The sequence below is a fragment of the Engystomops pustulosus genome, chromosome 6 (assembly GCF_040894005.1).
Source record: "Engystomops pustulosus chromosome 6, aEngPut4.maternal, whole genome shotgun sequence".
In the NCBI taxonomy this organism is placed as follows: Eukaryota; Metazoa; Chordata; class Amphibia; order Anura; family Leptodactylidae; genus Engystomops; species Engystomops pustulosus.
The window spans coordinates 38,291,966-38,436,144 of NC_092416.1; the positions used below are offsets into that span (position 1 = coordinate 38,291,966).

At 44.0% G+C, this 144,179-nt stretch overlaps 1 long non-coding RNA gene across 1 annotated transcript; it reads right to left on the reverse strand.

Moving 5' to 3' along the window:
- Nucleotides 1-7,574: 7,574 nt before the first annotated feature.
- Nucleotides 7,575-81,478, reverse strand: LOC140065649 (uncharacterized). Its single transcript, XR_011848000.1, has 3 exons — nt 81,390-81,478; nt 32,290-32,387; nt 7,575-8,293 (listed from the first exon to the last, which is right to left on the reverse strand). It is a non-coding gene; the product is annotated as an uncharacterized lncRNA (long non-coding RNA).
- Between the last annotated feature and the right edge of the window lie 62,701 nt (nt 81,479-144,179).

Genomic DNA, 144,179 nt, shown 5'->3' on the forward strand with positions numbered 1-144,179 from the left:
CCAGTCTTTGTACTTTGGCACAGAAAAGCAACGTAGACCAGTTGTCACCTGCTGCTTAGGGTAGACTGGATAATTAGGTAGGGACAGCTCACTTTGGACTCACTGGGGTTCATTTACTAACCCGGTCCTGTCGCAATCCCGCGGCACGTTCACCGACGTGGATTCGGGTTCTGCCGGGACTCACTAAGGTCGTGCGCCCGATATCCAGTAGGTGTCGCTGCTGCGCCGAGGTCCGCCGGAGTTCACCTGCTTCTTCCCGGTGCATGTGAGTGCTTGATCTTGCGACACATTTCGTTTTTTAAATTCCAAGTTTTTTTCAAAACCATCAGGTTGTCCGGAGGCCACGCCCCCAATTTCTGTTGTGTGAAAGCTGGCACGATTGCGCCAAAATCCGATCGCGTGCGCCAAAATCCCGTCGGAATTAGGCGCAAAACGGAGAAATTCGGGAAACCCGACGAAAGTGCGGCCACGGAGCCCTTAGTAAATGAGCCCCACTATCTTTGTATGTCATTCCAGTCTATCCTTGCTGTTTCCTGAATGCAAGACTGCAAGTTTTTCAAAAAGGTCATGGACCATTATTGCATTTTTGGCCGTTATTACAGTTGAATATGGTTGCATCATGACACAAAAATTGCAGAATCCCAATGAGCCCATTGTACTTGGAACTTTGACCCTTTTTGTCCATGGTAGTAATGTGCAGAGAGCATTGGATCCACCTACAACCGTATATCTGTGTTATATAGCCATACAGGTGTCACTGCCAAAGTTGATGTGTAGCCCAGATGTAAACTTCTAGGTTTGAGCTTGCAAGATGGGGTCTGAATTTGGGAAAATGTCTAAATGTTTTTTAGGTTGATGAAAGGGCTTTTCCAGAATAATTTGGAAACATTGAAATCTGTTGTGAGAGCAAATCACAACAAAAGTAAACCATAGGGTATATCATCGTAAAAGTCTGGACTATTTCCATGAGTAGAGTTGTTGAGATATGTATAGATAGGTTACATCGACTTTCAGGTATAAGCAATTATGTGAAGATACAGTAGGTAAAAAGGTTGGTCTTCAGATGTGGCATCAAAGTAATCCAAGCTCAAAGTGCATGACACAAAAAAATAAATATTAGACCAATATTTGATGTATCATTTACTCTGGACCTGGATTCTTTGGGTGTTATTTATGATTTCAAATTCTGTGGGCTGTGGCAAAAAATACTTAAAGCTCACCTACCCTGACACAACCTCTCGTCACTTTGTTGACACCCGTTTCTGGACCAGAATTGTCAGCGGTCTCATGACACAATCATTGACAGCAACCAAAGATGCATAGATGCCGTCAGGAGTATCACCAAGTAGTTGGGTGGTACACTGCTTGAGTTTGCCGTCGGAGAAAGGTATATTTTACTAATTTTTCCACCATCCATGGGGTTTTCCATTTGGATTCAAGATTTATTTCCATTATTTACCCAAGAACAAAGGATGATACTTGCTGAAATCCGACATGTCCAATTCTTTTTTTTTTTTTCCAGAACTGTCAAGATCTGCAGAAACTGAGGTTGCGTGACTATGCTCTTCTGTGTATGGCCACGTTGACTTGACAATGGATTGAGTTTGTTCATAGAGTTTATCCTAAAAGAAAACACTTAAACATTGAATCTAATGAGAAGATTGAATGGAAACCACGTAGTGACAAGGTTCTACCGAGCAGATTATTAACATCTTGGATTCTCAGCAGGAAACCCTCAAGGGAAATACAATTTGGGAAGCATTCTTCTGAATTCCCATTTTATATCAAGTACTAACAAGGCTTAAGTCTAAACCATGAGCATCTCAATAGCGTTTCGCTACGTGTCAACCACCAGGCAAACGAAACCTGAAGGAGTGGGTGGGAATGGGGGATGGTGAGTCAGGTAATGGTTCTTGCAATCAATACCCATGAACAGACTCTTGTGATTGTTCTGTCAGCTCCAAGGCTCCTCGAGATTGGCGTTCAATAAACACATTAACCGTGAATAATGTTTCTGCTCAATTTTTAAAGAAACCCCTAAAATAGGATGGAGATTAATATATATATATTACTCCAACACTAAGTAGTTTTCTAAACTCTGTCCCCAGATATACTAATTCAGAGTAGAATGGTGATGCTGAACTACATCTACACTGTACAGAGCTCCGGCTCCTGCATTAGATCCGCACGGGAAAGTGTTAATAAAAGATCTCACTTATACATCTCTGTTGACAAACTGGCGGAGGATCTGCAGTATCCGAAAAAGGGAAGTCTGCAAAATTTTTACAAACTACAGTAATCTCCCCCAGGTACGGAGATATAATGCAGGTTTACAGTGGGCTTATTCGGCTTCTGTTCAGATTGATTATGTGTTTTTTTAGGAGGAGATGGAAGATTTCCCCAGACAAGCGAATAGTGATGTTTTCGATGCACGTTAGAAAATGCTCCAACAAGGTTTATATACAGCTCTGCAGGTGCGTGCGTGTTTATACTGGTGTACGCTTCTCTAAGATTATGTACTCCAAACCCAAAAACAGCTGCACATGTAAACAGGAAAATAAACAAATAGTGTAAAGTGACAGGGACAATAGTAAGATTAGGGGCCTCACTATATGGATAAATCGCATATTTTATCATAAAATCAAATTGAATTGATCCAAAATAAGGCAAAAACCCTCCAAACTTAATGCAATTTGGTCAAACGCAGGAAAGAATTCCCTCCTAACCCATAATATGGGGGTCAGAATAGCTCCCTGGATTAACAGAATCTAATAACAAAAAGTTTTATTCCCATACAATGTGATATTATTGCTCTCCTGGCACCCAGGCCTTGTTCAGGGTCAAATTATCAGTCATTTCAACCTCCTGCGGCAGAAAGTTTCAAAGTCTCCCTCCAAGCACAGTAAAAAATCTCTGTCTATGGTGATGGTATAACCTCCTCTCCTCTAGGTGTAGAGGATGCCCCGTCTATGGTGGTGGTAGAACCTCCTCTCATCTAGGTGTAGAAGATGCCCCCTGTCTATAGTGATGGTAGAACTGCCTCTCCTCTAGGTGTAGAGGATGTCCCCTGTCTATGGTGATGGTAGAGCCTCGTCTCCTCTAGGTGTAGAGGATGCCCCCTGTCTATGGTGATGGTAGAACCTCCTCTCCTCTAGGTGTAGAGGATGTCCCCTGTCTATGGTGATGCTCGAACTACCTCACCTCTAGGTGTAGAGGATTCCCCGTATATGGTGATGGTAGAACCGCCTCTCCCTAGGTGTAGAGGATGCCCTCTGTCTATGGTGATGCTCGAACTACCTCTCCTCTAGGTGTAGAGGATGCCCCTTGTCTATGGTGATGGTAGAACCTCCTCTCCTTTAGATGTAGAGGATACCCCCTGTCTCTGGTGATGGTCGAACCCCCTCACCTTCAGGAGTAGAGGATGTCCCCTGTCTATGTTGATGGTAGAACTATCTTGCCTCTAGGTGTAGAGGATGCCCCCTGTCTATGGTGATGGTAGAACCGCCCCTCCTCTAGGTTAAGAGGATGCCACCTGTTTAAGGTGATTGTAGAGCCGCCTTTCCTCAAGGTGTGGAGGACGTCCCCCGTCTATGGTGATGGTAGAACTGCCTCTCCTCTAGGTGCAGAGGATGCCCCCTGTCTATGGTGATGGTAGAACCTCCTCTCCTCTAGATGTAGAGGATACACCCTGTCTCTGGTGATGGTCGAACCCCCTCTCCTTCAGGAATAGAGGATTTCCCCTGTCTATGATGATGCTCGAACTACCTCTCCTCTATGTGTAGAGGATACCCGTATATGGTGATGGTAGAACCGCCTCTCCCTAGGTGTAGAGGAAGCCCCCTGTCTATGGTAATGGTAGAACCACCTCTCCTCTAGGTGTAGTGGATGCCCCCCTGTCTATATTGATGGTAGAACCGCCTCTCCTTTAGGTTTAGAGAATTCCCCCTGTCTATGGTGATGGTAGAACCTCCTCTCCTCTAGATGTAGAGGATACCCCCTGTCTCTGGTGATGGTCGAACCCCCTCTCCTTCAGGAGTAGAGGATGTCCTCTGTCTATGTTGATGGTAGAACTACCTCTCCTCTAGGTGTAGAGGATGCCACGTGTTTATGGTGATTGTAGAGCCACCTTTCCTCAAGGTGTGGATGACATCCCCATCTATGGTGATGGTAGAACTGCCTCTCCTCTAGGTGTAGAGGATGTCCCCTGTCTATGGTGATGGTAGAACTCCCTCTCCTCCAGGTGTAGAGGATGCCCCCTGTCTATGGTGATGGTAGAACCTCCTCTCCTCTAGATATAGAGGATACCCCCTGTCTCTGGTGATGGTCGAACCCCCTCACCTTCAGGAGTAGAGGATGTCCCCTGTCTATGTTGATGGTAGAACTATCTTGCCTCTAGGTGTAGAGGATGCCCCCTGTCTATGGTGATGGTCAAACTATCTCTCCTCTAGGTGTAGAGGATGCCCCCTGTCTATGGTGATGGTAGAACCGCCCCTCCTCTAGGTTTAGAGGATGCCACCTGTTTAAGGTGATTGTAGAGCCGCCTTTCCTCAAGGTGTGGAGGACGTCCCCATCTATGGTGATGGTAGAACTGCCTCTCCTCTAGGTGTAGAGGATGCCCCTGTCTATAGCAATAGTGGAACCGCTTCTCCTCTAGGTGTAGAGGATCCCCCTGTCTATAGTGATGGTAGAACTGCCTCTCCTCTAAGTGTAGAGAATTCCCCCCTGTCTATGGTGATGGTAGAACCTCCTCTTCTCTAGGTGTAGAGGATCACCCTGTCTATGGTGATGGTCGAACTACCACTCCTTCAGGTGTAGAGGATGCATCCTGTCTATGGTGATGGTAGAGCCACCTCTTCTCTAGGTGTAGAGGATGCCCCCCTGTCTATAGTGATGGTAGAACCTCCTCTCCTCTAGATGTAGAGGATACCCCCTGTCTCTGGTGATGGTCGAACCCCCTCTCCTTCAGGAGTATAGGATGTCCCCTGTCTATGGTGATGGTAGAACTCCCTCTCCTCCAGGTGTAGAGGATGCCCACTGTCTATGGTGATGGTAGAACCTCCTCTACTCTAGATGTAGAGGATATCCCCTGCCTCTGGTGATGGTCGAACCCCCTCTCCTTCAGGAGTATAAGATGTCCTCTGTCTGTGGTGATGGTAGAACCTCCTTTCCTCTAGGTGTAGATGATACCACCTGTCTATGGTGATGGGAGAACCACCTCTCCTCTAGGTGTAGAGGATGTCCCCTGTCTATGGTGATGGTAGAACTCCCTCTCCTCCAGGTGTAGAGGATGCCCCCTGTCTATGGTGATGGTAGAACCGCCTCTCCTCTAGGTGTAGAGGATGCCCCCTGTCTATGGTGATGGTAGAACATCCTCTCCTCTAGCTGTAGAGGATACTCCATGTCTACACTGAACAGGAACAGACTGGAACATGGGAACACTCAGGAGACACAGGAACACTAGGAACACAAGAGGGCTTTCACTTCACTAGAAATGGCTGAAAATTTGGCGGAGAATGATGGAAACCTCCAGATTATATAGCAGAGCCAGATTCGATCAGCGCCAATCACCAGGATGCTGGCCCTTTAAATCCTGGAGAGCCAGCGTGCAGATGCCCTAGGGAGCGGGGGCGCACGTGGCCTAGTCGGGAACGGAGCCGGAGTGTGGAGAGGTAAGTGCGGGTCTGGGGACGGGGCAGTGCCACACAGGAGAGCACGGGTGTGCCTGCGATCTGAGACAAGGATTGCAGGGCACCCATGACACTGATATATAGAGAAAGATCGGGATTCAAAACCATAACGGCGCACGTAGGGAATATCTGCTTAGATGGGAATGTGCCTTTAAATGTGACAAATAGGAAGAATCCAGCAATTGTTTTGCTTAAGTTATTTACTAATCTCATATGACCCCTTTGTCTGATACAGATCTTTACTTATCCTCTTTGTCTCTATCTAGATAAGCAGACATCCCACATTAGAAGTCATTCATACAATGTGATACTTTTGCCATGTTCTACTATTAAAACCTTACAAGGCCTTTTCTGCAGTTTTTGCAGGTCTGGTGTCATTTGACCTCTTTACATCCTTTGTTTGACACGTACAGTAAGACCAGGTACGTGCTCTATTTATCCGAGTTTTTTTGCCGGGTGCTAATGAGATCGGTGACCCTCTGACTCTGCATTAATGCTCTTTGTTCTTTCTGTCTGGATTTCGCAGGCAGACTTGCTTTGTATTTTGTTGTGTGTGTGTTTTTTTTTATTTAACCAATCAATATCAAAGGGGCATTTGTTAAACCCATTAGAAAAGCAGATAGATCTGATCAATGCTAAAAGAACTCTCAACGTTGAGAGGAAACCAATACTCAGCGTCCTCTAGATCAATCCCATTCTCCATCTTTGCCTGTCAAGGCCTCAGGCTGGCAGTTTCTGGCTGCATCCCAGTTTACAAGATGGTACCTTTCTTTGCAAACTTCTATTTTACAGACGTTCTATCCGCGCGCTGATGTCAATGATTCTGAATGACGTCACGCGTCTATACAATGTATAACTTGAATAGCACAAGTGACTACAAGAAACTTTATAATATTTTTCCTTCACTTCTTCCTCTTCCCCCTCTAACTTTGGCTCCTATTATCCTCCCTCCTTCCTAATTTGCTTCTCACTGTAAAATCTCTGCTAAATTCCTTCTTGCTAGCAAGTCAGTAGAAGACTCAATGTGGGACATGTATCTTTACCCCTGGTAGATTAATTGTGTCATTTTTGCTACTTTTGCATTTTTTCACAGAATTTTTACTGCGACTTTTACTGTCGTTTCTTAAGTACACCATGGTCTGCACCTTGTGCCTTACGCATCTTTATTTTCCAGATGTTCCGTGCGACTTTTCACTTATGTATCACTTTTTTTGCTTATTTTTGTGACTTATTTAGGGGCAAATCTGCACCTGGTCCAGGGCAGGTGCAGAGGAAGGATATTTTTTCATGGATCCTGTTTTAACATGTAAATTGGAATTATTTCACATGGTTTCATGTGATTTCATGGCTAATTGTCCAACCGAGTTCCAGTAAGAACTTCCATTGCCAACATGCATCAGGAATGTCGGGGTTGAATTTGTTAATCAATTCTGGGGTGTGGTGCCAATTCATAAGGATTTTGATTTGGTTTTCCTTATAACGGGTATCAAGTTTTCTTTGCTCTAGCCCAAATAATCTGCCATTGAGAAGTTTCTACCTACCCAAGATTCCCACTTATCCATGTACTAATGTGTCATAAGGTCAAATCGAATTAAGGATGCCATAGATACTAGAGAACAGGCCTTTGGTGGTTGGCCACTGGCGCATACTAACGCAAAAGGGCTGAGTTTCGGAACAGTCTAAGGGCCTATAGTGGCTGATATGAAACGTCTGATTTAGCTGATAGCAAAAGAGCCTGCCTGCCGGTTCGGGATAACTGTCTACCAGCGTGGAGTTCTGTCTTAATATGCTCCATAACCATGTTATGTCTCAAGAAGAGACAATTAAAGAGCTACAGTCTTATATAAAAGGCTTGGACAACAGGGGGGGAAGATATAATATACGTGTACGAGGTGTAACAGAGATGCACAGGTCCAGAGAACATGTTTCCTATTCCACAGAGAATCTTTAACTCAGCTTTGGGGGCTGCCGCATTGTCATCCTCTAGCGTATCCACACATGTCTCCTTAACTTCTGAAATCTGAGCTTGAAAGTCCAACTTAGTAGGCAATTGATGTACGTGCATCCACTAATCAGCAGGTGGTTGAGAAGGGGGTTCTGTGGCAAATGACCCGTCAGAAGTGGGAGACCAGCAGGGATGGGGTGATGATGAGCACAGGGCTTGCGGAGTGGCAGCATATTCCACTGCTTCTGGGTCAGGGTCACTGTGTGCCTTTGTGAGGCAGGGTCCCTTTGGGGTAAGGGCTGGGATGGAGGAGACTGGATAGAAGACATAGCCCCTGTATGCACATTAGGCAGTATACCTACAGGCCATGAAGTGGGAGCCAGATCTATAAGGAGGTGCTGATGGGGTGCCTGGGGCTCCACAAATGTGCTTGGCTAATTCCATTGTTCATGGAGTGGGCTCTGGCCATGCAATTGTTCTTGGTGGAGGTTCTTGGTGGCGCTATCTTGGTGGAGGGACACCCGCATCTCTCTGGCGAAGAATTCCACGAATGTGGGGTCTTGTGATGTACTGGAGCGATCCAGGGAGACAACGGAGGGCTTGTTCTTTCGTTTGTTGCCCATGCTGACAAGGTAGGCTGCTGTAATGAGGCTCGTGGTTCCTGCGGGAGATGGAGCCGAGTTAACACAGATTATAGATAAGAGACCCCTAGCCCTGTGGTTCTGCTGTGCCCTCCCTCTCCCCTGACATTGATTATATGTGCTGCCAATTCATGATGTGCACTGTTATATACATATTACGTAGCAAACTGTGCAGCACATTGGGGCACATTTACTTACCCGGTCCATTTACGTTCCATCGGCGGCTTCTCCGACGAGCGTTCGGGTCTTCCGGCGATTCATGAAGGTCCTGTGCCCGATGTCCACCAGGTGTCGCTGCTGCGCTGAGGTCCGCCGAGTTGCGTCGGAGTTCACAGACCTCTTCCTGGTGCAAGTATGGCGCGTGCGACCAATTTTTTTTAAAATGCAGCGGTTTTTCCGAATCCGTCGGGTTTTCGTTCGACCACGCCCCCCGCTTTCCGTCGCGTGCATGCCAGCGCCGATGCGCCACAATCCGATCGCGTGCGCCAAAATCCCGGGGCAATTCAGGGAAAATCGGCGCAAATCGGAAATATTCGGGTAACACGTCGGAAAAAGCGAAATGACCCCCATTATGTATAAAATGGTGCACATCCTCCATTCTTTAGTGTGTCAGGTCAGATGCCAGGGCCCCCTGACACTGTGGACCCCATAGCAGCTGCTATGGCTGCTACCACAGTAGTTACGCCCCTGTGATTACCATATGATTCTCAGAATAATTTTTTTGCCTTAAACTTATTAGGGTTTTAGACATGTTCTGCATTTAGCCAGATTTATTATTTTACTGCAGTTTTTTTTTTAGCATATTTAGTATATTTAGCGTAAGTACAGCACATCCTACTTTGTGCTGAGGTTTTTGTTTGCATTGTTTGCATCAAATGTATCATATTTTAAATAATTCTATGATTCTGCATGCAATCCAAATAAGATATTTTTTTGGTTATTATTTACATATTCCTTATGTGTTGCAGAGTGTTTTTTTTTTTTTAAACCTATGATTGCAGAAGACTGCGCCTGAAAGCTCATTGGACTAGTAATATTATTGTGTGCGCACCGCCACTGTGTCACATCCTGAAAACTGACCAGATTTACTAAGAGCAGGTGACACTATTAGATTATTAGGCACAAAGGGGGATATTTATCATAAGCTGGCGCTCGTGCGCCAGCGTATGATAGCCCCGCCGCTGCAAATTCGCAGCCCGATACATGAAGAGGCTTCTGCCTCTTCATGTATTGGGCTGCCAGTTGCGCAGCGTCCGGCGCAACCGGCGACTTTTCACGTATGAAAAGTCGCCGGCAGCAGCGAGTGCGCAGGCGCGGGGACAGTAGCCGCGCCCCCCCTTCACGCCCCTTCACGCCCCACTGGCGTGAAGGTGGCGGATTGGGGAAAATAATCGCAAAAGCTAGCAATAAGCTAGCATTTGCGATTATTTCAGGGCCTCTGCGCCAGTGGCGGTGCGCAGAGGTCCTGATAAATATGCCCCAAAGTGCATATTAGTGAGGCAAACTGCACAAAGGCAGACTGCACCAGTTTTCATATATTTGGGCTTCTGTGTAACACTCTCATTGGGGTAACAGCCTCACACAATACTTATCAGTTTAATTTGCTTTATTTGAAAAATGGATAAAGCGGGAGAAGCAATGGGAAGGATCGGTGTTATACTTAGCATCTCAGGACCGAACTACAATTCTAACATAGAAGTCACTTGTGCAATCTAAACCAGACCCTTCTGGTAAACTGTGGCTAGTCCCTGTCTTAGTCAGAATTCCTATGGACAGTCCCAGGCATAACTAGGAGAAGCAAGGACCCATAGCAGACTTCTGAACGGGGCCTCTCTTCCCACTTAAAAAATATACATATTTGTATACTCACAGGTTATATACACATATATACAGTAGTGTCATATACAGACATACAGCATATATACACACATATGCCATAAGCAGTATACATACACACATGATAAACTGTATACACATACTGCATATACACATCACATATGTGTTGTATACATATTGGGGGTCATTTACTAAGGGCCCGATTCGCGTTTTCCCGACGTGTTACCCGAATATTTCTGATGTGCGCCGATTGAACCTGAATTGCCCCGGGATTTTGGCGCACGTGATTGGATTGTGGCGCATCGGCGCCGGCATGCGCGCGACGGAAATCGGGGGCGTGGCCGAGCGAAAACCCGACGGATTCGGAAAAACCGCCGCATTTTAAAAAAAATTGTGTCGCGAAAATTTCACTCACCTTCATCCAGGATAGGTCGGTGTATTTTGAGGCATTCCAGCGGACTTCAGCGCAGCAGCGCCACCTGGTGGACGGCGGAGGAACTACCATCATAAATCCCAGCCGGACCCGAATCCAGCGCAGAGAACGCGCCGCTGGATCGCGAATGGGCCTGGTGAGTAAATCTGCCCCATTATGCCATACAATGTGCAGAATAATATGTATATAATGGAGCACATCCTCCATTCTTTAGTGTGTCAGGTCGAATGCTGTGGCCCCATGACACTGCAGGCCCCATTGCAGCTACCTTGGCTGCTACCACTATAGTTACGCCCCTGGACTGTCCACTGAATGTAATCTGTAGTAATTGCTCTACCTATGTCCCAGTCCTAAATAAGTTTAAAGTAATGACTAGAGATGAGCGAGCACTAAAATGCTCGGGTACTCGTTATTCGAGACGAACTTTTCCCGATGCTCGAGTGCTCGTCTCGAATAACGAGCCCCATTGAAGTCAATGGGAGACTCGAGCATTTTTCAAGGGGACCAAGGCTCTGCACAGGGAAGCTTGGCCAAACACCTGGGAACCTCAGAAAAGGATGGAAACACCACGGAAATGGACAGGAAACAGCAGGGGCAGCATGCATGGATGCCTCTGAGGCTGCTTAATCGCACCATTATGCCAAAATTATGGGCAACAGCATGGCCATGACAGAGTGACCGAATGAGGCTAGATAGCATCTAAAACATCCAATAATTGACCCTGACACTATAGGGGACGGCATGCAGAGGCAGCGGCAGCAGTGGCAGGCTAGAGAGTGGCATGGCGACATACCCTAAATGGACTCAAGTTTCACCAAAGGAGGTGAAATGATTTCCTATGTGAACAAAAGGTTGACGGTATATTTAGTCGATAACACAGCATAGTGGCGACATAGTGACCAAGTTCCATAACGTATCTGGTGAAACACCTGAAAAATGAGCCTGACACAGCTCTTTTGATAAGGGGACGACATGTGGAGGCAGCCATGGAGACGACTTCCATGATTAAGAGCGACAGTATGGGGCATCCATATTGCGCTGCTATGATTGCAACTTCAGGTCTCCAGCATGGCGGCGACAGATGGGCCGAGTTCCACTATGTATCTGGTGAAACACCTGAAAATTCTGCCTGACACAGCTCGTTTGATAAGGTGATGATGTGCTGCATATCCTCTCGTGCTCCAGCGTCTGGGGTATAGAGAGTTGAAATGAGACATTGGTGAACGCTGTGGAGGATCGTGGAGGCAAAATGGACAGGAAACAGCAGGGGCAGCATGCATGGATGCCTCTGAGGCTGCCTAATCTTGGGATGGAGCTGGTGGTCCACTGCCAGGCGAGCTTTCGCCTGTCCAAGCCCCTGTCTCTCGGCTCCTCCCCACCCAAAATGGACCTGGGGGCCAGAAGCGTTTACTTTGAAAAAATTATAATTTTCAAATCAGGCCGGGTCGTTTGAATATTTCACCTAGGAATAATGGAATAGCATAGTGGTTCTATTTTTAATTGTTTTTACGGAAATGGTTCCATGATTAAGAGCGACAGTATGGGACATCCATATTGCGCTGCTATGATTGCAACTTCAGGTCTCCAGCATGGCGGCGACAGACGCGCCCCGAGTTCCACTATGTATCTAGTGAAACACCTGAAAATTCTGCCTGACACAGCTCGTTTGATAAGGGGACGATGTATGGAGGCAGTGAACTAGTAGTAGATTAAAGGTGCTGCAGTTAAAACTATGTTAGTTGGATCTTGAGATGGAGCTGGCGCTCCGCTGCCAGGCGAGCTTTCGCCAATCCATGCCCCTGTCTCTACGCTACTCCCCAAACAGCACTTCTAAGAACCTTTTGTATAAGATCAAGTGTAGTAGCGTTCTTATAAGTTTAGGATATGGCGGGTGAGGGGAATGTAAACAGATGCGCAAGAAGCGCTGAAATAATATTGGTAAATGATAAAAGTTTGCCAGTATATTTTGTGGATTACACAGCAGGGTGGCGACAAAGTTAACAAGTTTGATGTGGAAGCCATGAAAACAACCCAAAATTCTGCCCGACACAGCTCGTTTGATAAGGAGACGATGTATGGAGGCAGTGAACTAGTAGTAGATTAAAGGTGCTGCAGTTAAAACTATGTTAGTTGGATCTTGAGATGGAGTTGGCGCTCCACTGCCAGGCGAGCTTTCGCCAATCCAAGCCCCTGTCTCTAGGCTACTCCCCAAACAGCACTTCTAAGAACCTTTTGTATAAGATCAAGTGTAGTAGAGTTCTTATAAGTTTGGGATATGGCGGGTGAGGGGAATGTAAACAGATGCGAAAGAAGCGCTGAAATAATATTGGTAAATGATAAAAGTTTGCCAGTATATTTTGTGGATTACACAGCAGGGTGGCGACAAAGTTAACAAGTTTGATGTGGAATCCATGAAAACAACCCAAAATTCTGCCTGACACAGTTCGTTTGATAAGGAGACAATGTATGGAGGCAGCTATATGGACGACTTTTGGAGGCAGCTATGACGATGACGTGTGGAGGTAGCAATGGAGACAACGTGTGGAGCCAGCTAAAAGGATGACATGTGGAGGCTGCTATGGAGACAATTTAATTTGGATAGTGCCTGTATGTGGCAGTCCAAAAAAGTTTTCAAACCAGAGGAGCAGGTAGGTGGTCCTCCAGAAAAATTAAATAAATTGAGTGCCTGTATGTGGCAGTCCAAAAAAGTTTTCAAACCAGAGGAGCAGGTAGGTGGTCCTCCAGAAAAATTAAATAGATTGAGTGCCTGTATGTGGCACTCCCAAAAATTGCTTAAAACAGAGGACCGGGTAGGTGGCCCTTCAGAAAAATTAAATACATAGAGTACTATAGCTAGAGCCAGTTGGCCCTGGCAAAAAATAGGCAGTTTCCTATGCTTTAGTGTACAAAGAGGAGGAGAAGGAGGACAATGAGGAGGAGGAGTGCATACATTATTCAGGTTGAGCTTCTTTCACCTGGTGGAGAATGAAAATCCGGAGAAATCCAGGCTTTATTCATCTTGATAAGCGTCAGCCTGTCAGTGCTGTCAGTCGACAGGCGTGTACGCTTATCGGTGATGATGCCACCAGCTGCACTGAAAACCCGCTCGGACAACACCCTAGCGGCAGGGCAGGCAAGAACCTCCAAGGCGTACAGCGCCAGTTCGTGCCACATGTCCAGCTTTGAAACCCACTAGTTGTAGGGAGCTGTGTGATCATTTAGGACGATTGTATGGTCAGCTACGTACTCCCTCACCATCTTTCTGTAAAGATCAGCCCTACTCTGCCGAGACTGGGGCCAGGTGACAGTGTCTTGCTGGGGTGACATAAAACTGGCAAAGGCCATGTAAAGCGTACCCCTGCCAGTGCTGGAAAAGCCGCCTGCTCGCCTACTCTCCCTCGCTACTTGTCCCGCAGAAGTACGCCCTCTTCCGCTAGCGCTGTCAGAAGGGAAATACTGGGGCAGATTTACGTACCCGGTCCGTTCGCGATCCAGCGGCGCGTTCTCTGCGTTGGATTCGGGTCCGGCCGGGATTCATCAAAGCAGTTCCTCCGACGTCCACCAGGTGGCGCTGCTGCGCTGAAGTCCGCTGGAATGCCTCGAAATACCACGGCCTATCCAGGATGAAGGTGAGTGAAATTTTCGCGACACAAATTTTTTTTTAAATGCGGCGGTTTTTCCGAATCCGTCGGGTTTTCGTTCGGCGACGCCCCCGATTTCCGTCACGCGCATGCCGGCGCCAATGCACCACAATCCGATCGCGTGCGCCAAAACCCCGGGGCAATTCAGGTACAATCGACGCAAATCGGAAATATTCGGGTAACACGACGGGAAAACGCGAATCGGGCCCTTAGTAAATGACCCCCACTGTTTCAGCTTGTGCACCAGGGCCTGCTGGTATTCATGCATTCTCACACTCCTTTCCTCTCCAGGGATGAGAGTGGAAAGATTTTGCTTGTACCGTGGGTCCAGGAGAGTGAATACCCAGTAATCGGTGCTGGAATAAATTCTTTGAACGCGAGGGTCACGGGATAGGCAGCCTAGCATGAAATCTGCCATATGTGCCAGAGTCCCAACGCGCAAGAATTCACTCCTCTCACTGGCCTGACTGCCCATTTCCTCCTCCTCCAACTCCTCCAACTCCTCTTCTTCTGCCCATACACGCTGAACAGTGAAGGACTGAACAATGGTCCCCTCTTCTGTCTCGACAACATTCTCCTCCTCTTCCTCCTCATCCTCCTCCACCTCCTCCGATATGCGCTGAGAAACAGACCTAAGGGTGCTTTGGCTATCAACAAGGGAATCTTCTTCCCCCGTCTCTTGTGACGAGCGCAAAGCTTCCGACTTCATGCTGACCAGAGAGTTTTTCAACAGGCCAAGCAGCGGGATGGTGAGGCTGATGATGGCGGCATCGCCACTGACCATCTGTGTTGACTCCTCAAAGTTACTCAGCACCTGACAGATATCAGACATCCACGTCCACTCCTCATTGTAGACTTGAGGAAGCTGACTGACCTGACTACCAGTTCTGGTGGAAGTTGACATCTGGCAGTCTACAATCGCTCTGCGCTGCTGGTAAACTCTGGATAACATGGTTAATGTTGAATTCCACCTCGTGGGCATGTCGCGCAACAGTCGGTGAGTGGGCAGTTTGAGGCGGCGCTGCGCTGCCCTGAGAGTGGCAGCATCTGTGCTGGACTTCCTGAAATGCGCACAGATGCGGCGCACCTTCGTGAGCAAATCAGACAGATTGGGGTATGTCTTGAGGAAACGCTGAACTATCAGATTTAACACATGGGCCAGGCATGGCACATGTGTCAGTCTGCCGAGTTGCAGAGCCGCCACCAGGTTACGGCCGTTGTCACACACAACCATGCCTGGCTCAGGTTCAGCGGTGCCAGCCACAGATCAGTCTGCACCGTGATGCCCTGTAATAGCTCTTGGGCGGTGGGCCGTTTATCGCCTAGGCTCAGCAGTTTGAGCACCGCCTGCTGTTGCTTAGCGATGGCACTGCTGCTGTGCCTAGAGCTACCGACTGATGGCGCCATGCCCACGGATGGTAATTCGGAGGAGAAGGAGGTGGAGGAAGGGTGGGAGGAGGAGGAGGCATAGTAGGCCTTTGAGACCTGGACCGAGGTAGGCCCCGCAATTCTTGGCGTCGGCAGTATATGAGCAGCCCCAGGGTCAGACTCGGTCCCAGCCTCCACCAAGTTAACCCAATGTGCCGTCAGCGATGTATATAGTGGCCCTGCCCGGCAGCACTCGTCCACATGTCCGTGGTCAGGTGAACCTTGTCAGAAACGGCGTTGGTCAGGGCACGGATGATGTTCTCTGACACGTGCTTGTGCAGGGCTGGGATGGCACACCGGGAAAAGTAGTGGCAGCTGGGGACCGAATACCGAGGGGCGGCCGCCACCATGAGGTTTCGAAAGGCCTCTGTCTCTACCAGCCTACAGGGCAGCATCTCCAGGCTAAGCAACTTGGAGATGTGGACGTTGAGGGCTTGGGCGTGTGGGTGGGTTGCGCTATACTTCCATTTGCGCTCCAGCGTCTGGGGTATGGAGAGCTGAACGCTGGTGGATGCTGTGGAGGATCGTGGAGGCGAAGATGGGGTTTTCGCACTGGAGGTGGGCCGTGGTCCTGGGCAGGGGGCTGACTAGCAGATGACACAGGGGAAGGAGCAGTGGTGTGCCCGGCCGGAGGTGAACGGGCTTGGTGCCATTGAGTGGGGTGTTTAGCATTCATATGCCTGCGCATACTGGTGGTAGTTAAGCTAGTAGTGGTGGAACCCCTGCTGATCCTGGTTTGGCAAAGGTTGCACACCACAGTCCGTCGGTCATCCGGTGTTTCTTTAAAGAACCTCCAGACTTCTGAAAATCTAGCCCTCGCCACGGGAGCTTGACTACGGGCAACATTTGGCGCTGATGCACCAGCTCTGGCCCTGCCTCTCCGTCTGGCCCCACTACTGCCTCTTTCAACCTGTTCTGCTATAGGACTCGCCTCCGTCTCAGAAGCACTGTGTTCACCCGGCCTCTCAACCCAGCTTGGGTCTGTCACCTCATCATCCTCCGATCCCTCAGTCTGCTCCCCCCTCGGACTTCCTGCCCTGACAACAACTTCACCACTGTCTGACAACCGTGTCTCCTCATCGTCCGACACCTCTTTACACACTTCTTCCACTACGTCAATAATGTCATCATCACCCACAGACTGCGACTGGTGGAAAACCTGGACATCGGAAAATTGCTCAGCAGCAACCGGACAAGTGGTTTGTGACTATGGGAAGGGTCCAGAAAACAGTTCCTCAGAGTATGCCGGTTCAAATGCCAAATTTTGCGGGGAGGGGGCAGACTGGGGGGAAGGAGGCTGAGGTGGAGGAGCTGAAGGAGTGCTGATTTCGGTGACATGGGTGGACTGGTGGACAAATGGCTAGAAGCATTGTCCTCAATCCACGACATCACCTCTTCGCACTGTTCTGGCCTCAACAGTGCTCTACCACGAGTCCCAGTAACTTGAGACATGATGAACCTAGGGAGTGTAGCTCTGCGGCGTTCCCCTGCTCCCTCATCAGCAGGTGGTGTCTCACCCCGCCCAGGACCACGGCCTCTGACCCCTGCAGTAGTTGGACGCCCACGTCCACGCCCTCGTCCTCTACCCCTAGCCCTCGGGTTAAACATTTTCCAAATTAAAGTGTAAACTTTTAAATTTTTTTTTTTTTTTGTGTTTATTTTATTTTATTTTAGTTTTTTAACAAAACGATGCTATCCTATTGCTATGGCTAGTTTCTAACCTACACTGACAGCACACAACTGGATTTTGTGCTGTGCCTATAAAATGAAATAAAGGTAAAAAATAAATAAATCAGCAGACTCTGCCTAATTCTAATCAAACCCCTAATAAATTGTCCCACTTCGGTGTTTGAGGTGGATATTTGTGTCACTAAGAGCTAAACACAACGGTCGCAGGTCTCCCAGCAAATTCCTCACAATATGGTACTAGCTGCACTACTAATGCCAGCAAGCCCAGCCACAAGCAAACAAAAAAAAGGAAAATATAACGCTATTGTAGGCCTAAGTAAGCCGTTGGGGTTCTCCTATGGCTATTTTGTAGCCTACAATGAAAGCACACTGCTTTGCAAGATGAGTTTGTGCTATAAAATGAAATAAAGGTAAAAAAAAAAAAAAAATCAGCAGACTCTGCCTAATTCTAATCAAACCCCTAATAAATTGTTCCACTTTGGTGTTTGAGGTGGATATGTGTGTCACTAAGAGCTAAACACAACGGTAGCAAGTCCCCCTGCAAATTCCTCACAATATGGTACTAGCTGCACTACTAGTGCCAGCAAGCCCAGCCACAAGCAAATAAAAAAAAAATGTATAACGTTATTGTAGCCCTAAGAAGGTCTGTTGGGTTCTTGTAGAATCACTCCTGCCTAGCACTATTCTAATAGAACACCCTAACGCTTTCCCTGACTAGCAGCAGCTCTTTCCCTAGCGGCATCCAGACACAGAATGATCCGAGCAGCGCGGGCAGCGGCTAGTCTATCCCAGGGTCACCTGATCTGGCCAGACAACCACTGCTATCGACGTGTAAGGGTACCACGTCATGCTGGGTGGAGTGCAGAGTCTCCTGGCTTGTGATTGGCTCTGTTTCTGGCCGCCAAAAAGAAAAACAGCGGGAGATGCCATTTTCTCGAGCGGGCGAAGTATTCGTCCGAGCAACGAGCAGTTTCGAGTACGCTAATGCTCGAACGAGCATCAAGCTCGGACGAGTATGTTCGCTCATCTCTAGTAATGACAAAATGGGTTCAAAAAGCTATACATTAGAAAAAAAACTAATAAAATAGCCAAGAAATTAGATAAAACATATAAAAGTGAATGTTTGGTATAAGCTTTTAATGCACTGACAATTATACATTTAAGTTCTTGATATATCCTCCTCACTCATGGATATATTTTTGATTCCAAGTCTTACTTATGACTAAGGTTTGGGAAATAATTGGCTGTCCTAGCCATGTATCCTGCTTTATGAACATCAGAATTTAGTGTCTATTTGTGCTTGCCAGATGCCTCACTCTTTCCAATGTCTCCCTTCTCACCTCTCCTCCTGTTTTCTTCTATAATCCATGTATGAGTTGGCACGGATCTGGCCACAGAGATTATTACTTGTTTGTTTTTGGGGCCTTTGAAATCTTAAGATTTGAGCCGTCTTTTTTGTCATCTGGATCCCCTGCTCTGCACATTGCACCGAGCCTCCAATATCAGCCTTTCACTGAGCCCCCATGTCATAATGAGAACAATGCAATTGTGAGAGAACTAACAATGGCAGGAGTCATTTGATCTTCCTGTCACAACTCAGTCAAGAGCCAAAAAAAGAACGGCAATGCAAAATGTAGCCGCGTGCAAAAGGCAGACAGATGACTTTCAAAGGAATCCACAATCATCTACAGAACTAGTTGGCTGCCGCCGTCAATCTCTACCTTGTTAATAACCGATTGTATAACTTACTGCATGAGCTTCGCCCTACAACCAGCTGGTAATAATGTATAAGCCAATGTACCATCACAATAACTATACTATTTTTGGAATTTTTTTTATACCTTATCCAAAACCTTTTTTTTTATACCTTATACATTATGAGATAACCAGTTACCTAACAATTTAGCTCTTCTGTAAGGAAGGTTGGGGTAAGGGGAGGTTGTCCTCATCGTTTCCATTAATGGGGCACATTTACTTACCAGTCCAGTCGCGATCCCGCGGCACGTTGTCCGGTGCGATTCACTAAGGCCGTGTGCCCGATATCCAGCAGGTGTCGCTGCTGCGCCGAGATACGCTGGAGTTCACCTTATTCTTCCTGGTGCATGTAAGTGCTTGATCTTGCGACACAAATCGTTTTTTAAATTCCATGTTTTTTCCGAATCCGTCAGGTTGGCCGGCGGCCATGCTACCCGATTTCTGTTGCATGAAAGCCGACGCCGATGTGCCACATTCCAATCGCGTGCGCCAAAATCCCGAGGAATTCGGCACAAAACGGAAATATTTGGGAAACCAGACGAAAATGCAGCGTTCGGACCCTTAGTAAATGAGCCCCAATGGGTTTTTGTGTTTTGCTTTTTGTGTTTTCTTGTGTCCCCAGCCACTGTAGCTGTGTGTTTATTAGCTACTCTCCCGTTTCAATACTAATGTTTGGCAGATCTTTCTCTGCAGGGGCCTAAGATCCCCCGGTGGTGTCACCAAGATGCCAGAGAAGGAGGTTGGCATTAGTGTGGGCCCACAAGGGTTTTGATAACTGTTTGGGCTGTGTTTGGGTTGTGTGCCATGGCATTCCTGCAGAAGAAGGACTAGGAAATGGGGAAAATTTGTTTGGCTTGGGGACTTTTTTATTTTTGTGCAGAGTGTTTTCTGATTTGTACATTGCATGTTAGCATTTGAGGTAACCTTGAAATAAGTGAAATCGACTGAACCCAAACTTTTGCATCCCGGTTCGGGTAACAAACCTCAAACCCAAACTGTAGTACCTTCGATCATAGCCAGCCCCAATCATGGGTATAAAGGGTTGGGGTCAAGGTTTGGTGATCTTAAATAGTTTTTTAAATTTGGATTTGAGTTAACAAAAAGTTGCCAGCAGCATTTAGATCGCAGCTGTGTGCGTGCCGGCATTAAACTGCTAACCTGACATTTTGGGGAGGGTCAGCGCTCCCAATCATGTCAAATCATTGAAAATCATGAAAATCCGCTCCAAAATGGTGGTACCCTGTGTTGGCAGCAGGTTAGTGTTGCTGTGCACATCCACGGGTAATTTAAAGAATCACAGTGGCTTAATAAGACCAAAAACTCATAAAGGTGCAGAGTAAATAAGCAGTGGATTTATAGTTAGATGTCTACATAGTCCAGGTGTGGGAATCCCTTCGTCATAAAAAGAGAGTTTTAATGTAACACCCCAAATGCAAATTCTCTTTACTCTCCTAGCATGCAATTTTTCTGCACAGTACAGGATTTTCTTAAAAATTATTACCTCTTTAAGTGACATTCATTGAATGACGCCTGGAACAAGTGAGGAACATGCAGAGATAAAGGGCAATCTCTCGAGGAACAATGTGCTGAGATGAAATAGAACAGACCTTAAACCAATGACCACTTTGGTGCAATCCAGTTCTTTGGGAAACTTTGCAAAATTGACACAAATTTAGGGATGTCTCTTTAACACCTTAACGACCCCGCCCTTTTTAGTTTTTTCACTTCCATTTTTTACTCACCACCTTCAAAAATCTATAACTTAAAAGAGCATAAAGAGCTGTGTTATGGCTTATTTTTTGCGTAACAAATTGCACTTCATAGTGACGGTATTTAATATTCCATGGCGTGTACTGGGAGGCAGGAAAAAAATTCAAAATGCAGTGAAAATGGTGAAAACACACATTTGTTTTCTTTTCGGCTTGGATTTTAGAGCTTTCACTGTGCGCTGGAAATGACATTTCTACTTTATTCTTTGGGTCGGTGCAATCATGGGGATAACAAATTTTATAATGTTTTCATACATTTACAAAAATTAAAACCTCCTATACAAATGTTTAATTTTGCCATCTTCTGCGGCCAATAACTTTATGGAGCTGTAGGTGGTTTGGGTGATCTTTTGCAACATTTGATTTCATTGCTATAGTTTTTAGGACTATGCAACCTTTTGATAGGTTTTTTTATAGATTTTTTATATTTTTCAAAATGGAAAAAAAAGTGACATTTTCGACTTTGGGCGCTATTTTCCGTTACGTGGTAAAACGCAGTGAAAAAACGTTATTATATTTTTATAGATTGGGCATTTTTGGATGCGGCAATACCTAATGTGTTTATGATTTTTACTGTTTATTAATATTTATATCAGTTCTAGGGAAAGTGGGGTGATTTGAATTTTTAGGTTTTTTTATCATAATTTTTTTTTACATTTTAAAAAAAATTTAGCTATTTTTCTATCTTTGGGAGATCGGTTACCGGTAAGCCTTTGCTGCAATATGCAACAAAGACTTACTGGCTATGGAGAGGGCTCGGCCCGCGAGCCCTCTCCATGCACCAGGACCCGGCGCAAGTCATGAAGGGGTTAATAGTTGTACCGCTAGTTGTTCAACTATAACATTTGTGCCTCACTTGGTGGCCTCTCCTACACATCTCTAGAGGCTAATTCTGCAATATTTGCTGTCTTTATGATAAATCAACTATGACTCACATCGTGATCACCATGGACTCCTACAAAGTTGACTCCCTCTATCATCAGTCAGTCTTAATTTCACCCTATGAGAATCATGCAGGTCAACCAATAAGTCACCCCCACTGGAATTTGTTGCGACAGTTTAGCATACATCTGCCCTCTGTTCTATTCACATGTTGTCTTATACCATGGCCGATGAAGAGACCTGAGCAGTCTCAAAAGCTTGCAATTGTCATCATCCTAGTTAATCCTTTAGTTAGCCAATAAAAGGTATCAACAATTGAGGACTCTCAACTTTATCTATTTAACGACTGGATACCATGGTGCAAATAATCTTTTATCTCCTCCCTCCTCCCTAAGTTACTTTTATATGATTTTATACCATGGCTGATGAAGAGACCTGAGCAGTCTTGAAAGCTTGCAATTCTCATTGCCCTTTTTAGTTAGCCAACAAAAGGTATCAAAAACTGAGGACTCTCAACTGTATCTATTTAACAATTGTCCAACATGGGAAAATGAATTGTTTATCTCCTCCCTGTGTGTAACCCTAAGTTACTTTTATATTTTGCCTTTGAACTAAGAAGATTGAGATGAACAAAACCTTGTCCAGTGATACACGTAGGGGCTTATTTACTAAGGGCCCGCGGCCGCATTTCCGTCGAGTTTTCTGACGTTTTCGGGGATTGCGCCGTGGATTGCGTCGCGCACGATCGTTTTGTGTTGCAATCGCTCCGTCTTATACACGACGCGAATCGAGGGACGGGTCGCCAGACGATCCAACGGATTCGGACTAAGCGCAGGATTTAACAATTCAAATTGTGTTGGAAGACATGCACTTACATACACCGGGAGGAAGATGGTGAACTCCTGGGACCTGAGCGGGGAAGTGACACATGCAGGATCTCGACGATCTTGATGAATCGCAGCAGAACTCATCCTCGTTGGACAACGCACCTCGGGGATCGCGCAGGGATCGGGTAAGTAAATGTGTCCCATAAATGTTTGAAAACTATGCTAAAGGGCATAGAAAACTCAGATAAAAATAATAAAAATTTTATTTTAACAAAAGGATTCTCATCAGTAATCAGTGCTACATCTGTTACTGTGATCTAACAGTCTTCCTCAAGTTTTTTTTAGAATTAAAAACAGAATCTTGTGATGGTTTGTAGTCATATTTCAGAAAAATAAGGAGGGTCCAGGTACATGATAGGTAAAGTATTATCAGGTTGATATATAAGAAAATAGAATGAATATTGTCCATAGGACATATCACTTGGTGGCTCTTGTTCATGCAACCAGAATAAGATAACCATTACAGTGTGTGCTGGTTCAAAATAATCACAAATCATCACAATTCCCTATAATTCCTTGTAATAAAAAAAAGTACAAAAATCCATGAGGATCATTACTGGCCGCAGAGCCAGAAGTAATCAGTTCTTTTTTGCCTGATTTGTCCATCCACAGGTTGGAGAAAATTGAACAATGATCCTTTCCATTGACCTTTCATCCAGGAATAGGAACAACTGTGGCCCTAGATTTAGAAATAGTAATACTCAAAGATCCCTCTATCCAGCAGAAACACATATTGTACACCAGTGGATTTGTTGTCAGAAGCCGAAAGGTCGCAGATTTTACCAGACAATATATTTTTTTGCTAATATTTGTGCCCTTTTCAATTCATAAGAATATTGAGAAAAAGTTGTAAGGGGCAAGACCATGAAGTTTTAACAAGTTTCGCAAATTCGTACCTTTTTATAGCAGGAATATCTGTCATTTCTGACAGCGGAAAGGCTCCAAATTCACAAATACAGTGTGGATGGAAAGTATTAGACCCCTTAAAATTGTTTTACTCTTTGTTTCATTGCAGCCAATTGCTGAGATCAAAAAAGTTCTATTTTTCTATCATTAAAGGGGGTGTCCGAGACTGATAAAAAAAAAAAAATAATAATAAGGTGGCCGGGAGGGGGCTGCTTAAAAAAATAAAGATGTACTTACCTTCCGGTGCCTTCCATGTGTCCCATGCTGCTGTCACTCCGGTCCGCGTGTCATGCCCACCGGTCCCTATTCACAGCATTGTATATGGGGACAGATGATTGTCGCATCCGGCCTGAGGCTGAATCCAGCACTTCTCCAGTGGCCATGTTTGTTTACATGGCGCAGATCGTAGCAACAGCAGCGCGGGACACCCAGAGGGCGACGGAAGGTAAGTAGAACTTTACTTTTTAAAGCAGCCCCCTCTCGGCCATCTTTTGTTTTCTTCAGAAGTCTCGGACACCCCCTTTAATGTACACCCTGTACCTCATCTTGACATAAAAAAGCAGAAATGTAGATAATTTTGGCTAATTTATTAAACAAGAAAAACTGAAATATCACATGACACTGATGGGCCCCAGTGCAAAGTCTGTACCAGGCCCCCGACTATAATGTATGGTTCATAGTAATAGTCTTCTCATATGGGAAAGTGACACCTTATGGGTCCCCAAAGCCTCTTGGTCCCGGGTGCAACTGCACCCTCTGCACCCCCTCAAATTACGCCCCTGATTCAGCACCTGGTGATAAGTATACAGCCCATTTGCTCAGTGTCGAGAAGAAGCAGCGATGGAGCTGGTACAGCCAGGAGTCTTCTTGGAAATGATGCAACAAGTTTCTCACACCTGGATTTGGGGATTCTCTGCCTCTTCCTTGCAAATCCTCTCCAGGTCCCTCAGGTTGGATGGTGAACATTGGTGGAAGCTGATCGCCACTCCCCCGTGACGTCATCAGAGAGCGGTGATCGTTTGCCATGGCAGCCTACAGTCTCAATGAGACTTGTAGGCTTACCATGTGTTATGATCTATAATAGCCAGCAGATGGCAGGCTATTAGAGATCACCAGTAGAGATGAGCGAGCACTAAAATGCTCGGGTACTCGTTATTCGAGACGAACTTTTCCCGATGCTCGAGTGCTCGTCTCGAATAACGAGCCCCATTGAAGTCAATGGGAGACTCGAGCATTTTTCAAGGGGACCAAGGCTCTGCACAGGGAAGCTTGGCCAAACACCTGGGAACCTCAGAAAAGGATGAAAACACCACGGAAATGGACAGGAAACAGCAGGGGCAGCATGCATGGATGCCTCTGAGGCTGCTTAATCGCACCATTATGCCAAAACTATGGGCAACAGCATGGCCATGACAGAGTGACAGAATGAAGCTAGATAGCATGTAAAACATCCAATAATTGACCCTGACACTATAGGGGACGGCATGCAGAGGCAGCGGCAGCAGCGGCAGGCTAGAGAGTGGCATGGCGACATACTCTAAATGGACTCAGGCTTCAAACCAATGGGTGGCAGAGAGGAACCAAAGGAGGTGAGCAAGTAGCGCTCAAATAATCTCGGTACATGATAAAAGTTTGCCAGTATATTTTGTGGATTACACAGCAGGGTGGCGACAAAGTTAACATGGAAGCCATGAAAACAACCCAAAATTCTGCCTGACACAGCTCGTTTGATAAGGGGACCATGTATGGAGGCAGTGAACTAGTAGTAGATTAAAGGTGCTGCAGTTAAAACTATGTTAGTTGGATCTTGGCATGGAGCTGGCGCTCCGCTGCCAGGCGAGCTTTCGCCAATCCAAGCCCCTGTCTCTAGGCTACTCCCCAAACAGCACTTCTAAGAACCTTTTGTATAAGATCAAGTGTAGTAGCGTTCTTATAAGTTTGGGATATGGCGGGTGAGGGGAATGTAAACAGATGCGCAAGAAGCGCATGATGCGCATGGAGCTGGCGCTCCGCTGCCAGGCGAGCTTTCGCCAATCCAAGCCCCTGTCTCTAGGCTACTCCTCAAACAGCACTTCTAAGAACCTTTTGTATAAGATCAAGTGTAGTAGCGTTCTTATAAGTTTGGGATATGGCGGGTGAGGGGAATGTAAACAGATGCGCAAGAAGCGCATGATGCGCATGGAGCTGGCGCTCCGCTGCCAGGCGAGCTTTCGCCAATCCAAGCCCCTGTCTCTAGGCTACTCCCCAAACAGCACTTCTAAGAACCTTTTGTATAAGATCAAGTGTAGTAGCGTTCTTATAAGTTTAGGATATGGCGGGTGAGGGGAATGTAAACAGATGCGCAAGAAGCGCTGAAATAATATTGGTAAATGATAAAAGTTTGCCAGTATATTTTGTGGATAACACAGCAGGGTGGCGACAAAGTTAACAAGTTTGATGTGGAACCCATGAAAACAACCCAAATTTCTGCCTGACACACCTCGTTTGATAAGGGGACGATGTATGGAGGCAGCTATATGGACGACTTTTGGAGGTAGCAATGGAGACAACGTGTGGAGGCTGCTATGGAGACAATTTAATTTGGATAGTGCCTGTATGTGGCAGTCCAAAAAAGTTTTCAAACCAGAGGAGCAGGTAGGTGGCCCTCCAGAAAAATGAAATAGATTGAGTGCCTGTATGTGGCAGTCCAAAAAAGTTTTCAAACCAGAGGAGCGGGTAGGTGGCCCTCCAGTAAAATGGAATAGATTGAGTGCCTGTATGTGGCAGTCCAAAAAAGTTTTCAAACCAGAGGAGCAGGTAGGTGGCCCTCCAGTAAAATGGAATAGATTGAGTGCCTGTATGTGGCAGTCCAAAAAAGTTTTCAAACCAGAGGAGCGGGTAGGTGGCCCTCCAGAAAAATGGAATAGATTGAGTGCCTGTATGTGGCAGTCCAAAAAAGTTTTCAAACCAGAGGAGCAGGTAGGTGGCCCTCCAGTAAAATGGAATAGATTGAGTGCCTGTATGTGGCAGTCCAAAAAAGTTTTCAAACCAGAGGAGCGGGTAGGTGGCCCTCCAGAAAAATTGAATAGATTGAGTGCCTGTATGTGGCAGTCCAAAAAAGTTTTCAAACCAGAGGAGCGGGTAGGTGGCCCTCCAGAAAAATGGAATAGATTGAGTGCCTGTATGTGGCAGTCCAAAAAACTTTTCAAACCAGAGGAGCAGGTAGGTGGCCCTCCAGTAAAATGGAATAGATTGAGTGCCTGTATGTGGCAGTCCAAAAAAGTTTTCAAACCAGAGGAGCAGGTAGGTGGCCCTCCAGTAAAATGAAATAGATTGAGTGCCTGTATGTGGCAGTCCAAAAAAGTTTTCAAACCAGAGGAGCGGGTAGGTGGCCCTCCAGAAAAATGGAATAGATTGAGTGCCTGTATGTGGCAGTCCAAAAAACTTTTCAAACCAGAGGAGCAGGTAGGTGGCCCTCCAGTAAAATGGAATAGATTGAGTGCCTGTATGTGGCAGTCCAAAAAAGTTTTCAAACCAGAGGAGCAGGTAGGTGGCCCTCCAGTAAAATGGAATAGATTGAGTGCCTGTATGTGGCAGTCCAAAAAAGTTTTCAAACCAGAGGAGCGGGTAGGTGGCCCTCCAGAAAAATTGAATAGATTGAGTGCCTGTATGTGGCACTCCCAAAAATTGTTTAAAACAGAGGAGCGGGTAGGTGGCCCTCCAGAAAAATTAAATAGATTGAATGCCTGTATGTGGCACTCCCAAAAATTTTTTAAAACAGAGGACCGGGTAGGTGGCCCTCCAGAAAAATTAAATGCATAAAGTACTATAGCTAGAGCCAGTGGGCCCTGTCAAAAAATAGCCAGTTCCTCTGCTTTACTGTACAAAGAGGAGGAGAAGGAGGAAAATGAGGAGGAGGAGGAGTGGATAAATTATTCAGGTTGAGCTTCCTTCACCTGGTGGAGATTGGAAATTATGAGAAATCCATGCTTTATTCATCTTAATAAGCGTCAGCCTGTCAGCGCTGTCAGTCGACAGGCGTGTACGCTTATCGGTGATGATGCCACCAGCTGCACTGAAAACCCGCTCGGACAAGACGCTAGCGGCAGGGCAGGCAAGAACCTCCAAGGCGTACAGCGCCAGTTCGTGCCACATGTCCAGCTTTGAAACCCAGTAGTTGTAGGGAGCTGTGTGATCATTTAGGACGATGGTATGGTCAGCTACGTACTCCCTCACCATCTTTCTGTAAAGATCAGCCCTACTCTGCCGAGACTGGGGACAGGTGACAGTGTCTTGCTGGGGTGACATAAAGCTGGCAAAAGCCTTGTAAAGCGTACCCTTGCCAGTGCTGGACAAGCTGCCTGCTCGCCTACTCTCCCTCGCTACTTGTCCCGCAGAACTACGCACTCTGCCGCTAGCGCTGTCAGAAGGGAAATACTGTTTCAGCTTGTGAACCAGGGCCTGCTGGTATTCATGCATTCTCACACTCCTTTCCTCTCCAGGGATGAGAGTGGAAAGATTTTGCTTGTACCGTGGGTCCAGGAGAGTGAACACCCAGTAATCGGTGCTGGAATAAATTCTTTGAACGCAAGGGTCACGGGATAGGCAGCCTAGCATGAAATCTGCCATATGCGCCAGAGTACCAACGCGTAAGAATTCACTCCCCTCACTGGCCTGACTGTCCATTTCCTCCTCCTCCAACTCCTCCAACTCCTCTTCTTCTGCCCATACACGCTGAACAGTGAAGGACTCAACAATGGTCCCCTCTTGTGTCTCGCCAACATTCTCCTCCTTTTCCTCCTCATCCTCCTCCACCTCCTCCGATATGCGCTGAGAAACAGACCTAAGGGTGCTTTGGCTATCAACAAGGGAATCTTCTTCCCCCGTCTCTTGTGACGAGCGCAAAGCTTCCGACTTCATGCTGATCAGAGAGTTTTTCAACAGGCCAAGCAGCGGGATGGTGAGGCTGATGATGGCGGCATCGCCACTGACCATCTGTGTTGACTCCTCAAAGTTACTCAGCACCTGACAGATATCAGACATCCACGTCCACTCCTCATTGTAGACTTGAGGAAGCTGACTGACCTGACTACCAGTTCTGGTGGAAGTTGACATCTGGCAGTCTACAATGGCTCGGCGCTGCTGGTAAACTCTGGATAACATGGTCAGAGTTGAATTCCACCTCGTGGGCACGTCGCACAACAGTCGGTGAGCGGGCAGTTGGAGGCGGCGCTGCGCTGCCCTGAGAGTGGCAGCATCTGTGCTGGACTTCCTGAAATGCGCACAGATGCGGCGCACCTTCGTGAGCAAATCAGACAGATTGGGGTATGTCTTGAGGAAACGCTGAACTATCAGATTTAACACATGGGCCAGGCATGGCACATGTGTCAGTCTGCCGAGTTGCAGAGCCGCCACCAGGTTACGGCCGTTGTCACACACAACCATGCCTGGCTTCAGGTTCAGCGGTGCCAGCCACAGATCAGTCTGCGCCGTGATGCCCTGTAATAGCTCTAGGGCGGTGTGCCTTTTATCGCCTAGGCTCAGCAGTTTGAGCACCGCCTGCTGTCGCTTAGCGACGGCACTGCTGCTGTGCCTAGAGCTACCGACTGATGGCGCCATGCCCACGGATGGTAATTCGGAGGAGGAGGAGGTGGAGGAGGGGTGGGAGGAGGAGGAGGCATAGTATGCCTGAAACACCTGGACCGAGGTAGGCCCCGCAATCCTCGGCGTCGGCAGTATATGACCAGCCGCAGGGTCAGACTCGGTCCCAGCCTCCACCAAGTTAACCCAATGTGCCGTCAGCGATATATAGTGGCCCTGCCCGGCAGCACTCGTCCACGTGTCCGTGGTCAGGTGGACCTTGTCAGAAACGGCGTTGGTCAGGGCACGGATGATGTTGTCTGACACGTGCTGGTGCAGGGCTGGGACGGCACATCGGGAAAAGTAGTGGCGGCTGGGGACCGAATACCGAGGGGCGGCCGCCGCCATGAGGTTGCGAAAGGCCTCGGTCTCTACTAGCCTATAGGGCAGCATCTCCAGGCTAAGCAATCTGGAGATGTGGACATTAAGGGCTTGGGCGTGCGGGTGGGTTGCACTATATTTGCGTTTCCGCTCCAGCGTCTGGGGTATGGAGAGCTGAACGCTGGTGGATGCTGTGGAGGATCGTGGAGGCGACGATGGGGTTTTTGTGGCAGGGTCCTGGGCAGGGGGCTGACTATCAGCTGACACAGGGGAAGGAGCAGTGGTGTGCACGGCCGGAGGTGAACGGGCTTGTTGCCACTGAGTGGGGTGTTTAGCATTCATATGCCTGCGCATACTGGTGGTAGTTAAGCTAGTAGTGGTGGAACCCCTGCTGAGCCTGGTTTGGCAAATGTTGCACACCACAGTCCGTCGGTCATCCGGTGTTTCCTTAAAGAACCTCCAGACTTCTGAAAATCTAGCCCTCGCCGCAAGAGCCCTCGCCACGGGAGCTTCACTAGTTGACACATTTGGCGCTGATGCACCAGCTCTGGCCCTGCCTCTCCGTCTGGCCCCACCACTGCCTCTTGCAACCTGTTCTGGTCGAGGACTCTCCTCTGTCTCAGAAGCACTGTGTTCACCCGGCCTATCAACCCAGCTTGGGTCTGTCACCTCATCATCCTCCGATCCCTCAGTCTGCTCCCCCCTCGGACTTCCTGCCCTGACAACAACTTCCCCACTGTCTGACAACCGTGTCTCCTCATCGTCGGACACCTCTTTAGACACTTCTTCCACTACGTCAAGAATGTCATCATCACCCACAGACTGCGACTGGTGGAAAACCTGGGCATCGGAAAATTGCTCAGCAGCAACCGGACAAGTGGTTTGTGAGTGTGGGAAGGGTCCAGAAAACAGTTCCTCAGAGTATGCCGGTTCAAATGCCAAATTTTCCTGGGAGGGGGCAGACTGGGGGGGAGGAGGCTGAGGTGCAGGAGCTGGAGGAGTGCCGATTTCGGTGACATGGGTGGACTGCGTGGAAGACTGACTGGTGGACAAATTGCTCGAAGCATTGTCGGCAATCCACGACATCACCTGCTCGCACTGTTCTGGCCTCAACAGTGCTCTACCACGAGTCCCAGTAACTTCAGACATGAACCTAGGGAGTGTAGCTCTGCAGCGTTCCCCTGCTCCCTCATAAGCAGGTGGTGTCTCACCCCGCCCAGGACCACGGCCTCTGACCCCTGCAGTAGTTGGACGCCCACGTCCCCGCCCTCGTCCTCTACCCCTAGCCCTCGGGTTAAACATTTTAAAAATGAGAGTTATAACTTTAATTTTTTTTAAACTTTTTTTTGTGTTTTTTTTTTTTTTTTTGTGTTTTTTAGTTTTTAAAACCAAACGATGCTATCCTATTGCTTTGGCTATTTTCTAGCCAAGTATGAAAGCACACTACTATGCCAGATGAGATGACGCTGAGTTATTAAACAAAATAAACGTAAAATAAAAAAGGAAATGGCAGACTGTGCCTAATTGAAATCCAACCCCTAATAAATTTTCCCACTTCGGTCTTTGCAATGGATATGTGCGTCACTAAGCGCAAAACACAGCGGTCGCAAGTCTCACTATAAATTGCTCACAATTTGCTAGTAGATGCACTGCAGCAAGTACAGCCACCAGCAGATCAACCAGAAATCAAATATATATAACGCTACTGTAGGCGTAAGTAAGCCGTTTGGATTCTCCTATGGCTATTTTCTAGCCAAGTATGAAAGCACACTACTATGCCAGATGAGATGACGCTGAGTTATTAAACAAAATAAACGTAAAATAAAAAAGGAAATGGCAGACTGTGCCTAATTGAAATCCAACCCCTAATAAATTTTCCCACTTCGGTCTTTGCAATGGATATGTGAGTCACTAAGCGCAAAACACAGCGGTCGCAAGTCTCACTACAAATTGCTCACAATTGGCTAGTAGATGCACTGCAGCAAGTACAGCCACCAGCAGATCAACCAGAAATCAAATATATATAACGCTACTGTAGGCGTAAGTAAGCCGTTTGGATTCTCCTATGGCTATTTTCTAGCCAAGTATGAAAGCACACTACTATGCAAGATGAGATGACACTGAGTTATTAAAAAAATAAACGTAAAATAAAAAGTAAATGGCAGACTGTGCCTAATTGAAATCAAACCCCTAATAAATTTTCCCACTTTGGTGTTTGAGGTGGATATGTGTGTCACTAAGAGCTAAACACAACGGTAGCAAGTCCCCCTGCAAATTCCTCACAATATTGTACTAGCTGCAAATAAAAAAAAAAAAGTATAACGTTATTGTAGCCCTAAGAAGGGCTGTTGGGTTATTGGAGAATCACTCCTGCCTAACAGTAAGCTAATAAAACACCCTAACGCTTTCCCTGACCAGCAGCAGCTCTCTCCCTAGCGGCATCCAGACACAGAATGATCCGAGCAGCGCGGGCAGCGGCTAGTCTATCCCAGGGTCACCTGATCTTGCCAGCCAACCACTGCTATCGACGTGTAAGGGTACCACTTCATGCTGGGTGGAGTGCAGAGTCTCCTGGCTTGTGATTGGCTCTGTTTCTGGCCGCCAAAAAGCAAAACGGCGTTAGCTGCCATTTTCTCGAGCGGGCGAAGTATTCGTCCGAGCAACGAGCAGTTTCGAGTACCCTAATGCTCGACCGAGCATCAAGCTCGGACGAGCATGTTCGCTCATCTCTAATCACCAGTAATATTTCTATACAGTATACAGTATATTGCTGTATACTGCAATACAGTAGTATATATAAATGTAAAGAGAAATATAGATGTAGAACGTAGATAGAAGCTTTCAGCTCACCTTGTCAGCCGGTATTCGATACGTAGCAGTCATATGTTCGGCATCCACAGATCAGTGTGAACGGTGCCCGGGTCTAAGTAGCCGCTCCAGGTGTGAGACTTGAAAGAAAAATTCAGTAGGTCCAGCACTCATAACAGGTAAGTTAAAATTCCATATTCTTTATTTGATTCCAAAAAAGTAGTAAAAATACAAAGAAAAACATGGAGTACACCGTATGTGATAGATGGTCATAGTGCTCTATGTTAAAAAGTACATAATAACGGACCTACGCGTTTCGAGCATAACCTTGCATGTTGCCCTTATTCATGGTCCATGGTTCATGGTAATGTTATATTTTCTATCCATCGTCTCCTTTCTTCTAAAATTAATTTTAAAATTATGCTAATGAGTCTGAAGCACTCCTGAGGGTTTTGCCACGGCCCATCTGTGCTATAGTTTCACAGGCCATTCTGTCACAGTGCCTGGATCTATGAGTAAGTGCCCCTTGCTATCATGATGGATATTGATGGTAGATTTCCTTTAGTATGCACCAATATTTCAGCACTTTCAAAACAATCTACAGCCGGTCCCCTACTTAAGAACACCCGACTTACAGACGACCCCTAGTTATAAACGGACCTCTGGATACTGGTAATTTACTATACTTTAGGGGCCCTAGGTGTCTGTAATGAAGCTTTATTGGTAATCCTGATTCTTATGACAATCCAACATATTTAAAATCCAATTGTCACAGAGAACAAAAACATTTTGTCTGGGGCTACAATTATAAAGTATACAGTTCCGACTTACATACAAATTCAACTTAAGAACAAACCTTAAGAACCTATTTTGTACTTAACTCGGGGACTGCCTGTATTCACCTGCTACAGGACCGCCTTACAATTGAGCACTAAAGGATTCTTTGATCATGTGACACCGGCCTCAGGATGTATATGCAATTGAATGATACATCACTACTGAGGCCAATGATTTGTGGTCACATGAACAATGGACGTATCATCATCAACGAGTACTAGACTCTGCCGAGCTGAATGAATTTCCAATAATTTTTCCCCATAATATTTTACACACTAACGTTGTATTTCTTGTACTGTGTTACTATCTCATTACACATCACACTGTTATTTTATGACTTCCAATCAGAAATTATGCAAATTGCCAACCAAATATTAAACTATTTTACAAACAAATGCAAAGAGGTTATGGGTTACAGTAATATAGTATGACAATTATTTTGCAGAGCTTTACGACTTTGGAAAGTTATCGAAAAAAAAGTCGGAACTGAAAACTTTTTGAGATCATGAGAGATAAATAAATGTCTACATTATGTGCTTTATGTGATGTGCAATCTTCATTATCCAGGACATCTCATCTCTGTATCTGCTAGTTTTCTCTCCTTTCATAGCTGATGGGGGTAGACAGGGATGTAACTACAATGGTAGCAGTCATAACAGCTGCTATGAGGCCCATAGTGTCAGGGGGCCCAAGCTTCTGACCTGAAACACTAAAGAATAGAGGATGTGTACCATTATATATGCAACATCCCCCACGGGGCCTAGCCTTTTCTTGGGGCCTGGAGACAGCCTGGGCCCGCAGTACCTGAGTGGCTGGCGGTCGCGGCCTAAGCACGCTTGTGTCACGGTGCTTGGTATGGGGGAACCGGAGGGCTGTCCTACAGCCTGGCAGGTCTCCAGCAGGGTGGTGTTGGCAAGAAATGATGAGGGAGAGGCTGCTATAGCGGATCTCCCTGGGGCAACCCTTTGGTGTCTAGAGTATGAGTCTCTGTGTGGTGGACAGGGTGCCCGTGATGGTGACAGCCGGAGTAGCAGGGACCAGACGGAGGCAGAGGTTGAACAGAAACACTTACAGTTCTTTATTGGAACTGACAGGAACATCAGCAACGTGCCTTTAACAAGATGGTGGAGTGCTGGAGAGGTATTTGGAGGGAGCCACAGGATGTAGATCGCCAGCCTGGATGCAATGGCAGGCTGGGAGGTAGCTCTGTCCTAATAGGAAGCTTCAGCTTGATCCTGGATATCTTCAGGTATCACCCTTGAAGGTAGGATGATACCCCTTTCCTCACTACCTAGCTATTAGCTCCACTTCAGGCAGGGGCTAGGCTCTTCCTGCTCTGGTCTGGTGTGCTAGCTGTACAGACTCCGAAGAGTCTGTACTGGAGAGACTCCAGTCTGCTTCTGAGCTACTGCTCAGCTAACTGCTCTCTAGAATATTCTTGGCCAGGGGTTTTATTATCTCCCCTTGGTCAGGTGGTGGCTGCTCCTCCAATTACCTCTCAGCTCACAGTGACAGGATGTAACACAGATCATTGGATACTAGACTTTTACATCATACACAGATTAACTTCTGCCTTGCCAGGCAGGATTACCCACTGCAATGTCCCCTGTGTGATGTGGTGACATGCTATGGGGCTTATTCGCAAGCACTCCTTCGCCATTGCATCGGCGAGGGTGTTGCATACCCCCGGGGCAATTGAAAGAGCCGCCCTCGGCTCGACTACAGATGGCTTGGGGCGCAGAGGTGGATACGGGCACTTCGGGGAAGTGCAGGCTGTGTGAGGTGTAGGGACAAACCGCCCATGGTCCTGGAGACAGGCACCTGGGTTGGTGTCGGACTAAGACAAAAACATGTTAGTGCTTGACAGTTGGTCGCTGACGCCATTAAACCAAACTGTACAGTAGGAAAGGTGTGGTGTCATGTACTGTAATCCACTCCTTACACCAAGGCCTGTATATTTGTTATATCAACACTTCTTCCCTGGCGGCAATTATATAGTGTGTATATCTGCATTGCGTTAGCATATGCGACACGAGTACCTCCTGACTGACATCCTTACCCATAGTATGAGTGGCATCCAGGTGCTAACTCTGTAACACCCCCGGTCCCCGAAGGACCTGCAGTTTACGGACTACCCCCATGTGCAAACCTCGGTTTGGGGATTAAGGTAGCGGTCAGTGTTTCACAGAAAGACGGTCCGACACAGACACACTACAACCTGTAAAGCCTATGAAAGGGTTAATGCAGACTACTGGCATATACTTTGACAGTGTGCAAACAGGTTAACTCACATTGGCTTAGAAGCTCAATGGGTACACATCTTGAACGTTACAAACGTTACATAGGTAGTTAGGCTTCTCAGGGTAGCAGGATAAAATGTCTCTTTACCTGAAAAGGAAAAGGCATAAAAGTGCAAGCAGAATGTCCATACCTAAAAGGAAGGCATTAAGTGCAATATAAAAATAAGTCAATAAATTAGCAACTTTTCCCTGGAGTTGGCAAAAGTCTCACAGAAGGTCTTTAATGGCAAAGTCCATCTTCTGGGCACAGCCCTTGATGTGGGGAAAAGTGCAATAAAGATGCAAAGGGTCTCCTCTATGTGTAGAGGGACAGAGTCCTTTGGTAGGAATCTCTGCTGTGGCAGAGGAAGGGGTGCTATCATAGCACATTACAGTAGAAAATCTCTTGACTGAGATAAATAAGGGTAAGAGTCTCAGGACAGTTTCTGGCTCTTTAGGGGAAAGAGGAATAGATACACATATATACACATTGTACAGTACCTGAAGTGGGCTACAGCCCTTCAGGGGTTAGTCAGATGCATCGCTGGGTTTAGCAGGGACAGGATCCAGCTCCAGCAGGGAATCCTGTGTATCCTCAGCGGTGGAAGGTTCCGGCTGGGGACACCCGGTGGCAGTAGCGGGTACTGCAGGTGCAGCAACATCCTCCTGACCTTCAGGGGGAGGAGGGCTGTCGCTCGGGATGTCGGCTGTTCCAGCCGGGGGCTCAACTGAGCCAGGGACCACAGAGGGGTCCAGCAGTAAATAAATAGGGGCCTGCGGCAGCGCCGTGGCTCCTTTTAGCTCCGGTTCTTCTGGGGCCGGGTCATCACCCCATTGGTAACCGGCAAGTGGAGAAGTAGGCCTCGTCGGAACCTCCGGACAAGGTTCACTAGCTGGGATGTCTTCTCCCACGGAAGAGCCGCGGGACCTGGCAATGCTCCCGGCAGTGAAGACAGTGGGGGTGGCGCCCTGGATCATGCCCGGCCCATGGATGGCAATGGGACCCGTACTCACGATTACCGTGGACGGAGCATTCACGTGGGTCACCGCCCGGGGACTCGCAGCCGAGGAAGAGGAAGTGTTCGGGGATTCCAGCCACTCGTCATCCTCATACAGCTCGTCATACGGTGGGTAGCGGTCCTCGTCGGAGTCGGGGATCCGGATCACACCAGCCGCCCATGGTCCTCGGGGGCCCTCCTGCAGGGAGAACTCGATACACTCTCCTGGCTTCAGGTTGTGCAGGCTCTCTGGCAAGTCAGGCCTCTTGACAGACCGGCGGGGAATAAATACCTCCCGTCCGGTGTAGTCTTGAGTGGCGAAGCCATAGCCACGTTGCTTGTCGAAGAACCGGACCATGCCCGTGGTGCGGTTCTTTTCCACCCAGGCTCCAGCTGCAGACCGGCCGGCCATGTAACGCTGGGCCTCCTTCTCGCGGCGTCGCTGTTCGGATACAGCGTCTCGGAGTCTCTGGCGGACGGCCTCACCTCGGCCTCGAGGCTTCGGAGGTGCCGGTGCTGGGGCTCGTGGCTCCGGTGCAGGCTCGGATCTCCGTGTTTGTCGGGCAGGTGCCGGAACAGGAGCAGGAACAGCCGGAGGATCGGGAACCGGCTCAGCAGGGCTAGCAGACCGAACAGCAGGGATGGTAGACCTCGTAGCAGGTGGCACAGCAGCAGTAGGCCCAGGCGCTGGCTCGACAGGAGTTGAGGCCTCCCCACGTGGCGCCTCCACGTGGGCCCGCGGTACCGGCATGGTAACCGGGAGAGGCACGAGGAACCGCCCGGGTGGTAATTGGTACTCCGTCACCGTCTGGACATACCTCCTGGTGACGCAGGCTCGGGTCAGTCCTCGATGCAGCCGGTGCCCAGCAAAGGGCCTCCGGACCGGCTGCGCAGAGACCACAACCATGGTCTCCAAGACTTCGAAAAACTCGGGACGCTCCACAGAAGGGAATGGCGGAGGACCCCACATGATGTTGACCTCACTGTCCAAGATCCGCACGAGTTCTGGCGTTTCGTTGAGGCGGGGCAGGAAGTCCGCTTCGTGCCAGAGGGAGGAGTCCAAGTCTTTCCCGCCAAGAGCTGTGGCGGGCTCTAATTTTTCTTGCGCCACAGGAGGCGGGGTTCGCGCCCTTCGCGCGTGGGTGGAGCTTGGTGTGTCGTCTGGGTTTCCCACCAGTGAAGATTTTGGCGGGCTGGAATTACTTGCTGCGCCACTGTTTCTGAGGTAAAATCTTTAGGCGCGGCAGCGCCGGATGTAGCATAGCTGGTACAGTTCTTGCAGGGATTAACCTCTTGAGTGCTGGAGCGGCGCTCGACAGCACGTGGCAGCATTAACACAGTTCAATCCAGAAACACACAATCACTTGGGCCTAAACCCGGATGGCAGCAGGGTTAGGCAGCACAGTCTTTTTCAATAAAGGATAGTCTTTAATGCCAGAATAAGGCACAGAAGTATATATCCTGTTCGTGACGCCACTTGCAACATCCCCCACCGGGGCCTAGCCTTTTCTTGGGGCCTGGAGACAGCCTGGACCCGCAGTACCTGAGTGGCTGGTGGTCGCGGCCTAAGCACGCTAGTGTCACGGTGCTTGGTATGGGGGAACCGGAGGGCTGTCCTACAGCCTGGCAGGTCTCCAGCAGGGTGGTGTTGGCAAGAAATGATGAGGGAGAGGCTGCTATAGCGGATCTCCCTGGGGCAACCCTTTGGTGTCTAGAGTATGAGTCTCTGTGTGGTGGACAGGGTGCCCGTGATGGTGACAGCCGGAGTAGCAGGGACCAGACGGAGGCAGAGGTTGAACAGAAACACTTACAGTTCTTTATTGGAACTGACAGGAACATCAGCAACGTGCCTTTAACAAGATGGTGGAGTGCTGGAGAGGTATTTGGAGGGAGCCACAGGATGTAGATCGCCAGCCTGGATGCAATGGCAGGCTGGGAGGTAGCTCTGTCCTAATAGGAAGCTTCAGCTTGATCCTGGATATCTTCAGGTATCACCCTTGAAGGTAGGATGATACCCCTTTCCTCACTACCTAGCTATTAGCTCCACTTCAGGCAGGGGCTAGGCTCTTCCTGCTCTGGTCTGGTGTGCTAGCTGTACAGACTCCGAAGAGTCTGTACTGGAGAGACTCCAGTCTGCTTCTGAGCTACTGCTCAGCTAACTGCTCTCTAGAATATTCTTGGCCAGGGGTTTTATTATCTCCCCTTGGTCAGGTGGTGGCTGCTCCTCCAATTACCTCTCAGCTCACAGTGACAGGATGTAACACAGATCATTGGATACTAGACTTTTACATCATACACAGATTAACTTCTGCCTTGCCAGGCAGGATTACCCACTGCAATGTCCCCTGTGTGATGTGGTTACATGCTATGGGGCTTATTCGCAAGCACTCCTTCGCCATTGCATCGGCGAGGGTGTTGCATATACATATTGGGGGTCATTTACTAAAGGCCCAATTCGCGTTTTGCCGACGTGTTACGCGAATATTTCCGATTTGCGCCGATTTTCCCTGAATTGCCCCGGGACTTTGGCGCACGCGATCGGATTGTGGCGCATCGGCGCCGGCATGCACGCGAAGGAAACCGGGGGACGTGGCCAAAAGAAAACCCGACGGATTCGGAAAAAACACTGCATTTAAAAAAAAAAGTGTCGAGGGACTCACGCTTACCTTCACCAAGTACAGGATCGTGAACTTCAGGGCATTCCGGCTGGCCTCGGGGAACTTCAGCGCAGCAGCGCCACCTGGTGGACATCGGAGGAACTACCTTAGTGAATCACCGGAAGACCCGAATCCACCGCAGATAACGCGCCGCTGGATCGCGAATGGGCCAGGTAAGTAAATTTGCCCCATTATGCTGCACATTGCATAACATTGTATATTGTATATAACAGTGCACATCTTCCGCAGTATACAGCTACTGTGTAGAAATGTATATATCAGTGCCTAAATGTGTGTATAAATGTGGGTCTTTAAATATGTATATTTTCTGAGGATGTAGGGGGGCCCCATTCAGAACTACAACCCAAAAGAGAGCCAAAAGAAACCAGGGCCCCATTCAGAAGTCTGCTATGGGGGCCTTGCCTCTTCTTGTTACGCCCCTGGGGGCTGATCAAGCTGTTGTGACTCATGCCTCCCTTTTCAAAGGGAAAACACAAAAATATATAAGGAAGGAGTATAAAAAGAGCTAAAAAAAGCTTTTTTCCACTGATTAGATTGTTTCTTATATTTCTAAATACTATTGATTTATGCAAATTTTGTAGACTATGGCAAAGTAGAAGGCAATGTCATATATAGAAATAAATCCATAAAAAGACATAAAACATAATCTAGAAAGTCTGATTGGAGTAGACATACCACATATGTTTCACTCTCTGCATCTATAAAGGGCCCCGAATACTGGGATGAGGACTATAGTAGCAATCACTGCGGAATGTAATATAATCATTACTACACATAATAACCTGTCCCAGCTTCTCCAGGTTGATTAAAAATTCATGAACGCCTCATATTTTTTTATAGTCAGTGGATAGTCTAAGGATGTGCGCAGTAGTTGGCAAATCTTACCTACATCCATGCGGTACTTTCCATGGATATGCTATGTGATGTAGGGAGGCTGACGGCCACTACAATCAGTAAAACACTAAACAAATAAATTAGTACAGTTTTGTGAAGAGGCCAACATTTCATATGTGAAATAAAGTTGGCCTCAATATGGACTGGCCAAATCAGTATCTACAAGCACCTTCACGGATGTTTCTCCTGCCAGATACTATGACAAATGGCTAAACCCTCACTTTCACCTTAAAGGGAACCTGTCATCAGACATTGACCTAATAAACCACTACCAGTATGTTGCTTCGCAGCTGAACTGATTTCAAATCATGTTTTTTTCATGGCCTAGTGTGATGGCATCAAAAGATCAAAATTGGATGTAAATTGGTTGTACAAGTCAAGGAGGTGGAGATTTTAACACTGAAGTCAAGCTCTCTCTTACTCAGAAAGTCCCCTTCACTGTAATTGGTCGTCTTGAATCAAGAGACATCGCTCTTGACAATTTCACAATTTCAACCTCAGAAGGGGAGGCATTTAGAGTTCTCCACTTTGACTTTAGTGTTAAACTTTCTCCGCCTCCTTGACTTTATACAACCAATTGACATCTCACTTTAAAATTGATTTTCTGGATGATGCCACCACACTGAGCCATGAAAGAAACAAAAACTTGAAGGTGTTACGCTGATGACAATATACTATTCGCTGTTTATAAGGCCAATTTCTGATGACAGGTTCCTTTTAAATCAATACCTAGGAAGACTGTGTACTCTCAAAATAATTGCAGAGTAAATTAGACAGTTCACCACCTCTGGGAACCTTTACGTAGTCCATAGTCTTGACTGTTCCTGACCAATACATGTTATTTATCTATACCAGTGATACAAGTTATAGAGCCTGAGTGCCCAAACTACAGCCAAAATCACACTTATTTATCAAAAATTGCCAACACAGCAATTTAATCAGCTTATTGTCATAGATATCAGTTGTCTTGACATCTTGGAATCAGCAATACCTTTGAAAGAAAAAGGTGATTCAGATTATCAATGTAGCCTCTCTCTAGGGTCCCATTCAACAGGAAGAATCACAGGGCAGTAGCTCCAATGATAATCCGGCCTTGTCCACACCTTTTTGTACCTCCTGCAACCGTAGGAAGTGTTGCATTAAAATAGTGCTGAAAGTAGCTGAAAGTAGCACATCCTCGGCTACCAGTTCTGCAGGGGGAGACCTTGAGTCACTCAACCTTTCTGGCAAATCTGGCAAACTATGTCCAGGGGTGATAGCCTGGGTGGCCACAGAGATGGCTCTGAGTGCCACCTCTAGCACCCATGCCATAGGTTTGCCACCACTGCTCTATACTGTCAGGTGGGTGGTCTCTGGAGAACACAGCCTAGAGGTCCCCATTTGACAGTGCAGAGCTTATGTATAGTATTAAATGCACCAAATTGATCAGAAATTGAGGGGGGTAATGTGATTGATTTAGTGGAATTAAACTTTTTGCAAGATGCAACAAGTTGGCCATGGTGGTGGTAAATGGCAAATTACCAACTGATCTGAATTATGCCCATAGAGATCTGGTAGAGAGGTACTGGAGAGAATTTTTGTTGATTTATCAAAGCTACATTTTATTTTGGACCATCAGGAGGAGCTGATTGAGTTATAATTGGTAGGGATAGGTTCAATTCAGGGCCAGCGCCAGCACTGGACATACCCGGGCAAGTGCCGGGGCCCTGAGCTGCTGTGGGGTGGGGGCTAATAAGGCTGCACATTAAGAAAGCCATGGGGGTAAAGGGCTGTATCTAATGAATCCATAGGGGTCCACTGGTGGCTGTGTGCAAAATAACCATGAGGGGGCTGTTTGGTATGATAAGCTAGTGAATATTTTATGGAACATGAGACTGTTTTAGTTTCTAAATTTTTAATGTCACCATGTGCGTTTACTGCAAATGGGCCTACTGATGGTCTGTCGCCCAGGGGCCTACTGAAACCTGGAGCCGTTTAATTAATGTATCAAATCTTTATTTACATTTCTGGACTTGAGAGTCCAGTGGGTGGTCCTGCAAAGTAACAGCCTTTCCTGTATGTCCACATACAGAGAGCTGCTAATCACTGATTAAAACTAGAGAGAACAGAATTTGACAAAGTGGAATTTGATCTGAATATCCCAAAGAGAAATCGATTCATCACACACCTGAATGTCCTGGTTAATTGTGGTAACAACAATACTGCCTATCTACAATGTGCTCAGCTCTTCCCGCTCTGTAACATTGTCCCAATTTCAAATATGAATGGTTATTCGAAGCATATTGTATTTACTGGTCGCTCCATTCAATATTCTACGACATGTACTGGAAAGCTGTGAAAAATTTCCACAGGCAGTGAAACAATGACACCATTTTTCTCACCAATTACAGGTGTTAGCGGCTGGTGTCTGCTGTATAATGCTCACCCATTATGGAGAGGGCTCAGCCCTTCATTAGGGCTTTTATGAGGTTCCTTGTTATTAAAGGGAACCTGTCAACAGGACCTCATTTTCACTATAGACAGGTTGCAGAAGCCCATTACAGCTGCATTGCACATATTCCTTTCAGCCTTATCTAGGAATTTGCTTTACAATATAATAGTGGTGTTTTAACTTACCCTAAGGTGTTAAACTGGTTGACCACTTTTTAATAAATCTCTTCCATTAGACAAGTCTCTGCATGTATATGTACCTGTGTCTTTGGCTCCTTTCCATTTTCTTATTATGCTACCCTATGCATATATACACAACTTCCTCTCCCTCACTGCTCTAGGCTATACATTTGGGGTCACCTTCGGTGTCTCTCTACTCACAGTCTGTCCACACTAAAAGAGACAGGAAGAGGGAGCAGGAGGGAGCAGAATGAGTTATAACTCCCCTGCTATAGCTCCTCCTATTCATCAGAGCTCAGAGATATAAAAACTAAACATGGAGGGTCTGCACAAAGTACAAAAGTAAGTAACAAGACAACTGAATCACTTGATGAGCATTCAGGGATTATCTGCAAGGTAAAAACGGCACATGGGTAATTTATATAAAAGAGTGGACAACCCTTTTAACTCTTATTACTTGTAGTCCAAGACTGTATTATGGTATAACTTAAGACAAAACCTCAGGCTCACTTACAGTGTATGTCTTTAACAGTATTTAAAGAACTTTGTGTCCCTAAGGTGCATTGATATTTGAGGTTATATAACATTAGATAACTAATCAATAAGTTGTAAGAGACCTGGTAGAACATCACTGTTCACACATCTCAGTCTGTTCACACAGTCTCAATAAAGTCTGGACTCAAGCTTGTAAATCCCATCCTTAAATCAATGTATTTTACTCCCAAAGTCAATTTATAGATCAATAAAATGGGATCTTTTATGTTTACAGTTCAAAAGAAAGTATTTACTCCAGGCACAACCCATGACATGGAGCCAATGAAATAGTCTGAGAAAGTATAAATAATATGATGAGTATTAAAAGGTTTTCTGTGGCTGAAAGGAATTTACCTGCAGGTATAAAACATGAAGTGGGGGGAGGGTTACATAGTTACATAGTTAATATGGTTTTAAAACAAATATGTTCTTCAAGTTCAAACAAGGAAAGGAAGGGATTGGTCATCAATCTCTTGAAATTATGTATTTGTCCTAAATAATTCAATGATATAATATACTGTGTTATGTCATGTGCCTTCAACATTGTCCCCAGGAACAGCATTCTTAGATGTCATCCTGAATGGGAGAAGTCATTAGGCTATGACCTTGTGCCCTGCACTGGCCTGAAGATGGGCAGTCCAGCTCTAGAAATGCTTCACCATGATGTCTAGACCATGTTACTTGGGCCCACCAAGGAGAATGATCCTGGGTACCCACCAACAACTCTTCCTTCCCTTGCAGAACTTCTTGGGATTCATTTTTGTATTAGATACTAGAGAATTCCCTGGTACTCTTATGGCTCGGAAAACTCCAGACTAAGGTCCTTCTATAAATCTATGTTGTTTGGCCACTCTGGTGTGGGCTCCATAAACAACAGTGCTGTTGGAATATATGGACAATCCCATCTGGGTAGCCACTGAAAGAGAGGAAGAGAAAGTCACTGAAGCACTAAAGATGGTGTAAGAGAGGGGGTTGTGTCAAATGGGTTTTGAAGGTCACTTGCCACAAATAGAGCTGAAGGTGCTGGTCAATCCCATAGACTGTTATAAAGAAGCGAGTGGATGTGTATTGCTCTCCAAGCATTGCTGAAAACCTCAAACAAGCCAAAGTCATCCTCAGTGGCCTCTAGGTCAAAAAGTTTAATGTTTATCCGTTTTGTATGCATAATGCTCCAAACCCCTTCCTGAATGACGCCTTCGGGGCCTCCCTCGGTTGTTGAAATTTAATGATCAGAGACTGTTTTACTTCTGTAGCCCATACATTGTTTTCTTCTTTCTTCTTTGGTCCTTGAGTTTATGTTTAGAGTGTTTTTCTGCTATGGTAATCCATTATGTGCATCCCCCCTTCCCCGATGTCACCTTAGGTGGCTCGCCACTCCATCTTCCTTACATCGAAGCCCTCTCTGACAACTACAGTTTTTTTATCCAATCCATGATGCCCTTACTACCTCTGTCTTACTCACTACATCTTTTCCTTACATGCCACTATCTTGTATGTTATGTAATGAAGCCAAAGTAGACTATCACATTATGTGTAAATTTACGACGGGTTATGAACTCTAGTATAAGATGTCCCCTTTCAGTTGTGTCGTTGTGCTATTTACATACGAGGATCAGCCATCTTCATCTCTCTGCATATAGGAGTGAGTAATCCATCAGCAGCACAATGTTGTCAGCTCCTTTTCCTTATATGTTTGTCCTTTCATTGATTCAGTCAATCCGAGCTCTGCAGCTCCTCTATTTCTGTCTCTGTCTCTCCCTACTGGAAGAGGAAAGCAGTTCTAGCTTCAACATCCAACCCATCCTTCTGTTCCCTTGTATCTGGCAATGTGTTGGGATTACATTATCAGGTTTCTTTTATCAGAAGCTTAGAAAAACTATTAAAAATCCTCTGACTGAAGACCCCGGTGGTACCATATGACCATGAAAGCAGAGGATCGGTGTCCTGATGACGTGATAGAAGAATGAAGGTCCCTGACGAGAACATTGAAATTCAGGGAATTGAGTTGTAATCCAAGGTTTGTCCACATAGTAGAACTCTGCGGATTTACGTGATACATCGAGACCTAATTACAAAATTACCTGATTATGAGGCTCTGCTAATAAAAGAAGCATTTTTAGCACAAACTCACTGCCCTCTATCTTTTTATAACTGAAAATCCAAGTAATTCAGCTCCTCTCTCCGCCTCCCCAAATTGGGCTGAATTCTCCCCTAGACAGGGTTTGTGGAGACTCGATGCATTTTGTGCTGACACTTCATTAGAAGGTAATTGTTTAATTAGTATGAAATCTGTCTTTCTGGGAAGTGGTGTTATCAGCAGCATATGGCAAACTATGCATTAATGAAGCAAGAATTTAGGACATCGCAGGTTCCCGCGTAGCCCCGTCACTCTGCGGACCTCTCTGACTATGCCCAATTGTGCACGCAGCTGGTGCAAAGGTATTTTTTTACATTCTAATAATCCACTAACTTTAGGTATTTTCATTGGGTAGCCTAAGTTGAAATCTGAATTCACAGCATGATTATAGTGGAACCTCACTCAGTTTTGCTTTTCCTACAATGTACAAGAATTATTATCCAGAGTTTAAATCTTTGAAGCATGTTTCTAATTCAAGAAATTAATAGAACATGTGATAAAAGTAAGCTTTTTAATATACTTCATTAGGTAAAACGGCTTCTGTGTAACTTTTTCTGCTCTTTCTCCTGTAGTGAGCAGTCTATCTAAAAGCCCTTGGAGGTCCATCCACTTCAGAGAGATAAGGAGGCCAATGATTAACTCTTCCATAAGTAGATTATATTTTCCTTAATGATTCAGTTCTACAAGGAGATAAGACTATCCAGGGACATTTTTTAAAAAAATTCAGTCATTAGATAATTTATCGGGTTCCTTTCTCTCTTTCTCTCAGGTTCCTTTTCTATCTCAATGTGTGCAGATAAATGCTCACAAACAACAGTTCTGTTGTTTGCGGCCCAACAGTCATCTGGTGTGAGCACCAAACTTGCACTGAGGACAATAATAAAAGACTAGGACAGGAATAGGACCTGCCCTCAGTTTTTTGGCAAAAGCGGTCGGTTCATACACAGGGATGTGGAAACAAAGGCTTTGTGCATGAGCCCATAGAAGAAACTTGTGACGTGTTTTAGCACCAGACACAATAGCTAGTACATGTCCAAAATAATGGAAGAAAGGCGGGGGATAAAGAAGGACAAAGAAACTGATTTTTATAATACAATACTATACTGTGGATAACAACCTGATTGGTGGGATTACGACTACTGGAATTGATCACCACAACGTTTTCAGTAAATGATGGAGCCGCAAGATTGAGCATGTGCCTACAGCTACATTTAGTAGATTAATAAATGAATACAGTCTTATGTAGATATGTTGGTCATACATTTTTCTAGTGACCTTTGGGGTAAACATTTGAAAAAAATAAAAATAAAAATATATATATATATATATATATATATATATATATATATATATACACACAATTATTTTATTGATTTTTTTATTCCTTATAAAGGACACACACATTGGGTTCCCTATTTTATGCCGATGGTTTTCAAAAAAACCATGTGTCTTGAGTAAACAAGGTAAACATATTAACTGTTGGTGTTTTTCATGGGTGGTGCTCAGAATTGGACATAGGCCCCTTGGGCCCACCAGAATTTATTTTTTTCTGGAGTTCACTCTTAATCAACCTATATGAGATAGACCTAAATAAATTGGGTTATCTAATGATGGACCTCTTCGTGTATAGTATTAGGCTAGAGCCTGGGCCCACTGAAGGATTCTCTTATACTCTGGTGGGCTAGCTCGACACTGCTGGTGCTTTTATTTATTTATTTTTTTATCTTTATTTGTATAAAAAAATTTTTAAATTAAATAATAACTTAAATAATACAATATACACTCACCCGCCACTTTATTAGGTACACCATGCTAGTAACGGGTTGGACCCCATTTTGCCTTCAGAACTGCCTCAATTCTTCGTGGCATAGATTCAACAAGGTGCTGGAAGCATTCCTCAGAGATTTTGGTCCATATTAACATGATGGCATCACACAGTTGCCGCAGATTTGTCGGCTGCACATCCATGATGCGAATCTCCCGTTCCACCACATCCCAAAGATGCTCTATTGGATTGAGACCTGGTGACTGTGGAGGCCATTTGAGTACAGTGAACTCATTGTCATGTTCAAGAAACCAGTCTGAGATGATTCCAGCTTTATGACATGGCGCATTATCCTGCTGAAAGTAGCCATCAGATGTTGGGTACATTGTGGTCATAAAGGGATGGACATGGTCAGCAACAATACTCAGGTAGGCTGTGGCGTTGAAACGATGCTCAATTGGTACCAAGGGGCCCAAAGAGTGCCAAGAAAATATTCCCCACACCATGACACCACCACCACCAGCCTGAACCGTTGATACAAGGCAGGATGGATCCATGCTTTCATGTTGTTGACGCCAAATTCTGACCCTACCATCCGAATGTCGCAGCAGAAATCGAGACTCATCAGACCAGGCAACGTTTTTCCAATCTTCTACTGTCCAATTTCGATGAGCTTGTGCAAATTGTAGCCTCAGTTTCCTGTTCTTAGCTGAAAGGAGTGGCACCCGGTGTGGTCTTCTGCTGCTGTAGCAGCATCCATGCCACGTTCAAAGGCACTCAAATCACCTTTCTTCCCCATACTGATGCTCGGTTTGAACTGCAGGAGATTGTCTTGACCATGTCTACATGCCTAAATGCACTGAGTTGCCGCCATGTGATTGGCTGATTAGAAATTAAGTGTTAACGAGCAGTTGGACAGGTGTACCTAATAATGTGGCCGGTGAATGTAATTCAATAATATAATTTTATTTTTAAAAAAAAAATCACATTTGTGTATGTTTTATAACAGTTTTTGTAAACTGTGAAGGGAGCCACAGCTGGCAGCACTGTGGGCAGGCGCCAGGACCTGTTAATATATATAGTCTGCATAGCCCAACTGCCAGATAAATAAAGAGGTCGGTGCATCTGGCGGCATAGGACGAGCCCCCATTTGACTTTATAATTGTAGTATATAGTTTAATCCAACTAGTTCTTAGCCCCTTCCCGCCGTGTGGCATACTATTACGTCACATCATCTGGTCAGGTGTATGGAGAGGAGTAAGATAAAATTAAAGAACTTAAAACTTCATCCCCCCGTTCCCTAGAAATGATATAAATATAAATGAACAATAAAAATCAAAACATTAGGTATCACCACATCCCAAAAGTCCCAATCTATCAATATGAAGGCATAAATCAATTTTTTCACCACATTTTTTTCCCGCTTCCCAGTACATGGAATGGAATATTAAATACCGTCACTAGATCATACTATTTGTTACACAAATTGAAAAGAAAACACTAAGATGTTAAGATGTTAAGATCCAGGGTGTATCAATCTCCATATATGAATCAAGTTGATGGCCCCTTTTCACAATGGATACATAGGGTGAGACTTATCATGCCAAGCGCTCCTGTGCCAACGTATGATAAAGGCCACGCCCCTTGTCCCGCTGGATATATCAAGAAGCTAAGGCCTCTCCATCTCCAGTGGGTGGCACAGCCACTGGGCAAAACTAAGCCTAGGCCGACCTGGCATAGTTTCCCGTAAAAACCTGAAAACCAAAGTTTTGTAAAATTATGCAGGCAAGGGACAGGCCGCCCGCCGCCCCCCTCCACGCCCACATTGCGTGGAGGTGGTGTTGTTGCTGTTAAAATCACGAATTCTTGTACTCTAAGCCAGAAAACTGGTGAAAACTGTCGATAAATTTCCCCCATATTGGTAATAAAAATTAGTATTAGGACCTTTCATTAATGCTTCTGCCAAGGACCCCCAGAAGAGAGGGGTGGCATGAACCTATGCCAAGACTGTGGGGCATCATGAAACATGGGGTTCCAATTTATCCTCAAGTCCTTCTGTCACAGCAATTTATTACATGGCCATGAATTTAAGAAAATATCCCATGAATGACGAAGCTGATATTTTTAACCCCACATCCAGAGTTTTCTAGTAATCATTACAGACTACAAAGAAGAAAACGAGGATATCAATACAATCTAGAGAACAATGCGGCGACTGATGTGCCGCAGAACATTTCCCAAGACCTACAGAACGGAGAGGTCCTCACTGATTTGCAGTAACGCATCATTCAATAGTCTTCATCGTGACTATTCAGCAATTCAGAATGTATTTGAAGACTGCTGTAAAGGTGCCAGTGCCCTCACAACCCCGGCACAGCGGGGGCCCAGTCGTTCCGGTTTATTTTAGAAACAATTTTCTCCGTCTGATTGTTAGGTACAATAATAACTTCAATAATTGAAATGTTCCTGTTTGCAAATTCTCGCAGAACTTTGTTGAGTTGGTTTCTACAATAAGGAGGAGTTGGAGGTCACGGCTGAAGTCTTTCCACTGACAATTTACTCTTTGTTGGAATCTTTCAATTCAGAAACTTTTTTTTTGCTTTTTTGTTGCGAAAAATTTACAACATATTTTTCGTCAACAGATTCACAAATTACTAATGTGTCTTAAAAGACTCTTAAAATGTTCTACAACGTTTCTCTTGACTACATCAGAGAAAGCTAAGTTGAAAAATTGATGTATCTTTTGGAACCCATTATAGATTATTTTTCTATTAAAAATGGGACCTTTCAAACTGAAAATCTGTATGCATCTGGTAATAGGGGAGGAGAAATAAATCAGATTATACAGTGTCCTGTCTGCAAGCAGCATGTTATAGAGCAGAAGGAGCTGTACAGATTGTACTCAGAGTCCTATCTGTAAGCAGTGTGTTATATAGCAGGAGGAGTTGAGCAGATTATACATAGTGTCCTGTCTGCAAGCAGCATGTTATAGAGCAGGAGGAGCTGTACATATTGTACTCAGAGTCCTATCTGCAGGCAGTGTGTTATATAGCAGGAGGAGCTGAGCAGATTATACATAGTGTCCTATCTGCAGGTAGCAGGTTATATGGCAGGAGGAGCTGAGCAGATTGTACATAGTGTCCTATCTGCAGGCAGCATGTTATAGAGCAGGGGGAGCTAAGAAAACTTATAAATAGCTTTAAGAGAAAATATTCTTTTTAAATTATTAATTTAGTCCTATTAAATCTTCCCTGACAAATCTCTATATAAATTTGCTCTGTACATTTTGTTAGAAAGCTTTGGAGTCTTCCGGTGGGTTTCCTTTGTGCTGTTCTGCCATATCTGATCAGCTAGTGATGCCTGGAACACATTTCACCTTTGACTGGTTTAGCTATTGATCCCCAATGTAATGAGAAACCAAGCGAGACATTAGATCTCCTCATTATGGTATTTTATTATATCGTATAAATAATCTTAATAGTTTATCGAGGTTTTATTAACTGAACCTCTTCCAGTTCCAGGAAAATGCCCTCTAGTTCAGACGACCGAATTTAGTGACTATAATTATGGTCGTACATGAAATTTCTTGGTGTGCAGCAGAATGTGCTCTAATATCAGCGAATGTTTCTCAAGCAGATGGGAAGTGGTTTATTTTATGTTCTACATGGCGGAGTGGGGGGAGGCAGTCAGGTGTGATGGGCAATTTCACACACTCTGACTTTATTAAACAGAAACTATATTGGAATCCGCTCATAACAAAAGATCAACATGTCACATTCAAACTAATCCGGCATCCACATTGCTCATCAGCATCCCGCCTAATATTGCCGCCACTGTTTTGCTTTACTTTGCCAGATAATCCCGGGTCTGGACTGTGCGCTCACAGTTCTATTAAAACCAGTGGCCGCAGTGATTGTCATCAGCCTAATCCATTTACTCTCCACTGGGTTAGATAATACGGCAGTCACTTATCTCCGTACATTGCTGTAGGAATTATAATCCACAATATTCCCAATCTCTTATCAACTGGATGGCCATCACCATATCCATTGTATCCGCCTGATAGACTCCGGTGGTCATGGTTTACGCAGTGATGTCACAGTACAGGGATCACAGTAAATGCACAGGGAGAATGCACAGTGATGTTACAGTACATAGATAACGCACACAGTGATGTTACAGTACATAGATAACGCACACAGTGATGTTACTATACATGAATAATACACACAGTGATGTCACAATACAGGGATAATACACACAGTGATGTCACAGTACAGGGATAATACACACAGTGATGTCACAGTACAAGGATAATACACACAGTGATCTCACAGTACAGGGATAATACATACAGTTACGTCACAGTACAGGGATAATACATACAGTAATGTCACAGTACGGAGATAATACACACAGTGATGTCACAGTACAGAGATAATACACACAGTGATGTCACAATACAGGGATAATATTCACAGTGATGTCACAGTACAGGGATAATACACACATTGATGTCACAGTACAGGGATAATACACACAGTGATGTCGCAGTACAGGGATAATACACACACAGTGATGTCACAGTACAGGAATAATACACACAATGATGTTATAGTAGAGGGATACTACACTCAGTGATGTCACAGTACAGACATAATACACAGAGTGATGTCACAGTACTGAGATGATACCAACAGTGATGTCACAATACAGGGTTAATGCACACTGTGATGTCACAGTGCAGGGATAATACACTCAGTGATGTCACAGTACAGACATAATACACACAGTGATGTCACAGTACAGGGATAATACACACAGTGATGTCACAGTACAGGGATAATACACACAGTGATGTCACAGTACAGACAAAATACACACAGTGATGCCACAGTACAGGATAATACACACAGTGATGTCACAGTACAGACAAAATACACACAGTGATGCCACAGTACAGGATAATACACACAGTGATGTCACAGTACAGACATAATACACAGAGTGATGTCACAGTACTGAGATGATACCAACAGTGATGTCACAATACAGGGTTAATGCACACTGTGATGTCACAGTACAGACATAATACACACAGTGATGTCACAGTACAGGGATAATACACTCAGTGATGTCACAGTACAGGGATAATACACTCAGTGATGTCACAGTACAGACATAATACACACAGTGATGTCACAGTACAGGGATAATACACACAGTGATGTCACAGTACAGGGATAATACACACAGTGATGTCACAGTACAGACAAAATACACACAGTGATGTCACAGTACAGGGATAATACACACCGTGATGTCACAGTACAGGGATAATACACTCAGTGATGGTACAGTACAGAGATAATATACAGAGTGATGTCACAGTACATGGTTAATTCACACAGTGATGTCACAGTACAGGGATAATACACACAGTGATGCCACAATACAGGGTTAATGCACACAGTGATGTCACAGTACAGGGTTCATGCACACAGTGATATCACAGTAAAGTGATAATAGACTCAGCGATGCCAGTAAAATGATAATGGGCTGCTGATCATAATCCATGTACTGGAATAGTGGATCATACCCAGTGGTAAGTACCTGAGCCTCGGGTCTCCATACTTCTTGCCATGGCTGATGTGTTCCCTTGCCCTGGCACTGAGGGTTCCTCTCGACCAGCGATACATCATTTGCTTTCTATTACAGCAGAACATAAGTCTATAAAATCACAGCAGAAGAAGGATGGATAGTGAGGTGATTTTTATCTGAAATAGCCTTGAATGGCCGTAGTCACATGGATCGCCATGATGTAAAATATTGGGAGTTATATCTTTATGTAGTCAGTTGTGAATATTGACACTTTTCCATCATTTCTTATGGCCGGTGCCATCAATGTTAATGTCTGTGATTGTGTATATTATGTTATTATATCACACAATGGATATTCCAGGCTTCTCTCAAGCCCTTCCTGATGTTAACTGCCTACCTCAGGGCGATAGACAGGGTTCTCATGATGATCAGTGTTTCATCTTTAATACAACCATCTGTCAGACCCAGCAGCGAAGGAACCTGAATGGCGGCATAAACCTCTTCTATACTGCAGGACATAAAGGCTCACAATGAAACTATTTCCCAGTTCTCCGCTTCTCCGAGAGAAACCTACTCTTTTGGGGATCACTCCAAATATTTGTATCATTAGTCTCTAATTATTTGCAGAGTTCATGAGTTTAATAGGAAATCTGTTGACTTGTCTGGTTCGTTCTGCAGTGGATCCTGGCGCCAGGCTGTCCGCTTCTCCCAGCCAGAAATCTCATCCTGTGCATGATAAAGCCACTAAAAGATGTGAGCCATAATTCATTGGCCAATTCTCTGCACCTGTCCAGGAATATGATCAGAATCCAGACCCATGCAGATCAGTGTTATCTCTGATAATAATGCCAACATAAGCGAGGCCGGACGGGAAACACCTTTACTTCAGCCGTCAATTGTCTCCGTTGGCTACTGGCTACTTTTTTCTTAAAAATAAAGCCTCTGTCAATGTTGCGGCTATTCATTACATGGCTATGATTTATTGTTCCGCAGAACATTGCAAATCGCAACATGATTATAACAGTCACCTGCTTCATAGTGAAGATTGTTTTTGTAATAAATAATTCATTTTTCGTCAATGCATTTATGATAGTTGTAGGAACAGGAACTTAAAGGGGTATTCCCACGAAGACAAGTTTCTTAGATGTATTCAGGATAATACAATAACACATTCTCTTATTCACTGTTATTAACAAAAAATACAGCATTTCACAGATGTAATTCCAATCTGTCTCAGGTCAATCCTGGTGTACACAAATTTGGATGCCCCTAGACCCGACCCTGGAACTTGTGAGTTAAGGATCGGGTAGACATATTGCTCTCCTGTCTGATTCTGCATTGAGCTCCTCTCTGCCTCTTGCATTCCAGGAGGAGTTCACACACACACACACACACTGGGGCTCATTTAGTAAGGACCCGATTCGCGGTTTCCCGATGTGTTACCCGAATATTTCCGATTTGCTCTGATATTCCCTGTATTGCCCCGGGTTTTTGGCGCATGCGATCGGATTGTGGTGCATTGGCGCCGGCATGCACGCGATGGAAATCGGGGGGCGTGGCCGAACGATAACCCGACGGATTCGGAGAAAACCTCCGCATTTAAAAAAAAAAGTGTTGCAGGACATGCGCTTACCTTCACCTAGAATAGGATGGTGCACTCCGGTGGACCTCAGGGAACTTCAGCGCAGCAGCGACATCTGGTGGACGTCGGAGGAACTGCCTTAGTGAATCACCGGAAGACCCGAATCCACTGCAGAGAACGCGCCGCTGGATCGCGATTGGGCCGGGTAAGTAAATCTGCCCCACTGACTCCTGCTGGTGGCTAGTGAGGAGAATAATGCTACAGACAGCTAAGATCTTTTTCCGGGGGAAGCACAGCAGATCTGACACTTGAAACACACTGCTTCTTTGTGTTACATCATTGGAAAGTCGAGCCAAGATATCAGGAAGAGAATTGTGGTAATTCACAAGGCTGGTTCATCTTTGGGTGCAATCACCAGGAACCTGAAGATGTCTCTGTACAACAATTATACCCAATTACAAACAAAAGGGGAATATCCAGTCATCCAGAGATAAACCTTTTTTGGTCTGAAATGTACATATCATTCCAAGAACAAAAGTAAAGGACTTAAGAAGAAGTGTCAGGTTCGCTGGAGAGAATGCTGGTACTTCTGGTTCTTCTGGTGGTGCTAGCAGTATTCTCCAACCTCCAGCGCGTGTCCACGCAAACTCCTCCTCTCATCCCGGGCAGCGGCTGCTAAGATCTCGCGCTGTCTAGGAGTTGTGTTCTGAACTGCTGACTTGTGGTACCTCTGCATGGTGCCTGCTATTGTGCTTGGTTATTCTGCACCATGAGGGGTTAATTCTCAGTAGTTGTCCAGCTCCTATCAGGTTCTAGAGGTGGGGTTCTGGCTGCATAAATTGCAGCCTCACTAGTCACCTGTGCCAGTGTTTGAAATCCCTTCATCACTCGCTTGCTGCATTAGGTTGTATTGCTCTGTATCTGTATCTGTATCGTTGTGACCTCGGCTAGTTTTTGACATTGACTCTTTGCTTACTGATTTTGCTATTGACGTACCCTCTCTTTGTGACTCCGGCTAGTTAACCATTCTTTTGTGTTTTATGTTTGTCAGTCTGTTTGTGTTCCCCTTCCCACACTTAGCAGTGTATTTCGAGTCTTCAAGTAGTCGCCCCACGGTTTAGCGTGGGGGGGGCTATAGGAAGGGACAGAGGTTGGGGCAAGCTCAGGGCACACTATCCCCTGTCTTTTGTGTTACCCAATCCTGAAACACTGGCCACACATAGGTCTGCATCCTGTTTCCGACCTGCTACATTCTCTCCTCCCATGGAGCCTTTGTCAGCTGTGGTCGCTCAGGTCCAGACCCTAACTCAGCTTGTTCAGGATCTAGCTTCCCGTCTCCAAATTCAGGAATCTATGCAGGTTCCACGGCAGACACCACCGCAGGATCCACTGCCACCTATGCCTGAACCTAAGGTTCCTCTCCCTGACTTGTTTTTTGGTGACCGTAAGAAATTTTTTTCATTTCGGGAGGGCTGTAAACTTTATTTTTCTTTCTCGTTCTTCGGGCACAGAGACTCAAAGGGTGGGCGTGGTAATTTCCCTGTTGCGTGGGGATCCGCAAAATTGGGCCTTTTCTCTCCCACCTGACTCTCCATCCCGTTCTTCTCTTGACGCTTTATTTTCTGCTTTAGGCCAGATTTATGACGAACCTGACCGCCGAGCACTGGCAGTTTCCCACCTTAGATCTCTGTGTCAGGGAAAACGGACAGCAGAAGATTATTGTGCCCAGTTCAGACAGTATGTGATTGACTCGCAATGGAATGCCCTAAAAGACCAATTTATGTCCGGACTGTCAGACCGAGTACAGGACTTAGTCTTAGCTTATGCCGAGCCTCAGACATTAGATGATGCTATGACTCTGGTCATCCGAGTTGATCGTCGCCTAAGATCCAGGCGATCACCTCGGGTGTCCTCTGACTGTCAGCCAGCGGCCAGTCTGTCTCCAGGTAATCCAGAATGGGAATCCATGGAGCTGGATAGCATCTCTCCTGCACAGCGGAAGCAACATCGAATAAGACGCCATCTTTGTTTCTGCTGTGGAAGTCCTGATCATCAGATACACACCTGTTCCAAGAGGCAGCAGCAGGAAAACTTCCGCTCCTAAGCAGTAGTCAGGGGGACTGCTTAGGAGCTCAGGTACTCCCAATTGTGTCTAGAATGTATTTACCTTGTACGGTTAAGTTTCAGTCTGTTTCCTGCACTGGTCGCGCCTTTTTGGATTCAGGTGCTGCATCTAATTTAATTGATTATAATTTTGTCTCTCAGTTTTGCATGTCATTGATTCCTTTGCCCACTCCTATCCAGATGTCGGGTGCGGATTTGACCCCTCTACAGGCAGGGTTGATTAAATTCCGAACCCCGCAGATAAAACTTATGGTAGGAGCTATGCATGTAGAATGGTGTTCTTTCCTAGTTATGGAAAACTTGTCTGAAAATATCATTCTTGGTCTACCCTGGCTCCGGATCCATAATCCAGTAATTAATTGGGAAACTCTGGAGTTGGTTCATTGGGGTCCTCACTGTAAAGATCACCTGACCAGAGTTTCATTATGTACAGTGGTGGCGGAAGATCAGAGTCTTCCAGGTTTTCTCTCTGATTACTCAGATGTGTTTTCAAAACCCTTGTCCCAAGTCCTTCCTCCTCACAGGGAGTTTGATTGTAAAATTGACCTTCTTCCTGATGCTAGATTACCTAAGGGTCGGTACCAGAACGGGAGGCACTGAAAAGTTATATTGATGAGAGTTTGACAATCGGACATATCCGTCCCTCTGAGTCGCCCAATGGGGCCGGGTTCTTTTTTGTTGAGAAAAAAGATGGTGGTTTACGGCCGTGTATTGATTATCGAGAATTAAATAAGATAACGGTAAAAAACTCAGGTCCTCTCCCCTTGATCCCAGATCTCTTAAATCAGGTGTCTGGGGCCCAAGTTTTCTCTAAATTAGATCTCAGAGGGGTTTATAACCTGATTTGGATCCGAGAAGGGGATGAGTGGAAAACCGCATTTAATACACCTTTGGGACACTTTGAATACCTGGTTATGCCCTTTGGTTTGAGTAATGCCCCAGCGGTTTTTCAAGGGTTTATGAACTCCATCTTTCATGATTACATCGGTGTGTTTATGGTGGTGTATCTAGACGATATCTTGATTTTCTCTCCTGATATGGTTTCTCACCAGCAACATCTCCGTCAAGTACTTACCAGGTTACGCAAAAACCATCTCTTCGCTAAACTGGAAAAGTGTGTTTTTTGTGTCCAAAAAGTTTCCTTTTTAGGTTATGTTGTTACTCCCTCTGATGTACAGATGGATCCGAGTAAGGTTCAGGCGCTCACGGACTGGGTTCGGCCTACCAATCTTAAGGCCTTACAACGTTTTTTGGGTTTCGCTAACTATTATCGGAACTTTATTAAGAACTTTTCCGTGATCGCCAAACCCCTCACGGATCTAACTCGTAAGGGTGCTGATCCAAACAATTGGTCCCCTGCCGCTTGCTCTGCGTTTGAAACTTTAAAAGCGGCATTGTCGTCAGCCCCAGTTTTGGTTCAACCTGACCTCTCTCAGCCATTTGTTGTAGAGGTAGATGCCTCCGACGTTGGAGTAGGTGCAGTGTTGTCTCAGGGGTCCTCCACTCTCACCAGACTCAGACCCTGTGCATATTTCTCTAGAAAGTTTTCTTCTTGTGAGAGGAATTATGATATTGGTAATCGAGAGCTCCTTGCCATTAAGTGGGCATTTGAAGTCTGGCGACACTTTTTGGAGGGAGCTCTTCATCCGATAACTGTGCTCATGGATCATAAGAACTTAGTATATTTGGATACTGCTAAGCGCTTGAACTCGCGTCAGGCTATGTGGGCCTTGTTTTTCTCTCGCTTTAATTTTGTGGTCACCTACCGACCGGGGTCAAAAAATGTGAAGGCTGATGCCTTGTCGCGTAGCTTCGGGACTCCTGAGCTTCCAGAGACTACGGACAGTAATATTTTGTCTCCAGGTGTTGTGTTGGCAGCTGTCTCCTCCCACCTCTCCTCTCAAATTTTAGCAGGACAAAAATCTGCACCCAAAGACCTTCCGGAAGGCAAATTATTTGTTGCTCTTTCTTGTCATTTGAGAGTGTTGGAGGAGACGCATTGCTCAGTATTGGCAGGTCATCCGGGAATGCGGAGTACCTTGGATCTCTTAAAGAGAAGTTACTGGTGGCCTCACATGACTAATGATGTGCACGCATTTGTCCCAGCCTGTCAGGTCTGTGCGAGAGGAAAGGCTCCCAGGAGACGTCCTGAGGGGCCTCTTCTTCCGCTTCCAGTTCCCACCAGGCCATGGTCTAACGTGTCTATGGATTTTGTCACTGATCTGCCAGCATCTCAAGGGTATACTGTGATTTGGGTGGTAGTGGACCGTTTCTCTAAGATGGGACACTTTGTTCCATTAAAAAAGTTACCTTCAGCTGAGGAGTTGGCTGAATTGTTTATACAGAATATTGTACGCCTCCATGGCATACCAGATGATATTGTGTCAGATAGGGACGTACAATTTGTTTCCAAATTTTGGCGAGCATTTTGTTCTAAACTGGAAGTTAATTTGTCATTCTCGTGGGCATTTCACCCTGAGACTAATGGTCAGTCCGAGAGAATGAATCAGGAGATGATTCAATATCTGCGACTCTTTGTCTCGGACAGTCAGGACCAGTGGGTGAAATTCCTTCCGTTGGCAGAATTTGCTATTAATAATCACTGTAGTTCTTCCACTCAGGTTTCTCCCTTTTTCTGCAATTATGGTTTTCATCCTCGTTTCTCCTTTTCATCTGTGCCTGTCTCTAACATTCCTCGGGCGGAAGCTATTACATCCAAGTTGCGCACGCTCTGGTCACAAGTTCAGCAAAATATTCAGAGGGCACAAAATTCTATGGTCCAACAGGCTCAGAGAAGGCGCACTAACTCTGATACGTTTGTGGTGGGGGATAAAGTATGGTTATCCACAAAAAATCTTAAATTGAAGGTCCCCTCTTTGAAGTTTGCGCCCAGGATCGTTGGTCCTTTTGTTGTTACTCAAATTGTTAACCCGGTTTCCTTCAAGGTTACTCTTCCAGCAGGGTGGCGGGTTCATAACACCTTCCATAAGAGTCTCCTGAAGCGCTATGTTGAGCCTGTTTTGCCTCTTCCTGACCCTCCTCCTCCATCTAGTGTGTAGGGGAATCTCGAGTTTGAGGTGGAAAAGGTCTTGAATTCCAGATGGGTAGGTAACTCCCTGCAGTACCTGGTCCACTGGAAAGGTTTTGGTCCTGAGGATAGGTCTTGGGTTCCGGCTCCGCGGTTACTCAGGTTGTTTCATCAGGCCTATCCTCAGAAGCCATCTTTGCGATCTAGGGGTCCGAAGGCCCCCCGTCAGGGGGGGGTACTGTCAGGTTTGCTGGAGAGAATGCTGGTACTTCTGGTTCTTCTGGTGGTGCTAGCAGTGTTCTCCAACCTCCAGCGCGTGTCCACGCAAACTCCTCCTCTCGTCCCGGGCAGCGGCTGCTAAGATCTCGCGCTGTCTAGGAGTTGTGTTCTGAACTGCTGACTTGTGGTACCTCTGCATGGTGCCTGCTATTGTGCTTGGTTATTCTGCACCATGAGGGGTTAATTCTCAGTAGTTGTCCAGCTCCTATCAGGTTCTAGAGGTGGGGTTCTGACTGCATAAATTGCAGCCTCACTAGTCACCTGTGCCAGTGTTTGAAATCCCTTCTCCACTCGCTTGCTGCATTAGGTTGTATTGCTCTGTATCTGTATCTGTATCTGTATCGTTGTGACCTCGGCTAGTTTTTGACATTGACTCTTTGCTTACTGATTTTGCTCTTGACGTATCCTCTCGTTGTGACCCCGGCTAGTTAACCATTCTTTTGTGTTTTATGTTTGTCAGTCTGTTTGTGTTCCCCTTCCCACACTTAGCAGTGTATTTCGAGTCTTCAAGTAGTCGCCCCACGGTTTAGTGTGGGGGGGCTATAGGAAGGGACAGAGGTTGGGGCAAGCTCAGGGCACACTATCCCCTGTCTTTTGTGTTACACAATCCTAACAAGAAGCTGTTGAAGCTGGTAAGAGTGTGTCATTGTCTACAGTGAAACAAGTGAAACAAGTCCTGTATACACATGGGCTGAAATCCCACTCTGCCAGGAAGAAGCCATTACTCCAAAAGAAACATAAAAAAGCCAAATTAATGTTTGCAAATACACAGGAACAAAGACCGTCATATTTGGAGACATGTCCTGTGATGTGATGAAACTAAAATTGAACTTTTTGTCCATAATGACTATTGATACATTTAGAAGAAAAAGGGACAGGCTTCAGAGTGGAGCCCCTTCCCACTTGTACATATTTGTAAACTCATACATGTAAGTTACAATCACACATTTATACACTTATGTGCTCACATACAGAGCATATACACACATAAACAGCATATATACATCACCTATATGTTATATACATGTTTTGCTGTACTATGTGCAGCATATGTATATAATAGTGCACGTCCTCCACTCTTTAGTGTGTCAGGTCGGATGACGGGCCCCCTGACACTGCGGGCCCCATAACGTCTGCTATGGCTGCTACTACTGTAGTTACGACCCTAAAAAGGGAGAATCTTGTAAGCTTGAGAAAAATCTTAAGCTCTTGAAATGTGACTGGTGTTTCAAGGAGCAGCCGAGCAGCCACCAATAGCTTAGGGGCCACTAGAGACCAATTTTTTCTTAGACTATTTACTGTACCTATCCAAACACAAATGGAAAACTCTGCTTCTTTGATTCTGTTATTTTGATAATTGACCAATAAAAGGGATTTCTGGGAATTCAGCCTAAAAAGGTGACAAAGTTAAGAAATAGTAACTCTAATGCCACCCCAGTGTTGCCTGTCACTGCTTAAGCCAATCAAAAGTCTTGTGCAAAGGAGAAGGAAAAAAGAAATAAATAACATATACTTACACTTCAGCTCCTGATTCCCCATTGCTCTTATACTTCTGTTTTTTCCGCCTGTGTCTGGTCAGAGGTCCCCTCGACCCTCACCATACAATTAGAAAAGACAATCATTTTCCTGGGGACTTCACTTCATGTGTTGTTCCCTTGTCCAAGAAGGAAACTCATTGGATTAAATGGGTCACAAGAACCCCCTAACTTCTAGTTGGGTGCAAGGCAGAGAAAACAGCAGTACTGGCGCAAACCTGGAACAAGGAGCTGGAAAATAGCTTTCTTAATTTTCCCACCCTGACCACCGGGGGATTCCTGGAAAAACTTCTTTAATGTAAAATCTCGGAAAACCATTTAGTTAAACAAAAAAAAAAAAACATGAATCTACGTAATATCCGAGTAACCAAGCTTTTAGCTATAGTAAGATGAGGCATTTTCTAGAAAGTACGTAGTCCAGCTGGCTTTACCTTCCCATGATTTTTTTTACCACTGGATGAGTTGGCTTTGATGTCCCACGTCTTTTCTCCATGTATAATGCTGATATATTCATATATGTTCATCTTCAGTTCCTGGAACGTATCGCCCTGGGTCTCAGCTGTCTAGATGAGTGTTGTCAATCTACTTATTGTTGATTAACACTCCTAACATCATTTCCATCTGAGATCCGCGTTACATTTAATGGATAAGTAGCACATTTGTAACCACTTCCTAAGTGCATTCATTTAAACTTCATCTGTAATTTCGTTTTCCTATCTCTTTACTTTCACTAAATGGATTCTCACTTCAGAAGCTCAAAATGTCATTGTAAAAAGGCCACAAACTAGATGATCCGCAATCTGTAGGGTTGTACAAGATTTGCATAGGTGTTGTTTACCAAAAAACGGCATCAAGCAGGTGCACATGTGGCGTGTGCTACTGTAGCCTCGGATGAAGGAAAAAGGCCTCCAAAAAGTGTGAGATTCCACAGGTGAGCTTTATTCTAAACGATTCACCCCACCTAACCTATAAGACAAGCTTCTGGTTAAATTTGATTTCTCATTTTTTTAAAAACTTTTTTTTAACTTCTTAAGGTACTTGTAACCTAGGGCAATGGTGGCGTACCTATGGCACATGTGCCAGAGGTAGCACTCAGAGCCCTCTCTGTGGGCACCCAGGCCATCACCAAAGAGGACTCACTGGGACAGATTTACTTACCCAGTCCTGTTGTGACCCAAAAAACCTGGGTCAATTTGGCGCAAAACGGAAATAATCGCGAAACCCAACAAAAGTGCGGCGTTCGGACCCCTAGTAAATGTGCCCAGGACTTGTCACGCTAAATGCTATTTTAAAGCAACAGCACTTCTTGGTACTATAGCAGGAGTGGGAAAGTGTGGACAGATCTGAATTATCATTGTAGCCCCTTCTCCAGGCACAAAAATTCTTCCTGTTCAGGGGACCTTGAATTCTACTTTATTGCATATTGGTGTCCTCGGGATGCTGATACAATTGAAAGCTACAACAGAGCAAGGAACAATAAGTTGATTAAATTGCCATTTTGGCACTTTGTGATAAATAAATGGGTTTGGGTTGTAGTTTGGGCACTTCCTAGGGGGTCTGATTGCTCATACCATATACTGCAATACTACTGTGTCATCTGACAATCCAATAGGTGACTTCACCTCCCTCAGGGGTGCGAGGATAGTAAATAATACAGCAAACTCCTGCAGTTTATGGATAGGGCTCAGGCCATGTGCTTTCTATACCACTTTAAAAAACCATGAAGAATTGGATAAACCAGGGAACTTACTCATAGATCCAGACGCCATTACTGTGGTAATCTACTTATATTTGTTATCCATGGCCTCCTTCCTTCTAAAATCAACTTTCAAAATTATTGATTTGAGCCAGAAGAGCACTAGAGGGTGTTACCAGAACCCCTCCTTGCTGAAGCTTTACATGCTGTTACACTGTTTCCCCTCCCCCTGCTTCCACAGCACTTCCCCCCTCCCTCTGCCTTCTGCAATCTTACACATTGGGAGGAATAAATGCTCCTGCACAGCCTGTGGCACTACAGCTTGGAGGTGCCCCCAAAGCACTTCTGGCTCATTAGCATCATTTCAAAAGTTGATTTTAGAAGGAGGGAGTAGATGGTTAACAAATATAAGAACATTATAACAATAACGGTCCCTGGATCTATGAGTAGATGTCCCTGGTTTATTGTACTTTAAGTATTTTGATGATAGATTTCCTTAAAGGGGAAAAACAATTCAACTCAAGCCACAAAAAACAAGCCCTAATACGACTCTGAAGCCTTTTGAAAAAAATTACAACAAGTGCTTGGGGGGCTCAATGGTTAATGTATATGATATGAATTTCACTCAAAGTTTAATACAGTTTGGGAAAAATCTTGAACAACCCCTTTAAGTAAGTTATTATAAGTTTGTTGAATGTTACAGTCCACTGTACAAGAACATTCCTCACATGTCCGCCAGCATTCCCTATAGTCCTGTGCAGCTCTATGTGTATTAAATATTAGTCATATTAATTAAATGAATCCATACAATATAGATTTATTTTCTCCAATGTATTACAAAGCGGCACCACGACATCCGGAAATGAAAGGAAGACAATTAAAATAATTAAGATCTAAATGACTGAGGACTGTGCAGGAATGTTCAGCAGGAGAGAGAGGATCTACCTTAAAGGAAAAAAGGCATAAATGGAACAATACCTAATTATACTTTTCCAAAGAATTTAGTTTTAGAAATGTCAACTTTACTGATAACCTTATCACCAGATTTTTGTTAAGGAATGATTATTTAAAGTGAACATTTCACACCGAAGGAGGCGCTGAGCAGATTGTACTTAGTGTCCTATCTGCAGGCAGCATGTTATAGAGCAGGAGGAGCTGAGCAGATTGTACTTAGTGTCCTATCTGCAGGCATCATGTTATAGAGCAGGAGGAGCTGAGCGGATTGTACATAGTGTCCTCTCTGGAGGCAGCATGTTATAGAGCAGGAGGAGCTGTGCAGACTGTACATAGTCTCTAATATACAGGCAGCATGTTACAGAGCAGGAGGAGCTGTGCAGACTGTACATAGTGTCCTATCTACAGGCAGCATGTTATAGAGCAGGAGGAGCTGAGCAGATTGCACATAGTGTCCTATCTACAGGCAACATGTTGTAGAGTAGGATGAGCTGAGCTGATTTTATATAGTGTCCTATCTGCAGGCAGTATGTTATAGAGCAAAATGACTTAGAAACTGTATACTGCTGTATACAATGCATTGGATCAACTCTTCCTCTAAAACTCTTCCTCTAAAACAGTGTTAAAGCTTCCCTAAACTTTCCCTAAACTTTTAGAGAAACTACAATTGACTCTTATCTTCTGAGCTTCATCATGACAATCTTACGACTGACAATACATTGTGATATTGTGTTGCATATATTGTCATAAATATATAAATCAACCGTGTGAATACTTTTTTGTGGACATGCTTTTAAAGTCTTGACTATAAGTAGAGTCCTTAGTAAAATGATTTATCTGAATCCCCCAGCAAGTCATCCTTTAGGCTATGCCAAGAACATGGCTTCTATCTTGAAAGTGGAATCATGGGCAAGTTTTTCCAATGAGAAGGTGGTGATGTAGCTTATCAGGACCAGAGAAGACCAGAATTGTTATAGAAATTAATGGCCACTATCAGGTCTGCAATATTTCATCTAGATCAAAGGTTTGAAACCGGGAAAATCCTCATTGTTTTCTGTGGTGCTGAACATAGAGCGCAATCCAAATGTACTGAAGAATCTGGAGAATCAAGACAAGTCTGGTCTACTTCGATGACCACTTTCACATTGGAAAAACATGTCTTTGATAAGTGGTGGCCTTGTTCTGGCCTTGGCCTAAAAAACCTCAACCTTGTATTCCAAAAAAGAGATTCATATATTAGGTGCTCTCTGCTATATATTACTGTAACCCAAAAATAAGGTTCATACATTTGATGTTCTTCACTATATATTACTAGAACCCAAAATAAGGAGTTCATGCAGAAGGTGATCCATTATATATTACTGTAATCCAAAGATAAGGTTTATACAGTAGGTGCTCCACAATATTACTGTAACCCAAAAAATTGGGTTCATGCAGAAGGTTCTCCACTATATATTACTGTGACCCAAAAAGAAGGTTCATACAGTACGTGCTCTTTACTATATATTACTAATTTATATAGTAAGTGCACTACTATTTCTTACTGTAACCCAAAAATGAGGTTCATACATTAGGTGTTCTCTACCATATATTACTGTAACCCAAAACTGAGGTTCATGCAGTAGGTGCTCCATTATATATTACTGTAACCCTAAAGAAGGTTCATACAGTAGATGATATCCACTATGTATTACTGTTACCCAAAAAAGAGATTCATATATTAGGTGCTCTCTGCTATATATTACTGTAACCAAAAATGGAGTTTGATACAGTAGGTGCTTTCAACTATATATTACTGTAACCCAAAAATAAGGTTCATACATTTGGTGTTCTTCACTATATATTACTAGAACCCAAAAATGAGGAGTTCATGCAGAAGGTGATCCACTATATATTACTGTAATCCAAAAATAAGGTTCATACAGTACGTGCTCTGCACTTTAAGTAGCTGTAACCCAAAAATGAGGTTCATATAGTAGGTGCTCTGTGCTATATATTACTGGAACCCAAAAATAAGGTTCATACAGTAGGTTCTCCAATATATATTACTGTAACCCAAAAAATTAGGTTCATACAGAAAGTGCTCCACTATATATTACTGTAACCCAAAAAATTAGGTTCATACAGAAGGTGCTCCACTATATATTACTGTAACCCAAAAATAAAGTTAATGCAGAAGTTGCTCCACTATATATTACTGTGACCCGAAAAGAAGGTTCATACAGTACAAGCTCTTTGCTATATATTACTGTAACCAAAAATGAGGTTTATATAGTAGGTACACTACTATATATTACTGTAACCCAAAAATGAGGTTCATGCAGTAGGCACTCCACTAAATATTACTGTAACCCACAAAGGAATTACAGTAGATGATCTCCACTGTATATAACTATAAACCAAAAAGGAGGTAAATACAGTAGGTGCTCTCCACCATATAATACTATAACCCAAAAAGGAGGTTTATACAGTAGGTATTCTACACTATCAATTACTGTAACCCAAAAATGAGGTTCATATATTAGATGCTCTCCACTAAATATTACCATAACCCAAAAAATAGATTCATACAGTAGGTGATTTCTACTATACAGGCAGTCCCCGGGTTACATACAAGAGAGGTACTTTAGATTTGTTCTTAAGTTGGATTTGTATGTAAGTGGGAACTGTATATTTTATAATTGTAACCTCTGCAACATTTTTTTTTGGTCTCTGAGACAATTGGATTTTAAAAATGTTGGGTTGTCATAAGAACCAGGATTAGCAATAAAGCTGCATTACACACACCTGTGATAACTGTTACAGTTCTTTATTGTAGCCTAGGAGTAAAGTGCAGTAAATTTCCAACATCCAGAGGTCCGTTTGTAACTAGGAGTCGTCTGTAAGTCGAGTGTTCTTAAGTAGGGGACCGCCTGTATATCACTGTAACCCAAATTGAGGTTCAAACAGTACATGATATCCGCTATGTATTACTCTAACCCAAAAAGGAGGTTTATACTATAGGTGCTCTCCACTATACCGTAGTGTATACTGTACCCACAAAGTATCTTCTAGCTCAATAAATGAACAATGCAAACATGTCTACTGTGTGTGCTCCTTGATCTTAGCTAAAAGATACTAGTAATTGTAAAAATAATGGTGCATTTATGATTGCATGGTCTGCAATATCCAACATCAGATAAAGTCAAGGATAAGTTATTGAATCCTAGAGGGAAAAACTGGAAAAGGTAAGGGTGAAATGATTTTCTTCGGAATGAAAATTCAAGGTTGCTTTTGGCATAGATGAGAAGTGGCTGGGAATGCTATATCACCGCTGTAGTGAATAGATTATATATGGAACACAAGGCCAAATATTACATAACGTGACGTCAGGACTCGCTATACGGAGCCATTTTTCTATCCTAACGTTAGCATTGTCAATATCCTGAGTGTAGTTAGTCAAGCGCCAGCCATTCAATTAAACGCTCGAGAAAAAAGGCCCCGGAAAATATCTGGATGTTGTTGGAGAGTCTTTAATTTGAAGATGATTGAGGGAAGCGAGAAGAAGTGAAATTGTACATTCACTGTCATCAAGGATCTCAGCCTGTGCCGGGTCTTACTGGAAATTTTCATCTAACTTGTAACAATTTAATTTAAATTAACATAATGTAGAATAATTCCGATCCATTGGGAAATCTTATTACTATTCCTGGAAGAATTTTTTCTCATTCAGGCAAAACGGGTGATAGCTTAATTAGTTTTTTTTTTTTTTAATAACAGAATGCATAATGTTCTTTCTATCGTTCTCCATACTTAGATCTATATATACAGGTCTTGTCGTAATGTCGTGTGTTTTGATTTTTGCAGTGGGAATTATCTAAACTTCAAGTGGATTGCCAGCTTTGGGCTTAAAATGTTCTTCAAGTTCCTACCCTTGGGTAACGTGTACCTAATAATAATTTTCTTTCGAAGAAGCACTCAGGTGTTTTTAAGCTTAGTTCTATCAATCTTATACTTGTATATGTGACTACACTTTAACAGGGAGTGTGAGATAGTCTGAGACACACCTGCAATCACGTCATTGGCTCATGCTGCTTCTCTGTACCCTAAATTTTAAACACGAAACTAACCTTACCCGGGGTATTACTTCAAATTTACAAGTAAGGCTACATGCACATAGATTTTTTTGTAGACCAATTTTCTTACGAATCGTCATTATGCAATGTGGATTCCCTGGTACCTGAGGGGCTGGCTTGTAGTGTAGCCTAGCACCAGAGTCATGTCATGGGTGGCTTGGTCCAGGTGAACAGATCTCTTCAATGCCCATCAAGGACCAGCGAGGGGACGCAAGAAGAAAGGGAGGCTGCTTTGTAGTGGAAAGGTTTCCCCTGGGGCACTCCTGGTGTATGTGTAGTATAGGGTCTCTGGGCAGATGTTAGAGACAGCAGCCAGGGATCACACATAAAGACAGAGATAATGAACATAAATTCACAGGGGCTCATTTACTAATGGGACGCGGACCGCATTTTTGTCGGGTTTCCTGACGATTTCCGTGTTGTGCCACAATTAACAGGGGTTTTTGGCACACGCGATCGGATTTTGTCACATCAGCGCCAGCTTTCACACAACACAAATCGGGGGGCGGGTCGTCGGACGATCCGACGGATTCGGGCAACCTGCTGGGTTTAACATTGCAAATTGTGTCGCAAGACATGCACTCACATACACCGGGAAGAAGAAAGTGATCTCGGCGGACCTGAGCGGGGAAGTGACAGATGCAGGATCTCGGGCGCACGATGTTAGTGAATTGCACCAGACTTCATCTTCATCGGAGCGTCCGGATCAAGCACGATCTTGCAGGACTGGGTAAGTAAATGTGCCCCACAGTCTCTTTAGTCAGCAGACAATCCAACACAACAGTGGATAACAAGCTGAGGTAGAGGTTCCTTCCTGCAGCTTCCACAAGGCAGTGGTAGGTTAGATCTTTAGTCTTAGAGAATGTCTCAGCCCTGGTCCTGTTTCTTGGGACTTGGTAGTAACTTAGGTGCTTAGGCAGCAATCTGGTGCAGGCTCTGTGGCTGGTCTAGCAGAGGGGTGCCCCTCTGAAGGGAGACAGCGGCTGCAGGCTATCTATCTCTGCAGACTCACTGAGAAGACTTGCAAGGAACTCCCGTTTAAAAACTTTAGTAAAAGCTCACTGCAACATATGAAAAATATTTAAACAATCCAGCACTTTTTTTATGAAAAAATTCTTGCTTCTTTATTGAATCATCATATAAAATTGATCAGCACATAGTGGTATTCACAAACAGCTACGCGTTTCGAGTAAAAAAACTCTTCATCAAAACACACTTGCCGCATGGACTTTTCTTTTGTATCACTGCAACATAGTCTGGATTTACCAACCAATGGGTTACTCTGGCTGCAGAAAAGAAACACAAATTAAACACTTTAATATAAACAGTCAAAACATTAACCTTTCTAACGCAAACATATCACCCATCAGCTGTAGTACCACAGAGAGTCACTAGGTGGTAGCATAGGATTAGGAATGCATCCCTTGGCAATAGGTAAAATTACCTAGCTTGGCTTAACAGAGTTGACCAGACTCCCTTAGCACACCAGGAAACCAACTGGAGGAAATGGGTGTGTAATGCCCTGTCCTTCGGGCCATTACAATTACTTATGGACATCCTGCCAATGTCCACAGACTGATACGGTCCATGGCTGTGTGCATGTAGCCTAAGAAAGAAACATATGTGGAATGAGGAGATCTACTCTACGTTTCAAATAAAGATAATGCCAAGCTTCTACCTCAGTAATAAAAGTGATAAAACTGATCTAATGTTTTTTAATCCAAATGTCTCTGCAGAAATCATCTATTTAAGGTTGGAAAATATCCATATAAGAGATGAAAGAAACTCAATCCCACTTTTCCATAAACACCATTAGAGGTCCAATCAAGCAAACTAGTTTGTAGCCGCACAGTAAGTAGAAGTGGGTGTAGGCCTTCTAAGGGTTTGACCAAACCACCTCAAGATCCAACATTTAAGTACTATGAAGCAGCACTCCTGAAATAGTGTATTTTATTCTACCTTAATAATTCCTTTATTGATTAGTTGAAACATTACAGTGTGAACACTGGTGGAATAAAATATATGACAGGAGTACTGCTACATCATACTTTCATTTTGGATTATAAGGGGTCCATAAACTCGGGCTAGGAATCCCTGCTGCCTTTTTTCAGACTGTGCCTCAGACACTTCTGTAGGGGTCAACAATGACCAGAAAACCCCCATAAGGAGATACAAATGCTAATATTTAGCACTTTTTGCTCCTTGCAGTGGCTATATGTGCTTCAATAGCAACAACTGTAGGTATTCATCCCTATACGTACAGTATACTGCTAAGTGTGTTAGTTGGAGACACCAAATCTCAAAGCCTTTAGAAAAGAGCTTTGGGGGCTTCTAGATGGAATAACCAATAAGATTAGGAAGACCTAAGGGAATATGCATTAAAAGAGTACACTGGTTTTGGATACATAGCTAGGTAAAAATGTAAAGTGCTGTAAAAATCCTAATTTAGGCTGGATTCACACGACCGGTGTCCGCCGTACTGTAGCACGGCGGGCACATGGCAGCGCGCGGGGAGAGGAGGAGGGGGAGAGCGCTGCTCACCCCCGCCCCTCTCCATAGGGATACATGGCGCACGGCACCGTATGCCCTGAAAAAATAGGACATGTCCTATTTTTTCACGGGGTACGGGGCAGTAAGGTGGACGTATATCGGCCGTATATACTTCAGCCGTATATACGTCCCCCTTGCGGTAGTGTGAATGCAGCCTTAGTGAATTTATTATAGAAAAGGGCAAACGATTTCCAAAATAAAGTTTACAAAAAAGTAGACATCTAAGTGTTAAATAGATTGTTACATCTCTTCTTGTTCACTTACTGAAAGCTTACTGTAATCTTACTGTAATTTTACTGTATATTTGGTACTTACCTCAGCTGGTTACAGGAGCTTGTGAGTGGTCATACCTCTGGTTCTCCAGAACCTGAGGTTGTGATTGGGTTTAGATTTTTTGTTCCTAGGCTTCAGGAACGTTATTCTTCTTCTGGTTATTTCCAATATGTTCATAAACAATTGTTCTGTGGAGGGTTAATCCACTTTGGCCAAACATGCTGCATGACCTGGGGATAGGGAAAAAGTCCAAATCCAAATCCTGACCACCGCAGGAAGGTAGAGAAAGGGCAATTCTCATGTCATTGGAATAATCCCTTAAGAGTCGCCTGTTCTTGATTTCATTGCCTGGTCATCTAAGTCTTCTTGGCTTTCAATGTGGGTTTGTTATTGTTCCTGATCTTGTTTTTTTCCTTGATATGTTCTAGACTTGTATAATTACACCTGATGTTTATTACAATGTTCTTCCTTGTTCTTTGGAAACCTGAATTTGAACTATTTATGATTCTCATTCCTGACTATTCTTTTAGCCCTGCTCTATGATACATCCAGATCTCCAAACAACCCATTCCTCTATTCTTGACCAAGCTTTGCCCCATCTATGCCAGGGACATCTATTCTGTAGAAACAGACTTGAAAATTATCCTGCAGTCAAGTCCACACAGGCTGAAAATCTATATATTCCATAATTTACATTCTATTATAACAGCATAGTTCAGGCTTGTACTAAACTTTGCAGGTTCAGATCCCCTGGACCTGACCCTGAACTTCATTAGAACTTTGGATTTGGTTCAACCACCCACCATTAATGGCCCACGATCATGACCATGCCAGGCATCAACTCTTTAAAATGTCTAAATTTAAATTGTTGCTGCCAGGTGTTTGCCCTTGCATGACAACGCTGGAGGGTGCTTCCCTTTTGGAGGGGATCATTGTTTCTCGATGACATAATTAGAAGTGATGACCCTCCCAAAAATAGCAGCGTGCAACACTGCAACCATCCTAGTTTCAGTGCGCATGGCCGCAGTAATTTTGACTTTGACATTGTGCCCGAACTTGAATCCAAACAGAGTTTTAACGGGTCAGCTCATGAATAATTTGGAAAAACCGCCGCATTTAAAAAAAATAATGTGTCGCGAAAATTGCACTTACCTCCACTCAGCCTGGTTTGGTGTATTCCAGTGCGTTCCGATGCTCTTCAGCGCAGCAGCGTCACCTGGTGGACGTCAGAGGAACTACCTTAATAAATCCTGGCCGGACCCGAATCCACCGCAGAGAACGCGCCGCTGGATTGCGAATGGGCCTGGTAAGTAAATCTGCCCCATTATTTAGGAAGAACTTCTTCCTAAGGATCTGAAGACAAATCTGACCAGCTGATTCCAGTATTGAACATCTCTCCTTCAAGATAAGATTTAACACCTTTTAACACATTTTATTCATCACCTGCCTCGAGTTTCACATTTAGTCCAGCAGATTCTGGGGCATAACCTCTTATTTATAACTAATGTTCTCGACAGGAATGTATTAGGATTGCTGCCCTTTATCAGCATAAAGCAGGGCACTGGAGGCTATCGTAATATTATGGTCTCCGACCAATAGTTTTTAAATTTGAGAGGTTGAGGTTAAGTTGAGAGGTTATGTCCCAAAGTAAGCTGGACTAACAGCAAACTTCAAGTCAGGCAGTGAAATTTGATTTAAGGTAGAATTTGGAGAACATGCATCATTTTATCATAGTTTATTGCTTTTTGTGAGCATGGCAGGTACAAATTCATTCTTCCAATGGAAATCACCTTTGAAGGCCACATTGTTTTGGCTTAAGAAATCTATTAAAAAAAACATGCATGCACATCTGGGGATTTCTGGGTAAGAAATATGCAAGTAAGTTTTTCAGGGTGGAAAAGGGAAAACCACGACCCCAGTGATACCTTGAATAAGGCTGCCCCATGTACATCAATGTCTTCCTTTCAAGAAGCCTTGGGACATTACATGAGATAAGCCAAACCTTCTTTACCAAAAAAGAGACACCCATTTCTAAGCTGTGCTGTTTTGATGTCATTGCATATTACATGTACAGCATTGGGAACTCGTTTGGGAGTCCTTGGACACAGGGCAGAAAGGATTTCTCTTTATAGAGATTGCTTTGATAGAGAATCTGGTAAGGAATATGCAAATATGTTTTGGGGAAGGGAAACTAAATTAATTTCAATAAATCAACCTCATTGTTTTACTTCTGAGCAGAAAAAGATGGAGTTAACTTTAATTTCTGATATTTGTTACTAATATAAAACGACAACTTAGTTCATGAGTCAAAAAGAAAAGTAGAAGAATATCTACCACCAGACTGCTGGCACCTTTAATAATGAAATATTAACTTTGTAAAACAGCTGGAGGTGCTCAGGCTCACAGCGCCTGAGTGTCTCTCGGCTTCAACCGGCTTTTAATGTATGCACGCCCCCGATGCAAGCCTTCTCCTGCTCCCAGATGGGGAATTAGGATACGGCCAGTGATGTCAGGGCTGGGGCGTGGAGAGAGTGGGTTGTGTGATCACTCCTAGTTTCCCGGCCAACTGCAGGAGATGGCTTGTAGAGGGGGCGTGCATAAATTAAAAGCCGGGGAAGCCGAGAGGCACTCAGGTGGCATCAGCCTGAGCACCTCCAGCTGTTTTACAAAGTTAATATTTTGTTATTAAAGATGCCAGGAAACTTGTAAAAAGCCGTCACCCCATCCACTAGACAAGCAGCCTAATTAAGATACTCTATGATCAGTAATCAGGTGGTAGATGTCCTTTAAGAGGAAATGGTCATAAGGATTAAGTCTGGCAAATGACAATTTCTTCTATATTCTGGGAGATTCAGCATTAAATCAAAATAGATCATTGAATGCTGTATACAAATAATCTGTAAGGACTCTGGAGAAGAGTCACTCTACGATGTATCATTTTGGAATGACTCCTGATCAAAAGTCTGGATCAGGGCTGCTAAAGGTAGCTCAGAATGATGTCTCTTTTTAGACCTCTATGGGGCACACGTTTTGTGTAGTCAGGCTTGGTGCCAGCACTGTGTCTCACAGACCATGACTGTGTTGAGCAGCCATGCTACAACATATAGAGTAGGTTCTACTCCTCCACCGATTTGCAACATGAGTAGTCAGTACCTGTGTAAATAGGCAGGGCGAGCAGTGCCCCCCCTCCTGCTGATGTCCACAGATTGAATACTCCATGGCAGTGTGCATGTAGCCTAACAAAGACACACGTGGAAAGTGGAATGAGGAGTTGAATAAAGATAATGCCAAGCTTTCACCTGGACAATAATAGTGATAAAAAATCTGATCGAAAATTATTTACTAGTTTTGTAAGGATGGAAAATTTTCATAAAAGAGCTAAAAGACAACCAATCCCACTTCTCCATAAACACTGTAGGGGGTCCAATCAAGCAAAGTAGTTTAGATCAGCACAGTAAGTATTGGTAGAAGAGGGTGACCAAACCAGTTTAAGATCCAAAATTAAATTACTCAGTGTATTTTATTTCACTTTGAAAATGCCTTTATTGATGGGGTGAAAGGTTTCTGTGTTAACATTGGTGGAATAAAATACACAGAAGAGTCACGCTATCATGTATCATCCTGGAATGATGGCTGTCCCATAGTTACCATACATGATCAAAAGTCTGGGTCAGAGCTGCTAAAGGTAGCTCAGAATTATATTTTCCTATGGGAAATTAATGAAGCCCGGAGGACAACATATACCTACGTTCTGATAGCATATTCTTTCTATCTGTATATAGAATGCTATATCATTATTCGGTTTTGAAGTGTATGGTGAAAAAACAAACCTTTTCATCAAGCGACGCTTGGATATGAAGTTCCTGCTTCAACAATTATAATCCTCCATGGACTAATTCGATGAAACGCTACCCCGTCTTCTCCGCTGCCTGGCCCCACCATTGGACGTACACCATAACTGGGATATGCTTATACCAAGAATCACATAATATAAACCTCCATTATTTCTGTTACAATGTCTTCTATGCAATGGAATCTACACCAGAAACTACGTTAAAGTTCATGTGAATCTCAAAGGATTTAGAAGGGCATCATTGTCATCTAATTATTGCCCTGGAAATTTAGTTGGTGGTAGCTTATAGATCAAAATTTTATCTAATCATGTTATTGACTGAAATGTATATATTCCAAAAAATGAAGCTGCACTTTATTTCACCCAAGTGCACCACAGGTTCCCCTTAAACTATTGAAATAATTCTAATAGATTTTGCTTTCCATACTACACCTTGTCAGAGATTAAATAAATGAATGGCCTAAAATCATATATTGCCAAAGGCACTTATGGACAGCTAATTAGAATCACCAACCCAATTCCATACATAGGAGTTATAGGAGCTACAGGAGTGGACTATGCCACTGGCGAAGGCACAATCACAACCTAAAAAAACCTCAAAGCGCATTCCACTGATACATCAGTATCACTCATTATCACCCCTCCTTACGAGAACCGTAAATAAACATTGGCCCCTGTTACAAAAAGCATATCCTGATATTCAAGAATTTCAGGAACCTCCCTTGATGTGCTATAAACGCACAAAGAACTTAAAGGACTCTTTAGTGAGAGCGGACATTGGGGGTTTTTCAAAAGTGTCCAAACAGACCTTTTTAGCAACTCTCAAGAAAGGTACCTTCCCGTGTTTGGACTGCAATCAGTGCTCCTCAGTAATCAAGGGTGAATACTTTAGTCACCCCAGAACTGGACATCGGTACCCGATAAAGGGTTACCACACATGCAATTCTCAGTTTGTGGTGTATCTGTTGAAGTGTCCATGTGGATTAGGATATGTTGGCGAAACTATCACCCCAATAAAGGACAGAATAAGTAAACATAAATCTACCATCCGTACAAACCAGAATCTACTCCCTGTACCAGCGCACTTTAACTCTCATCATCATCATCCATCACAACTGCGATTCCAGGTGATTGAGCAAATCGATATGCCGAGAAGAGGAGGTAATCGTATAGCACTACTACGCCAGAGAGAAGCCTACTGGATACATACCCTCCAAACAATCGAACCAAAGGGACTAAATCGTGCCTATGATAGATTATTTTCTTGACTAACGCCTTTTTTTCATAAATTATGTATATTTGACTGTTAAGATGAATCAATTTCTAATTCACTTTATCTTTGCCTTTCAGAAAAAATAGATTGTAGCGTGGATATGGTCATTCGGACCGACCTCTACACATAGACTCGCGGTATATGGTAACTGTATACATACATATGAGTAATGTTCATCTACATCATCCATTCTCTTACACCTTTACATGGTACAGATTTATTATTTCTATCTATTACTCTATTTCCATATACGACCCTTCTATTTTCCATATACTATACAGGTTACACATATACCGAAGTCCATTACACTATTCATAGTGTCACAACAATTATTTTATATTGCAACATTCATTTCTTGTTATTTTCCATACAGCTACATCTAGATATGCATATACCCATCAATATCTATCTCCACCACGGCCGGGCCGGATAGGAGACGGATCCTCACAAACATCCTCATTAGGAGAGGTGAGGACCACGGCTCCTACATTGCACGTGCGCGCCTCGCAGCACGTTACCATGACGACCCGATGCTTCGGGCCGTGGGGCGCGCTTGGGGAGCGCATGCGCATTGGAGCGATTCGCGCACCTCGGACCTGACTTCCGGTCTCCGATTGCGCGACCGCTCACTGGCTCGGCCGTCACCAGAGCATGCTTATCAGCACGCCGCCAACAGGCACAAGCCCTCCACTCCACCTGAGCCGGCACATAGACTACTACCAAGGTAAGCACTAGTACACACCTGGAATCCGCTTGACCTCATCTCCTGCCTTTCCACCTATACCCTTCTTCTCCAACATAGGTAACATTACCTCTCAGTCTACCTAGAACAACTTTCCACTTTCTATACCTATCTAGATACTTGATAAACCATTTGAACATGTTTCTCTCTTATAGTTCTGACACAGACATGTTTGTAATTACCTACAATATTCTTATCAATTAGATCCATTGTATTTATTAGTAATCGTCAGTAATACACTATTATTTTGAGGATGTTTATTTTGCTCTACTTTTGTATTAATTTCAGATCAGGCTTGACAAAGGTCGATTGAGACCGAAACGTCGCTAGAAATTACCTATGATCTGTTATTTCATTATATGATTTTTCCTTTTTGGTGGAGGTGTAAATATTAAACACATGCATTAAAAGATGAAAGCATAAAAACCAACATAGGATATGTGCTACGTTTTCCTTCTCTATATATTGGGGCTGAGTACCCGACGTAAGCACCATCCACATTCTATCAGGAGTACGGTACCCCTGTTTCCTAGACTATGCCACTGTTTAAGTCCAGCAGGTAACCAGTACCTCTGATCCCGGCTCTCACCATAAATTTTGGACGAAACCTCCTTTGCTGCAGTGCACGGACTGGTCTGGAGCCCGACCAAGTGCATGTAGAATTATGAAGCAAACAGCCAAGAGTCAGAGCGTCTTGGACGTGGCTCCTTCAAATAGTAAGTCCGCTTGTTTCTTTATTAGACTTTGATAAAGACACTGTGGTGTCGAAACGCGTTGGTCTGTGACGCTAGCTGTGTGTTCCTGATATTGGTTTTACCCTTGGATAATAAACGAAGCTATTTTACCACCTATCGCATTGTTCTGGACTCGTGGCTGTTTGCATCATAGTTCTATATGCCACTGTTTATCCACAATACTGACCACTGTCAGTCTCGCTGCAGCACTGATTTACATCAATTTACATGATTCCCCTGATGAAAGTTCCACTGTTTGTGGCACTGGAAACGTGTCGGGAATGCTATCAGAACTGGACCCATAGGGATTACTAGGGTTTTCCTAATATCAGGGACAACCTGGGACCGTCCTTGTTAGGACGGGAGCTATGTTCGGGGTATTAGGGTGAGCTGAGTTCAGGGCATACTAGGGGCAGTGCTTCCACCTTTCTCCTGACCTGGAAGTGCCTTGAGTCTGTCGACAACAACCCTCTTCATCGTAACTCGCAGGATGGGTGAGATCTGAACATTTTTTCATAGTGACACGACCCAAGACTACGTTGAGTTCATAAAATTGATGCTGTTTGTGTTTGCATATCCTCTGCATAAGGACTCGGACAATCACCGTGTTTTATGGAGAGACTGACCGTGGAGTGGTGGTCAGTGTGATGTGTTAATGTACATGGTGGTTCACATTACTTTGGGTTCATACAATGTATGCTGTTTATGTTTGCATACACTGTGCACAGGACTTTGACTGTCACCTTGTCCTATTGAGAGACTGACCATGAAGCGGTGGTCAGTATGATGTGGTTAAGTTCATGGTGGTCTTTTGCTTTCCTTTCCTTATTATACTCTTAAATTATTCATTAAAAGTTATGTTTTAAATGCCCTCGCCATACTACACCTTCATCAAAAATGTATCTCCATATTACCACCCCTTTAAATGAAATGGACGCAGAAGAGACAATTGACGAGTGACATCAATGACGTCTAGAAAGAGAAGAGAGTGAACGCACATCATTTCAATGGGATGTAGACAAAGCTTTTAATTTTTTGTTACTTCCGTCGACATTTATTGTCCATTTTACTCTGCTGAAATAACTTTCTAAATCCAATTAATTCTTATTCTCTGCAGTTGTCTGTAAAAACCACCCGTCGTACTATGTACTCAGCCACCCATAAAACCATTTAAAGGAAAAACTGTTTTCTTCCAAAGGGGGATAGCTTACCTCATGTGAACCAGGCTATCTGCTCATAATATAGGCCCTCCATACCAAATCCTAAAAAAATCATAGATTCTTAATGTATAAATTTAATTTCATGCCCTAGATCTTCTCAATGACATAGGTCAGTAGATCCCATTCTTGTATGTCCCACAAAATAAGCTTTATTGTCTCCATTATTGCGGCATCTTGCATTATGCATAGCTTATACTTTTAATTTAATAAGATATGATTTTATATATTGCAGTGTAACAATGGGTGATAGAGGAATTGCTTATGTAAGTCTTATCTGTGCCAAATAAAAAAAAGAATGATTTGTTGTAAGACGAGTAGGAAAAATGTATTCACATCACTGCATAAACATATAACTAGTCATCAGCCACTCTCTGGGTCAATTGGATAGCTTCACTTCATATCTGTGTATATAATCTATTGTCTATCATTTTTATCTAACCTTGCAATTGGGTTAAATAAAGAACCCATCCATTTTTTTTTCACTAGAATTTGGAGTGCAGCCTCATTTTTTGGAATATTTTGCCTGATGTGTCAAGACCTTAAGGGGCATGCACTCGACTTAAACTAAGCTACTGTTATGGTGCTGCTGGACTTTTGATGAAAACTTGTGTATATATATATATATATATATATATATATATATATATATATATATGTATATACATATATGTGTATTCACCAGCAGCGCCATAACAGCAGCATAGTTTAAGTCTGGTGCCGTATATACTCAAGTATAGCCAAGTTTCTTAACTTATACTTGAGTAAAAAAAAAAAGACAATACTCACCCTGAACAGGGTCTAAAACGTTGCACTTGGGCTAATAAAGCTCCCATCCGTTTTTTTCACATTTACCTTGGAGTGCAGTCTCATTTTTTTTCTTGGATATTTTCATCTGGTGTGTCAAGACCAGGATATTGGGGTTTGCACCCACAAAGTTATTTGGCAATCTTGGTGCTGCTGAACTTTTCAAATGTTGTTTATCTATCTATCTATCTGTCTATCTATCTATCTATCTATCTAAAGTTTAGGAAGAGGCAGCACTCCAAAAGGTAAATTCAAAAAAGTGGGGTGTCTTTATTCCATAAGCGACGTTTCAGCTCCTTACGAGCCTTTTTCAAGGAGCTGAAACGTCGCTTATGGAATAAAGACACCCCACTTTTTTGAATTTACCTTTTGGAGTGCTGCCTCTTCCTAAACTTTACATTGCAGTCCCCCTGCCTGGGGACTTACGGACTTGCACCCACCGGAGTTGTTGTGCTGCTCTAAACTTTCCTTTTTCTATCTATCTATCTATCTATCTATCTATCTATCTATCAACTATCTGAGGTGCAGTATAATCAGGGACGTTTTTCCTCGCTATCTTCTTGTTGCTGACCATGGTGCTGAAAAGACCAATGTTTTATGTAGTCGACTACTTAATATACAGAACTCTCCAAGGTCCTGAAAAATATTGTTCTCCAGTAAACTGCAATAACAAGGCATAAGTGAAGCACAAATCTCTACATAATCTGATTTAAGGTGTATATATAAACTTGGTAAAACTTTTTAAAACTTTTGTCACAATTTACTATGTACCTATCAAGGTGAAATATGGAGTTTGGTTGCATTTAACTTGCCAATTATTTTCATAGTATATTTCACAAATAAGCAGCAACACTTCAGATAACGTACAGCTTTCAGCATAGTCTATGGGACGGCCTTTGTCTGCAGTATATTAACTACATGCAACATCTAATCAAACACGTGTGGGCATAGTTAAAGAAAACTTTACTTGTACTCATGGGAGTCAACCAGTATGCACCAACATTGAGAACGTGTAGATGAGAGATGACTGAGCCTAATTGAGACCATTTGCAGGAGAATCCAGGCGGTGTTGAAAGACCAAGGTGGATTTACAAAATTTACATGCCAATCTGTATACTTAAACATAGGCTATAGTTGCAAGTCAAATTGAGATAGCCAAGATGCCTGTCTATAAACTGATTGTAATCTCATACTCTATTCTTTCTTCTATATGGTGAGATACAGACGGTCCCCTACTTAAGAACACTCGACTTACATACGACCCCTATTTACAAACGGACCACTGGATATTGGTAATTTATTGTACTTTAGTCCTAGGCCACAATAAACAGCTATAACAGTTATCACCGGTGTCTGTAATGAAGCTTTAGTGTTAATCCTGATTCTTATGACAACCCAACATTTTGAAAATCCAATTGTCACAGAGACCAAAAAAGTTCTGGCTGGGGTTACAATGATAAAATATACAGTTCCGACTTACATACAAATTCAACTTAAGAACAAACCTACAGACCCTATCTTGTATGTAACCCAGGGACTGCCTGTATAGAGCCTGAAAGTCAGAAGTTCCAAACATGTTCCCCATTTGCTTGTCAATCTGTGTTTGTATTGCTAGGGGGGGGGGTCACACATTTTTAATCTGATAACTATTAATTGGGTATGGTGCCCCTTATTTGAATTAAAAGTTGTGCATTAGCCCTCCCACATTAAAAGTCTTTTAGTGTAATTTAGTTAACCTAGCTGCACACATACACTAGACACATATTATATTCATCATTAAGACATTAATCACCTATTACTTAATAGGATAAAAATTCAAGAAATACCTAAAAATGAATCATATAATTTAAAAGGTGAATTACAGATCTTCACAAATATTTGGAAATCTAAGTATCCTAATCCTGTCACTTTGTTCTCTGCATTGAGATGTATGATACACTTGCTGCCAAACACTTTCCCTCGCTATTTGTAGACCCTTAAACATTTAAGGGTTGTCCACTTTTCAATACATCACTTCTATGAAACATGTCTCTGCTTTGATATGTACCTGTGTCTTTGCCCTCCTTTGAGAGCTTCAGCTGCCTTCTGCATGTACGCATAGCTTCCTCTCTCTCACTGCTCTAAGCTGTCCTAACGGTTTCAACCACTGTGCGTCTCTCTCACAGTTCATCCTCACTGACAGATACATAAACAGGGGGGGGGGGATTGAGCAGAATAAGTCATATTTTCTTTGCTATAGCTCCTCCTATTCGTCAGAGCTCAGACATGTAAACTAAGACTCATGGGGAGTTTGCACACAGCACAATTGTAAGTAACAGGACTGCTGAATCACTTGAACATTCAGGGATTAATATTAAGGTGTTTAAGGCACATGGGCAACTTAAGTAAAAGACCCATTTAAGGTAGATCAGTATACAGTCAAGAATAGGAGGCAATGGGAAAAAAATCTATTATTTCCATTAAATTTTCAATGTATAACACTAGTATCTTAGGAGTTGCATAGAATTGTACTAGAAATAGAGCTGGACCTCTGTGTTGTCTTATGGAGTAAGGCAAAGCTGAAAATGTCAGGGGCCCAAGAATCTGTCGATCTGTAGGGGAAAAATGGACTGGATGTAGATATTACATATAGAAAGTTATACTGCGTATGTGGATCATGCTTTGGATTCCCTATGTGAAGACTGAACTGGCTGACAACAGTCAGGTAAACTAACCACATCATCAGCTCTATATGTTTTTGGAATAATGTGAGTTCCTCTAAGGACCAAGGTATTTTGTAGTGATTTCCAGAAATGATTTCCAATAGTTCTTCTTGAAGTCGCCATTTTTACTTTTTTCTCCTTACAATATTTTATTCATGAAGATCCACATAGATGCCATATAATGATTTCAGTATGAGGCTGGGAGATTAACATCTTTACACTGTATGACTTTAATCCTGATGAAGGTCAAAGGAGCAGATGTGGAGGTGAGGTTGGACACTTAGTGTTCGGATTACTCGCACTGTCTTTTGCAATCTGCGTTTGGCTCCCACCTGTAACAGAACAGAAGTTGGTAAAATATACAGTTTAATTGAAATTATTAATTTCCTCCAGTGCATTAGCGGCTCCAAAAGATAAGTCCGTAGCAATGAATTAATCTATTACAGTTCCCAACTTGGTGGCAGCGACTCTGGCTCTATTTTGCATAAGCCTGTCTCTCTTAATTAACCCTGCGAGCCACAGAAAATCTCCCAGCCGTTCCTCAGCCAGATTGGGAGCCAAGATGAAATCTGATTAAATTTCCAGTTAAAGAGGTAGCACCTCTCAAAGAGCATCAAGAGGATGAAAAAATGTACATTATCACTGGTTGTATCAAAGTCATCTTTAAACTGGTCCTTTACATGTGACCCATGTCCCAGCATTGATAAATATAGGATCCAACCAGGGTCCAACAGGTGAAATATTACTCCGTCTTCCATGTGTTGGCTACTTACATGACCACAGTGTGGGAGATACCCCTCATTCACTTCTACTTTAGTACTCATGGGTGCTTCCTCTTAGGCTAAGACTATGCAAAACAATGGACCTGTGGCCCGTTCTTTACTGTCTTTGTGCCTTTGGTGAGGTCCACCTACGCACCAATGACAATAAAAAGACTGACTGAGCCACAAACATGGAATGGAATAGGACCTACTCATTCATTTGTGTCTTGGGCAGTCAGCTTACACATGAGCTGTGGAAACTACGTGGGGGGGGGGGGTTCATCAAGAATTAGGCAACGGCTGATGCGTTCCCTCACTGCACCCAACACACAAATTATACTAAGATTTTTGGGTTTTTATAGCCAGGCGCCAGGAACATGTGCTGGGAACCCATTCTGCGCACCTCCTTGACCCCTTGGCATTAGGGTGGGGAAGGAATCGCAACCTTTCAATGGCCTGTAGCCTAGAAAACTGGTCTGCAAGCCATGATAAATATACCCCGTGGGTGTGTGAGCCCACAGAAAAGCATTTGTCCATTTGCTATTCATCTGATGTTTTTACTTCAAGTATTATATGGATCGGAGTTGAAGGACATCTACAATCAGATTGACTGACCTTCACGTTTGTTAATCTGTACCTGGTCTACCTGGTAGCCTGGAGTGCCTCTGGCTTATTTCCATATTTTTAAAACTTATATTTCAAGAATTTGTGTCCGATCCAGGAAATAAGAAGACTAAGTACATAAGTCAGTAATAGGAGTCTACCATCAGTCAGTGTTTAATTTGTAGAAACTTGAAAGCAAGTGTTTATTTTTACCACAGTGCCTCCACAGGAAATATCAAGCATTACCTGGAGTCATCCAGAGTTAAACATAAAAAATATCATTTGCATCAAATATTCAATGTACTCAGCAAATAAAAACCATTCATGTTGGGCTGACAACTGATTAAAAATCCCCTACAAGGGTCTTTGGAAATGGGTAATGTCAATAAAAAAAGCTGAGTTTGCAGAATCAACAAATTGGGGCAGATTTACTTACCCGGTCCTGTCGCGATCTAGCGGCGCATTCTCCGTCGAGGATTTGGGTCTTCCGCCGATTCACTAAGGTAGTGCACCTGATGTCCACCAGGTGTTGCTGAAGTCCGCCAAGGTCCGCTGGAGTTCACCATCCATTGGTGCAGGTAAGTGCGTGTCGAGTGACACATTTCTTTTTAAAATACTGCGTTTTTTCCAAATCCGTCAGGTTTTCCAACGGCCACGCCCCCCCAATTTCCATTGCGTGCATGCCGATGTGCCACAATCCGATCGTGTGCGCCAAAATCCCGGGGCAATTTGGCGCAAAATGGTAATTTTCGGGAAACGCGACGACAAATAGCAATTCGGGCCCTTTGTAAATGACCCCCATTGTGTGGCTATCGTTTTTGGTCTCAAACTATATCTATAGCTTGAATTCAGCTCTTCTTCAGAGAAAATAACTTTTCATTTGGTACCTATATACATCTATAGATCTTTTTGGAGGTGGTGGCTAGATATACACTGTATCCATCTCATTTTCATAAACAAATATTTAAAATTTTTAAGTTTTTTGCCATTTTTCCACCTAATGAATTGAATAGAGTAGACAATGTCCCCTCTCCGTTGCAGGTAAGTTTATATAATAATGAGACTGCAGCCTTCAAAGCTCTTCTCACTGTCGTCCTCTTGCATTCTTTTTTTATTTTATTTTAATATAAGTTTAGATTCCCGTAGTCATTTGCAATTCATGTGGAACTTTCTCATGCAAATTTTGCTACTCTTCCTGGGATCACAAGTGATTCAATCTCGCTGCTGATATCCAAAGGAAGAGGAGAGAAAAAAATACTATTTTATTGAATCTTAAAATTCAACAGTTTTTTGGCCATTTTGAAATGTGGTGGTTAGTCTCTCACAAACTAATATTTATTAATATTTCTCAAAGGATGGAATACATTATAAGCTGTCCATGAAACAACAAAGTAGAATACAAGACATAATAAGCATTCACAGTCCAAAGTGAGTATTCAGAAATATAATTTTTTTTTAGCAAAGCTGCAAATAAAGTCGTGCTATAGTTTCACAATATAAAGTTTGAACAATGACTGTAAGGTGATAAAAGCCATTGATAACACTGACCCATCATTACATCACTACTAACCATAGATTATGTCAAAGCTTATCTCCTCCCCCTCCCTGTATAATGACCTCTATATAGATTACACTGACCCATCATTACATCACTACTGACAATAGATGATGTCACAGCTTATCTCCTCCCCCTCCCTGTATAATGAATTCTATATGGATAAAACTGACCCATCATTGCATCATACTGACAATACATGATGTCACATCTTAACTCCTCCTGCTCCCTGTACAATGACCTCTACATAAATAACACTGGCCCATCATTACATCACTAATGACAATATATTATGTCACAGCTTATCTCCTCCTCCTCCCTGTACAATGTCCTCTATATAGATAACACTGACCCATCATTACATCACTACTGACAATCGATGATGGCACAGCTTATCTCCTCCCCCTCCCTGTACAATGACCTCTATATAGATAACACTGACACATCATTACATCACTACTGACAATAGATGATGTCACAGCTTATCTCCTCCCCCTCCCTGTACAATGACCTCTATATAGATAACACTGACTCATCATTACATCTCTACTGACAATAGTAGATGTCACAGCTTATCTCCTCCCCTCCCTGTACAATGACCTCTATATAGATAACACTGACCCATCATTACATTACTACTGACAATAGAAGATGTCACAGCTTATCTCCTCCCTGTACAATGACCTTCATAACCATGACCCTTCAATACATCACTACTGACGATAGATGATGTCACAACTTATATCCGTGCAGACTTTAAATTAATGCAGCTGGAAACAAAATTGATCTAGATAGAGAGCCCTAAAATCTAAATTAGAGAGAACAGGCCATACCTCACCCTGGTTTTACCCAGTGCAACTTTTCTAAGTGTAACTATTTAAGTGCACATAATTATTCCAGAATTGAACCAGAAGGGAACAAAGGGACATTATCTGTAAGAAATCTTTTCTTTCAATGTTATCTGGAAAACAAAATAACCTCTTTCCCCAATCGACTTCCCACTCCAAATCTTGTGTTGGCACTTAAATGAGCATCATTGGCACCGCTATAGGTGGCTGCTTGTGCATTGGCTCTAGTTTTTTAACCCCACCCCCCACCCTTCTTACCCAGCCCTGCGCCATTAATTTGGCCTCTCACTCTATAAATCCCCACCAAGCTGATCATCACTAGCAGGGGCCCCATGTCGCACAACAGAGCACCGATAATGGATCCTAGCAGCCAATAGCATCAGCAGAAGCTTCATCGGAGCACCTGAAATGTAAGTGATCACAAGAGCCTTACCGCAAATCAGGAGGACTCTGCACCAAGGCTCCAGTGGCAGCCACAACCAGACAGCTTAAGCCTTGGTTCTTGGCAACAGTAGAGCTACGGACGGTGTCTCTTCTGGCAAAGCAATACCTGCTGCAGCAGCACACCACTAGTACACCACAACACTGTCAGCAACACAACAGCACCCCTAGTTTAATACCCCTACACATATCTGTCTAGTCTGTGTCTATGTGTTATTGTGACTGGTATATTTTTGTACCGTAATTGCTTCCCCATATGTAAAGTAATGTGTCATGCAACCTGTACTGTGTTGTATCGCAATGTCCTGAAACAGTTTTTATGCAACTAAGGACATAGAAACATGTAAGAACGCGCCTGTGGATGTATTTATGTATTTTTACTGTTAAACCCGTATCTAACTGTGTAACAATTGCTGGAACACTATGTACAAAATCATTTTCACCCAGGGGATCAATAAAGTTGTATTGTATTCTCTCATGCCTCTCTGAAGAATGACAGGGGGGTCTGAAAATTAAACCTGGTGACCTTCATCCCCTAATTTCCTCTTCTGCATCAGTACCATCTTTTCAGAATTCAATATAATTAAATAAATGAGATCATTTATTTTAAAGCAGGTTTCCTTGCCTCCGCTCTCTGTGGCTGCTAGGTCCACTAGCACCATCTTCCTTCTCCATGTTCTTGCCACCTTATCCTTCTCCAAGGAACTGTCTAACACACATTTATCTTTGGAAACATCCCCGCCACATTTATCAAGCTTTGATACCTCATGTTGTTCAGCTGAGGCTTCTTTGCCTACTTTATAGATTCTTCAATTTCACTATGCCACCCCCAACTACACCACCGTAGCTACCGGTGCCACTGCCACCAGCACAGCCGCTCACAACATCCCTTGCCTCTAATTCTCAAGGTACCTCCACTTCAATGCAATCCCCAAAATGACTTCTGTCTAAAAGGTCAACGGGGAGGCTTTATTGAATATCTATCAGAGTATGCATTGGACATTGGTGGCCTATGAACAAAACAGAAGGAGCACCACGAGGAGGGTGCAATGATGACTCAATGAGTAACCAAATGAAGGCTGACTTTTGGCTCTAAAGTAAGGTTTCAGATTCAGAAGGCACTTAGAATATTCTGTCTGCAGCGGGAATGTACTACAAGAAACAGATGATACAGGGGTAGTCATTTTTAGACAGGTGCTACAAGGTCTTCATTTTTTAGACTAATCCATTAGTAAGAAATGTGTTGTATGGCAAAAAGGGAGAGTGAATTTCCAGATAAAAACTCGGACCTTTATGTATGAAAAAGAAAAAAAGTTCTTCTACATTTACAGTACATCTCTAATGGTAATTCATTCGTTGGTAAAAGAAAAAATAAATAAATGAAAGAGACGTGAATTAATAAAATATCTTAAAAATAGACGCGGTAAGCAAGATAAAAGTGCATTCAAAAACACTAATGCCACCAGTAAGTGTTGTAGACAATTCTAAACAATTAATGAGTCTTGGGATTTTCAATGTTTCTTTTCATCCTAGAAAAGCATGGTTGACTCGGAAGCGGGGAATAGCAGACAATTACTATTATAAAAAACATCTAGAGATGCTAAGAATTAATTGAATATATCTATTCCTGTGTATTTTGTATTCCTTTATTAATATTTGTAATTAAGAAGGAAATAACAATTGCAGTTATGTGCAAGACTCCAATGGCTAACGTTATTACCATTATTTTTTATTAATTAGTTCTATATTCTGCCAACAAAAGGAACTATATTAACTGAAACAAGGCGTTAACTGTGTAAAACCTGGGAAACATTTGCAAATAAGCTATAAATGACAAATTGCAAAGTGGCAATTGGATATTCCTGTAGAACAAGGGTGGGCAACCTTTTTGGCCCTTTTTTGGCAAACAAAGTACAAAATCACAAAAACAGTAGAGAATACTGAACAAGAGCCAAGAATCAGGAAACCATAAAAACAGTAATGAGCAACTTGGAGGCACTCTATAGTCAACAATCTAGGAGTAGTGTGCATAACTCTTATAGGTTCTCCAACCCCTGGCCTCAAAAGTGATTGGCCCAGAATTAGAGATCCACAGATCTGGACAACTCAGGGAACAAGTGACTAGTTTGAGGAGTCACAATGGGTTAGAGTTCACAGCAATCACTCATAAGTGCTAATTGGTTACATTTCCTGCCACAGCCAAGTAGAAGGATGCGGGACCCATGCATGCAACCCCTAGTGTAAAGGATCCCAGGTCCAAATTTGTGTTTACACCCAGGGGAAGGAGGCTAGCTCCAGAATGGTTTACCACCAAAATAAGGCAATGTTTGTGTCTAGGGCGCACGTGCCGGCTCCAGAAAATTTAAAGGGACAGCACACCGTTAATTGGCACAGGCTATTTTCCCAGAAGGCTATTTAAACCAGCCTCTTTCATCACACCCTGCAGGATCTTTGAGCTACGCCATTGTGAAAGCTTCCTTGCGATATTACTGTGTTCCTGCATTCCTCTGTTACTGTGTCCCCATGTTCCCGTGTTCTTGCATTCCTGTGTGTTCCAGCTCCTGAGTTCCCATGTCCCGTTTTCCTGGTTCCTGTGTCCTGTGTGCCTGTGTTCCCATTCCCATCTGCCTGGACCTCCCGTTGCTGACTCCGGATAGGATTTGACCTTGCATCTGTGCCCCCTGCTCTGTCCCACTGCCTGAACCTGACTAGGAGACTGTCTCCTGCTAAGGTACCTCGACATCAGCTGCCACTGCTGGCTAACAGGCACCTGTGGACCCGGTATTACTCTGCCGCAGCAAGACCATCCCGCTTTGCGGCGGGCTCCGGTGATGACCAGTTGCCACTTAGATTCTGTTCCCGGGTGTTGGCTAGTAACACCTCCTGCATTGGTCCAGAGGACCCACTCATCCCAAATCCTGACAGTTTGTTCGAAGTCTGACCTCAAAGAAACCCATCTGTAGAAACTCATTCAGATGCACAGTTCAACCTCTATGTCAATATCATCTATTTATTTGACTTGATGGCTTAGAACTTGTCAGATTTCAGTCTAAGACATTATTCAGTAATTTGTAATAGCTGAAACTAATTTTCTGGAAAATCCATAATCACCGTACTTCTAAAGACAACATAGGAGCTGACCTGAGCAAGACACTACTATGTAAGAATCAATGCATTGCTAAAGATCAGAAACTGGATCAAAGGTAACACAAGAAGGTTCAACCTATGCGTAAAGACAAAAGAAGAATGAGACAAAATTAGTCATAATGTAAAAAGCATTGTTATGAAAATAGATGTTAATGGCAAAGGAAATCATCTGTACACAAATGTTTAATACCACTAGTTATTACTTAAAAAATAGTTTGAAAATATTATCTACTTGCCCTAGCACAAGTAAGCCCTTTGCTGGGAAAAAAACCCCAAAATGTTATTTACCTTTTTCACTTATCCCAGCACACATCATTTATTGTCTACCGTGTTTGTTTACACGCTAAGACTACAATTCCCATGAAGCCTTTCACAGCAGGCTGTACATAGGGAACACCTCCTCCCAGTCCCGCTGAGCTATTACAGTTCAGACCTGTCAATAATGAACTATTCTTTTCCTTGAAATCTACTCCCTCCCGCATACTTCACCAGCTGGTTCACCTACATTTCAGTCTAAATATATCCCAAGGATAAGTAATCAATAAATTTTTTTAAAAAATCTAGCAAAAACTTTTTAACTAATATTGGCTGTGCAATACGTTTAAAGGAAACCTACCATCAGGAATCTGCCAACATTAGCTTATCTGATGGTAGATTCCTCCTGCCAACCTAAGCCCTATTCTGTAATTTACAAGTCATGTAACCCCATCTTGTTTAAAATCTAATTTAATATTAAGTTTAAGATCCAACCTAATCTAGTTTTAGTTTAAGATTATGTTACAGGGGTAGTTAATAAAAAAAGGGCTGAGGCTGGCAGGAGGAATCTACCATCAGAAATACCTTTATTGGTAGATTCCTGATGGTAGGTTTCCGTTTAGGTTACTAGACCAGCGGAAAAAGATGGAACGTACTGATGAGTTTATGATAAAAAAGCACCAAAAAACACCACATTTTGTGGTATTTTTCCAGTGTAAATAGGAATTTTTCCATCACACCAGATTTTTTTGGCACAATATGATACAATAGACTTTATTGATTCAATAGGGAAAATGTGCTCTACATATTGTCCAATCATATGCTACAGTGCTGCAATTACATGAATTTAGGAGACACACACATGTTCCAGGTTACAAGTTTCAACTTACATATATTTTAGAGTTTTTAAAAAAGGGATAATAGGGAAACGAAGAAGGCATTACACATAATCATTCAGTGTGTGAGTGTGTGTGTGGTGGTGCTAGTGGTCTTGTTGGATCTGGTACCGGCCTTTGGTGGTGAGGCGTTAGGCGGTTCAGATGCAATGTCTGCACTGTGAGCCATTATCTCACTGGGCATCTCTGTTGTTGGTGCAGATGCTGTGTGCTGCCAGGTGCCGGTGCTCTAAGTTTCAATGCCAAAAGCAGGTGTGGATCATAATGTGTGAGAACATATCATTGAGTGGTGCTGCTCCTCCTCTTTTTTCACTCCACTCCTGGTTTTGACATCGAAAACTGCAGTTGAAAAACTAAGCGTATGAACACACCCTCACCGGGTGCTCTGACGTGGTCTGGTTCTCTGATGCAACTGGGTACTTCGTCCTTGGATAAGTGCATTATGGGCCTTAAGGCTCTTTCAGGCTGTATGGATGATGTTCAAAATAATTAATCGGTGAAATAGCAGAACGGATTAGGGATCTAATTAGGAGTAACCCCTCACTCGACATGGAACTCCTTGTACTTGGCCTGATGAGGACACCAATATGACCTTAACTAAAAGGTAGGGGCAGTGACCTACCTTGCAAAGTACACATCAGATTGCAAAACTAGAAATATACATATCGAACATATACATACATATACATACAGGCAGTCCCCGGGTTACATACAAGATAGGGTCTGTAGGTTTGTTCTTAAGTTGAATATGTATGTAAGTCGGAACTGTATATTTTATCATTGTAATCTGAGCCAGAACTTTTTTGGTCTCTGTGACAATTGGATTTTAAAAATGTTGCGTTGTCATCAGAATCAGGATTAACACTAAAGCTTCATTACAGACATCTGTGATAACTGTTATAGCTGATTATTGTAGCCTAGGACTAAAGTACAGTAAATTACCAATTACCAGAGGTCTGTTTGTAACTAGGGGTCGTATGTAAGTTGAGTGTTCTTAAGTAGAGGACCGCCTGTACTTTTCAAAAATCTATCCAATGATAAGAAGCCCACCTGCCCCCACCCCCTGGGGGAAACTTAAAAAACTTAAATGGGAATCCTCCATTTTTTATTGACAATTTGGATATCATTTTTGTTACGATGTGTTTTTATCTAGATTTTCCCATTTTTTAACAATTTTTTACATTTTGGTTTTCACTGATTAACGAAAATTACTTGAATCCTAGATTGTAATGTTTTCTGTGAATTCCAATCTGAAAAAATGGGTTTCCCATTATTTAGGTTTTAAAATCGCCCCCTGCCCCACCATCATTGGGCCACATGTATGTTTTGTCTCTCTGAGGTGCATTTTAGAGACTTTTGGCGGCTAATTTTTGCACCTTATGTATGATCCTGTCTTTTTACTTATGATACATGTTCAGTGTTTCCTAAAATGGCAGGCGCAAATTTTGGCTTCTTTTAGAAACTTTTTGTTACAAAAGTCTCAAATCCACATGGACACAAGCCACATGAGGGGGTTATATACAGGAGTGGACACAAGCCACGTGAGGGGGTTATATACAGGAGTGGACACAAGTCATGTGAGGGGGTTATATACAGGAGAGGACACAAGCCATGTAAGGGGGTTATATACAGGAGTGGACACAAGCCATGTGATGGGGTTATACACAGGAGTGGACACAAGCCACATGAGGGGGTTATATACAGGAGTGGACACAAGCCATGTGAGGGGTTATATACAGGAGAGGACACAAGCCATGTGAGGGGTTATATACAGGAGTGGACACAAGCCACGTGAGGGGGCTATATACAGGAGTGGACACAAGCCATGTGAGGGGGCTATATACAGGAGTGGACACAAGCCATGTGAGGGTGTTATATACAGGAGTGGACACAAGCCACGTGAGGGGGCTATATACAGGAGAGGACACAAGCCATGTGAGGGGGCTATATACAGGAGAGGACACAAGCCATGTGAGGGGGTTATATACAGGAGAGGATACAAGCCATGCGAGGGGTTATATACAGGAGTGGACAAAGCCATGTGAGGGGGCTATATACAGGAGAGGACACAAGCCACGTGAGGGTGTTATACACAGGAGAGGACACTACTGTTAATTTGGGATTTAACATGTTGCATTTTTAATGCATTTTGAAACCTATTACAACAGCTGAGGAGAGGTGATTTTCCTAATTACATTACTTTAACATTTGAATGTACAAAACGCATAGTAAACGCAATGTTAACATATGCTTTACCGTGGCTTTTATATTGCGTTTTGTAACCGCAAATGTTAACAGTAATGAAATGAGGCAAATCACCTCCTCAGCTGTTGTAATTAGTTTCAAAATGCATTAAAAACGCAATAAAATCGCTACTTCTACCTTTAGAAGTAGCCAATAAAAAAAATTAAAAAATTAAGAATTTTGACAAAAGAGGTTTCTGTGCAAAATGTTAAACAGTTAAGGCATGTGAAATAATTGCAATTTACATGTTAAAATCGGGTCCATGACAAAAAAAAAAACCTTACTTTGCACCTGCCCTGGACCAGGTGCAGAATTGCTCCAAAAATGGCGCAAAAATGGTGCACAAATTGCTCAAAAACGGCAAGATGTCACACGGAACATCTGGAAAACAATGATACATGAGGCACACTGCACAAAGGTGCAGACAAGGCGTAATTGAAACAGAACAGAGTTAAAAGACGCAACAATGGCGCAAAAACATCAGAAGTCGGTAACATTTGACAATTTGTCTAGCTGAAACTATGATACATGTGCCCAAAGGATCTGTATCTGATGTGTATTGTGCAAGATAATCCACTGTCCTGACCTTTTTATACCCTTATTACCTAAATAAACTTATTCTTAAAAAAAAAAAAAACTTTACATCTGTTTAGGAATGAATAAAATGATGACACCTTCCACGGATCGTAAAATGATGACACCTTCCACGCCTCGTAAAATGATGACACCTTCCGAGTCTCACGACTGAACACCCTTGATTTTATTCCGTCACCTTCCTTTCACATTGGACTTCCCCAAGTTCCCCGCACTAGATTTCTTAGATTAGGTTTTTTCCCCGAAATTCCTGTCTTTGCTATAACAAAAGGATGCCGGTTCATGCATTTGTGAGAGTGAACCATAGATCATCAGACACAAAGAAATGAAATTAAATCAAGATTTAATTGGGATAGCCATGTTTTATTCATTGTGTTATCCGCAGGAGGAGGCAGCCGGCTCAAGGTAAAGAACGGGGGAGAGGGAGAAGGAGAGAAAGGAAATATCTTTTGAAAAGTTGTTTCTTTTCTGATTAAATGGAGATAGTTTCTGACTTCAAAGCGCCGGAGCTTTTTCATGTATTTTGCATGATCAGATGAGCTGTGTATTGTTCACTTCCCTCGGTCCACAGGTGGATATTGCAGAGTCATACCCTCCCCGGATACAGCTCTCAGCATCCGCAGACACAAGGGACATGGGACACAGCAGCAATATACAAAGAGATGGGAGGGCTGATAGCGTCCGTGTTTTCAAGAACCACAAATAAATGTCCTTAAGTTCAGGTTCAATAATCTTTCATTGTTATAGACATGGCAGGGTCCCTTGGAGGAGCGCTGGCAAATGTGAAAAGCAATGGCCTGTGATGTTTGCAGAGCTCTGAAGAGGTGACAAAGGTGGTGAGAGATAAACTATAGTCTGGAAATGTTAGTGTCGTATTATAAAGAGATCAGAACACTTTATATGTATTCATCTCTGTATAAAAGGAAAAAAATAAACTTGTAAAGACTCATACAAACTACAAGTAGCAAATAGAAAAGTCCGTAAAAAATGTCAACCTTTTTCCTCTATTCAGTGTCTTTTTATTGTTGAATAATGCTATAGGAATGTCCTGTATTAGCCAAAAAATATTTTACAAAATTTTCTTATTAGCCTGAGGGGCTACAGGTTATGTCACTGGAGCCCATCCAAGCTTATACACTCCTCCTCCACCAGTCCCTACCCCATGCATTATCATTAAAGGAGGAACCTGCATGGGACCTGCCTTGATATAGAAATAAAAGAGATGTATATCCATAAAAAAAGACTTTCTACAATCTTTCTCAAATTATTACGGTATATAGAAATTTAGCAGCTTCACACACTACTGGCCGACAGGACAAAAATGTACAATGTGCTCAGCTCCTCCTGCTCTATAACATGCTGCCTGCAGATAGGACACTATGTACAATCTGCTCAGCTCCTCCTGCTCTATAACATGCTGCCTGCAGATAGGACACTATGTACAATCTGCTCAGCTCCTCCTACTCTATAACATGCAGCCTGCAGATAGGACACTATGTACAATCTGCTCAGCTCCTCCTACTCTATAACATGCAGCCTGCAGATAGGACACTATGTACAATCTGCTCAGCTCCTTCTGCTCTATAACATGATGGGGCTTATTTACTAAGGGTCTGTGGAACGCACTTTCATTGGATCTTGGAAATTTTAAGGATTTGTGCCACTGTTAAAGCTATTTAGAAGGGGATTGTCTCACATGCAATCAGATTTTGGCGCAGCTGCACTGGCTTACATGCAACAGAAATCGGAGGCTGGCCGTCGGACGATCCGACTGATTCGGACTGAGCGCAACATTCAAATTGTGTTGCATCCAATGCACTTACATACATTGGGAAGAAGTTGGTGAACCCCATCAGACCTGAGTGGGGAAGCGACAGTTCCAGGAAAACAGGCGCGCGATCTTTGTGAATCGCCGCACAGTGTATTGTCGTCAGACAATGCACTTCGGGTGATTCAGTCGGCCGGGTAAGTAAATGTGCCCTGATGTCTTCTGATAGGACAATAATGTACAATCTGCTCAGCTCCTCCTGCTTTATAACATGCTGCATGTAGATAGGACACAATGGGGCACATTTACTTACCCGGTCCTGTTGCGATCCCTGATCCGCACAGTCCGATGAAGATTAAGTCCAGCGTGATTCACTTGCTCGTGTGCCCGATATCCTGCATCTGTCACTTCCCCTGCTGAGATCCGCCGGAGTTTACCTTCTTCTTCCTGGTGCATGTAATTGCGTGTCTTGCGACACAATGTGAATTTTAAATCCCGCGCGTAGTCTGAATCCGTCGGGTTGTCCGATGGCCTGCCCCCCGATGCGCCAAAATCCGATTGCGTGCGCCAAAAACCCCTGTTAAATGCGGCACAACGCGAAAATCGTTGGGTAACCCGACAAAAATGCAGTCTGCGGACCCTTAGTAAATGAGCCCCAATGTACAATCAGCTCCTCCTGCTCTCTAATATACTGATGTGATAGAATCACATGTCCAACATTTTAGGTTCCCTTTGAAGATTTAATTAAGATAGGCAGATGATAGATAATATAGAAGTTTACCTTGTGGCCAATGATAAACCTTTTAACAATAATAACATATTAATGAGAAATAATAACAATAAGTTATTTCAACAACAACAATAATAAATAATAATAATTATAATAATATTGGGGTTGTAATTCTTCTTATAATAATAATAATAATAATAATTATTATTATTATTATTATTATTATTATTATTACACATTTGGCAGGTTCCTTTCCTAGTGTTCCGGTCATATACTTGTATTTGTTGTTCCTCATTTCCTGTTTACACGGTGGAGATTTCCCAGTAACCGGTGAGTCCAGGTATTATTTTTATCCTGCATTCCCCACCATTGATCTTTAACAAGAATGTTCTCTATATTGTAGTCTAAACCAATCCACATGAAAGACACTGATAAAAGTGCAGCGTATAAAGAAAACCTCAGTTTGGGCTTTTTGTAGGGACGTTTGTGTTTTCCATTTCTACTCTTAGATTTCGCCTCCTGTTTTGTACACTGGTAAGAAGAAAAGAAATCTAAAAATAATCCCAAAATAAACAATATCATGAAATTTGACATTCAAATATAACAGATGTTGGACTTCAACAGCAATAATGTTTCAAAATGACAGGGAAAAAAAAAACTTCTGAAATTCCCCGTTTCCATGGCAGCCCTGTAAAGATGTGGACTGCTTCATCACATGGCAGAAGTAACGAGCTCAGTAAACAGCAGGGAGACTGCGAGGGTCTGACAGGAGTTAGAGGACCATCCCAGGCAGCAGGAGATGCAGGGAGCCGGGGAGTTTTAAGATTATTTTGTTTTTTATTTTTCTCAAAAAATGTTTATTTAGTGTGAAAAAAGACACATAAATATTTACAAGAACAATCATTCTTCATATACTTGTCATAATCTACACTGCACACAATGGAGCTTATATACTAAGGGTCGGCGGATCGCATTTGCGCCACTTTGACAAGGATTTAGAAGGGGATTGTGTCACACGCAATCGGATTATGGTGCAGCAGCGCCGGCTTTTATGAGACAGAAATCGGGGGACGGGCTGTCGGATGATCTGGCTGATTCGGACTGAGCGCGGGATTGAACATTCAAATTGTGTCGCTTCCAACGCACTTACACATACTGGGAAGAAGAAGGTGAACTCCGTCGGACCTGAGCGGGGGAAGTGACACATGCTGAAATCGGGGGCACGCTGTAAGTGATTAGCAGCACAGTACAATCCAGTTGGACAATGCACTTTTGGGGAACGAGCCAGGGACGGCTAAGTAAATGTGCCCCAATGTTTTTCACCACTTAAATTTTTGGATATAAAACAAAAACTTTTAAACAAGTATGATGGTGGTGATGGTGCATTGCCTATCACTACCTTTGGGACAGGACCTGCTCTATATTTTTCTGCGCGATTAAACAGCTTCCCGTCTTGTCTTGTGCACAGTCTTTTTGGGGTGTGAGCTGCCCACAGTTTGGGCCTACAATTTACAGGCAAAAAAAACAGCTTTGTGCAAGTCACCTAAGGCTACTGCTCCAATTCTTGGATGTGTTGTTGAGTATGAATTTCATGAAAAATTGGTAAAGATGAAGCACATGCACTATTACTTTTTACTGTATCATGGCCGAGACACATGGGTTTTATCAAAAAGTTAGACGAACTGTAATAAGTGCAGTCCAGGTCGCGAATGTACAGGGTGCGCCAGATCGTTGAATCACTGCGCATAGTCTTCAATTATTGAGCTAAGCAATAATATGCGATTTTTTGTGGACTTTTGTTTGTCAGATACAAAACTGGTGCAAACACTTCTTCAATACATGTGCAAGCTCCAAAGACCTTCCTTTCAGTGTGAAGATGGACAGAAAACTGGAGCAAGAAACTTGTGTAATCCAAGAGGGGTGAAACTCCAGCATTCCAAACAAAGTTAATAATTAAAAGGCCATTTGTTATTGAAAAATAGTTTAAAAGTAACACCATGTGGTCAGAAAACTGGAGCAGACACTTTATAAATACATTTCCAAGCCGATTCCACCTTCTGTTCTGTGCAATGTTAGACACAAAACTGCAGCCAGGTTGATATAGGTGAATATAGTGGGCCATTGTACTTCACTTTTAACAAACTTAAACTTATTTCTATGTAATTGGCAGATGATTTCTGTTGTGCATAACAGACCCACCTAAATTAGGCCCTTCTAAGGAATGTCTAAGGACCTGTCGCTTGACCGGTGTACCACTGCTAGAACTATGGAACCAACTGACTTCAGTGTCGTCTATGGGGTTCTCTCCATATGGGACCAATTCCTTCCATATTGGTCTTGATCTACTGATCACCCAATAATGGACCAAGTGTTCAGACCCATAACTAGAGAGAGAAAATCAGCCATGGTAAAGGAATATGCAACTATTATGCTGCTATCTATAAATAAGTACATATTACAGCCACCAGGATAGCAGCATATAGATATAGGCTGTAGCTATTAGGTTAGTATGTTTCTAGGCTCTGGTTACAATAAGGAGTTAGGGTCATCTATACATCTATGGTGTGAGTCCCCTGATAGTTTGGCACAGTTGTAGACAGGAGAGTAGCCGTCAACAATAAATTACTTAATTTTATAGGTGTTCTACATTTATTTAACTGTGAAGCCAGAATAAGATACAATAGTGTTATAATGTAACGGATAAGTGCTGTGGATGTATGTTGTAGGATACATTGTCCCAGTGGCAGTGAGCATAGCAGCAGTTTCAGTGACAGTAAATTAATTGTTAATACAATTGTCTCCTAAAAGAACACTATAAAGTGACTGTTGAATTACATATCACTTGTCAGGGTTCAGGGGTAGTGGACCCAATGGACCACCGCCAACGATGACATAAGCCCACACCTGGGAGCGGAATCTAGGTGGCACCCGGTCTTCCCAGAGCCCGCCGCAAAGCGTCGTGCAGCGTGGTACCACCAGGTTGCTCCACAAGCATGACTTTGTGGTGGTGGCCAAGGCGTGGTACAGAGTCGTGAGGCAGTATCGTAGCCAGGGACAGGCAGGAGGTCGCACAGGTCAGGGACAGACAAGGGGTCACAACAGGAATTCACCAAATAATTGCAGGGCATAGGAACAAGGGCAGGCAACCAGCAGCACCAATTAGTGGTGCACTGGCCCTTTAAATCTCACTGAGCCAGCGCACACGCACACTAGGAGATGGGGACGCGCACACCAGACCACAGTAGACACCGCTGGAGCCGGGAGAGGTGAGTGATAGTGATGGTAATTACGGCTCTTAGTGAATTGGCTCATTAGGCTCCGCTCACTAAGAAGAGCCAGCTCTTCTACATGTCCTGAACGCCTCTTTACATGTATAATAGGGAGCCGCAGGCCAGTCAGTCACCCCACACCACATTTAACCCAATTATATCAGGTTAAAGGAGGCGTGATGAACTGGTTGGGGGCGGGCCCTCGACTCACTGATGGGAGCCCGCTCCAGTTGTTCACAAGCAAGTGCCGGCTAATTCGCGAACGACACATCACTATTGAGTGACGTTGCGATCGGGCTGCATGGGCACAGAAAGACACGCGGGTGCTCCTGTATCCAAAGACATGGGTCGCAGAGGTACCCGTGACATCACCACTGTAGTCATTACTGTGATGTAAACAGAGGCTAATACTACTGTACATAATAGTGAAACTATTGTAACAACTAGTGGCAAAAACCGATTGAGTCTCAAAATATACAGTGAGACCAAATACGAACATAGAAATATCTAAACTTTGTGGATGATTCTAGATATACACAAATAATTCTTTTTTTTAACATGGACAAATGGGTTTAATAAGCCTTCTGGTGATTATGGTGTAATAACAGCCTGGCATCGACATGTGAGGCTGGTGCAGACTGGAGCCACTCTGGGCATCCTGGGCTGGCACACGCAGAACCTGTGCATCGTATGTACATTGTAAGACGGAGAAGTGACTATACAGGATCTTTAGTGACAATCTCCGCTTCTATCTTCTCCCTTTCATCTGTGTTATACGCCTTTAAAGTAGAAATACCAACAGCACATGCGATTCTATGAAATAAGTGAATACACTTGTGTCCCCCCCCACTCCAAACATCTCAATCTGCAGCGGTTCCTCCGGACAGAACGGGAGTGATGCGACTCTTCCCGGCAATGACTCTCTATCTAAAGTTTGTCTGATGTGACTCTCACTCCAATATAAATATCCCTTTCCTGATTTTCTTCCCTTTGATCTGCATGGCTGACTAGGTAAGACATCTGCTTCTGTAGATCTGCCAAGCTACATCAGGAGAGTGCAGGGTACTGATCACATCCCTTTAATGTTGCCCTCTCCAGCTTTCTTTCTCATGCATTTGATCTAACTCTCTCTTATGTGATTTTCCTTTTGACTCATTTCTCCCCTGATTTAATTTCTCATTTCATTCTTTGCATCGCTTCCAAAGCACCAACCTATACCGTGGTGCTGCACGTTGGGAGTCTGCAGTTTGCATTGATTTCTAAAAACTTCTTGTAATGATGATTGAAGTTACAGCTATGGGTGACCCCCGACGTGATCTTTCTATTTCCAGTGGAAGCTCGGAGCAGTGAGGTTATGCCTAGGGTGACTTACCCGCTCGCCCTATAAGAAGATGCACATTCTGCTCCTTTTATGTCACTGGACAGTATTGGATGAAACTGTCACCATAGCTCGCTCTAGTTTAGAGAATGGAGCAGCTGGTATGACGCAGATTGTACATGACCCATATAGAGGGCAAGAAGTGAGAATATCCGCTATGCAGAAAATACATTCTCATTTTCTGACCCATTTACCAATTCTTTATAATTAGTATCACTGTATGTATTATCCCTGTACTGTGACATCACTATGTGTGTTATCCCTGTACTGTGACATCACTGTGTGTATTATCCCTGTACTGTGACATCACTGTGTGTATTATCCCTGTACTGTGACACCACTATGTGTATTATCCCTGTACTGTGACATCACTGTGTGTATTATCCCTGTACTGTGACATCACTGTATGTATTATCCCTGTACTGTGACATCACTGTGTGTATTATCCCTGTACATTACCCCTGTACTGTGACATCACTGTGTGTATTATCCTGTACTGTGACATCACTGTGTGCATTATCCCTGTACTGTGACATCACTGTGTGTATTATACCTCTGCTGTGACATCACTGTGTGTGTTATCCCTGTACTGCAACATCACTGTGTGTATTATCCCTGTACTGTGACATCACTGTGTATATTATCCCTGTACTGTGACATCACTGTATGTATTATCCCTGTACTGTGACATCACTGTGTGTATTATCCCTGTACCGCGACATCACTGTATGTATTATCCCTGTACTGTGACATCACTGTGTGTATTATCCCTGTACTGTGACATCACTGTGAGTATTATCCCTGTACTGTGACATCACTGTGTGTATTATCCCTATAATGTAACATCATTGTGTGTATTATCTCTACACTGTGACATCACTGTGTGTATTATCTCTGTACTGTGACATCACTGTGTGTATTATCCCTGTACTGTGACACCGCTGTGTGTATTGTCCCTGTACTGTGACATCACTGTGTGTATTATCCCTGTACTGTGACACCGCTGTGTGTATTATCCCTGTACTGTGACATCACTGAGTGTATTATCCCTGTAATGTGACATCACTGTGTGTATTATCCCTGTACTGTGACATCACTGTGTGTATTACACCTGTACTGTGACATCACTGTATGTATTATCCCTGTAATGTGACATCACTGTGTGTATTATCTCTGTACTGTGACATCGCTGTGTGTATTATCCCTGTACTGTGACATCACTGTGTGTATTATCCCCTGTACTGTGACATCACTGTGTGTATTATTCCTGTACTGTGGCATCACTGTGTGTATTCTCTGTGTACTGTGACATCACTGTGTGTATTATCCCTGTACTGTGACATCACTGTGTGTATTATCCCCTGTACTGTGACATCACTGTGTATATTATCTCTGTACTATGACATCACTGTGTGTATTATCCCTGTACTATGACATCACTGTGTGTATTATCCCTGCACTGTGACATCACTGTATGTATTATCCTTGTAGTGTGACATTACTAAGTACTCTACCTGTATTATCTTTGTGCTGTGACATCACTGTATGTATTGTACCTATTTGTGTCACAGTACAAGGACAATGCACACAGTAATATCACGGCACAATACTATCCCTGTGAATCAGGTAGATGAGATTAATCATAGACATCTCCTGAATTTGCTGGTCATGGTGCAGTAGGACTACTTGGTGACGTTTCGCCACACGGAGAGCAGTATAATTTCTCATTCTTGAATTTGACTCCATAAATGACTCTCCTATAAGTCGCTGAGTGTGTACACTAGCAGCAGGATGGTAATATAACACCCACGTTGCGAGCTGCGCCATTCACGGTTTGTTATTTGTTCGGGTGATTTATTGCTGTCCTGCAGTAAATCACCGGAGCGCCATTGATTTAAATACATCCCCTTTGCTCTGCTGCATATATTGTATCAATCATCCCATCGGGAAATTAGAATTTCACTAAATGAGAAAGTATCAGAAGGAAACGGAGCTCAGGATTACAAGTCAGGGACCCCCTTAACTTTCTTACTACGCACTGAGCCCCCTTGTCAGCGAGATGTAATGTGGGTGACATGAAATTCCTGACTTTAAGAGCTGACAATCTATGCAGCAAGTCGTCTTCCACCTCCTCCTCCCAGCCTATATTGAGCAGCCACTGAGTCATAACCGTGTGACGTGTCCCTGCGGTAAGATCAGTGTCACAAGTCTCTAGAACATTCTGTAGCCATTATGTCTACAAGGGAGAGACCCGAACAACTGAGGAGGGGGCCGCATTTATTCGAATGAATCAAACGTTAAATTTATATGTACAAGAGCCCAGAATGAAGCCGTCATCTTTACTACTAGTATGTTCCCTCTTGGCTCTTGCTGCGTCTTTCTTCCCCTCTTTGCCAGTCTCTGTTTCCTCCTGGGAAGGTCAAGATGCCAGGAAGGAGATGTTCTGTGTCTTAGATACTTACTGTACATACAGTCATGGCCAAAAGTTTTGAGAATGATACAAATGTTAATTTTTACAAAGTCTACTGCATCAGGTTTTATAATGGCAATTTGCATATACTCCAGAATGTTATAAAGAGTGATCAGCTTAACAGCAATTAATTGCAAAGTCAATATTTGCCTAGAAAATGAACTCTTTCCCCCAAAACACATTTCAACTTCATTGCAGGCGCCTTAAAAGGAGCAGATAACATTGTTTCAGTGATTGCTCCAGTAACACAGATGTGGGTGCTGCTGAGGACAGGGCTGGAGATCAATCTGTCACGATTAAGGAAGAATCACATCACTGGACACTTTAAAAGGAAGCTGGTGCTTGGCATCATTGTTTCTCTTCTGTTAACCATGGTTATCTCTAAAGAAACACGTGCAGTCATCATTACACTGCACAAAACTGGCCTAACAGGGAAGAGTATCGTAGCTAGAAAGATTGCACCTCAGTCACCAATCTATCGCATCAAGGAATTCAAGGAGAGAGATTCCATTGTTACCAAAAAGGCTCCAGGGCCCTCAAGAATGACCAGCAGGCACCAGGACCGCCTCTTAAAAGTGTTTCAGCTTCGGGATGGGGCTCCCAGCAGTGCAGAGCTTGCTCAGGAATGGCAGCAGGCAGGTGTGAGTGCATCTGCACGCATTGTGAGGCAGAGTCTCTTGGAGCAAGGCCTGGTGTCAAGGAAGGCAGCAAAGAAGCCACTTCTCTCCAGAAAAACATCAGGGACAGACTGATATTCTGCAGAAGGTACAGGGAGTGGACTGCTGAGGACTGGGGTAAAGTCATTTTCTCTGATGATTACCCTTTCCGATTGTTTGGAACATCTGGAAAACAGCTTGTTCGGAGAAGACAAGGTGAGCGATACCACGAGTCTTGTCTTATGCCAACTGTAAAGCCTCCTGCAACCATTCATGTGTGGGGCGGCTTCTCAGCCAAGGGAATCGGCTCTCTCACAGTCTTGCCTAAAAACACATCCATGAATAAAGAATGGGACCAGAATGTCCTCCAAGAGCAACTTCTCCCAACAGTCCAAGAGCAGTTTGGTGATCAACAATGCTCTTTCTAGCATGATGGAGCACCCTGCCATAAAGCAACTTTAAAGTGCGATATAAACTAGTCAAGGAGGCGGAGATTTTAACACTGAAGTCAAGCTCTCTCTTTCTCAGAAAGCCCTTTTCGCTGTAGTTTGTGGTAATGCATACAGAGACATCACTAGATCTCCTGAAGTCCGATGCATAATGTCCATGACAGAGGAGGAGGCGTTCAGAGCTCCCACTTTGACGTCAGTGTTAAAATCTCCGCCTCTTCGACTTTACAAACCAATTTACATTTCACTTTTTTTTTTATTTTCAGGATGATGCCACCACACTGGACCATGAAAGAAACAAAATCTAGTAGGTGTTACACTGTTTGACAATATGCTACGGTAGTAGTGGTTTATTAGCACAGTTGCTGATGACAGGTTCCTTTTAAAGGGATTGTCCAGTACCATGGGTTTGTTTTTATATAGGTCCAAGAGATATAGAGAAATTACAGTTGATCTATACTCACCTCTCTCCAGAGTTCCGGTTCAGCTGGGTGCCACGTATTTCTGCAGGCGTCTGTATGTGGATGCTCAGCAGTGATGTAATGATGACAGTCGCCCACCTACAACTGTAGTGGTAGGTGTGCCATTGCTGATCCTAATTCCAGAAACAGAATGGGGTGTTAACAGGCAGAACCATACTGAACCAGAGAGTCGGAGTGAGTATAGTACATTTTTCATTCGATTATATTTTATATCATTTATTATATCCTTATTTTTATTTTACCCTAATATATCTGAATATTAATATTATCCAATATGACCTGATCCCAGGCCATCCTTCAAAATTCAGCAAAGATAGTAGTCCTATATAAAATCAAATATAAAATTATATATTAAATATAGCAACCAAATGTGATGTCATGGCTGTTAACCTCTTAGGGACCAGTAACAGATTACAATATTGGTGGGTGGTTTGGGCCATTTAGAAGGCCCACCCAATACTGTAGAGGTGCAGTATATTGTAGTGTTATCAGACCCCCTATGGTTAAAGTACCCTAGTGAGTCTATAAATACAGTAAAAAAAAAGTTCAGATCACCTCCCTTTCCCTTGAACAAAATAAATATACAAATAAACCATAAAAATCAGAAACATGTTAGGTATCGCCACGTCCTAAAAATTCTGATCCATCAATATATCAAAACATTATTTCATATAGCGCCCAAAATGTCATTTTGCAACACATTAAAAAATTTTATAAAAAGTGATCAAATGGTCAAACAGCCCCCGAATGGTAGCAATTACAATGTTATCACTAGAGATGAGCGAGCACTAAAATGCTCGGGTACTCATTATTCGAGACAAACTTTTCCCGATGCTCGAGTGCTCGTCTCAAATAACGAGCCCCATTGAAGTCAATGGGAGACTCGAGCATTTTTCAAGGGCACCAAGGGTCTGCACAGGGAAGCTTGGCCAAACACCTGGGAACCTCAGAAAAGGATGGAAACACCACGGAAATGGACAGGAAACAGCAGGGGCAGCATGCATGGATGCCTCTGAGGCTGCTTAATCGCACCATTATGCAAAAATTATGGGCAACAGCATGGCCATGACAGAGTGACCGAATGAGGCTAGATAGCATCTAAAACATCCAATAATTGACCCTGACACTATAAGGGACGGCATGCAGAGGCAGCGGCAGCAGTGGCAGGCTAGAGAGTGTCATGGTGACATACCCTAAATGGACTCAGGTTTCACCAAAGGAGGGGAAATGATTTCCTATGTGAACAAAAGGTTGACGGTATATTTAGTCGATAACACAGCATGGTGGCGACATAGTGACCAAGTTCCATAACGTATCTGGTGAAACACCTGAAAAATGAGCCTGACACAGCTCTTTTGATAAGGGGACGACATGTGGAGGCAGCCATGGAGACGACTTCCATGATTAAGAGCGACAGTATGGGGCATTCATATTGCGCTGCTATGATTGCAACTTCAGGTCTCCAGCATGGCGGCGACAGATGGGCCGAGTTCCACTATGTATCTGGTGAAACACCTGAAAATTCTGCCTGACACAGCTCGTTTGATAAGGGGATGATGTGCTGCATACCCTCTCGTGCTCCAGCGTCTGGGGTATAGAGAGTTGAAATGAGACATTGGTGGACGCTGTGGAGGATCGTGGAGGCAAAATGGACAGGAAACAGCAGGGGCAGCATGCATGGATGCCTCTGAGGCTGCCTAATATTGGGATGGAGCTGGCGGTCCACTGCCAGGCGAGATTTCGCCTGTCCAAGCCCCTGTCTCTCGGCTCCTCCCCACCCAAAATGGGCCTGGGGGCCAGAAGAGTTTACTTTGAAAAAATTATAATTTTCAAAGCAGGCCGTGTCGTTTGAATATTTCACCTAGGAATAATGGAATAGCATAGTGGTTCTATTTTTAATTGTTTTTACGGAAATGGTTCCATGATTAAGAGCGACAGTATGGGGCATCCATATTGCGCTGCTGTGATTGCAACTTCAGGTCTCCAGCATGGCGGCGACAGATGGGCCGAGTTCCACTATGTATCTGGTGAAACACCTGAAAATTCTGCCTGACACAGCTCGTTTGATAAGGGGACCATGTATGGAGGCAGTGAACTAGTAGTAGATTAAAGGTGCTGCAGTTAAAACTATGTTAGTTGGATCTTGGCATGGAGCTGGCGCTCCGCTGCCAGGCGAGCTTTCGCCAATCCAAGCCCCTGTCTCTAGGCTACTCCCCAAACAGCACTTCTAAGAACCTTTTGTATAAGATCAAGTGTAGTAGCGTTCTTATAAGTTTGGGATATGGCGGGTGAGGGGAATGTAAACAGATGCGCAAGAAGCGCTGAAATAATATCGGTAAATGATAAAAGTTTGCCAGTATATTTTGTGGATTACACAGCAGGGTGGCGAAAAAGTTAACAAGTTTGATGTGGAAGCCATGAAAACAACCCAAAATTCTGCCTGACACAGCTCGTTTGATAAGGGGACCATGTATGGAGGCAGTGAACTAGTAGTAGATTAAAGGTGCTGCAGTTAAAGCTATGTTAGTTGGATCTTGAGATGGAGCTGGCGCTCTGCTGCCAGGCAAGCTTTCGCCAATCCAAGCCCCTGTCTCTAGGCTACTCCCCAAACAGCACTTCTAAGAACCTTTTGTATAAGATCAAGTGTAGTAGCGTTCTTATAAGTTTAGGATATGGCGGGTAATGGGAATGTAAACAGATGCGCAAGAAGCGCTGAAATAATATCGGTAAATGATAAAAGTTTGCCAGTATATTTTGTGGATTACACAGCAGGGTGGCGACAAAGTTAACAAGTTTGATGTGGAAGCCATTAAAACAACCCAAAATTCTGCCTGACACAGTTCGTTTGATAAGGAGACCATGTATGGAGGCAGCTATATGGACGACTTTTGGAGGCAGCTATGGCGATGACGTGTGGAGGTAGCAATGGAGACAACGTGTGGAGCCAGCTAAAAAGACGACATGTGGAGGTTGCTATGGAGACAATTTAATTTGGATAGTTCCTGTATGTGGCAGTCCAAAAAAGTTTTCAAACCAGAGGAGCAGGTAGATGGTCCTCCAGAAAAATTAAATAAATCGAGTGCCTGTATGTGGCAGTCCAAAAAAGTTTTCAAACCAGAGGAGCAGGTAGGTGGTCCTCCAGAAAAATTTAATAAATTGAGTGCCTGTATGTGGCAGTCCAAAAAAGTTTCAAACCAGAGAAGCAGGTAGGTGGTCCTCCAGAAAAATTAAATAGATGGAGTGCCTGTATGTGGCACTCCCAAAAATTGCTTAAAACAGAGGACCGGGTAGGTGGCCCTCCAGAAAAATTAAATACATAGAGTACTATAGCTAGAGCCAGAGCCAAAAAATAGCCAGTTTCCTATGCTTTAGTGTACAAAGAGGAGGAGAAGGAGGACAATGAGGAGGAGGAGTGCATACATTATTCAGGTTGAGCTTCTTTCACCTGGTGGAGAATGAAAATGCTGAGAAATCCAGGCTTTATTCATCTTGATAAGCGTCAGCCTGTCAGCGCTGTCAGTCGACAGGCGTGTACGCTTATCGGTGATGATGCCACCAGCTGCACTGAAAACCCGCTCGGACAACACGCTAGCGGCAGGGCAGGCAAGAACCTCCAAGGCGTACAGCGCCAGTTCGTGCCACATGTCCAGCTTTGAAACCCAGTGGTTGTAGGGAGCTGTGTGATCATTTAGGACGATGGTATGGTCAGCTACGTACTCCCTCACCATCTTTCTGTAAAAATCAGCCGTACTCTGCCGAGACTGGGGACAGGTGACAGTGTCTTGCTGGGGTGACATAAAACTGGCAAAGGCTTTGTAAAGCGTACCCCTGCCAGTGCTGGAAAAGCTGCCTGCTCGCCTACTCTCCCTCGCTACTTGTCCCGCAGAAGTACGCCCTCTGCCGCTAGCGCTGTCAGAAGGGAAATACTGTTTCAGCTTGTGCACCAGGGCCTGCTGGTATTCATGCATTCTCCACTCCTTTCCTCTCCAGGGATGAGAGTGGAAAGATTTTGCTTGTACCGTGGGTCCAGGAGAGTGAATACCCAGTAATCGGTGCTGGAATAAATTCTTTGAACACGAGGGTCACGGGATAGGCAGCCTAGCATGAAATCTGCCATATGCGCCAGAGTCCCAACGCGCAAGAATTCACTCCCCTCACTGGCCTGACTGCCCATGTCCTCCTCCTCCAACTCCTCCAACTCCTCTTCTTCTGCCCATACACGCTGAATAGAGATGAGCGAACATACTCGTCCGAGCTTGATGCTCGTTCGAGCATTAGCGTACCCGAAACTGCTCGTTGCTCGGACGAATACTTCGCCCGCTCGAGAAAATGGCAGCTCCCGCCGTTTTGCTTTTTGGCGGCCAGAAACAGAGCCAATCACAAGCCAGGAGACTCTGCACTCCACCCAGCATGACGTGGTACCCTTACACGTCGATAGCAGTGGTTGGCTGGCCAGATCAGGTGACCCTGGGATAGACTAGCCGCTGCCCGCGCTGCTCGGATCATTCTGTGTCTGGATGCCGCTAGGGAGAGAGCTGCTGCTGGTCAGGGACAGCGTTAGGGTGCTAGTAGATTACTGTTAGGCAGGAGTGATTCAACAAGAACCCAACAGCCCTTCTTAGGGCTACAATAACGTTATCCTTTTTTTTTTTTGTTTGCTTGTGGCTGGGCTTGCTGGCACTAGTAGTGCAGCTAGTACCATATTGTGAGGAATTTGCAGGGGGACTTGCTACCGTTGTGTTTAGCTCTTAGTGACACACATATCCACCTCAAACACCAAAGTGGGAAAATTTATTAGGGGTTGGATTTCAATTAGGCACAGTCTGCCATTTCCTTTTTATTTTCCTTTTATTTTTTCATAACTCAGCGTCATCTCATCAGTGTGCTTTCATACTTGGCTAGAAAATAGACAAAGGAGAATCCAAACGGCTTACTTACGCCTACAATAGCGTTATATATATTTTATTTCTGGTTGATCTGCTGGTGGCTGTCCTTGCTGCAGTGCATATACTAGCCAATTGTGAGGAATTTGGAGTGAGACTTGCGACCGCTGTGTTTAGCGCTTAGTGACGCACATATCCATCGCAAAGACCGAAGTGGGAAAATTTATTAGGGGTTGGATTTCAATTAGGCACAGTCTGCCATTTCCTTTTTATTTTCCTTTTATTTTTTCATAACTCAGCGTCATCTCATCAGTGTGCTTTCATACTTGGCTAGAAAATAGACAAAGGAGAATCCAAACGGCTTACTTACGCCTACAATAGCGTTATATATATTTTATTTCTGGTTGATCTGCTGGTGGCTGTCCTTGCTGCAGTGCATATACTAGCCAATTGTGAGGAATTTGGAGTGAGACTTGCGACCGCTGTGTTTAGCGCTTAGTGACGCACATATCCATCGCAAAGACCGAAGTGGGAAAATTTATTAGGGGTTGGATTTCAATTAGGCACAGTCTGCCATTTCCTTTTTATTTTCCTTTTATTTTTTCATAACTCAGCGTCATCTCATCAGTGTGCTTTCATACTTGGCTAGAAAATAGCCAAAGGAGAATCCAAACGGCTTACTTACGCCTACAATAGCGTTATATATATTTTATTTCTGGTTGATCTGCTGGTGGCTGTCCTTGCTGCAGTGCATATACTAGCCAATTGTGAGGAATTTGGAGTGAGACTTGCGACCGCTGTGTTTAGCGCTTAGTGACGCACATATCCATCGCAAAGACCGAAGTGGGAAAATTTATTAGGGGTTGGATTTCAATTAGGCACAGTCTGCCATTTCCTTTTTATTTTCCTTTTATTTTTTCATAACTCAGCGTCATCTCATCAGTGTGCTTTCATACTTGGCTAGAAAATAGCCAAAGGAGAATCCAAACGGCTTACTTACGCCTACAATAGCGTTATATATATTTTATTTCTGGTTGATCTGCTGGTGGCTGTCCTTGCTGCAGTGCATATACTAGCCAATTGTGAGGAATTTGGAGTGAGACTTGCGACCGCTGTGTTTAGCGCTTAGTGACGCACATATCCATCGCAAAGACCGAAGTGGGAAAATTTATTAGGGGTTGGATTTCAATTAGGCACAGTCTGCCATTTCCTTTTTATTTTCCTTTTATTTTTTCATAACTCAGCGTCATCTCATCAGTGTGCTTTCATACTTGGCTAGAAAATAGCCATAGCAATAGGATAGCATTGTTTGGTTTTAAAAACTAAAAAACACAAAAAAAACCTAAAAAACACAAAAAAACACAAAAAAAAGTTAAAAAAAAAATTAAAATTATATAACTTTCATTTTCAAAATGTTTAACCCGAGGGCTAGGGGTAGAGGACGAGGGCGGGGACGTGGGCGTCCATCTACTGCAGGGGTCAGAGGCCGTGGTCCTGGGTGGGGTGAGACACCACCTGCTGATGAGGGAGCAGGGGAACGCCGCAGAGCTACACGCCCTAGGTTCATCATGTCTGAAGTTACTGGGACTCGTGGTAGAGCACTGTTGAGGCCAGAACAGTGCGAACAGGTGATGTCGTGGATTGCCGACAATGCTTCGAGCAATTTGTCCACCAGTCAGTCTTCCACGCAGTCCACCCATGTCACCGAAATCGGCACTCCTCCAGCTCCTGCACCTCAGCCTCCTCCCCCCCAGTCTGCCCCCTCCCAGGAAAATTTGGCATTTGAACCGCCATACTCTGAGGAACTGTTTTCTGGACCCTTCCCACAGTCACAAACCACTTGTCCGGTTGCTGCTGAGCAATTTTCCGATGCCCAGGTTTTCCACCAGTCGCAGTCTGTGGGTGATGATGACCTTCTTGACGTAGTGGAAGAAGTGTGTAAAGAGGTGTCGGACGATGAGGAGACACGGTTGTCAGACAGTGGTGAAGTTGTTGTCAGGGCAGGAAGTCCGAGGGGGGAGCAGACTGAGGGATCGGAGGATGATGAGGTGACTGACCCAAGCTGGGTTGAGAGGCCGGGTGAACACAGTGCTTCTGAGACGGAGGAGAGTCCTATAGCAGAACAGGTTGGAAGAGGCAGTGGTGGGGCCAGACGGAGAGGCAGGGCCAGAGCAGGTGCATCAGCGCCAAATGTGTCACGTAGTGAAGCTCCCGTGGCGAGGGCTCCCGCGGCGAGGGCTAGATTTTCAGAAGTCTGGAGGTTCTTTAAGGAAACACCGGATGACCGACGGACTGTGGTGTGCAACCTTTGCCAAACCAGGATCAGCAGGGGTTCCACCACTACTAGCTTAACTACCACCAGTATGCGCAGGCATATGAATGCTAAACACCCGAAACAGTGGCACCAAGCCCGTTCACCTCCGGCCGTGCACACCACTGCTCCTTCCCCTGTGTCAGCTGATAGTCAGCCCCCTGCCCAGGACCCTGCCACAAAAACCCCATCGTCGCCTCCACGATCCTCCACAGCATCCACCAGCGTTCAGCTCTCCATACCCCAGACGCTGGAGCGGAAAAGAAAATATAGTGCAACCCACCCGCACGCCCAAGCCCTTAATGTCCACATCTCCAGATTGCTTAGCCTGGAGATGCTGCCCTATAGGCTAGTAGAGACCGAGGCCTTTCGCAACCTCATGGCGGCGGCCGCCCCTCGGTATTCGGTCCCCAGCCGCCACTACTTTTCCCGATGTGCCGTCCCAGCCCTGCACCAGCACGTGTCAGACAACATCATCCGTGCCCTGACCAACACCGTTTCTGACAAGGTCCACCTGACCACGGACACGTGGACGAGTGCTGCCGGGCAGGGCCACTATATATCGCTGACGGCACATTGGGTTAACTTAGTGGAGGCTGGGACCGAGTCTGACCCTGGGGCTGGTCATATACTGCCGACGCCGAGGATTGCGGGGCCTACCTCGGTCCAGGTCTCAAAGGCCTACTATGCCTCCTCCTCCTCCCACCCCTCCTCCACCTCCTCCTCCGAACTACCATCCGTGGGCATGGCGCCATCAGTCGCTAGCTCTAGGCACAGCAGCAGTGCCGTCGCTAAGCGTCAGCAGGTGGTGCTCAAACTGCTGAGCCTAGGCGATAAAAGGCACACCGCCCAAGAACTATTACAGGGCATCACGGCGCAGACTGATCTGTGGCTGGCACGGCTTAACCTGAAGCCAGGCATGGTTGTGTGTGACAACGGTCGTAACCTGGTGGCGGCTCTGCAACTCGGCAGACTGACACATGTGCCATGCCTGGCCCATGTGTTAAATCTGATAGTTCAGCGTTTCCTCAAGACATACCCCAATCTGTCAGATTTGCTCACGAAGGTGCGCCGCATCTGTGCGCATTTCAGGAAGTCCAGCACAGATGCTGCCACTCTCAGGGCAGCGCAGCGCCGCCTCCAACTGCCCGCTCACCGACTGTTGTGCGACGTGCCCACGAGGTGGAATTCAACATTAACCATGTTATCCAGAGTTTACCAGCAGCGCAGAGCGATTGTAGACTGCCAGATGTCAACTTCCACCAGAACTGGTAGTCAGGTCAGTCAGCTTCCTCAAGTCTACAATGAGGAGTGGACGTGGATGTCTGATATCTGTCAGGTGCTGAGTAACTTTGAGGAGTCAACACAGATGGTCAGTGGCGATGCCGCCATCATCAGCCTCACCATCCCGCTGCTTGGCCTGTTGAAAAACTCTCTGATCAGCATGAAGTCGGAAGCTTTGCGCTCGTCACAAGAGACGGGGGAAGAAGATTCCCTTGTTGATAGCCAAAGCACCCTCAGGTCTGTTTCTCAGCGCATATCGGAGGAGGTGGAGGAGGATGAGGAGGAAGAGGAGGAGAATGTTGGCGAGACACAAGAGGGGAGCATTGCTCAGACCTTCACTGTTCAGCGTGTATGGGCAGAAGAAGAGGAGTTGGAGGAGTTGGAGGAGGAGGAAATGGGCAGTCAGGCCAGTGAGGGGAGTGAATTCTTGCGCGTTGGGACTCTGGCGCATATGGCAGATTTCATGCTAGGCTGCCTATCCCGTGACCCTCGCGTTCAAAGAATTTATTCCAGCTCCGATTACTGGGTATTCACTCTCCTGGACCCACGGTACAAGCAAAATCTTTCCACTCTCATCCCTGGAGAGGAAAGGAGTGTGAGAATGCATGAATACCAGCAGGCCCTGGTGCACAAGCTGAAACAGTATATAGTGCATAGTTCTGCGGGACAAGTAGCGAGGGAGAGTAGGCGAGCAGGCAGCTTGTCCAGCACTGGCAAGGGTACGCTTTACAAGGCTTTTGCCAGCTTTATGTCACCCCAGCAAGACACTGTCACCTGTCCCCAGTCTCGGCAGAGTAGGGCTGATCTTTACAGAAAGATGGTGAGGGAGTACGTAGCTGACCATACCATCGTCCTAAATGATCACACAGCTCCCTACAACTACTGGGTTTCAAAGCTGGACATGTGGCACGAACTGGCGCTGTACGCCTTGGAGGTTCTTGCCTGCCCTGCCGCTAGCGTCTTGTCTGAGCGGGTTTTCAGTGCAGCTGGTGGCATCATCACCGATAAGCGTACACGCCTGTCGACTGACAGCGCTGACAGGCTGACGCTTATTAAGATGAATAAAGCCTGGATTTCTCATAATTTCCAATCTCCACCAGGTGAAGGAAGTTCAACCTGAATAATTTATGCACTCCTCCACCACCTCCTCATTTTCCTCCTTCTCCTCCTCTTTGTACACTAAAGCAGAGGAAACTGGCTATTTTTTGACAGGGCCCACTGGCTCTAGCTATAGTACTTTATGCATTTAATTTTTCTGGAGGGCCACCTACCCGGTCCTCTGTTTTAAACAATTTTTGGGAGTGCCACATACAGGCACTCAATCTATTTAATTTTTCTGGAGGGCCACCTACCTGCTCCTCTGGTTTGAAAACTTTTTTGGACTGCCACATACAGGCACTCAATCTATTCCATTTTTCTGGAGGGCCACCTACCTGCTCCTCTGGTTTGAAAACTTTTTTGGACTGCCACATACAGGCACTCAATCTATTCCATTTTTCTGGAGGGCCACCTACCTGCTCCTCTGGTTTGAAAACTTTTTTGGACTGCCACATACAGGCACTCAATCTATTCCATTTTTCTGGAGGGCCACCTACCTGCTCCTCTGGTTTGAAAACTTTTTTGGACTGCCACATACAGGCACTCAATCTATTCCATTTTTCTGGAGGGCCACCTACCTGCTCCTCTGGTTTGAAAACTTTTTTGGACTGCCACATACAGGCACTCAATCTATTCCATTTTTCTGGAGGGCCACCTACCTGCTCCTCTGGTTTGAAAACTTTTTTGGACTGCCACATACAGGCACTATCCAAATTAAATTGTCTCCATAGCAGCCTCCACACGTTGTCTCCATTGCTACCTCCAAAAGTCGTCCATATAGCTGCCTCCATACATCGTCCCCTTATCAAACGAGGTGTGTCAGGCAGAAATTTGGGTTGTTTTCATGGATTCCACATCAAAGTTGTTAACTTTGTCGCCACCCTGCTGTGTTATCCACAAAATATACTGGCAAACTTTTATGATTAACCGATATTATTTCAGCGCTTCTTGCGCATCTGTTTACATTCCCCTCACCCGCCATATCCCAAACTTATAAGAACGCTACTACACTTGATCTTATACAAAAGGTTCTTAGAAGTGCTGTTTGGGAAGTAGCCTAGAGACAGGGGCTTGGATTGGCGAAAGCTCGCCTGGCAGCGGAGCGCCAGCTCCATGCCAAGATTCAACTAACATAGTTTTAACTGCAGCACCTTTAATCTATTACTAGTTCACTGCCTCCATACATGGTCCCCTTATCAAACGAGCTGTGTCAGGCAGAATTTTGGGTTGTTTTCATGGCTTCCACATCAAAGTTGTTAACTTTGTCGCCACCCTGCTGTGTTATCCACAAAATATACTGGCAAACTTTTATGATTAACCGATATTATTTCAGCGCTTCTTGCGCATCTGTTTACATTCCCCTCACCCGCCATATCCCAAACTTATAAGAATGCTACTACACTTAACTTGGTGCAGGCTGGGACCGAGTCTGACCCTGGGGCTGGTCATATACTGCCGACGCCGAGGATTGCGGGGCCTACCTCGGTCCAGGTCTCAAAGGGTCTCAAAGGCCTACTATACCTCCTCCTCCTCCCACCCCTCCTCCACCTCCTCCTCCTCTGAATTACCATCCGTGGCCATGGCGCCATCAGTCGGTAGCTCTAGGCACAGCAGCAGTGCCGTCGCTAAGCGACAGCAGGCGGTGCTCAAACTGCTGAGCCTAGGCGATAAAAGGCACACCGCCCAAGAGCTATTACAGGGCATTCCACATCAAACTTGTTAACTTTGTCGCCACCCTGCTGTGTAATCCACAAAATATACTGGCAAACTTTTATCATTTACCGATATTATTTCAGCGCTTCTTGCGCATCTGTTTACATTCCCCTCACCCGCCATATCCCAAACTTATAAGAACGCTACTACACTTGATCTTATACAAAAGGTTCTTAGAAGTGCTGTTTGGGGAGTAGCCTAGAGACAGGGGCTTGGATTGGCGAAAGCTCGCCTGGCAGCGGAGCGCCAGCTCCTTGCCAAGATCCAACTAACATAGTTTTAACTGCAGCACCTTTAATCTACTACTAGTTCACTGCCTCCATACATGGTCCCCTTATCAAACGAGCTGTGTCAGGCAGAATTTTGGGTTGTTTTCATGGCTTCCATGTTAACTTTGTCGCCACCCTGCTGTGTAATCCACAAAATATACTGGCAAACTTTTATCATGTACCGATATTATTTGAGCGCTTCTTGCTCACCTCCTTTGGTTCCTCTCTGCCACCCATTGGTTTGAAGCCTGAGTCCATTTAGGGTATGTCGCCATGCCACTCTCTAGCCTGCTGCCGCTGCCTCTGCATGCCGTCCCCTATAGTGTCAGGGTCAATTATTGGATGTTTTAGATGCTATCTAGCTTCCTTCTGTCACTCTGTCATGGCCATGCTGTTGCCCATAATTTTGGCATAATGGTGCGACTATGCAGCCTCAGAGGCATCCATGCATGCTGCCCCTGCTGTTTCCTGTCCATTTCCGTGGTGTTTCCATCCTTTTCTGAGGTTCCCAGGTGTTTGGCCAAGCTTCCCTGTGCAGAGCCTTGGTCCCCTTGAAAAATGCTCGAGTCTCCCATTGACTTCAATGGGGCTCGTTATTCGAGACGAGCACTCGAGCATTGGGAAAAGTTCGTCTCGAATAACGAGTACCCGAGCATTTTAGTGCTCGCTCATCTCTAACGCTGAACAGTGATGGACTGAACAATGGTCCCCTCTTCTGTCTCGCCAACATTCTCCTCCTCTTCCTCCTCATCCTCCTCCACCTCCTCCGATATGCGCTGAGAAAAAGACCTAAGGGTGCTTTGGCTATCAACAAGGGAATCTTCTTCCCCCGTCTCTTGTGACGAGCGCAAAGCTTCCGACTTCATGCTGACCAGAGAGTTTTTCAACAGGCCAAGCAGCGGGATGGTGAGGCTGATGATGGCGGCATCACCACTGACCATCTGTGTTGACTCCTCAAAGTTACTCAGCACCTGACAGATATCAGACATCCACGTCCACTCCTCATTGTAGACTTGAGGAAGCTGACTGACCTGACTACCAGGCATAGTAGGCATAGTAGGCCTTTGAGACCTGGACCGAGGTAGGCCCCGCAATCCTCGGCGTCGGCAGTATATGACCAGCCCCAGGGTCAGACTCGGTCCCAGCCTCCACCAAGTTAACCCAATGTGCAGTCAGCGATATATAGTGGCCCTGCCCAGCAGCACTCGTCCACGTGTCCGTGGTCAGGTGGACCTTGTCAGAAATGGCGTTGGTCAGGGCACGGATGATGTTACACGTGCTTGTGCAGGGCTGGGACGGCACATCGGGAAAAGTAGTGGCGGCTGGGGACCGAATACCGAGGGGCTGCCGCCGCCATGAGGTTTCGAAAGGCCTCGGTCTCTACCAGCCTATAGGGCAGCATCTCCAGGCTAAGCAACTTGGAGATGTGGACGTTAAGGGCTTGGGCGTGTGGGTGGGTTGCGCTATACTTCCTTTTGCGCTCCAGCATCTGGGGTATGGAGAGCTGAACACTGGTGGATGCTGTGGAGGATCGTGGAGGCGAAGATGGGGTTTTCGCACGGGAGGTGTTTGAGCCGTGGTCCTGGGCACGGGGCTGACTAGCAGATGACACACGGGAAGAAGCAGTGGTGTGCCCGGCCGGAGGTGAATGGGCTTGGTGCCATTGAGTGGGGTGTTTAGCATTCATATGCCTGCGCATACTGGTGGTAGTTGAGCTAGTAGTGGTGGAACCCCTGCTGATCCTGGTTTGGCAAAGGTTGCACACCACAGTCCGTCGGTCATCCGGTGTTTCTTTAAAGAACCTCCAGACTTCTGAAAATCTAGCCCTCGCCACGGGAGCTTGACTACGGGCAACATTTGGCGCTGTTGCACCAGCTCTGGCCCTGCCTCTCCATCTGGCTCCACCACTGCCTCTTCCAACCTGTTCTGCTATAGGACTCGCCTCCGTCTCAGAAGCACTGTGTTCACCCGGCCTATCAACCCAGCTTGGGTCTGTCACCTCATCATCCTCTGATCCCTCAGTCTGCTTCCCCCTCGGACTTCCTGCCCTGACAACAACTTCACCACTGTCTGACAACCGTGTCTCCTCATCGTCCGACACCTCTTTAAACACTTCTTCCACTACGTCAATAATGTCATCATCACCCATTACTGCGACCGATGGAAAACCTGGGCATCGGAAAATAGCTCAGCAGCAACCGGACAAGTGGTTTGTGACTGTGGGAAGGGTCCAGAAAACAGTTCCTCAGAGTATGCCGGTTCAAATGCCAAATTTTGCTGGGAGGGGGCAGACTGGGGGGAAGGAGGCTGAGGTGGAGGAGCTGGAGGAGTGCTGATTTCGGTGACATGGGTGGACTGCGTGGAAGACTGACTGGTGGACAAATGGCTAGAAGCATTGTCCGCAATCCACGATATCACCTCTTCGCACTGTTCTGGCCTCAACAGTGCTCCACCACGAGTCCCAGTAACTTGAGACATGATGAACCTAGGGAGTGTAGCTCTGCGGCGTTCCCCTGCTCCCTCATCAGCAGGTGGTGTTTCACCCCGCCCAGGACCACGGCCTCTGACCCCTGCAGTAGGTGGACGCCCACGTCCACGCCCTCGTCCTCTACCCCTAGCCCTCGGGTTAAACATTTTCAAAATTAAAGTGTAAACTTCAAATTTGTTTTTTTGTGTTTTTTTGTGTTTTTTTAGGAAACGATGCTATCCTATTGCTATGGCTAGTTTCTAACCTACACTGACAGCACACAACTGGATTTTGTGCTGTGCCTGATGACTTTGAGCTATAAAAAGAAATAAAGGTAAAAAAAAATAAATCAGCAGACTCTGCCTAATTCTAATCAAACCCCTAATAAATTGTCCCACTTCGGTGTTTGAGGTGGATATGCGTGTCACTAAGAGCTAAACACAACGGTCGCAAGTCTCCCAGCAAATTCCTCACAATATGGTACTAGCTGCACTACTAATGCCAGCAAGCCCAGCCACAAGCAAACAAAAGAAAGGAAAATATAACGCTATTGTAGGTCTAAGTAAGCCGTTGGGGTTCTCCTATGGCTATTTTCTAGCCTACAGGGAAAGCACACTGCTTTGCAATATGACTTTGAGCTATAAAAAGAAATAAAGGTAAAAAAAATAAATCAGCAGACTCTGCCTAATTCTAATCAAACCCCTAATAAATTGTCCCACTTCGGTGTTTAAGGTGGATATGTGTGTCACTAAGAGCTAAACACAACGGTAGCAAGTCTCCCTGCAAATTCCTCACAATATGGTACTAGCTGCACTACTAATGCCAGCAAGCCCAGCCACAAGCAAACAAAAAAAAGTAAAATAAAACGTTATTGTATCCCTAAGAAGGGCTGTTGGGTTCTTGTAGAATCACTCCTGCCTAACACTATTCTAATAGAACAGCCTAACGCTTTCCCTGACCAGCAGCAGCTCTCTCCCTAGCGGCATCCAGACAGAGAATCCGAGCAGCGCGGGCAGGGGCTAGTCTATTCCAGGGTCACCTGATCTGGCCAGCCAACCACTGCTATCGACGTGTAAGGGTACCACGTCATGCTGGGTGGAGTGCAGAGTCTCCTGGCTTGTGATTGGCTCTGTTTCTGGCCGCCAAAAAGCAAAACGGCGGGAGATGCCATTTTCTCGAGCTGGCGAAATACTCGTCCGAGCAACGAGCAGTTTCGAGTACGCTAATGCTCGAACGAGCATCAAGCTCGGACGAGTATGTTCGCTCATCTCTAGTTATCACTAGAGATGAGCGAGTATACTCGTCCGAGCTTGATGCTCGTTCGAGTATTAAGGTACTAGAGACGGCTCGTTGCTCGGACGAGTATTTCCCCTGCTCGAGATCGAGCATTAAATTTAAAAAACACAGTGAAGAACAATGAAGAATAGAATAAAAGCAGTGAACACAGTGAACACAGGATCATTTAAGTGAAAAACACAGTGAAAAACACAGTGAAGAATAGATTACAGATGTTCAGCACATCTGCTTACTTGTCGGAAGATACGCGCGAAACGGTGCGAACAAAATAGTATGTGAAGAACACATTGAAGAACACGGTGAGCAGCACAGAGACACCAGGGAGCAGCACAGAGACACCGGGGAGCAGCACAGAGACACCGGGGAGCAGCACAAAGACACTGGGGAGCAGCACAGAGACACGGGGAAGCAGCATATGGAGACACCAGGGAGCAGCACATGGAGACACCGGGGAGCAGCACATGGAGACACCGGGGAGCAGCACATGGAGACACCGGGGAGCAGCACATGGAGACACCAGGGAGCAGCACATGGAGACACCAGGGAGCAGCGCATGGAAACACCGGGGCAGCGCATGGAGACATCGGGGCAGCTCATGGACACATCGGGGCAGCACGGAGACATATGGGGCAGCACGGAGACACATCGGGGCAGCACGGAGACACATCGGGGCAGCACGCAGACACATCGGAGCAGCACATGGAGACACCGGGGAGCAGCACATGGAGACACCGGGGAGCAGCACATGGAGACCCCGGGAGCAGCACATGGAGACACCGGGGAGCAGCACATGGAGACATCGGGGCAGTGCATGGAGACATCGGGGCAGCGCATGGACACATCGGGCAGCACGGAGACACATCGGGGCAGCACGGAGACACATCGGGGCAGCACGGAGACACATCGGAGCAGCACATGGAGACATCGGGGAGCAGCACATGGAGACACCGGGGAGCAGCACATGGAGACACCGGGGAGCAGCACATGGAGACATCGGGGCAGTGCATGGAGACATCGGGGCAGCGCATGGACACATCGGGCAGCACGGAGACACATCGGGGCAGCACGGAGACACATCGGGGCAGCATATGGAGACACATCGGGGCAGCATATGGAGACATCGGGGCAGCACGGAGACTTCAGCGGAAGAAGAGGAGCGTATCTCCCGACAAGTAAGCAAATATGCAGAACATCTGCAATCTATTCTTCACTTTGTTCTTCACTGCGTTTTTCACTTAAATGATCCTGTGTTCACTGTGTTCACTGTTTTTATTCTATTCTTCACTGTTCTTCACATCTGCTAACTTGTCGGGAGATAATATACGTGCGGAACAGTGAAGAATAGATTGCAGATGTTTGCAAACATCTGCTAACTTATCAGAAGACATTCTTTTTCAATTAAATAACACATTTTATTCCTGAACCATGGTCCCTTTGAAAAATGCTCGGGTCTCCCATTGACTTCAATGGGGCTCGTTATTCGAGACGAGCACTCGAGCATCAGGAAAAGTTTGTCTCGAATAACGAGCACTCGAGCATTTTAGTGCTCGCTCATCTCTAGTTATCACCTTAGGCCCCTTCTACACTGGCGTTTTTCACGCGCGAGTTCTGCGCGTGCATTTGACGCGCAGAACTCGCATTGCACTCTGTCCCATTGTATTCAATGGGTCTTTCTCCATTTGCGTGGTTTTGAACGCGCGTGCTTGCGTTCGTTTGCACGCGCGTCAAAATCGCAGCATGCTCTATTTTTGCGAGTCACGCGCGTTTTTCACGCCCCATTCAAGTCTATGGAGATGCATCAAGAACGCATTGCACTCGCAATCATTGCAAGTGCAATGCGAGTGCAATGCGTTTTAAACGTAAGGGTTGCTAGGTGACCAGAATAACATTATTTCCCCTGCTCGCGAACGATCATTTAATTAATAAAACACAGTGAAGAACAGTGAAGAATAGAATAAAAACAGTGAACACAGTGAACACAGTGACCACAGGATCATTTAAGATAAAAACACAGTGCAGAACACAGTGCAGAATAGATTACAGATGTTCGGCACATCTGCTTACTTGTCCGGAGATACGCGCGGAGCGGTGCGAACAAAATAGCATGTGAAGAACAATATATATGTGTGCAGAAGACATTGCAGATGTATGGAAACATCTGCAATGTGTTCTTTACACACATATATATTGTTCTTCACATGCTATTTTGTTCGCACCGCTCCGCGCGTATCTCCGGACAAGTAAGCAGATGTGCCGAACATCTGTAATCTATTCTGCACTGTGTTCTGCACTGTGTTTTTATCTTAAATGATCCTGTGGTCACTGTGTTCACTGTGTTCACTGTTTTTATTCTATTCTTCACTGTTCTTCACATCTGCTAAATTGTCGGGAGATAATATACGCGCGGAACAGTGAAGAATAGATCGCAGATGTTTGCAAATTATCAGAAGACATTATTTTTCAATTAAATAACACATTTTAATCCCAAATCATGGTCCCTTTGAAAACTGCTCGAGTCTCCCATTGAAACGCGCGTCAAAAATGCGCCGAAAACGCAAAAACAACGCTAACAACACGCGCGTGAAAAACGCAAAAACGCAAATTACTCCAAGGAAAAATGGAACAAAAACGCAGCCAAAACGTCAGTTTTTCACGCATTGCACCCGCACGTGAAACGCAACGCTAGTGTGCAAGAGGCCTTACACGGCTACATATGCTGAAAGAAACCCTTTAATAACTCTGTGCAGGGAAAAATAATAAGTTATAGATTTAAAAAAAAACAGCAACGCAATTTTAGAAGGACATCGATTAAATGTAAGATTGGTTACATTACGTGTGAATGCCCAGATGAGATTATCCCTTTAAGGCCTTGTTTTTTTCACTGAAAAAGTCCAAGTATTTATACACTTTTTCAGAACCACCAACTGGACTCGTCAGCATGGAAAGGATCCAGCAAGGATATAAATGGATAAAATACACATAATTCTAGTGAACCCCTCTATTATAATCTAGGCATTTGTTACGCTGTTCCTTTAAGATTTTGCCTAAATAGTATAATGGTGCCGGTTTTTTATAGTCTACAGAGAATTTTATATGGCACTTTATGTAAAAAAAGAATATGGATAAAAACATTAAAACTATGTTCACTGTTTCCATATAAAATGTAAGGGGCTGTTTACAAGAAGCAGAAATCATTGCAATTTGCATATAGCACAAAAAAAATCAATGATCAGCTATAAAACCATCATTTACAGTTGATCAAAATTGATTGCATGTACAGGGGATTGATCATGATTGTTAGCAGGATCAGGAAATGTCAAACACCCTACATTTACCATATATACAATACAATTGAATTTACAGCTAAAAGAGACAGTCTTATACTGCCCCGGACCCAGACTTTCGGGTTTAACTTTACAACAACTTTTTAAACTTTTTGTAGGGAACTTCAAAAACTTTACCAAATATCCAACGATCAATTGTGATCGTTGTATCTACTAAATGTACAAATGAGATCTATACCGTTAAGATGTTTTAGTCCAGAAGTTAGTCCTTTATTTTGGATTTTTTCATGTTATGACCGGACATGTGTTTTTTGGAGGTGCGGCATGACTTTGCATGTGCTTAAAAGTTTGTTATTTTTGTTTATAGGTAGATTACTGGTGGTAGAGTGTCCTGATTAGGCTGCTCGTTCTGTCTAGGGAATGGGGGGGACTGTTTTTTTGGCATCTTTAATAAAGAAATATTAACTTTTTAAAACAGCCAGAGGTGTTCAGCCTGAAGGTGACGAAGCACTTTGTGCCTTCCTCGGCTTTTAATTTATTCATGCCCCCGCATGAAGAAGGTGGGCATATGCTCTCTCCTAGTTCCCCCGCCAGGGGCAGGAGGAGGCTTGAAGCGGGGAAATGCATAACTTAAAAGCCATGGAAGCTGAGAGGTACTCGGGCGCCGTCTTACAAAGTTAATATTACATTATTATCCCCTAGATGGAACAAGCAGCCTGATTAGGATGCCCTACCACCAGTAATCTGGTAGCAGAAGTCCTTTAATGATAGCCAAGAATAAAAACGGTAAAACAGTCTGAAACGCGTCGGCCAATGGTCCACATCACGTTGGTACTACATATGTGATTTTACCCCATCTAAGGAATATTCGTGTTTGCAGTTTGGCTGGACAGTGGAGTTTCATTCACAATAAGATAAGGTGAACCTATTAGGAGACCACCCCAGATGTAGAAGGACTTGGCTTGGGCAGTAGTAAGATGGTTACTAATCGGTACAAATCACAAGCAAAACATAATAAATCATTCTCCCCTAGAGACCATGATTAGTCTGTGAAGCTTACAGATTTGATGGGGTATATATTCCACTAAAAAGAGTGACCCACTAATGATTGTAGGGATAAATGAATCGCCAGCAGAGTTGTATTTGAAAACCAAAACTTTAATAGAGGGGATTGACGAAAAAATATTGATTCCCCAACTTGATATCAGGAATACAGTACAAAGAGGAGTTGAGATCTAACATGATTTTTATTACCTTATTAATTGCTTTGATATAATCAGAGAGTTAAAAGGAGTCCCCAGGATTTTACATGTCAGATTGGTTTTTACTGCATACAATTCCCAGTACATGCAAATATTTGTGCTTGTGGACATAGAAGTGTAATGTAGTCATGGGGTTAAGCATATTATTACACTTAAAGGGGTTTGCCCATTAAAGAAAGTTCTCATTTTTAATCACCCTGTGATGTTTACACAATAAAGCTAATTTTTAACCCTCAACCTTACAATTTTTACTTACCGTAGTTTTATTGCTGTTTTAGCTCCTATCACTCAGTGATGGTCAGTGTAAGATTCCAGAGTGTGAGCGGGGGGATTTTCTAAGCAGACACATTATAATTCTGCTGTGCTATGAGATGCTGTGTGCTGACAATGTGCTTAGATTATCAGGGTGCAGGATTTATCTACACTTTTAATTCACTTCTGAACATTCACTAGTATATGACACATAGAAAAAGAGAGATGAGACAGATCAGAGATGAGAGGTGATGAGATCCATAGAATAGATATAAAACACAATGAAACTCTCAGCTCTGCTAACTCACCTATAACACACATACAGTCAGCTCTGCTATATGCTTCCCTTATCTGTCTGTAGCTAGTAGAGTAAGTCTCTGCACGCTGCTTGTCTGAGCTGGTCTTCTAATGCAGGTGGGTTGGGGAAGAGGCAGAGAGCACTGCGGTGTGCAGACAAGGGAAGCTATTCATGAGAAGAATCCGACCATAGTCAGAAGATTTACTGTTGTATCCAGTGGTAACCAAAATTGTAAACACTAGGAAAGATCGAGATAGGTTGGAATCATATCTGGGAAATGATGTATTTTTGGTAATAACAGGGAATTACAGATTATGTTATTTTGTTATCCTGATTATATTTAAGTACTTTGTCTTCATGGGAACACCCCTTTAACTCCAAAGACTAAAATGGACTTTGATACAAAGGTCTCCAAGGTCCAAGTTTTTTTCTACACCTTCTTTCTGCAAAATATCTCAAAGGGCTTCTGTTGGTTTGTTCTAGGAATCATAGAAAGCTAAGAAAAAGGGTGTACTATTGGGCATGATCCTGTCCCTAGGGGAAAAAAACGAATTTGTATAAAGATAAAAGCAAACATTTTTCTAAAATGTTCCTCTTTTTGCCGCGCATGTTCCTGGAGCAAGGGGGGAACTGGAGTCATTTTGCTCCAAAACATGCGCCTAAATGCAAATTTGCAGCAAATCATAAATTTATTTGAGTGTTGTGAAAACTAGTTTAAGCAAATAATGAATTTGTTGGAAGCAGGGTCTATTTTAAATTGACTTTGCACTGCCCTATGTCATTTAGCGCAATGGAAAGTCGTAAAACAGCATTTGTACCACAACTGCACCAAAACACACCAAAACGCCAAATATAGACAAAATACAAGATGAAAAATTCCCCTCCTGTCCCCTCACAGCAGCTTGTGCACAAGCGCGGGACAGGACCTCCCCATGGCACCCCACTCCGCTTTGACCTCGACTTCCCCCTTTACACCCCTCCGCACCCCCTTGGGTTGGTGCTGCTATAAATGTGGAAATAATCGCGCAACCAGATCAAATAAGTGCAACCAGATCAAAAAGGAGGTCCTGCCTGACTGGAAACGTTTAAAAGACAAAACTAATTTAATTTTTATTAGATATCATTAAAACATGTAGGACTAGTCCTGTGGAGTATGTAAACAATTATACTTTTCAGGCATTGGCCAGCAGTGTTGGACTAGTACAGTGGTCCTAACTTCAGGACAGCCCTATTATGGGAATTGTATTGCACTGTCCCGATTGTGTGAGCCACAAGTGATCTATTGTAAAGTGCTTGTAGTAGCTACAGTAGACCTAAATAAAGGCACTAGTGGTTGACAATGGCCTCATTTAAATATAAATATTGCTACTTACACCTAACGCGTTTCTGCATCCCATCATTTGCATTAGGATGCGTCCTCAGTGGTGCTTACTGTTATAGGATGGAACTATTAGATATTTTGTAACATCCCTAGCATTCCCCCCCGCGGCATTGTAACAGGCCGTCACGCGGCTGCTACATGCTGGGGGTTATAAGTGGTTAACTCCGCCCCTTCCCGGGAACCGGCGGGGGGGCGTATGTAAAACCCGGCTTCAAGTTGATCAGATACTGATTCAACTTAAGGTCTGTCGCGTCCAGGATCAGGATTACCCACCTTATCCGGGTTCCTGGATCTGTGTGACGCGCGGAACTCCTCTCACCAATGTGTCACGTCGCACCGCATCACGGGGATGCGTCACATGGTGTCACTTGGACAGTCACATGATCAGTGGATCATGTGTCAGTTGCTATGGAGACGAAAAACAATGCAGGATTTCTCGTTTATGGCAGGTAAAAAATGGGGTTAAATGAAACGAGATGGCACTAAGTGCTATGTGAACATACTCAGAGGCTATAAGACTCAACTGGCTGGATACATGATAAATAATATATCATGTTAAACAGTGCAATAGTATAAGTTTGGAATAACTATATACATTGTATTGTTATTTATGCTGTATGATTTGGGTATCGCAATGTTGAAATAGTGTAACCGTTCAGCAGTGATACCCACTAGAAATGCATAAGGGGCATAATTTTATGGTTACTCATAGAAGATAGTAAGATATATGTTGTTTAGCATGTATGGTTTGAATGACCCAATCTATAAAGTAATATAGGAGTTCAGCAGTAGTGGAAAAGAAACTCCTATATAAAACAGGCATATGGGACGTAATTATTTAAACCTCCTGGCTTTACTGTGCCCAAAGTGAATATCCATCGGGATTCTCTTTGGCACACCAATTTATCATAGTCGCCGCCTCTAGTTAGAGGGTTTACGGTTTCTATACCCTGGAAACTAATCACTTCTGGACGTCCTTGGTGATGTTCCCAAACATGTCTCGCAATCGGGGTATCTTGTTTGTTTATGATATCTCTGATGTGTTCTCCTATCTTCGTTCGCAATTCACGGATTGTTTTCCCGACATATTGGATGGAGCAACTGCAGGTAAGTAAGTAAATCACTCCAGTGCTTCTGCAGGAGATGAACTTCTTGATGGAGAATGTTTTATCTGTGTTAGAACTATAGAAACTGGATCCTTCTTGGATGTATCTACAGTTCTGACACCTTTTGCATTTAAAGGTGCCTAGTGGGGGTTTGGGAAGCCAGGTCGATTTTGTGATTGGCATCAGGTGACTATGTACCAGGTTGTCGCCTAAATTTCTGCCTCTACGGAAAGTGATTTGTGGTGCATCACCTATTGAATTACCGATGTCTGGGTCTCGTTGAAGGATACCCCAGAACATTTGAAGGGTCTGTCGGATCATCTTATGTCCCGCACCTGCCGGACCTGAGCGGGGAAGCGACACATGCAGGATATCGGGTGCACGATCTTAGTGATCGCAGCAGAGTGCATGATCGTCGGAATAATGCACTTCTGGGGAACTCCAAGGAACGGGTAAGTAAATGTGCCCCTATGTGAGAGGACCTTTCACCACCTGTATCAACTCTAACTCTTTTAATCCTTTAATGCTGCTTCACTGATGTCAGCATGGTTGGGATTTTTCCCCCAGCCCCCAAAGTCCCCAAGAAAATTGTGGTATCATTTCCAACTCTCTACTGTCAGATGGGTGGAGCCAAGGCTGTCTATTCCAGCCAGGGCCATCCCATCTGACACTAGAGAGGCTAATTAGCATATTGAGTACTCAATGGTTATTGTCAGTTGGGTGGTCCAGATCAATGTTAGACTGGTCCACCAGAGAACCAAGAGATCCTTTGGTGGGCCCTGATTCCAACCCATTACAAGACCTACAAGAGTAGGAATAGACAACCCAATTTGGGATCTACTATTGTCTATTCCCATTTAATTGACAAAAGCAGTGCCCCCTGAATTAATTATCTGGTGGATCAAATATATTTACATTGATTGATTAGGGAGACCTGTGGAACTAGGGAAAAAAATCCAACCACACCCAAAGCAGATGAGCAGAACTTATCCAAAGGACGAATGATAAATATTAGATAATAGGGGGTGGAGTCCAATCACTAGACCTCTGCTAACCAGTATATAGGGAGAGCTAAGAAGCCAGTCTGCTACCCAGTATATAGGGAGAGCTAAGAAGCCAGTCTGTATGAAATAGGGATCACATATATGCACATGCTTATTGATAACTTAGGCCCAAAGGTACCTATTAGCCCAGAAGAGTAACCAATGCTGAGATACAGACTCTTATAACATAGATTTTGACCCAGTTCATAACTTTGTAACACAAATTAATCACTTTTCCTGTGGATCTGGTATACATTTTCTGTGGGACCAACCCCACAAAAAGTAAAGTTTTTTTTTTTTCCGTCGATTAGTGAGAAAAATCCAAAAGCCAGCCCTCCCACCAATCAGCTCAGCAGCAAATAAGAAAAGGGTTAGGAAGAAGACAACTCCATTGTCAGGGTCGGGATAGTGGACCCACTGTACCACTGCGAGCGATGACACAAGCGGGTTGGACTTGCTGTGGGTTGGACCAGGTTGCTCCACAGGCATGACTTGCTCGCGATGGCGACCAAGGCAAGGTTCAGAGTCAGCAGACAATATCTGAGTTTTCAGGCATAAGGTCAGGACAGGCAACACAGGATCAGAGTCTGGGACATAGCGGAAGGTCATGACAGGTGGCACAGAATCGAAGTCAGGAACGCAGCAGGAGGTCACAACGGGTAATACACAGACAGTCAGGGAATGCTTTCTCAATGGCATACGGGCACAAATATCCTCCAGGTCACGAGGGAAGAAGCTGGGTATTTATACCTAGCGGCAATTAGCGATGGAGTGCGATGGCCCTCTAAATCTCCGACGGCCGGCGTGTGCACGCCCTAGGATGCAGGGAAGTGCGAGACGGAGTGAGGAGACTGTTGCTGCAGCGTGGGGTGGTAAGAGAACCTGCTGCTGGCACAGGGAGCCACATGGGTGCATCTGCGACCCAGGACATAGGTCGCAGGAGCACCCGTGACATGTATTCAATTGAATACAAGTTAACCTGAAGTTCCTGGTCTGAGCACCACACTGGAAATAGAGCTGTCTGCTTTAGGTTTAATTCTCAGCTGATTTTCAGTTTTTACAAAGCCAAAGCCATAGTCGGACCTCAAAAATCTTACTTTGAGGTCATACTTATTCTGAATTTTCTTAAAGGGTTTGTCCAGCAAAATAAGTACGGTGCTCGGCAAATTCCATCATCTCCAAAGAGATGAAAAGGGAAGCCTGCACATACACATCCAGCTGCTCTGGTCATCTTGGGGTGTGATGAGGAGTGTGACGGGTGTATGGGGTATCCGACCCCATTCCCTTGATCTGTGGCGTCCCATCACTGAGGCCCTACCGATCAGAAAGTAAGGCCTTATCCTGTGGATAGAGCCTAACTTGCTTCATGGGAAAACCCCTTTAAAAAGAAAATCTCTGTAAGTCCACTGCTGTAAACTGTATACATTTAGTCAATCTCTGAAACAACAAATTCAATAAAACGGTTTTCCTTTGTCTGTCTATTGAGAATAGTGTATTGGGAGTGAGATATGGATTATTATTCTGTCCTCCCTGGTCTGCGCCTGTAATATCACTGGTTTGTCAGAATTAGTTTGGATTTTTTTCTCAGACCTCATCTTGACTACTGTACATCTGTAGGGATGCATTTTAAAAATTCTACACTTATTTTTATTTATTTTTTTAAATAAAGCATGATAATAAATAATATAATAACATATAATAAATACATAATGATATCAACTCACTTAGAGGTGTTTATTGCCATAGGGACACTTAATGAGACATGAGCCAGACAGGATCACTCAGCCTGTGACCACCCATCCATATAGAGAATTCATTAGAGGACCATATAGTCATGGCACCATTGGGACTTCATTCCAGCAGGGAGGATTAGAAATGCCATCCTGTTGTCACAAAGGAAGTTGAGTAGGAAGAGAGTAATTACATAATTTTGTACAAAATGCATAAATATCCAAAATCTGGGGTTTAATTATTTTATTTTGTCAAGGAAATCTACCATCAAAAATCCATCATGATAAACCAGGGACACTTACCCATAGACCAAGACCCTACCGATGCCTTGTAAGTTCAGTAAGATCATACTGATAAGGTCAGATAAGATAAGAGCTGGTCTGAAGTTCCCGGGGCCAATCTTTTATGGATGACCTATCCTATCACTAATCTGAAAAACCCCATACCGTAGCAGCATGCACCCTAGATCATTCCAGGCATGCCTCACAAGGTGTGACGAACTATAATCCCCTTGACTTGTTAGGCAACTTTGCACGTGTCAGTCTAAGGTTTTAAAAGATTTTATCTTACCTGTGACATATTTTATTGTGGGCATTATAATGAGGAAGAATACTACCTGCAGGGTCCTTTTAGGAAGAAAACACAGCTTAAAGGTTCTGTAATGACATGAGTAAAAAGGTGTAAGCCTTGAGATTCACTCAATGCCTGTTCCATATTACTTGACGACTCCGTGCTAAATTGCAAGAGACAACTATGCAGCGGTCCTTACACTGGTAAGTGCACAGGTGCCCCTGCAACTCATGTTTTGGGTCACAGGCACACCCATGCTCCTCTGTGTGCCCCTACATGGCAGCAGTCTGACTAACCTCCCCACGATCCACTGGCCGCTCCTGTGGTCCGGCACGCACATCCCCGCTTGTGCGCCGTCTCTGTGAGATTTAAAGGGTCAGCACGCTGCTAATTGCTGCTGGCCACCTGGTATTCTAATAGATGGTCAGCCTCCTCCCTCATGCACCGCCGTATCTTGGTGCCTTTTACCTTAGTGGAACGCTTGCTCCCTTCATCTGATTACCAAGAGCAGATATGGCCTCCATAGCAAAGTTGGGATCATTTAGATTTGTTAATCTCTCACAACAGAAGTGGAAAGGTGTAATCCCTGAGCTTCTTACAACTCCTGTCCCTGCCTACTTGCTGGCCCTGCATTCAATCACAGGCAACAACTGTATAGTGGTCATTACTCCACAGCAACAGTAGTTAATAAAAACAGATACAGAAACCAAATACAGAAAGCTAAAAGCAAAGCTAGACAAAATGGATCAGGACCAAGTACAACATCATGAATCATAAGAAATGTCAAGAAACAAGCAAAGGTCAGTATCACAAAGCAAAGCTCAGCAGAATATATATAATCACAAGAGCCAGATTACAAGGTTTAAGAGGCACTGTATGAAGTCACATGGAGTGCCTGGATGTTGCTCCAGCAGCTCATAAGTTCAGCTGTCCGTCGCTCCAATTGGCATCTGTGACACACCCCCAGCTCAGAAAGGCAGAAAGGTTGTCAATCACAGTGTGATCACAAGCCCAGAAATACTACAGCCAGAATCTATTCATTAAGTTTTGACAGGTTCCCTTCAACCTGAAGGTATGATTAATTTTCCCTGAACGTTTATACAATTTTCAAATGTAAATTGGAGCACCCAACTCTTTCCTGGGGATAGAAACAACCATAAAAGAAGATTAGATGCCACCACATATGTTGACAGTGGCTTCCTCCCATCTCTATTCCCACCATTCAGAACCTAAGGACATATTGACAAACTTGGCCTTTATGATGGGGCTACAAAGAGATAGCCCCATTCATTGAGTTCTGACAGGTTCCCTTCAACCTGAACGTACAATTAATTTAGGCTGAATAGTGATACAATCTTCGAATGTATAGGGCAGCTCCCAAATCTTTTCTTATGTTAGATGCCGGGGGATAGAACTTATGAACATATTGGGGCTCATTTACTAACTCGGTCGCTGGAGTTCACCGAAAGGGCATTGTGCGATGATAATGCACTGTGCCGTGATTCACTAAGATCAGGTCCAACAGAGTTCATCTTTTAAGTGGTGCATGTAACTGCATGAAAGTTAAATCCTGTGATCATTCGAATCAGTCGGATCATCCGCCCCCCAATTTGTGTCACATGGAAGCTAAGTGCAGTCGCGCCAAAAAAACCATTGTGTGTGCCAAAATCCCAGCACAGACATCTGTTAAATACCTGTCCAAGTCGTGCAATCCCGAAGACAGTGCAATGTCTGAAAGTGTGATCCGCGACCCTTAGTAAATGAGCCCCATTGACAAGCTTAACCTTTACGGTGGGGCTAAGAAGAGATATCGGATGGCTGAACCATGTGTATGATTAGCTTTGGATCGCACTTTGTTTTCAACCTCAGCAAACCCCTTATTTCCTATTATTTCCACGTTCTACATTTGTCTCTTTCTATCATTGTATTCAGGGGTCAATCTACACAGTTATTGCTGCGCTACATTTAGAACATGTTAATTTTTCAATCCATCTAAATTACCTTATTTTAACTAGGAGCCCAATGCCTTCATTTTCTGTTCCAATAATATTGTTTTAATCATTCTTTTACAACACACATTTGGCTATAAAGAGAATAGAATAAAATGAGAAAAAAATTGTCATGAGTCAATTAAAATATATACCGCATAATGAATACAGAACACAAGACCTAAATGAATTGCAAGGGGCAGACAATGAGAGGATCGGGGATTATATTGGTCGTGTTGTTAAAGCTGGAGAAATTGCATTGTTCACACAGAGGGAAATAGGAAGGATCAAGGCTCCGTAAGTTTCCAAAAAGCATCCTGTTTATGTAGCAAAATGCTGGAAAGCTTTTCATTAATCATTATCCAATTCAATTTCCTCTTAACAAGAGACGTATTGATAGAGGGACTGCTCAAGGAATGAGCAATAGCAGTTTGAGACGCGAGAAAATAAAAGAAGTCAGCATACGGTGATTTGAGAGATTAAGAAAATTCTCGTTTTCTAACTTCCTGCTGTGAGCTGACATATATAGCCCCGAGGCAATGAAGTCCCAATATTTACATGGAGCGTGCTGTGTATAGATTACATTTATAGAGTCGGGGGCTGAGAATCTCTTAATCACACTCTGTGCAGAGGTATATCTTGGGTCTGAGTCCATATCATAGTAATGTTAGCCCAACACAGAGGATCCAATAGGCAACTAGAACTTGAATCTGCTTGGCCCTAATTAGTGATGAGTGGACCCACTGAAATTCAAGCTCGGTCATTTTGTTGCTGACGATGACGGCAGACGGGGGAATGACGATCCTCCCCAAATTGGCGGCACCCATTGCCGCTGGGAGGTTGATCCCAGCACAAGGTTGCAGTCATTTAAATGCCCCTTGAGACTTTTTCAGCAGCATTTAAAGGGAAACTGTCATCAGGAGCCCTTTTTTTCGCCGCTGTAACAAAGGGAAAGATAGGATATGTTTTATCTTTTCCCCGTGTACAGAGCAGTTAAAGTGCCACATGTGTGTAGCACCGTATAGCCCCGTGCGGCCATTTCTGTCTATGGGGTACCTGTGTACAGCCCGTACGGTAGTGTGAATGGGGCCTTAATCAGCTCCTGCCCCTTGTGTTATGCTTAAGATAGCAACTTCCTCTGTATGTGCACCCATACTTACCTTTATATAATGTATAAAATAGTTTCAACTTAACTGTAAAGGGGGTCACAACCATGGGGACCAGGTTAAAAAATAGCAATAGAAAGCCACTTTTGTTCTAATACCTACCGTTCCCTGATGGTCTCCTGATACTTCCTGCCAAATCACAGGAAATCTGCCAGGAAATGCCCATATAGCCAATCATTGGCCACCACAGGAGAACGATAAGTGCAGGATGAAGTAACTATTTGATTAACTCATGCTAAACCATTTCCATTTGTTTGAAAATTTGATTGAATTTTCAGATTTTGTTTTGTAAAAATCATCTTTACAGAACACAAGCTTTTCTTAAATATCTGCTAATATACAGAGTAATATATTTTCACAAATCTTTAGCTCTCTTTACCTTCCTGTAGAATTCCCAAAGGGGAATCCAAAATCTAAAAGATTTTAAGACATAAAAGAAGGAGGAGGATCTGGTTGCCCTTATCCCCCTGTTATGGGTGATGTAAACTGATGCTTAAACAGTCAATAATGTTTTTAGCAAAATTTACATAAATTAATACCAAAAGCTAATACAAGACACTAATATCTTTTCCGGGAGTTAATTTCTTCTTTCTATACCAATCTGGCTTATGTTTCCATACTTTGGGCATTAACTTTGAAATCTTTCTGAATGCAGTCCCAACAGATTATCAGCCAGTGTAGACAAGTCTATGGAAAGGGGAGGGGGCAAAAGAAGTATATAGGTGTCTATAAACCGAGGAAAGGGCACAGTTTCTGAGTGAGAGCTCCTTTGTATGGGTACTAAACTTTGCAAGTTCGTTCCGGAACCAGGTTTGCCTCAACACCTGTGAGCGGTGCTTGCAACGATTACGGGTGTTGGCTCTGTTAATGTCGCCACCATTTAAAGTCGCCACCATTTTTGTGCGGATCAATGGGTCCACTCATCTCTAGCCATGATGATTCTGATTCAATGAGAGGTAATTAAGGAGTTGACTCTCCTCTACTTTCTATATCCGGTCTAAGGGAGACATTATAGAAGCCAGTCTCCACCCAACAATCTAAGACAATTGAGAATCAGAGATGGAGCCTGCAGAGGGGAAAACTGCTAAAAAAAATTTAAATATAGCTTATACTAAAGAGTTATTCCAAAGCCTTAAAAGCTTTGAGGCATATTCTCCATTTGCGGATTATTATAACTCTCGACCATCTTGCACATGCACATTCTGCCCAGAGAACAATGGGGCGCATTTATTAACAATGTAAAAAGGTTATAATGAGCAACGTTAGACTAGGTTTTTTCAAAGTGTCCAATATTCAATGATAAATCTGGTGTTGGATAAATGTCTTAATATACATTTTTTTATACATAAAACTAGGGTAACACCCCTTCTCCCATAAAACTACACCATTTTCTGAGAACATGCAGGTCTTACAGGTCTAAAAACCCTCAAACCTGTCTCTATCAATCCTGCTGTACACAATTTCAGTTGCCCCTAGACACGACCCAGTAACTTCTGACTTTGGGCCAGCTGGCGGCCATCTTGGATGTTTGTGTGAGATCGTGCAGATGAGATTTCTGTGTCTCTCTGCTGTGAACCTGTAGCCACGCCCCCTGCCCGGAGCTCAGAGACTCATCACTTCCTGTCAGCACATCGTAAACAGAGAGAGAGGCTGCAAACTGCAAGGAGATAAGTGATCTGGGGGAAGAGGGAGGCAGGCACATATCTGGGAGATGTAGCAGAGCTCACATTGTAACACTGTAATAGTCTGTCTGCCTTTGTGTAATCTCATGCATCTCTGATCTGTCTCATCTATCTCTATGGGGCACATTTACTTACCCGGTCCATTCACGTTCCAGCGGCGGCTTCTCTGACGAGTGTTCGGGTCTTCCGGCGATTCATGAAGGTCCTGCGCCCGATGTCCACCAGGTGGCGCTGCTGCGCCGAAGTCCGCCGAGGTGCCCCGGAGTTCATCTTCTTCATCGTGGTTCATGTGAGAATGGCCCGTGCGACCAATTTTTTTTTATTTTAAATGCGGCGGTTTTTTCGAATCCGTCGGGTTACCATTCGGCCACGCCCCCCGATTTCCGTCGCGTGCATGCCAGCGCCAATGCGCCACACACCGATCGCGTGCGCCAAAATCCCGGGGCAATTCAGGGAAAATCTGCGCAAATTGGAAATATTCGGGTAACACGTCAGGAAAACGCGAATGGGCCCTTAGTAAATGACCCCCTATGTGTCAGTGTGTTAGTACAATGTCAGAAGTCAGATGAAAGTGTATATACACCTTCTACCCTGATAATGTAACCACATTTTCCCGACGTGTTACCCGAATATTTCCGATTTGCGCCGATTTCCCCTGAATTGCACCGGGATTTTGGCGCACGCGATCGGATTGTGGCGCATCGGCGCCAGCATGCACACAATGGAAATCGGGGTGCGTGGCCGAACGAAAACCCGACGAATTCGGAAAAACCGCCGCATTTAAAAAAAAAATTGTGTCGCGAAAATTTCACTCACCTTCATCCAGGATAGGTCGGTGTATTTCGAGGCATTCCAGCGGACTTCAGCGCAGCAGCGCCACCTGGTGGACGGCGGAGGAACTACCATCATAAATCCCAGCCGGACCCGAATCCAGCGCAGAGAACGCGCCGCTGGATTGCGTATAGGCCGGGTAAGTAAATCTGCCCCAATCTGTCTTCTTAACCCCTAGGCGAACCACGACGTTATACTACGTCCCCGGGGCTAGATGCTTAGCGCACCAGGACGTAGTATAACGTCCAGCTTCTGGGACCGGCTCACGAACGGAGCCGGTACCAGAAGCAGCGGCTGTCAGCTGTCTATCACAGCTGACACCGCGCTGTAACACCCGCGATCGGAGCCGACTCCGATCGCGGGTGTTAACCCCTTACACGCCGTGGTCAAGCATGACCGCGGCGTGTAAGGGTGTTCCTGCTGTGGATCGGATCCCCCGTGCCGCTTACCGGGGGATCCGATCCTCTTCCGGGCAGCTCCGAGGACTGGCATGTGCCCCGGAGCTGCCCGGTCTCCAGGGCAGCCAGATCCCTTCCGGGTCTGACTGCAAACTGTCTGAGCATGCGCAAGCTTGCTCAGACAGTTTACACTGCTCTACAATAAAATAGTATTGTAGAGCAGTGTATTGGACTTAAACCAGTGATCAGAGCATCACTGGTTTAAGTTCAAGTATGTATAAGTAAAAAAATGCAAAAACAGTTAACACTACACATTATAATAAATAAAAAATAAATACATAAAATATAAGCCCCTAAAATGTCACTTTCCCATAAAAAAACTTAATAAAGTATAAAAAACATAAAAACACAAAACCCCCCGCATATTTGGTATTGCCGCGTCCGTAACAATCTGCATAATAAAACAGAATTGTTACTGGACCCGCACGGTAAACGCCGGAGGAAAAAAACGCAAAAAACTTTTCCTCCACCAACAAAGAGTTAATTAAATCTCACCAATTAGCTATAGATGCCCCAAAATTATGTATTAGAAAAGTGCATCTCATGTGGCAAAAGAAATAAGCCCCTATAGGTCCTCATTAAAAAAAAGAAAATAATTATAGCCTGTACAATGTGACATAGCAAATCTGATCTGGATGGCGCCTCCTTCCCTTCTATGCCCGGCCGTGCGCCCATACAGCAGGTTACCAGCACATATGGGGTATCCGTGTACTCGGGAGAAATTGGGTATCAAACTTTGTGGAGCCTTTTTTCATTTAATCCATTTTAAATGTTTAATTTTCCACCCAAAATGAGTGTATTGTGAAAAAATATTACAATTTGCAGACTCCACCTCCGTTTTGTTTTAACCCCTATAAAACACGTAAAGGGTTAACAAACTTCTTAAAAGTAGTTTTTCATACGTTGAGGGGTGTAGTTTCCACAATGGGGTAATTTATGAGTCTAGCTATTATTTAGGCCTCTCAGTGTCAATTAGAAGTTGAGCAGGTCCATCTAAGTACGGGTTTTGGCGATTTTACAAAAAATTTGAAAAATGGCACCCAAATTCTGAGCCTCATAACATTCTAGTAAAATATGTGGAATCTTAAAAAACCATGCCAACATAAAGCAGACATCTGGGAAATGTAAGTTATGAATTTATTTGGGTGCTTTGACTATCTGCATCAAAAGTAGAGAATTTAGAACGTTGAAAATAAAGAATTTTTCAAAATTTTTGCCAAATTTTGTTTTTTTTCATAACTAAACGCAAAAGATTTCATCCAAATTTTTAAACTAATTTGAAGTACAATGTGTCACGAGAAAACAATCTCAAAATCCCCTGGATATCTCATAGCGTTCCCACGCTATAACCACTTATAGTGACACAGGCCAGATTTGAAAAATGGGGCCGCGTCCTTTAGGCCAAAATAGGCTGAGTCCCCTAGGGGTTAAAGAGTCCCCGTCCACACCCTGGGATATTGCACTGAGCAGCATAGAGTGTGATAGGAGCTAAAACAGCAATAAAACTGAGTAAAATTGTAAAGTAGAGGGGAAAATGATCTTTTCTGTGTTAACATCACTAGGGGATTGAGATGTGAGAATTTTCTCTCTGGGGAAAACCCCTTTAATAAATGTGGAATGTTAAGCAGTATTTGGGAAAAATTAGAAAATAATTCTTTATGAAAGAATATTTAGAGAAAGGGTTATTTTGCTTTTTAAAGGGAACCTGTCATCAGGTTTTCACCATTAAATCTAATGGCAGGGGGTCATTTACTAAGGGCCCAATTTGCATTTGTGTCGATAATAAAAGACAGAACTACTTCCTCTTTTGGTCAGTACCACTTCCTGCTGAGGAAGATCTTTATACCATAGTGAAGTTTTGGTTTGATTTCTTTCTTACTCAACAGCCTATGGAAACTATTAGAATACCTGAGGTTGTGTAACTCTATGTAACCCAGTCAATGGGGCTCATTTACTTACCCAGTCCTGTCCTGCGATCCCGCAGCGCATTGTCCGACGTGGATTCAGGTTCTGTCGCGATTCACTAAGGTCGTGCGCCCAATATCCAGTAGGTATCACTGCTTCGCCGAGGTCCGTCGGAGTTCACCTTCTTCTCCCTGGTGCATGTAAGTGCTTGATCTTGCGACAAATTTAGTTTTTTAAAATCCGTGGTTTTTCCGAATCCGTCAGTTTGTCCAACGGCCACGCCCCCGATTTCTGTCGAGTGAAAACCGGCGCCAAAATCCAATCGGAATTCTGCGCAAAACAGAGCCCTTAGTAAATGAGCCCCAACATCTCCCTCAGCTCCCTCATGCCCCCCCCCCCCCCCTCATTCCTGAGGCAGGAGGGAATGATGGAGCTGAGGGAGACAATAGAGAAAACAAACACACCCCTTTTGACCCACTGTCTGCTGGCAGATATGAGAAAGATATGAGTAATGGAGTTTTATAATAAAAAAAAATGGGAAACAGTGAAACAACTTCAGTGGGAACCTGTCATTAGGTTAATTGGTGAAAGCCTGACGACAGGTTCCCTTTAAAAAAAATTTTTAACAGAGTTGAGGTGTTACATGCGATTCTTTTGTAAAGCTCTCTCCCATATTTTGTTATTAAAATTGAATTTTGAAAAAAGCTGCATTGACAGCGTCGGAGCAGTGAATAGGCACATAAATCGGCTGTCAGCGTCCATAGGTGACGTACATTGACTTGTGCGGGTATTGTCACATATCACTGTATTACTAGTGCATGTTCATGTGCAATATTTGCAAAGCTGTCAGCATAATGTATGAAGAACAGAATTGCAAGTAAACACACACCCTCATACTTCTCTGCCTACTCCCTGCTGTCTCTCTTATTTAATATCGTGCCGGCACAGGGAAAGTTGATGTAGTTTAAGGAATAATAACTGTGAAGTGATTACAGCTTCCTGCTGAGCCACATGGCGGAGACGGCGTTGTGTGCTTTGTGCCTGAACGTCAGCCTTGAGGGACAGAGAACCTGCTTTACTGTGACCTGAGCCCTGTAACTCCTATACAACATGGAATAAAATCCTTGTCCTGTCTCTGGAAAAAATTTTACATTCACAGTGACTTTTGATGGGACCTTAAGGACTCTTAAAACAAATGGCTGCTAATGGCAATGATCGGAGCCTCCGTTACTGCATCGACTGGCTTTATTCCTCTGTAAAATTTGCATTGATTATACAATAAGTAAGAGTATAATAGTCCAATCTTAATATGTTCATAAAAAATGCTCTACCCTACCGGTATAGTTATATCTAGGACAGAACAGGGAACAGATATTGAGCCTTGCTCAAAATGTCTCATTGGAAGAGAGAACTTTTACTACTATACCAGTATAAGGGACACATCTCTCCTAAGACAGAATGCCATAAAATCAGGTGTCCATTGGGGACATTAGGTCTGCGCTAGAGAGGACTAAGAGACAAGACCGGCAGAGAAGTATTAAAAACACTTTCTAATTCACTCTGAAATCAGTCTTGGTCACCTAATCCCAAGATGAATTTTTTACTCATAGGAGCATCATAAGATAGGAGTCTGTGACCACCTCTGAGACGGAGTGCAGATAGGACATGTGATAAATAATACATAATTATCATCATATGCACATGACAGCTTATCATAAAAAGTTATCCAAAAATTGAATATCTTATTTTTGATCAACTGTCCTTCTCACTCAGCCAAACCAGTTGCCTACACTGTACTGAAGAGACACAACCAGGACAAAACAGCGCAGTCTACAGTTGGGAGTCTACTGCTTCTGGAATAGATATACTGGTTTGGCTTAAACCCACATCATGTCATTAGGCTTCCGGAAGGTCATGCTTGATGTCAAGGGAGCTGCCTTACAAGGTAGGTAAAAGAGTGTTTTTCTTTATTCCATCCTGGAAAACTTTGCATACTTTCCCAGAATCCCCCAGTGGAGCATCCATGGCTATAAGACTCCACACGCCTACATGGCGCCTTAATTGGCAGTCTCTGTATAGAGAACTATTGATCCTTTACATATACACTTTTGCCTACCTGAAAATGCCTCATGAGAGACAGGGGAGCATAAAGTTGTGTATACCTCAACTTAGTGTAACCTCTCTACACTGGCTTTATTCCTCTGTATAATTTGCATTGATTATACAATAAGTAAGAGTATAATAGTCCAATCTTAATATGTTCATTAAAAATGAACCTTTCTACACTTGAATCTTTGCGCACTTTGTCTTCTCTCCTGAAAATCAAAGGGGATATGGAATTCCATGGTACAGCTCATGGGAGAAAGAGTAACCGTAACCTTATGATTAGTGATGAGTGGACCTGTTAAAGTTTGAGATCAGCCAAGTTTGGTCAAACCGAATTTTAAGAAACTTTTCAGATCTAGGTACCAAACCTGGATACCAACCCCCACCTGTAACCCCCATGATCGGTGCTGTCTGATGGTCACTGCTCCTGATTACCTCATGCTAGTGCCAGGGCACGTGGCTGCAGGGATTTATATGCTGCTGGTGACATTCTTAGCACCATTTAAAAAGTTAAAGGGGTTTTCCCACAAAACAAGTTAGCTCCTATCGAAAGGTGATGAGACCCCACAGATCACGAGGCCCGTCTGATGTAAAACTCAATCGAATCCCTTGTCGCTCCCTGAGATGAGCAGGGGTTAAATCCTTACAAAGCTTCCAGGACAGGCGATAAATGTGGGGAGTTCCCATCAGCCGCCTTATTTCCCCTGATGTAGTGACCAGACATCACATATGTATTATGTATCCTCCCCCCCCCCATGATATATATGTTTTGTTTCCCTCTTTACAGCATCTGCTCATAGAAGACAGGTCTAAACTACTATAGATTATTATACTGACATTTAGCCTGTCTTCTTTGCATAATTATATAATTCTTTGACACATTTATATGCAAATTGTTTATTTGTATTACTGAGTATTATTTATCTGGTCATATGTTTGATTTGTAATTAAAAGGGAGAAGGGGACTCACTTTTATGTGCACAACTGCAGTGCTTTTAATTGTTTTTGTATTTTTTCATTATAAGATTCATCATTTTGGCTATACTCGGTGTAAGCTTCTTCTTTTTTATCTAGTTATCACTGTGCTAAGGAACGCCAACAGACCAGACCTGTCAAAATATTCAAGAGCGTTGCCATCTACTGATGTAAAGGGGCTTGTGATTTGTGATTTTTACTGTTCAGGGGAGCCAAGATATTAATAATAATAATAATAATTCCCCTATTTATATAGAGCCCACAGATTACACAGATCTTGCCAAATCAGTCCCTGTCCCCATGGGGCTCACAATCTAATCACCTACCTGTATGTTTTGGAGTGTGGGAGGAAACCCACCCAAACACGAAGAGAACATACAAACTCTTTGCAGATGTTGACCCTGGGACTTGAACCCAGGACCCCAGAACTGCAAGGCTGTATGCTAACCACTCAGCCACCTTGCTCTTTGCCGTAAGATATTTATTTGCCTTAGTATATAGATATAGTAGTATGCTGCGTGCCTATGTTTATGTAGTCGTGTGCTACCTATTCGCTTCATAGAACACTCATGCTATGCATATATTTAGCACCTTTCTTCAATATACTGTTTATACATCTGCTGCGGTATATCAGTATACTTTCTATAGGTGATGGGCGGGTCTACCACAGCAGCCAATCGGAGGAGGCAGAGCCACAGCCTGAACCAATGATGAGAAAGGGGTGCGTCTCAGACTCTTTCACAGTTCCTGTAGACAGTTTAGGTGGATTGTAGTCACTGATCACAGGTTTATCCTAATAAAGCTCAGTTATAAGCAGCTATGTAGCAAGCTTCCGGGGAAATAAATAGCAGATAAGCATCAGCATTTAGATATTGACTTATATTTGACTTTTAACCTCAGAAGTGAGCAGTTACTATACATGTAACATATATTTGTGTTTTATTTTATTATATTATTAACCAGTTTGTATTAACGGGTTCCCCTTACTGAATGTGCATTGAACCAATGTATTATATTTTATAATGCTCAAGGGAATCTATTTGACCTCACTATGATGCAGGAGCGGGGCTCTGACTGCCAATCGCTGGGATCTTTTGAATATTTGACCCTGACTGACCTTAAATTGATCAGGTGATCAATTTCTCAAAACTGGACAACCCTTTTCATTTTCATTTGAGAAAATGAATGTGAATGTGCTTAGTGAATGTGAAGGATCACTGCACGCTATGATACATTTACGCTGCTTTTTGCTTTATTATCACTTTACTTGTTGCTGTAATACTCTAATAGTGTAATTCTTCCAAACTAAACCCTAAAGTACTATTACATCATCTGGCATTATCTCTGACTCCCACATCAGCTTATGAATAATCTCTCTATCCGGTTCCATTGTAATTTTCAGACATGAAAATCATGAACTATAAAATGCTACTTGACCACACGGATAGTAACAATATATTAAATATTTCTGTGAGATGGAAAATCAGCTGCGGGAGGCAACAAGTAGAAACTCTGAGGCAGCTGCAGATGGAAAGGCAACTTGACCAGAAACACAATACATTTTGATGAAGTACATGCAGATGCGGAATAGCGAAATGCATGTTTATTAATTGTGCATATTTCTGAACGGTTTAGATCAAATTCAGAAATGGAATGTAATATATTAATGTAAAACGACTGCCGGCTGAGCCAATGCCATAACACAAGGGAACCCTGAACTAAATATTACCTTCTTTTACACTATCCTAATCTATACACATAGTAACACATTGTATACAATTCCATTGACTATTTACAAACAAGCAATTTATCAGTAACATAAACAACATGTCTGACATATCCCGGGGTGTATAACAAGTGCACAGTTTAGAGAATAAGACTACAATTTTATCTTGAATATGTCTTAACAATACGTGAATGCTACCTCCATGCTCTTGTGATATGTATACCTGCAATAAGATTTGTGGCAGGATAAAAGATCAAAGCAAACCGTGTGAAAATGAAACCTGTAAAGGAATCAATGGAAAATGCGCTGTGATGTCGGCTCTTTTTGTATTTTCCATAGACTGGGAGTGAGAATAGTGTCTGCCTTTTTATAATTCTATATACAAAACACATAAAGTGAGACTGGTACCCCGGGAAAGATGTGGGTCACAGAGGCTCAGTACCTGGCGGAATATTTCCAATATACAGAATATGTAATGTCTAGGGCAGAAACTTTGCTCCTTGA